This window comes from Stigmatopora argus, chromosome 11 (assembly GCF_051989625.1).
Source record: "Stigmatopora argus isolate UIUO_Sarg chromosome 11, RoL_Sarg_1.0, whole genome shotgun sequence".
Lineage (NCBI taxonomy): Eukaryota > Metazoa > Chordata > Actinopteri > Syngnathiformes > Syngnathidae > Stigmatopora > Stigmatopora argus.
The window spans coordinates 13,592,173-13,736,351 of NC_135397.1; the positions used below are offsets into that span (position 1 = coordinate 13,592,173).

General features: G+C 39.6%; 8 protein-coding genes across 11 annotated transcripts; 3 read left to right on the forward strand and 5 right to left on the reverse strand.

The window, feature by feature from the left end:
- Positions 1 to 975: 975 nt before the first annotated feature.
- On the reverse strand, positions 976 to 14,962 carry ccar1 (cell division cycle and apoptosis regulator 1). Of its 2 annotated transcripts, none has more exons than XM_077613081.1 (26): positions 14,899 to 14,962; positions 13,875 to 14,041; positions 12,452 to 12,627; positions 12,284 to 12,376; positions 12,011 to 12,043; positions 11,419 to 11,615; positions 11,213 to 11,339; positions 11,013 to 11,132; positions 10,109 to 10,304; positions 9,895 to 10,027; positions 9,565 to 9,720; positions 9,260 to 9,485; positions 9,064 to 9,177; positions 8,077 to 8,243; positions 7,309 to 7,519; positions 6,146 to 6,229; positions 5,363 to 5,551; positions 5,110 to 5,301; positions 4,145 to 4,381; positions 3,939 to 4,071; positions 3,677 to 3,759; positions 3,287 to 3,427; positions 3,098 to 3,218; positions 2,844 to 3,026; positions 1,742 to 1,947; positions 976 to 1,619 (listed from the first exon to the last, which is right to left on the reverse strand). In XM_077613081.1, the coding sequence occupies exons 2-26, from the start codon at positions 13,990 to 13,992 to the stop codon at positions 1,545 to 1,547; spliced, it is 3,711 nt and encodes a 1,236-aa protein (XP_077469207.1). In that variant the 5' UTR covers positions 13,993 to 14,041; positions 14,899 to 14,962; the 3' UTR covers positions 976 to 1,544. The 2 variants fall into 2 exon arrangements, with proteins under 2 accessions (XP_077469207.1, XP_077469205.1); XM_077613079.1 differs by having other exon boundaries at positions 9,895 to 10,039.
- A 219-nt stretch (positions 14,963 to 15,181) lies between these two features.
- LOC144085101 (NFU1 iron-sulfur cluster scaffold homolog, mitochondrial) lies at positions 15,182 to 18,122 on the reverse strand. Its single transcript, XM_077614103.1, has 8 exons — positions 18,016 to 18,122; positions 17,569 to 17,654; positions 17,360 to 17,495; positions 17,107 to 17,173; positions 16,257 to 16,368; positions 16,113 to 16,176; positions 15,856 to 16,030; positions 15,182 to 15,629 (listed from the first exon to the last, which is right to left on the reverse strand). The coding sequence occupies exons 1-8, from the start codon at positions 18,108 to 18,110 to the stop codon at positions 15,561 to 15,563; spliced, it is 804 nt and encodes a 267-aa protein (XP_077470229.1). The 5' UTR covers positions 18,111 to 18,122; the 3' UTR covers positions 15,182 to 15,560.
- A 1,752-nt stretch (positions 18,123 to 19,874) lies between these two features.
- On the forward strand, positions 19,875 to 30,098 carry LOC144085150 (transmembrane protein 150A). Its single transcript, XM_077614198.1, has 7 exons — positions 19,875 to 20,023; positions 21,835 to 21,882; positions 23,128 to 23,190; positions 23,272 to 23,339; positions 25,117 to 25,247; positions 28,244 to 28,421; positions 29,484 to 30,098. The coding sequence occupies exons 1-7, from the start codon at positions 19,959 to 19,961 to the stop codon at positions 29,669 to 29,671; spliced, it is 741 nt and encodes a 246-aa protein (XP_077470324.1). The 5' UTR covers positions 19,875 to 19,958; the 3' UTR covers positions 29,672 to 30,098.
- Positions 30,099 to 40,022: 9,924 nt separating this feature from the next.
- On the reverse strand, positions 40,023 to 48,167 carry rgra (retinal G protein coupled receptor a). The gene is made up of 7 exons (XM_077614204.1): positions 47,935 to 48,167; positions 47,685 to 47,841; positions 46,533 to 46,654; positions 44,138 to 44,291; positions 43,948 to 44,065; positions 41,330 to 41,443; positions 40,023 to 40,194 (listed from the first exon to the last, which is right to left on the reverse strand). The coding sequence occupies exons 1-7, from the start codon at positions 48,011 to 48,013 to the stop codon at positions 40,051 to 40,053; spliced, it is 888 nt and encodes a 295-aa protein (XP_077470330.1). The 5' UTR covers positions 48,014 to 48,167; the 3' UTR covers positions 40,023 to 40,050.
- Positions 48,168 to 55,305: 7,138 nt separating this feature from the next.
- On the forward strand, positions 55,306 to 61,995 carry lrit1a (leucine-rich repeat, immunoglobulin-like and transmembrane domains 1a). The gene is made up of 4 exons (XM_077614113.1): positions 55,306 to 55,578; positions 57,411 to 57,871; positions 59,071 to 59,376; positions 60,141 to 61,995. Exons 1-4 carry the CDS (start codon positions 55,457 to 55,459, stop codon positions 61,193 to 61,195), a joined length of 1,944 nt encoding a protein of 647 aa, XP_077470239.1. The 5' UTR covers positions 55,306 to 55,456; the 3' UTR covers positions 61,196 to 61,995.
- Positions 61,996 to 63,631: 1,636 nt separating this feature from the next.
- Positions 63,632 to 67,955, forward strand: lrit2 (leucine-rich repeat, immunoglobulin-like and transmembrane domains 2). 3 transcript variants are annotated; one of them, XM_077614213.1, is made up of 5 exons: positions 63,633 to 63,842; positions 64,078 to 64,868; positions 65,580 to 66,091; positions 66,173 to 66,313; positions 66,494 to 67,955. In XM_077614213.1, exons 1-5 carry the CDS (start codon positions 63,724 to 63,726, stop codon positions 66,518 to 66,520), a joined length of 1,590 nt encoding a protein of 529 aa, XP_077470339.1. In that variant the 5' UTR covers positions 63,633 to 63,723; the 3' UTR covers positions 66,521 to 67,955. The 3 variants fall into 3 exon arrangements, with proteins under 3 accessions (XP_077470336.1, XP_077470339.1, XP_077470338.1); XM_077614212.1 differs by having other exon boundaries at positions 65,580 to 66,313; XM_077614210.1 differs by lacking the exon at positions 66,494 to 67,955 and having other exon boundaries at positions 63,632 to 63,842; positions 65,580 to 66,403.
- A 2,975-nt stretch (positions 67,956 to 70,930) lies between these two features.
- Positions 70,931 to 86,613, reverse strand: cdhr1a (cadherin-related family member 1a). Its single transcript, XM_077613645.1, has 17 exons — positions 86,538 to 86,613; positions 85,314 to 85,409; positions 83,601 to 83,746; positions 83,467 to 83,517; positions 83,261 to 83,350; positions 81,904 to 81,990; positions 81,349 to 81,465; positions 79,620 to 79,763; positions 79,395 to 79,473; positions 79,183 to 79,283; positions 78,032 to 78,235; positions 77,176 to 77,328; positions 76,940 to 77,104; positions 76,012 to 76,079; positions 75,136 to 75,364; positions 74,019 to 74,276; positions 70,931 to 72,237 (listed from the first exon to the last, which is right to left on the reverse strand). Exons 1-17 carry the CDS (start codon positions 86,596 to 86,598, stop codon positions 71,683 to 71,685), a joined length of 2,604 nt encoding a protein of 867 aa, XP_077469771.1. The 5' UTR covers positions 86,599 to 86,613; the 3' UTR covers positions 70,931 to 71,682.
- A 12,558-nt stretch (positions 86,614 to 99,171) lies between these two features.
- On the reverse strand, positions 99,172 to 107,831 carry chst3a (carbohydrate (chondroitin 6) sulfotransferase 3a). Its single transcript, XM_077613498.1, has 4 exons — positions 107,546 to 107,831; positions 100,744 to 100,893; positions 100,156 to 100,662; positions 99,172 to 100,092 (listed from the first exon to the last, which is right to left on the reverse strand). The coding sequence occupies exons 2-4, from the start codon at positions 100,821 to 100,823 to the stop codon at positions 99,405 to 99,407; spliced, it is 1,275 nt and encodes a 424-aa protein (XP_077469624.1). The 5' UTR covers positions 100,824 to 100,893; positions 107,546 to 107,831; the 3' UTR covers positions 99,172 to 99,404.
- Positions 107,832 to 144,179: the final 36,348 nt, after the last annotated feature.

The window sequence follows — 144,179 nt, forward strand, 5'->3', positions numbered from 1 at the left end:
ACTAAATTTCAATTTAGACACGTTCATCTTTGGGGCACGTGTTTAACACATGTCCAATATACTTCTGAAGAACAACCTTATAAGTGCAAGTGTGATTTCGATTTTTGAAGTAAATCAGCCTTGTAGCTCTACATTTCTAATTCAAACCTCTTACATGGATTTTCTGTTTAAGTTACTACATATTCTCATACTTCTGCAGCGACTCTAGCCTTCTTCGAATATGTTTAAAACAACCAATATTTCCGGCGTTCTTAAGACCCTAAATGGCCCGTAGTAGATGAAATTTAAATGATAACCTGTCCAGTATGCACATGGAATCTCTGAAGACAATAGGGTTGCATGTATGTGTATATATATGTATAGATGTGTATGTATAGATGTGTATGTATAGATGTATATGTATAGATGTGTATGTATAGCTGTGTATGTATAGATGTGTATGTATAGATGTGTATGTATAGATGTATATGTATAGATGTGTATGTATAGCTGTGTATGTATAGATGTGTATGTATAGATGTATAGATGTGTGTGTATATATGTATAGATGTGTATGTATATATGTATAGATGTGTATGTATATATGTATATATATGTTACGGCTGTCAGACCCAGGCTGACAGCGGTAACAATATTATATATATATGTATTTATATATATATGCATGTATATGTATGCATATATATAAACATACATATATACACATATACATATATATATATATATACATACATACATACACACATACATACATACATATATATATATGCACACAGAAAATGGTGAGAATTCACGTGCATAACTTTCTGCTGCCCCCACCTGGTGTCGAGAACAGGTGTTACAACTGTAGTACAAGTATATTTGCAGTCATTGAGGTTGAGACATCAAATAAAAATATCTCAACCGATTAAATTTACATTGGTAAAAGGCTTTGTGTTTCAGGAAGAAAAACCACAAGCATAAGATGCACGTAAATACAAAAAGGATTTTAGTTTATTTTCCAACATTGGAAGCCATATTTACAAGGAAAGTCTGCTGCATGAGCCTCATAGCCATCCATCCATATCGTCAATTAAATATATATTTTTAAGAATTCTCATGCTCATAAATAGCATTATTGCCGATTAGGAAAAACGTAACCTCCGAATAACAGAAACTATCACACAAACTGGCACAATAGAATAACGGAAAACATGTTAGAAAGTGAGGTCATGACAAAATAACTAAAAGTGAAAAGCTATATACACGGATGTTTAAAAAAAAAATCACAGCAAAGAAATGGCCAAACAATCAAAATTAGTTTCAGTCAATATTTACACATAAAGACACTTAGTCTAATAAGTCAGCTTTATGACAGCAGTACAGAAGCTTTTTTTCTGCCCTTGGCCACATGAAAATCTAAAGTCAACAATCAAATTATAAATGGCATTTGTGTGCTCAACAAATCTTTGTGAACTTCAGCTTTTCGGGACTTATTCGATCAATTCCTCTGGGTTTGTATTTGTTTTTAGCAATGCATGGTGGGTACTCTCTTGGACACAAATTTAAGAGGTTATTTGTTCATCGGCGCCGTTCATTTGAAGCTGCGCAATTCCTCCTTCGTCATTTCCATCATGATCCTGAAAGGGAAACAATGAAGTCATGAGTTTTGACATCATACTATTTGTAGTATTCAATACAACTATTCTTGTTGCAATGTGAAGTATAAACGATTTATCATGCAGAATTTTCAAACAACTACCTTTCTCATCACTGCCATGAGGCTTTTGACCGTGTCGCTAAGGGTCTTGCGTGTCTTGGCAAACTCTTCGCGGTAAACGCCGTTCTGCTCCTCAGCGTCCTTTTGCCGCTTCTCAGTTTGCCTTAGGGTATTTTTGGTCTCATCCAACTCCTTGGACAAAGACTTGTTTTCTTGTTCTAGTTGCGCTTTCACCTTGGCGTCTTCCTCTAGAAAACCATTTACAATTTTAGAGCTGAGCATGAGCTAGTAAAAAAAAAAAAATCTAATCCACCAAAGGTCTTGGGGGTCCATCTTCCTTGAGTAAAATCTCATTGGATGGGACAAGACAAGATTTTGTCTGTAGTTGTTTTTGGTCTTAAAGCCCGGAAGTGGCCACTCTGAATGCAGGCGAGAATTTATTAACGGTGGCCCTAATTTAGCCAATCAAAGGTGAGTATCCCAGATCGCTTCTAATACGCCAATAATACCCATGAGTGTTCGAGTCGTTCAGTGCTTATGTGAGTGAGTATCACAAATATGGCTGATCTTGTTAACGGTCTTTTTTTTTGTTAAAAAAATTATTATTAGGTGATCTCTACACTGGACAGCTATTCAAAATTGGTGCGCAAGACCTTCAATAACTCATCTTTCAAAAACTCTTAGCAATTACCATTCACCGACACACACACCAGATTCAAGCACTTCCAGCACCTTAAAAACATTACCCCAATGTTCTTTTGTTTTTCTTCTTACAATTGAGCATGGTACCTTTTCCACAAGGATGTAAACATCTTGCAAAATGTTCTATGACCCCGGAGGTTCAAGAAATTTATTTTGAAACCTCTTGATTTGTAGGGTTGTGTACCAGTGAGCATTTTGTGCCAAACTGAGAATCTCCAATTACAGAGGTGATGGAGTAGTGATCATATGCTCTGTTCGGTGGACAAGTGTGTGCTACACGGGAAAAAAGTATCACTTTTGGTGCTTACTCCCTAGTCGAGGTGGAACATGTACTGCAAGAGGGCCTTTAGGTTAGCCAATTTTAAATGAAGACAAGCCACAGTTCAGCTGAAGGTGGCAAAGTGTAGACAAAAAACAACAACATCTAACATGGAGTACTCACCCATCTTGCTATCCAGCACCATGAGCTTCTGTTCAATTTCCTCTCGACCCTTCTCGCTCTTCTCCAGCTTCTGCATGAGGCTGCTCAGGTCCACCATGGCTCCATTGTAAACAATCATATTACTAGACTCGTAGGTTTCCGAGTGAGCACATGACTTTGAAATTGGAAGTAGTTCTCTGTTTCCTGTTGGAAAGAAAAGTGAAACGTTTCAGGGTTTATTGCTCTTGAGCTGAGAGTGCCACACCTTTGCTCACCTAAAGGGTTTTCTGTTTGTACTTCGGTCGGGAAGACATCAACATCATCTTTCGGCCTGTCTGTGAGCTTGCGGTAGTAGCACGACTCTCTGACGACTGGCTTGTTTAGCAGCTTTTTTATCTGAAACAGATCAAAGAGACGTGATAATGACCGATTTGAACGTTTTCCAGGAAGGCCTCGTCTCTCACCTGAGCGCGCGAAAGGTGGAGCCCGAGCGTGTGCAGGATTTCCTCCACGTCTTTTTCCAATAGGTAACCCCAGTGACTTTGGTCGAAGTAGACAAACGCCATCAGCAGCTCTCTGTTAACTGTCACCATCTGCCTTTTGTCCTGATAAAAATTAAATAAAACACATTACAAGCGTTGATGACGAAAGACGATGTACCTTGCGATATCACCAATCCCATCATCTCATTTAGATGATTTCCCCCCACTCATAAATACATTTCCGATCACGACTCAGTACCGGAAAATCGTCAAAATCTGGTGAGCACTCCATTTTGTCTAAATAAGCCTGGCAAAATGGATTGTACATCTATCGCCGTCAATGGCAAGTGAAGTAAAAATGAAGCAGACTACCTTATCTTTTAAGCTCTTGTCTTTTGGCGATTTGCGGTCATCTTTGCGATCTCTTTTGTCTTTGTCATCGTCATCATCTTTTTCTAAAAGATAGGAATGGAAATTTATTAATATGATCTTTTCAGATGAGACGATTAAATGATTTCAGTAGAAGCCTCAGAGAAAGTGGAATTGCTATCCATCACAGTGTCAGAGTGGTGCATGATTTTTCATCATTGGCCATAACTTTAAAAAGGATTGATTTTTTTTGTCAATGATATACCATCAACGTCGTCGTCATCGTCTGCGTCTTCAGCATCCATGGGGTCGTACTCGTCCGCATTGCCCGTGCTGCCGTCATCTTCGTTCTCGTCTTCGTCTCGTGACTCCACCTTCTTCATCATTTTGTCGTCGGTCTGGTCATACGCGCACATCAAAAGTGAGCAATGAAAACAAAGCAGATAAAATTGCCAGATTTGCACATCTCACCTTTCTCCTGTCGACCTCCTCCTCCCTTGCTTTCTTCGACGTCGGTTCGTCAATCTCCTCGTCTTTCTCCTTCTTTAATTCCCTCTTTTCTGTGTCCTTTTTCTCAGCCTCTTTTTTGCCCTTCTTCTCCTTTTCCTTTTTCTCATCCTTGGCGGGAATCGCAGCGAGGGCTTTGTATATCCGATAACCAAAATCTCTCTGCAGCATTTCATTGAACAGTTCGGCAAAGAGGGAGACCTGGAAGACGAGAAGGCTCTTTTTTCCTCGGATGACCACGGGCTTCTAGCACAGTGTTTCCCAACCTCCTTTGAGCTGCGGCACACTTTTTGTATTGAAAAAAATCTCAGGGGATACCACCATCTGAAAATCTTTTAATTTAAAACTATGGCGCTTATAGTATTAACAATAGTCATTCTCATCAAAGTTTTATCAGCAGGAATCCCATAAACCTGCAAAATTATTCCAAAATCTAATTTTTTTTTTTTTTAAACACTGACCTAATGTCACCAAAAGTCTGCGGACCCTGAACAACTTCCGGTTTGAGTGATGCAAAATTAAGTAATGAAATGTTTTAAATCGCATAATTTTATGACTTTTCTCCAAATATTACATAAATATCCTAAAACGACGCAAAAAAATGTTGTGCTCACACAAAATTAACATCGCCAAAAATTGATGCTGTAGAAAACAAACAACTTCCGGTTCATGTTATAGAAAATTAAGCAACAAAATGACTTTCAGTTTGAATCTTGTAATAGTATAATCTATAATTTAACATTCATATTTTGATTTTAACCTTGCAATAACTCAACTTTAATCTTGTTATGTTCATACTAATTTTTTTATCTGAATATTACATTGTATGACTGATTGTATGCCATTGCTCGCGGCAGTGGTTGGGAAACACTGTTCTAGCAGGCATAATTCATGACTTGCTCTCGTGAAATCGATTTTCCAAATCTCACCTCAAAAGAGGTCTCCTTGTTATCCTCCAGCCTGTAGTCGAGCAGAACACTGAGGGACATCACACTACAGTCAAACTTGCCGTTCTTGGCGGCCCAGTTGGGGTGAACGAGGATGGTGGGCTCATCAGGGAGGATGTAGCGCCTCTCCCGGCGTTGGCGCTCTAACTCCTCTTGTCTCTTCCTTTCCTCCTCCTGACAGAGAAGTCATTTGAGCAACTCCACACCGCAGTTGGCAAGAAAATATTTCACGTACCTCTTTGTCCTCCTCTATGCGGCATGGCTCTTCTTCTTCAGGAGGTTTGATTTCAGGCTTCTCCGGTTCTTTGGACTCTTCCACCTGTTCCTCCACCTTCAGCTGCTTGGTGAGTCGGGCAATCAGCTGCGACTTCAAGCCCTTCGAGCTCAGACCGCGACAGTCCAACTCCTTTCGTAGGTCGTTCACCTGTAAAACGGCGTTGCGACAGTTAGTTATGAAAGGCACCTCATTTTTCAGCCTATGAGCTGCTTTTTTTTCTAGCCATCCACTTAAGCCCAGCGGGCTTATGCTACATTATGACAAATTCAGTTTATTCAAACAGAGGAAAGTTACTACCTCCACATTTTGATTGCAGGTTGCAAGCTACAATTATTTGCGCACTGCCACATACTGTAGTATACTACCGCCCATGTGTCCACATTGGTTTCCTCATGTGCTTGAGTACACCCTACACTCGCAAATAGTAGGCTAGAATAATCGAGTCAAATTCATAGGCAACAAATTAATCATTCGTATGACCTATCGATTAGTTGTTGCAGCCTTAGAATATAAAGTAATTCATCCCAGGTCCCTGCACTCATTTTTGGAAAGGTAAGGAAATGTACCAGTCCATCCGTCACAGCAGTCCCAAAAAAAGAACACTGAATGAGATGGAACTGGAATTCAATGTAGCAAAACTCAAATTGAATCAGATCACTGTCGAATTGGACGATCTGACACAGAGTGTAGCTTGCAACTAAAAAGCATTTTGAATTGCAGCTAAAAAAAACAAAATGTTACCTTCATTGATTTCGGATCAAGTTTGGTCCAGTGAGTAGGGATGCAAATGTCCTTGGCTTCGTCACCATCCTTTTCCTCTTCCTCCTTGAAAGTCGTCAAGTCATATAAAGAGGAGAGACAGGATAAAGTCAGAGTGTCACTAGACATCCACCCAAGCCTTCAAAAGTTGATCCGTGCAAGATCACAAATGTCTTCGAAACAACAAAACCAAAACAAACAAACAACCCCCCCCCAAAAATCTCAATCTAGTGAGCTCAACTGTGTTTTAAATCCACTGATACTGAGGGGTACACAGGGAAGCTCTCTAGCTCATTAACAACCAGCTGCCAATCAATCAATCTGTGGAACACAAAAAAGGTAAAAAAAATGAATGGTGTATCTGTAGCATAAGGAGATCTGCTCTCCGAGGGGGGGTGAGGGGAGGCCCTAACAACTAGCCGGCTTTGCCAATTACAGGGGATTTAGAGAACTACATGAGACGTGTCATTCAGTGCCTCGGAAGCGCCCACCTCTACATGTAGTCCAAATGAAAAAATATAAAAGCCAACAAGAAGAACAGACAAGGAACACTTGACTCGGGGAGGGGAAGGTTCTCGTTTCACAATTAAATTGGTGCGAGAAAAATCATATGAAAATAAGACATTTCTACAGCAAACACATTGTTGGCATGCAACTGACTCCACAGATTCCAGCAGTAATCCCGTTGGGCATGCCAGCGTTCCAAAACAATCACTGGTTCAAATTTTGCAAATCACTTCAGATGAAGAGGAGATGGCTGGGAATTATCAGCAAAGAGCAGAAACAAATGAAAACCATTAGACCCAGGTTAGCAGCACATCAGACAAGCTGGAAGCTGTTTTACCAGTTGCAAATGAGGAAGGGGGGCGTACACAAACACAAACTAGTCTCACTGCTTCCACTGTGTGTGTCTGCTGGATGTGGGGGATGGTGCTGAGTGGTGGAAAGGAGAAGAGGAGGAAGGGGAGAGGTGGAGGAGTAAACAGAGGACGACTAGGTGAGCTTGGCCGGAGTAGTAAACTCCGTGTAATGTCTATTTTTTTGGTTTGTGGTGCGAGGTGTGTGTTTCTTATTTATTTTTTTGTAATTCCTGTGCCTTCCTGTGAGAAGCGGAAATGAGAAGAGAGGGATTAGCGGTTCAGTGCCTGTTCTCCATCTGCCTCCTTTCGTTCGGCCGACAGCTTCTCAGCCAGCTGCTCCCGGAGTCGCCGCGACAGCGCCTCCCACTCTGAGCGGGTAGGAAGACAATGCCAAACATCCGGAAGAAACAAAACCACTGTCTCCACATGAGCGGGGACTGTCCGCCCCTTGTGGGTCTCCTCTGGCCGGTGATAGCGAATCTCTGCAAAACGATACCTGTCGCAAAGGAAGAGGGGTGCATTGGAAAGAAACATCCGGGTCAGGGCAAAAGCACAACAAGAAAGATAAACCCCACCCCCCACCCCCCCACACACAAAACAGAGGGGCCCAGTCTGCTGCTTTCCAAAGGTTGTCACGGTGATGGGAGCCACTTTGAAAAGGTTGACAAACAAGTGACATGATATAAACCAGTCTAAATAGCTCCACCCCAAACCCACAATCAAGCTCGTCCTTTAACCTAGGATTCATTTGAGTGTGCAAACAAGAAAAGACCATGAATGACCACTTCTATTCATATGTAATATCTTTAAACAGACAACAGAGGATCACAAAAATAAAAGTGACAGCGGTGTCATCTGCTTGCAGCAACCATCCCGTGTTTGTTTTGTCATCACGACGGAATGAGTCAATTTTGAGTGTGTGACAAAGAGAGAGAGAGCCAAAACAACCAAAGGCAGTACAATAAATGATGTCAAATGAGTGGCAACAAAGCAATACCATGAAGATCATTTGTGAGTTTGGCACTTGAAATAACATTTTGAAAGATGTCTTACCACTGGGTGCACAGACTAAGATCTATGCCTGTCAGTGCCTTGCAACAGCGTATAGCTGTCTTTATGAGGACCGAGGGATCCTTTTCTGGCTCGTCGCCGTCCAGAGAGGGAGACCAGTGGCCACCGATGGCCATAGCCTCGTCTTTGCCCCTCATTCCGACTAAAAACTGAAGGTCAAAAATACAGACGGAGTACAGAAGAAATAGAAATCAGCAACAACATACAATAAGAATAAAATGTATCGATCAATTTGAGATCCAAAGCAGAGCTACTATTTAAATATTGTGGCTGTTGGGGCTCGTCTACTAACGTACAAGTTATAATTGTTCTTTTCTTACCATTTGTTCAATAAACTCTGTTCAATGACATTGATGAAATGACTGTTTTCATTCTTCTGCTGTGTATTTACATTAGTTCATCACTGATGGACAGCCAATTCATTTGAACAAGGAGGGCATTTAGTAAGTGTCAGCTCCCACAGTCATGGATAGGACGTCCATCGTTGTCAATGTTAATTCCAGTGCACGAGCATCTATGTTTATCTGACCATTTGCATTAAACACTGTCTACATTTACATGCAGACAATTTCAATATCCCTTGTTTTTAATATATATATATATATATATATATATATATATATATATATATATATATATATATATATATATATATATATATATATATATATATATATATATATATATTAGATGTTTCATATCTGTCCGTGTACACAAGTGTATTCCTTTGGTATAGCAATGTCATAAAACAAATCACGTTCTTGTCACATTCCATACAACCTCGCAAACTCCCAACTTTTCGCTAATCACTGGTACCTTCTATCGCCATTAAGCATTTAAGTCACAATGGAAAACTCGAGTCATTGAGTCAACAAAACCGGAGTTTTTCGTGTTATTGTTTCACTCTTCTGCAAAACAGCTGCAGTCAAAGGTAGGCTGATGCCAGTAGAGCTACACTGAAAGGCGTACCTTGATGAGTCTTGCGGGATGCTGGAAGGAGTCCCTGACCTCCTGCGAATCTTCTGCCAGGGCACATGATTTGTGATACAACTCCTCTAAACTGGGATTTGCTAGTAACATTACCTTGAAGGAAAAAAAAACAGACAACCATTTTGAGCCCTCACAGCATCTCGTTATCATGAGGGAGAGCACGCAGTCACCTTACCTTCGCACTATAGGTGTGGTTTGCGTCAGGTGGATCCAGCACTGCGGTATTTTTGACGAAAGGATCCACCTCCTTGTGCAAAATGTGGAAGTTGCAAACGTTACTAAATTGAAAGGGTCGAGTGAGAGGAAATCCGTCTACCCAGGTGAAGGAGGCCCCAAAAAAGTCACTGGGAATATACAGACTCTGATAGCGCCGTCTCAGCTCCATCATATCACAGCTTGGACTAGAAAAGGAAAAACGATCATAACTCACAATGAAGTTACATTTTCTGCAGTGATCCAGTGCAACAGAGTTTCACTCACGTGTCCAAGCTGAACTTTGAAAACTGGACCGTGTAGCGTGGGACCACTCGGCGTGGACGTCGCGGTGAGCGCTCTCGTCTCGGGGAACGCTCTCGGGAGCGTTTTCGGACAGGCGAGCGCTCTCTCGAACGCCTGCGCTCTCGCTCTCGGTCCCGGCTAAACAGACGAGAGTATCAGCTTCAGAGTGAAACACATTTGACACATTCACAATCATCTTTCACAACTATTGACGTTCACCAAAATCAACCAATTTTTTGGCCATCCACAATCATATCGACCAGCCCCCTAATATGCGAGGATATAGTAAAAAGATTGATTATTTTCAATCACCTCCGATCCTCTTTGCTGCGCAGAATGAGCTCAGGCGGGCGGTCGTTGCGAGGAGGGAAGCGCGGGGGCGGCTCAATCCGCCTCACTGGCTGCGGCTGTGGCATGAGTCTCACTGGGGGCTGAAGGAGACCGCCTGGAAATACATCTACAAAACAATGTTATATTGCTTTTAACGATAAGACAGGAGAATATCCTGTGGAGAGCCCGATTGTACCTTTGGGAGGTGGCTGTGGCAGCAGAGGCTGGGGCGGGTTCTGCAGGAGGGGACCTAGTGAGGCAGCGGACAGCTGGGCCTGCAGCAAGGAAGGTGGTGGATTTGAATTTGGGGGTGGAACACTGAACGTGGTTGGAGGAGGAAGTGACTGAAGTATGGGTGGAGCCTTCATCATGTTGGGGGGTGGAAGATGGTTCTACGAGAAAAAACAAAAAGGGAATATAAAGATGAATAATGTTGGAATATCAAAATTATCTAGATGTCAACAACGCTGAAAATAGGGCTACCACACTTAATAGAAAACTAGCGAAAACATCGTACTGTGTTTTACATGTAATTCACCTAGGGAACTTAATGGTGGTTATAGTGTTCCGGGGGGAAAGAAATGCTAGGGAAAAGCCGGACGTTTTTGTTGTTGGTCCCGGGAATCCGACGTGTACATTCTTTTTGTGGTGGAATCAAGTGCAGTGAAACACCATTGTTTGACAAACCACCACAGACTCCCGTTACCGTTCGCTACAACTTTGAATATTTGATTGTTTTTTCATGTAAATTGCTGAAAAAAAAAACTGCTAGATTTTTAGGGGGATTTTCATAGTTTTGATACAAAATGCGTATTTAGTAGTCTGGTAAGGATTGATATAGGAATCCGTAGTATTTGGCAGGTCTGCATTTCTGCCTTAACACATAATAGGCCAAATGACTCATTTTCAGAATCAAAAAAACTTCTGGAAGGTTGGCAGCGAATAATCCCTGCCAGCCTCTCCCAGTCAAAATTATTTAGACATTTGGTTCCATCTGTGGCAGACAATGAGTTAATATTCAAATGAGTTATTCAAATGGACACATAAGGGAGGCTATCTATCTTAATACAGTACGCGTATGACAGTGTGTATGTGGTTACATTTTGTCTGTTGTCCACTCCAGGGTGCATGTCAGAGTATCGCAGCTGAATTCCCGGCTCATTGTAAAGGCCCGCCAGCTGCTGGGAAGCTTGAGGTAAAGGTTGAGGCTGCTGCTGATGCTGGGAAGGGATTGAGAACACAGTCATTTGGTTGCCAAAATTGGCAACAGGAAAATCTAATCTGGGTTGAACGCGCTTACCGACTGGTTTGCAAGTTGAGGTAAAGTCTGGATGCGCTGCGCGTTCCATTTGAAGGGTAGGTTGGCATTGTACACGGCTTCCACCAGCACCCTGTCACCCACTTGCGGCGTCTTTCCTTTGACAGCGCTGGACAATGACACACGCAAACCATCGTCACAAATTTTTCTCAGGAATGAAAGCGGCAAAAGAAAAGCCTGTCCTTCACCTTAACTGAAAAAAAACGTCTTCGTCCACAAAGCCGAAAGTGTCATGCAGCTTGTTGACCACCCCAGTGAAGACGCGCTGCTTTTGAGGCTGCTGCTGCTGTTGATGGCTTGAACGTGGCGTCGGGTAGGACACCGTGATCTGGGCCGTCTGCTGGGGATTGGAAAGGCTCAAGCTCGTGGGCAGAGCAACTGGCGGCTGAGGGTTAACAATCAGAAGTGTTTAGGGTTTTGCCACAACAGGCAAATGAATTCATTGACGGCATTAGAAGACCAATCCATTTTCAACTGGGAGGCATTGGAATTCAGCCCATCCTATCAAAATGGATTGAACGAAGGGCTGTGTAATCTTTCAACTAAGATCATAGATTAAAAAAACAAAAATTTATGTCTTTTTCAATGATGCATTTGCTTGATCGACCAGTGTGGAAAGACAGTCTGACTAAATAAGTAGTTTAAGACATTTATTACACAGCAACTGCTGAACTGGTAAGCTAAACACACAAAGTAAATTAATTGGCAATTGGTCACCACCATCAATGGAAGCCAATGAGATAAATTATTCTAATCAGGTTGCAAATGATATCACGTTACCTGAGACAGAAGTGCCGGTTGAGGCTGTGGAAGCTGGGAACAAAAATTTAAAAAAAGTTAGTAAAAATATCAATAATGGTATAATGATCCAGGTTTAAAAAAAAAAGTTAACAAAATTGCAAAGTTCACACTACTTGTTAATTGGATTGGATAACTTTATTCATCCCGTATTCGGGAAATTTCATTGTGACAGTAGCAAAGGGTGATTAGACAGAACAACAAAGCAAAACTTGTCCAGTCAATGTGTTGTGTAATGCAAAGATACTGTTTCACCTGATGAGGCACGCTGTACAATTGCTGTTGTGGTGGTTGTTGTGGGGGAGGCTGCTGCTGCTGATATTGCTGGAGGGCGGAATTGATCTGCGACTACAAGAACATGAGCATCTAATAAAACACTTGTGTTACAAATGGCTACTCAACCATTCCCGCGACGTGACCGACCTGCTGCAGTGCGGCGGCAGCCGCCGCTGCAGCCTGCTGCTGCAAGGCAGCTGTCTGCTGAGACAATTGATAGTTGGCAGCGGATTGGTTGCCAAGAGATGCGGCGGCCAATGCCGACTGCTGGGAGTAGACGGCGGGGGAGGCTCCCAGGAGGGAAGGCTGCTGAACGCCAAGAGCTGTGGAACAACTTTAGCTTGAGTAACAATAACAATAAAAAAGTCATCAAGTGGAACTTTACAGACACAGTCAGACATTTCACACTCAACTAGACAATGTATATGAACAGTAATCACAGTGTACAAGCTGGGGTAGCAGAAGTGTCATATGCAAGGCCTTTGCTTTACAATTTATTGCTACCAATTTCGTCATACGCGGAGATGGGTATGATGACAAAGCCTATGTCCGATTAATATTATTATTATATTATTATTAGAGCGATCTGAGATATATAATGACAATAACAGTTGGCACGGGAACAAGTGACATGACTAATTTGAAATAGTTAGTCTCACATTTCTGAGATTGAGGGTTCAATCCCAGGTTCTGACCTTCCTGTGTGGCATTCGCATGTTCTCCCTGGGCTTGTGTGGGTTTTCTCTGGGTATTCTGGTTTCCTCCCAGATCTCAAAAACATGCACCGTAGGCTGGTTGAAAACTCTAAATATGCCCTAGGTACGAGTGTGAGCGAGAATGGTTGTCCGTCTCCTTGTGCCCTGCGTTTGGCTGGCTACCGATTCAGGGTGCCCCCCACCAGGTGCCTATTGTTGGCTGGGATAGGCTTCTGAGGATAAGCGGTGTGGAAAATGAATGAATGATAAAAAAAAAAATGTTATAGTTAGTTTAAAGAATGCAATTTTTTTAAAGCATCGAAGATGTCATGAGAGAAAATAAAATGCTACTTAAAACTGCTGACCTTGAAAGAACGCAGTTTTGGTTTGTATAATATAATAAACCAGGTAGCCCGGCGAATGAGTGGTTAGCGCGTCGGCCTCACAGCTCTGGGCTCCTGCGTTCAAAACCAGGTCGGTCCACCTGTGTGGAGTTTGCATATTCTCCCCGAGCTTGTGTGGGTTTCCTCCCACATTCCAAAAACATGCATGGTAGGCTGATTGGACACTCTAAATTGCCCCTAGGTACGGGTGTGGGTGTGCATGGTTGTCCGTCTCCTTGTGCTCTGCGATCGGCAGGCCACCGATACAGGGTGCCCCCTGCCTCTGTCCCGACGTCAGCTGGGATAGGCTCCAGCACCCCCCCCCCCCGTGACCCTAGTGAGGATAAAGCCGTTGAGAAAATGAATGGATGAATATAATAAACCACAATAGGTCTTTAAAAGTTAAGACACATCTTTTAAAACAGTTGACACTGTAGCAACCATCTTGTCTTTCAATTACTGGCACTCAATGATAATATGAACTAAACTCACAGTGCAAGTTGATGTCAAGAGACTGGGCCGTATGGCCTGTGTGACCGGGCTGTGACACGGCGGTAGTGGCAAACTGAGTCGCCCAGGGCGGATTTTTCTGTCCCCCGAACTGGGCCATGACTCCCTTGACGAAAGCTTAGTCTCCAGTCTCGACTTGCTGCCCACACCTTCAAAAAAGAGAAACAAAACACGCAACTAATGACAATTCATAAAGCGTCCATGCTAACGGCTTATTTATAGAAACAGTCAAGTGTACTTTGCATCAAACAAATGATCTGTATACTATGAAGCAGAAAGAAAACATCGAGAAGAGACAAGGTGAGCACGTGGGCCATTGAGAACTTTGCAATACAAAAATGACTAACTCTGACGTTTAAATGGGCGGAATACGTAACAGGAACGGGACGCAAATCAATACATCCACGCTTTGAAACACTTCATTATAGCATTCGTTGTCCCCGCAAAAAGACTACGGATTGGAATCAACGTGTTCGTAATTTATGTACCTGAATAAACACGCAAGTTATTATGCAGGCATTTAAACTTCAACGTGTTTTTAAATAGTACCTGCTGACACTGTAAATCCCGAAAGCTATCGGGCTACGCTTAACCACACTTAAACGGTCTTAGCCAAACGCAGTATTGCAATGTTTTCAATTATATTGCCATTGCAAAAATGCATGCGTGTGGTTATCTCATCATGACGTCGTGCGCAAAGCACGTCTTTCTCCAAATCCAGTTAAGGATCAAAAGGTAAAACGTGATCGACAAACGCCACGAACGGAAGGAAGAATTAGCATTAGCCATTCTGGCTTGTCGGCCATACTGCCTCGTGCGGGATTTATCATGGAGGCCTCTGCACTCCATTTGCTGACACGAGCATTACCAGCACAAGCCAAGTAGCTAACAGCAAGGAGGCCGAGTGAAAGCTAAGTCACTTCGTTAACAAGTAGAGTAAATAGCGTGCTTTTGTTCCATTTTTTTGGTTTATTTTTCTATTACGACGTATCAACGCTTTACTCACCGTTGTCCACTGCACCCGGTCGACCGTTACAGTGAACACCACTGCGCGTGCGCGAGCCAGTATGTTTTTTTTAAACAGAATGTTTCACATTGCGCTAGATATCTTATTTGCTTTTAGAGGCTAAAATGGCGAGCAAGTTCATACAGCGGCCATTTTAAGACACTAGAGATGCAGTAATTTTAACCCGTTATCTAAATCTAGGGGCACCCCTGTGAGGATAAGCATTAAAGAAAAGTAATGAGTGATGATATTGCCTTTTCGTTATATCCCAAAACACAAGTCATTGTCCATTGACTGTGAACTTTATTGTGATGCAGTGAATACAAGGGAATACATACAAAATAGTCAATTGTACATGTTTGTCTGAAGACTCCTTCTATAAAGTAGGAATTACATCTTCATTACACATGTAAATTCCAAAAAAATACAGTATTCATAAAGCATAAATAAATACAACATGGCATTTCTAACCATCACAGCCAGATTTCACTGAATTGACCATTTTTTGTAGTTATATTAACTAAATGTGCATTTGTTAAAACATTTCTGTGAGTTTATTTGGATATAATTAGCAGGCACAGATAAACACAGCTTTGCGTCTCCTCGTTTCATTGTGGCGTATGGGGATGATCAATTAGCACGCGTGTTAATCAACCTTTCAATCAGTCTTGTAATTTCCGTTCCAGCTCTGAGAAAACCTTCGCGTTGACTTCGTCGACCTCATCTTCCACCTACGTACAAAGAAACAAAAGGCTAATGAAGTTGAAAATAAAGCCTGTTGTACAAACAAATTGATGTAACGAATTAAAAACTATTCCAATTTCAACTCTGTTGCAGTTATATTGACATTTTGGATACAACTTTTTTTTTTTTACTCATAATACTAATCCTCTGCTATGGCCGGCAGCCAGGCCAGGCCCGATCACCTGTATGGAACCAAAAACTGTTAGCAATCACCTGCTCCACTGCCTTTACTTCTGGAATGTAGAACTGCATCATGTTCTGTATGCCGTTCTTCAATGTCACCGTGGAACTTGGGCATCCTGTGCAGGAGCCCACCAGTTTTAGCTGAACCGTCCCCTCCACGAAGCCTTTGAAGATCACATCCCCACCATCCTCTTGCACTGTCGGTCTACATGGATGAGAAGAAAAATAAAATATATTAATCTGGTAATATTTGTTCGCAATCTGCATCATTCTTCATTTGAGCACACCTGATTCGGTTGTCCAAGAGTTCCTTAATCATCAACACTACTTCATCATCATCTTCAGAAACACCTACGTGTAATACAACAAATTTAATATTTGAAATAAGATCCAATGTTCCTTAATCTCAACGAACACGTTACTATACTCACTACTTTCATAATGCACTACTCCTGTTGTGATTGGGTCGCCACTCTCAAAGAATTTTGCCATGGCCTCCATAGCATTGTGTTTGATCTCCGCCCACTCCAAATCCTCGTCTATCTGTTGAGGACACTACAGTGTTATTCAAGTTCTGTATACAGTGATGTTTTAAGATACAAGTAACTCATAATGTGTATCTCAGGGCTCGACATTAACGACTGCCTGAATGCAAAGTATTCTTTTCGGGCAGGTAATTACGTTTTGATTATGTGACGTGACATAAATTAAGAAATTCACAATTGCTTTGTCTTTTTTGTTTCCTGACACTGACGGGGCCATTTTGTGTCATACCTTTGTCTTCTGCGCAGATGGCTGCACATTAACTTTTTCTACTGCTCATGTTTCTACCTTTTTTTTTAAGGGCGCCACCATTTTGCAACGAATATTAGGTTTTGTTTACCCTGGCCGGTGCGCATCAATCGTGTTCTGTTTGGGATTTTGTCAACATTAATCATATACTGAAGGAAAGTTTTTCGTTTGTTGATGCTTAATAAAGAACTTAAAGCATGTGTTGCGTCGTTTTGTATGGTGATCCTGCAACCATAATATTAGGGCAGGTGGATTGCCCTCTCAGGCAGGTAAGATAGATGGGTTACCTGGTCTGGGCAGGCGCTTTAAAAAGTTAATGTAGAACCCTGTATCTCAGTGAAATGTAAATCCACTGCCCACATGGATTGCCTCCAAAAATCGTATTTGCATTTCCAAGTCAAAGCAAAACACCTCCTATTTCGATGGCGTCACAAGTCCAGTCACTTGTATCTCAAAGCACCGCTATAGAAAAGCTGAAGTAACGCTTACTTTTGTGACGGTAATAAAGTCCGGACCGAAGAAGACACTTTTGACTCCTTCAATTTCAAAGAGGTCTCTGTAGGACACAAAGTTGTCATTTCAGTTTTTGTTTGTTTTAAATCAGACATGAGCACTTCAACAAAAAGAACAACAAGGTGCAGATGCTGGTTGGGTGAGTATAAGATCACATAAAATCAAATCAAAAAGAGATCATCATGCCTGTGCAATGTGAAAATACTCAGAAGCCAATTTCTCTCCAAACCTGGCTAGAGATGAACACTCCGTTGAGCTCTGAGATGGAAAATCCATCGTCCCCTTACCCAAAACCGGCTTATCTGGGATAAACTTCAAACTTCTTGGGTTTGGGGTGTCTTCAGTGTAGATGGAAAGATGTCGTGCTGAAAACAACAAAAAGGTAGGGCAAATTAAGGTAAGGAAAATGATCAAGGAATTAAAACGATAACTCCTCACTTGGGATGTGAGAGCTTCTGTTTGTGGGTTCACAGAACAGTCTCGGAAACTGGCTGTAGTATGAAATTCCAGGCCTCTTTGTTAACCTTCAAGAAAGTGACGCATACTCAATAGAGTGGGAAATAATATACGTTTAGGTTTGAATCCTGTTACTTGTTTTTTCTATGCATTACACAGCAAGTATGCAGTGTATAATGAATCAGTCATTTAATTCAAAACGACACCAGAGAGACTATAAAACATAGGAATGAGTAAATTACAAGCTAAAATAATTTACTTTTAACGTTAACGACTAAAATAAAAATAAAATAAAATACAAATGTAGCGCCTTGTAGCAATAGCTTCAGTAAACTTGATACTGCACGGTGTAAACACGTTTACATATTCATCATAGCAGCCGGATAAAAGTCAGAGGGAATGATATGAATATTAGCAAGAAGTTCAAACCGAATAAATGTGGCATTTCTCGCCGTTCGCAGCAACTTGCAGAGAGGCCATCTCGCATGCGCCGCCATCTTAAATGTTTTGATAAATGAGGACATGACGTCACACAACCTTCCCGTTTCCTGCAAAATATCTTTATTACGAATGAGTAAAATATATCACATAAATTAAATAATAAAGTATGTTAAGTTAAATTGATTTTACAGTAACCCCTGTAAGTATAAGCGTTAAAGAAAATTAATGAATAGTCAACTAGCTAATAAATATTAATGTCACTAATTAACAAGTGACTCACTCTGGCCTCAACCAGATTATTCACTCACTCAATGTTTTTTTTTTTTTTTTTTATCTGTATCTTCACAACGTGCTGCCCTCAACTACTAGATCACTAGAAAGAAAATGTGTTTATTTAAGAAGCTAGTTTAAAATTATCCCAATTTTTAATGACTGTGTACCTACACATTTAATAGTTACCATTTTTTAACCTCACTCATCAGCTCGAAATTTTAGAGAGATCCCAACTAGTGTAACCACAGTACTGGTTTTAAGATTCATTCATATTCCACACTCCGCATCCTCATAAGGGTTGCTGGAGTCCATCCCAGCTGACTTTGGGGAGAGGCAGACTACACCCTTGAATGGCTGCCAGTCAGCCACAGGGCACAAAGAGAAATTCCCACTTACAATCATACCGCCACCAGCGGGATCCGATCCCTTGCCTACCAGCACTGAAGTCAGGCGAGTTCACCACTACAAAATCAAGCAGCCCACTAGATCGATCATCTGGTGCATTATATAGAAGTTGCATATGTTAAAGCTCTGTATATTTGATAAACAATGGGACAGCATTCCTTTTTCTAAACTTGAGAAACGTGTCTACTTGCCCGCTAGACATTTGGAGACTCATGAAAGAACGATAAGATATGCCTCATTTCATTATCTTCTGTACTGTGCGACATCGTAAGGGTTGCCAGAGCCTATCCCAGCTGACTCCGGGCGAAAGACTGACTACAGCCTACATTGGCCGCCAGTCAGCCGTAGGGCACACAGAGAGACAGACGACCATTCACATTCACAATCACAATCATACCGGCACCAGCGGGAATCAACCCCACGCCTGACCGCACTGAACTCAGTTGAGTGAACCACTACACCATCAACCGGCCGGCCTGGAATATTTGGTGTATTATATAGAAGTTGTGAAAGTTAAAGCTCTGTATATCTTGCAAACAATGGGACAGCATTCCTTTTTCTAAACTTGAGGAACTTGTCTCCTCACCCCCTAGACATTTGGAGGCTCATGAAAGAAGAATAAGGTATGCCTCAAGGAAGTGAAAATACCCTTGTCCCGACATTTTCTTAGAACTCTTGACGGCATGGAAATCAATATTTTTTTTCCATTAAATCACACATTTTCTTGGCTTTTTTGTAGTGGAATAGTGCTGTTAAAGTACAACTGTGTACACAATACAAATGTTCTTAAAATGAAAAAAAAAAGACTATTTGTAGTGAGTCGATTCGTGTTGCATTTTGGAAGCATTCTCTATTTATGTGGCACGACAGGCCGGCACATGATAGGAAAAAAAAACGTTGCTCGTTCAATGAAGGCATTCCAACCCAACCCAACCCAAAGTATCATGTCAATTTCCACAATGCTTATTTCATGTGTGTCCTTCTACATACCAATCAGTTTGAATCATTTAACAACCACATCATGAGTGTCACTAGACAGTGACAGTAAATCCTAAAAGGTAGTCCAAGTTCCAACCAATAACAACAAAGGAGAGGTGTGGTTTAAAGTGTTAGGACGAACTTGTGTAAAGAAACCCAAACCACAGAGCACGCAAAGTAACACTTCAGACATTACCCAAAGCATTTCATATCGAGTGGCCAGCAAGAAACGGCACATTCTTTCACTTCTTTTTTTTTAAAATTCCTACTAAGACATGGAATTGTGGCTCTTCTTCCCTGTCGCTCTCTCCTTGACATCCTTCATTGGAACGTGGGCTGTGTGAGTACACTTGACTGGTTTGCTTTCTTGGATTTCTTTTTTAGTGGTCCTTCCTGACAACACAAATATTCTGAAATATAACAGTTGTACTTTTTTTTATTACCAAACTACTGTATTTTTCGGACTATAAGGCGCACTTTAAGTCCTTTTTTCCCCCCACAATAGCGACCTTGCCATGTAGTACGCTCAAATGAATTTTGTTTCTGTTTACTGACTTTGAACCTATTTTGTTGGTGTATAACTGTATTATACTGCTCCAGTAGAGTGCTCAAACTCAGGAAAATAGCACATATTTACTAAATTTACAATTCATATTCGACATCACCATATATAGTACAATTGACCTGCCACCAAGTCACGGTGTCCCCTGGCTTGTGCCCATAGTAAGCTGGGATAGGCTCCTGTACCCCCCCAACTATTGTGAGGATAAGGAAAATGAAAATATGATGATACAGTACATTACATTTCTATATTTTTTGCGGTAGAGTCAATAGTTGAGGACATTGTTTAGACATTGCAACAACAAATGACACTTTCATGTAATAATAATAATAATAATTATAATAATAATCGGATATAGGCTTTGTCATCATCATTGACTCGACAAAAAGCCTAATTGTTATCATACCCATAAACTGCGTATGACGAAATTGGTAGTGCTTCTCCATAAGGTGTGTTTTCCTGGCAAAAGACCCAAATAAGTGAAAATAATTTCAGACTCGTAATTTAATTTAAAAAAAGAAATATCAAAAGATAGATAAAATCATTTATTCAATTGATGTTATATGAAGAAAAAAGCAGATAGATGATTAAAAATGCTGCTATCGATAAACAATTTGAACAATAAAATTCACCTATATATCTATAATGTCTAGATGTCACATGATACATTTTTGTGGTTGGAATAAACAGTGGGAGAGAAAAATGTGAATCCTTTCACTCATTCTCTGCCATCGACAGTCATAGATGTCTAATCCTCATCTGATGGAAACATCACTCCCATAAATAACACACTGAACAATGCCTTCTGCCTATGGAAGTTACTACCAAAATCTGTAACAGTACACAACTTCTTTCCTTAAATGTCAAAAATGACAATTCATGTCAAAATCCACCTTTTTAAACTAGCTTTTAATTTATACTGTTTAGTTTTTATCTGCTCATGTTTAAATCGTCAGTTTTATGTTGGTTCTTTGCTCTTAATTGCTTGGCATCTTTGAGCATCTGTAAAAGCGATTTATTGTTATTATTATTATTATTAAGGCTTTTGAACTGGGAGCAATCATTCGCTATAGCTGCATTGACGTCTGACTTTGTCGATAGCAGGCAATGAGTTAATAAAAGACAGGATGAGTTCTTTCAGAAACAATGATAAAGCTGACAAAAGTCCTTCATTTTATCATTTGGCTCACAAAATTCAAATTTGCTGACTTGACATTTCCCCCCCTCTTCAGAAGTGATAAGATTATGTCACTTAAAAATAAAACACATTTTGTAAAGGAGATTTTTTTTTCAATTTCAAATTGAGTAAAAGTTTGCATGCTATGGGGCATAATAATCTATTTGTTTACTATAGTGAGATCATACATTCAAAGAAGTACCTCATTTGACGTCGTACAAATCTATCGGACATTCTGATTTGTTCAATTCTGATATCACTAAGGGAACAAGACGATCTTTTTTTATTGTCATACTAGGGCATGGTTGACATGATATGAAGTGATACAACAATTTCATTTTCATGGGCAAAGGAAGATTTTCTTCTAATACGTATCTGAAATGCTGTTAACACTTGTGTGATCCATCTCCAGATATGGCTTGGCCTTCTCCAACCGACATGTTTGCTCGCTTGCTGACTGGTGAGTTTGTCCTCATTGCTGCCGAAAGAATGAACCAATTATGATATAATTCCAACTTTCATAATTTATCAATTAATGTGGGGCCAACAATTAGACAAAACTACAGCTATTTGAAAGCTGATAAACCCCTGACACCCATTTAATACTTATAAATTCAAATCCTCTTCTTTTTAGCTTCTTAAATATAAGTAAATATTCTCTATCTATTTATTTTTATTTCAATTAACACCAAATTACTCACATTCCAAATCACAGCAGCCTATTTTTTTCCATCATACACAAAATTAAATGTATTTTACTGTTTATTTTTATATATTTCAAATAATTGTATTTACTTATTATATTTTTGTGCATTTTAGTTAACTTTCTTAACTCGATTTAGCACTTATGTAAATGTTATTACTTCAAATGTCTTCTTCATTTAATTATTTCTTAACTAAAAGAAAAAGTAAGTTTTCTTTCTTGTACTTGATAAAAGCAGATTTTATTTTGTAATTAAATAATTTATTCTTTATTTGTTCTTTTTGAAAAATATTTAAAATTTTCATCTTTTCAAATTCAAAAAGGAAAACGGGGTACTTATTTCTTTTTAAAATTCATTTTTTATATTTAAAAAAACAATAAAACAGCAATCTTTCATTCATGTTTTTAGGAGAGGGGAGTCAAATTATTTCATTTTTTTTGGCATGGCTCTCGTGCTCTTAGGTTTTTATTCGGTGGTCTGCCAAAATAGGTTGCCATAATTAATCGAAAGATTTCTTGATTGTCGATGGATCATATCTAGATATGAAAAATTGTCCAAATCCTTTTTATAGGAAATTTTTCTTCTTATTTTTTTTTTCTTTCAATCGGTTTTCATTTAAAAAATTCTAAGAAAAGAAAAACATTAAATGTTTCTTTAAAAAAATCAAAATTTGTTTTTCATGTTAAAAAGAAGATAGTATCTATATTTTAAGAAATAGATGTCTTTTACATTAAAAATACAATGAAAAACTGTTTCATTTTTTTCAAATAAATAAGAAAAAATCTTTACTAAAAACAGTTTTGTTTTTTTACATGTAAAAATTGTATTCATTCATTCTTTTTTAAAAGGAAAAAAATCCCTGTGTATCTAAAAAATCTTCATTTGAACATTTTCATAAAAGATGAAGTGGACACACATGATTTACTTTCGAGGGTTGTACAAAGTAATGTTGCCCCCGGGCCGCCAGTTTGACACCGGTGAATTACAATGTTCCTTCTCAGGTGGGGGGAGAACTTCTGCACTGTCAATCTCACCACCAAATGCTGCAAAGTTCCAACCATAAGGTAATATGATGTACCATGAATCTCGTGACGGTGATGAGCGGAGGTATGGTTTGAATTTTAATGAGAAATTTAAACGTGCAGCACCAGTGGAACCTACGCCCCAGAGAATTCCCTTTTCACAGCCACCATCAATGCTGGTTCCTTTTTATGTAAGTAGAGCTTACTTTGTGTTGGATGAATGTTTAAGGATCCTCTACTGTCAGGTCAAAGTTTGTACTAGACAAGGTGAACACATTGGAGGCAATAGACGTTCAACTAGAAAATCTCATCTCATCTCATTTTCTGAACCGCTTTATCCGCACTAGGACCGCGGGGGGTGCTGGAGCTTATCCCAGCTGACTTCGGGCCAGAGGTGGGGGGCATCCTAAATTGGTGGCCAGCCAATCGCAGGGCACAAAGAGACAAACAACCATTCATGCTCACATTCATACCTAGGGGCAATTTAGAGTGTCCAATCAGCCTACCATGCATGTCTTAGGAATGTGTGAGGAAACCAGAGTACCCATAGAAAACCCACGCAAGCCCGGAGAGAACATGCAAACTCCACACAGGTGGACCAACCTGGATTTAAACCCAGGTCCCCCACTGTAAGGCCGACTCGCTAACCACTCAACCACCGGGCCGGCCCAACTAGAAAATCGCTTTCAAAATTGATAGGTTTTGTATTATTCTATATTGCATCTTGGCCTCAAATTAGTATTTTGAGGTTGCAGATTAGCATTTTGAGTGTTAGGGGTAGGAGAGTATTTTGCGGGCCATCTGATGCATCGTGTAGTGCAAGGGTGTCTGACTCGGGTTGGTTCGCGGACCGCTTTCACGTCAACTTGATTTCACGTGGGCCGGACCATTTTAGATATAATATTTAGATTTTTTTTAAATAAATGGATTAAAAGAACGAGATTAAAAGCCCTGAATATTCATTTAGTTTATTTTAGCTTTTTAAATATATTTTTAGATTTTACAAAATGATTTTTGAACTAAAACACAGAAAAAAAATGATTAAAATTGATTGAAAATTACAATTATTGATTTAAAAGGGGGTAAATCAGCAAATTGAATATACATCTATACTTTTCATTTTAATTTGATCCTAAAACAGAAAGTCGACACTCACGATTTACTTTCCCGGGCCACATAAATGATGCGGCGGGCCGGATTTGGCCCCCGGGCCACCACTTTGACACATGTGGTGTAGTGGTATAGAATTTTTGGGATTACAATTAAAGTAATTTATGAGCACAAATTAAACGTTCATGCACATTTGATCTGCGTGGGGCCATGAAAGTATATATTGTGAACATTAAAAGTATTTCACAAGTATATTGTAAGCAGAACTTGCCCTTTTCTGTTGCAATAGATAAGTAATTTGTGTACTTTGTCATATTTTGTAGGCCCACATAATTATTTCTTAAAAGTTGTCACATTTGACTTATTTTGGGGCAACAATTTATTATTTCTGACACATTTGCCTGCTTTGAGGTTATGATTTTTTGGGGGGGTAGATGACAAATGTTCATTTTGTGAATTATTTACCTACTTTGTGGCAATAAATTAGTACTTTGTGGCAACAAATTAGTATTTTGTGCACATGTAATTGTTTTGTGGTGACAAATTAACATTATAATGTAGGTATGCAATCTTTCTTTTGTCTGCAAACTGAATATTTCATAGCTACAAATTAATGACGTACATATTCAAACAACCAGGTGGTCACAAAGTAGTATACTACTTGGCCCAAATAAGAATAATCTGTGAAGGAAACTAAGGACACAAACTATTGCATAGTCACGCTTCAATATTCACATTATTTCAGTTTTATGGCCTCAATTACATTTTCTTGGCCAAATGTGCCATTTTTCATTCCCATATCATGTTTTGTGCTCTTCACTTTACAAATGCACTGTATAACATAAAGATCTCTTTTAGTTATTCTCTTCTGCGTGTTTCACCATGCTCACATCCTGGAGAAAAACAAGAATCAAGCCATTTTGAGCAAGTTGGCGCTAGCCTTTGGCGTGGCCGCCTCTTTGGGATCATTTGCTGCTGGAAACTGCAATGTAAGTTCCACAACAGATACCAAACTGAAATAGAAATAAGACAAGAAATCCACTTCAAACATCTATGTGGAGTCCTTGTTTTGTTTCGAAACCAGTTGTTCCTGTTTAACTTTACAATTTACATCTTCTATTGATATACAGTTGAATAATTGCACTTCGGCATTCCGGACTTTACTCGCACACAGATTTGCATACGGAACATAACTCAAATATATTTGCCTGAGCTGAACGCTCACTTGCATTTTCACACATGGAACTGTTGTTAGAGCTATAGTTTGGTATAAGGGACCGTCTTGCCTGAGGGAAAAACATGCATGTTTAGTTTTCTAAGGCATGACGGCCCATGTGTGTTTTTGCGTACCGAAAAAATGTCAATGAAGCATCGCTGCTTGGCTTCTTGGTTTGACACGTGTCAGACTCACGTCCTTGGTCGTTACAACGTACGGGTTTAACGACTGAAGGATCAGGTTCTTTAACGGCTCACTCCCCGGAAATGCTATAATGGTGTATTTGCCTGAGGCACGAGTCAGAAGACAAGTATAGCGGTGACGTGCTGAAGAAAAATAGTTTCTACATACGTCAGAATCTTTTCCCAAATGCCGCGCCTCCTTCGTCACACAGGACAGTATTGATAATGAACTCAAACTATCTACAGATGGGTAAAGAGTGTATCTCATACCTGTCAACTTCTGCCAATAACTGCCCTTATAAATGATTATGATTCCCCTTACAAACCCCCAAAAAACCTTACAAACACCGTACGACTCGTACGGTTTTTTCGGGGTTTGTAAGGGGAATCATAATCATTTATAAGGGCAGTTATCGGCAGAGGCTGACAGGTATGGTATCTAAAACATGAAGGTTTATAGCTTAACCCGAGGCTATGAAACACAGGAAGTTTTTTTTAGACATCATAATAAACTGTTTTGAGCAGTTTTCAGGATGTTGAACACATTCACAATTTTGGCATCGATATCAAAATTAGCCGTTGTGAGCAGTTTCTAGGAGGTTTATATGTATATTTGCAATTTGAGTATATTCGCGGCCATGTTCAGTCGTTAATCCAGGCAAATACAAATAGGGTTGACTATATCTTTGTTGATATTGATATAACTAACAGAGCAATCTACTTGTGACAAAGAATTAAAACATGATGTCATAGGAAAAGAATCATTCGCGTAATAAGGAAGGTATTTTTCTGCCTAATTGCCATGACAGAACTTGCATAACGTGATTTACTAGATTTGATCTAACTTTCAAAGTCATAAATGTCACAAGGTGGAGGTAAACACACACCAGTGTATCTATGTCAAACGTGCTTAGTCCACAACTACTCATATATATGTACAAATATCAACAATTAAGTACGACTGGGAAGGTATCTTATTCCCATCGACTTTCAATAAAAAAGTACTTTTATTGAGAAGTACAGTGGTACCTCGTCATACGACCGCTCATCATACAAAATGCTCGTCTTACGGGGGAAATTTCGATCGAATAATTCGCCCGTGATGCGGTCAAAATTTCGTGATGCGACCAAGCCAGGTGGCCATGGCATTTTTTTTTTGCATATCTTTCGTGTATAACAATATTTACGAGCACCGGATGAGTTATTCAGACCAGGAAACGCACAACGCGCATGGGCGGGCAAAAGAGGGCTTTCTGGGTAATGAAGTATACTCGTGCGCACAACGCCGACAGGCAATGGCACTCTATCATAGGCGCCGTTCGAGGGGATGTGAACACAGATGCTACAAGCTAAAAGGAGCCGCTAGCCAGCGCCCCCGAAGCTCCCATGAGCAGCGGCGCGATCGCTGATAAAAGACTGCTGCTCGTTGGCAAGTGGTCGTGCGTTATCCGATTGTGAGGACATTTCTGTGCATCATTTTCGGAATATTTTGAAGGGAATAGTACGACAGCAAACAGCCCATCGATAGCGAACGTGAGGGTGGAGTGTTTGTTCCGTTTACGAGTGCGTTGTGTGGAAAAAAAAACCGAAGTCCCCCCCCCCCTTTTGTGCCCCTCTCCCCTCGGCGAAATCCGCCCAATTTTAGTTAGATTAAACACTTTATTTCTATTAAACCACTCGTTATTTATTACTTTGTCAATATATGGCGAATTATAAGAAATAAAACATTTTTTTCAATCCAATATCCTGTTTTTGGTGTTTTTTTCAGAGAGTTGGAACGAATTAATTTGTTTCCCATTCATTTCAATGGGAAACTTCCGCTCGAGTTACGAGAATCTTGTCATACGAGCTCAGTCCCGGAACGGATTAAGCTCGTATCTCGAGGTACCACTGTACTTGCTTTATGAGTCACAGTAATTAAGCCTAGATTCCTAAGATGTGTAGCAATATTGCCGTGTTAGAAATAAGGTTCATCTACAACATAAATAAATGCACTGGAATTGGATTTGTGGCCCATTTGGAATGGCGGCCATGGTATAGAATTCAGTCAGGCATCATTTTTTACTCAATACTACCATGCACAATCAAAATTACCCAACTTAAAGAAACCCCCAATAAATGCCCAATAAAAATGTCATGAACAACATCACACACTTGTGCTACTTTGCTAGCTACAATCGATAGTAATGCAACAAATAATAAGAAAATGTCATCTATAAAATACATTATACTGTTAAAAATGTGCATATACATACGTGTAATGGGTTAATAGCAAGGTACGAAACATAACAAGTTTTTAAGAGTATTTTAGTAATGCATAAATAGTGACAATAAATAGTCCATGACATGAAAAATTACAAAGTACCAGTGTGCGCAACTGCAGTAACAACAATGTTATATAATTTTTTGTTAAAACAAGACAGCTACTTACTTTGCTTAAATGGCACTGAAGACAATTGTAATACTTTTCACATGGCATTTATTTGTTATAACTTAGTAAGAACCTTCTGTATAAACTTTTAATTGGCACTCATATTGCTCTCCAAATCAGTCACCGCTTTTAATTGTATTTTTTCCCACCCTGCAGCCCGGCTACCTGACCGTATGGCACCATGCGGCGGCTGGTGTGAGCTTCACATGCATCTGCTTTTACACTTTCCTGCTGACGGTATTAACCAGTCGATGTCAGCTGACGGGCTATGAGAATATTCTCTACCCGTTACGCGTGGTGTCCACTGTGCAACAGATCATCCTCACGCTTTGCTGTATCCTTTTGTAAGCACTTTTAAAAAAAAATCTCCATGATTTCCAATATGGGCAACAAGACCTGCAATATATTTGACTGCTACCAGCCCCTTCCATTTCAATGGGGTGGTCCATTGACGGATCAAATATGATCAGGGTGCAATGACTACGACCGAGGCCCTTCGAGCCATGTGTGTGTGTGTTTATGTCTGTTGTGATGTGTCTGCTTAAACATGCTGTTATCATAATACATCATTTTTATGCCCAAGCAGCCATGCCACCAGCACCCCGCCCAAACTCCATCCCCCAGGCTTGAACGTTTATCTCTGTCAGTGACTTCCTGAAATGGGTATGAAACACAGCACTAATGTGTACAATGACATAAAAGTGAGAGGTGTTGGAACAGGATGTGTGTGGACCTAACCTGTTCTAGCATGAGATAATGTCCTCCTATTGACAAAGAGGGCTCGGCTACAGCACTAGTGCGTCATGCTTGTGATGATCTATATATGCATTAAAAAGAGAGGAAAAAGGCTCGGCCTGTTAGTGCTGAGACTGAGACTAGTGCTGGGTTCAAATCCAGGTCGGTTCACCTGTGTGGAGTTTGCATGTTCTCCCCAGGCGTGCGTGGGTTTTCACCGAGTACTCCCACATTCCAAAGGCATGATTGGACACTCTAAATTGGCCCTAGGTATGAGTGTGAACGTGAATGGTTGTTTGTCTCCTTGCGATTGGCTGGTCACAAATCCAGGATGTCCCCCGCTTCTGGCCCGAAGTCAGCTGGGATAGCCTCCAGCACTATCCGCGACCCTAGTCAGGATAAAGCGGTTCAGAAAATGAGATGAGATAAGATGATATAGTATATATGATTTTTTCTCTCCTAAATATTATACTTACATTTTGTCCTGGAAGTACTCTAACCCTTTAAAAAAAAGTCTTTCTCGCTATAATTTCAGAGAACCAAACATATATTGACATTTGGCTGAATGACCGTATCATAAAGTCCTTCTGAGAAAAGAGGACAATCATTTTGAGTGTGATACTGAACTGGATTGAAGCCTTAACCTGAACGCGCCCCTCAGATGCATTCTGCTTCGCACATCATGACTACCACTACGTGCACCTGTCAGCTGTGTTTGAATGGACGCTCAGTGCCAATCTAGAGCTTTTTGAGCTCAGCTTCATTGCGGAATTCGGCTTCTTTTCGTCCTACATGCTGTCCAATCTTTTCAACCAACGTGACGAGGAGGGGCCCCTCATGTTGGCCTGATGTACAAGGATCAGCTGGAGAACATGAAAAAGCTGTGATGATTTCCGTGAATGTCCAATGTTTTTTTTTATAATGTCAAACTATTTATATCAAGATGACTCTATTTGCAGATCATAATTGAGATATTAAAATGCTTGAGGTACGATGAACGGGACTGAACAAAGACAATGAGCAAAAAGTATACGCCATTTATTCATGAATCCCAATGACTTGTATTGCAATGCTCTGCCTAATTTGTGGCCAAGGTTGTACTTTGACGACTACCAAATGGCCAACTAATTTTGTAACTTCCCATGTTGGATGTGTGTATTTGTGCACTATAGTGCCGATAAGTAGTTTTTTTTTTACATCTTGTAAGTTTCTCCTGGCACAGAAAAACTGTTCCCTATTTATTTCATTTTTATAAAATTGCCCACCAAACAAAGCACCATGTTGTTGTTGTGATTTTTTTATTAGACCTATAAAAATAATAGCTGAGCTATTTGAAATTCCGTATTTTCTCGCATATATGCTGTATTTGTCGCAAAAAAATGATGTGTGAATCAAGGGTACGGCTTCTATGCGCACAAATTAGACTGCAAGGTGACAGATGAAACGCCATAACGCAAGACAATGCAGCTGATATGGTTATTTATTTCAATATAGAGAAAAGATAAACAGATAAAATGCTAAACTAAATTCATGAAAAAAAACCCATATCTTGCATGAAACATGAAAAAACTCACTTACTTGTGCCTGCCATTGCTCGCTCAGGGCGCCGCCATCTTACCTAGGATGACAAATTAGACCACTATGTACACACTTCCTGGTTGTACTGCTCACGTGCCTTCCTTTTTTCATTTGTCTACGTGCGGACAACACCTTTTCGGAATGTGCAATCCAGCAGATCCCTTTGATTCATACAGAATCTCACAAATAATGTGTGGGTTTTCACTGGGTACTCTGGTTTCCTCTCATGTTCCAAAGACATGCATGGTACGTTGATTGGACACTCTAAATTGCCCCTAGGTATGAGTGTTGTTTATCAAAGTATGAAAGGAAAGTCTATTTATTCGCTCACAGCGCACGGGGAGACAGACAACCATTCACACTCGCGCTCATACCTAGGGGCAATTTAGAGTGTCCAACCTGCATACCATGCATGCTTTGTGGAATGTGGGGGGAAAACGGAGTACCCAGAGAAAACCCATTTGGCCCAGGGAGAACATGCAAACTCCACAAAGAGGACCGACCTGCATTCGAACCCAGGGCCCAGAAGTGTATTTGTATTTGTTTAATCTTTGATGGCCATCCAAAAGAAACGTTGGCCTTTTGAAAAGTTTGCTAAAAAAAAAAACCTGCACGGTGTGATCTTGCGTTTTCAAGCCAAACTTGTCTCTGTGAGTTTCCCTGGTGGCTGTAAGACCCTATTGCACAGCTGCGGTTTTGGCTGGAATAACCTCTTTCGCCTAGAGATGACGCCAAAACACTACATTTGCATTGGCCAAGACATTGGTGTCATCTTGTAGTGTTTTAGAACATCGACCAGGCAAGCTTTTCAACAGAAAACAGGACAAACGTGTTGGGAAGTGAACTTGGGCTTGATTACAATGAATGACTTTGTTTGTCTCCCAGACAGTCCTATTATTTATGATATGTCCAGACCAGGGCGGCCCTTTGACGCGAGTGGTTAGCGCATCCGCCTCGCAGCTAATGTGGAATTTGCATGTTTTCCCCGGGCCTTTGTGGGTTTTCTCCAGGTACTCCATTTTCCTCCCACATTCCAAAAACATACATGGAAGGCTGATTGGACACTCTAAATGGCCCCCAGGTGTGGGTGTGAGTGTGCATGGTTCTCCGTCTCCTTGTCCTCTGCGATTGGCTGGCCACCTATTCAGGGTGTCCCCCGCCTCTGGCCCGAAGTCCGCTGAGTTTAGGCTCCAGCACCCTCTGCGACCCTAGTGAGGATAAAGCTGTTCAGAAAATGAGATGAGAATGTATGTAGGTATATTCATTCATTTTCCAAACCACTTATCCTCACAGTTTTGGGGTCGAAGGTCCTCACTGTGGGGAGTTTGCATTCATTCATCTTCTGAACCGCTTATGCACCCCAAATTGGTTCCCAGCCAATCAAAGGGCACATAATGAAATGGAGAAACACTCCCTCTCACGATCACAATCACAATCACAATCACACCATCACCGAGTGGGAGTCGAACCCAACCTGCCCACACCGATGTCAGGCGGAAGAACCACTGCAACACCAGGTTGCCACAAACATTGTATAGTGACCCAAAGTAGCAAAGTTATCATGCACATTGGGTCACTAAGAAAAATATATGAACTAAAATGTTTGCTTTGTAACAATAAAGCATGAAACCCATAAAAGTCCATAAAACGGGCTTTAAAGGGAAAAGGTAGCAGTTTGTAGTCTGAACGAACATGGCATATTTGATTTACAAGTCTATACATTCCTGTAAACATGTCAGGTTTTTGTAACAGTGATATAAATATTAAACGTGGACTTGCAAAAAAAGGGTAATAAGGTCAAATTTACATAAGCATATTTGAAAAAGATTAACCTGTTTGCCCCTTGGAGGAGCCACCAAACGAGATGAATGCAGCATGTGTTGATCTTCCCTCTTGGGTATTTGTGTGACGTAGGACGCATTAAATCCAGCCAATGAATCTGATCCAACTGTGTAAAAAAATAAAATAAAATAAGGGGATCAGAACTTTCCCGTTTTATTTTTAGATGACCTGTTACGTCAGCCAGCATCGATAATCACATTTATTTCCCTTGCCGAGCGTTCTGAAAGTGGAAAGCTTAAATGACGCGCACACGCACAAAGATCAGCTTGAAACAAAATCAGTTATAACGACCGGTGCCCCAAAGTGCAGTCAGTGTGCCGACTGCAATCCACCACGAACATTTGATCGCCTCCTGTCCTCTCTGCCCCCCACCACTAGATCTGGTCCTGTGACCGTGAACCTTTCTCTACCTAGCTTTCTGTGCATTACCTCTGCGTTCCTTTTGTTTTTGCTCCCTCAATTTGCTATTTCTTTTACGACTCCTGTTTTCCTAAACAGGCTTATTTCATCGGTTATTGCCAACCCAGCATGACCAAGGCGAAGGACTGTTATGGCCAGCGATGCCACTAAGTGGTTACACAGTAACGTATTACAGTGGTACCTCGATCAGCTCTACCTATGACATGCTCGAGGTACGATGAAAATTTCGATCGAATAATTCACCCTAGATACGATCAAAATTTCGAGATGCGACCAAGCCAGGTGGCCATGACATGAGAGGCTGTTTATCATTATAGCGCAATGTCTTTTTTTGCCGCATCTCTTTCGTGTATAACAGATATCTACGAGCACTGAACGATTTATTCAGACTAGTTTCTCCTATGCATCGACCAGGAAATGCACAACGCGCATGCGCGGGCAAAAAGAGGGCTTTCTGGGTAATGAAGTATACTCGTGCACACAACACCGATAGGCAATGGCACCCTTTCTCAGAATAAAACTTCATTACCCACAATCAATACGTGGGTAGGCTGTTATTCCTTCCGTAGCCTGTTAGCTCCCGCGATCGCTCATTCAAGACTACTTCTCGTTCGCAAGTGGGCGTGCGTTATCTTATTGTGAGGACATTTGTGTGCATCATTTTCGGAATATTTTGAAGGGAATACAACAGCAAACAGCCCATCGATAGCGAACGTGAGGGTGGAGGCGTGGCAAACAGCTAACCCGCCCAGAACAAAGGTAAAACAAATTAAAACTAAATTAGAATTCAGTTTTGTGTAAAGTTACATTAAACGTATGTTTGAGTGTGTCTGTATATATTAATCCAAGTTAATTTAAATTTGTTTATTCGTTTACGAGTGCGTTGGTGCTGTGGATAAAGTCCCCCCGAATATCCCCCCCGCCTCCGTGTATGTCGCTGTATCTACCCTCCGCGAAATGCGTCTAATTTTACTTCTATTAAACACATTTTATTACTATTAAATCACTAGTTATGGGTTACTTTGTTAATAGATGGAAAATAAGAAGAAATAAAACATTTTTTCCAATCCAATATCCTGTTTTTGGTGTTTTTTTCAGAGGGTTGGAACGAATTAATTTGTTTTTAGTTCATTTCAATGGGAAATGTCCGCTCGAGTTACGAAAAGCTCGCCATACGATCTCAGTCCCGGAACGGATTAAGACCGTATGTCGAGGTACCACTGTACTCTTAGAAGTATTTCAGTAAACAATTTTATTTAGCCAATTAACATTGTTGAAGGGAGGAGAGAAGCTTCTATGGCAGGGGTGGTGAACAGGTTAGAGTCAAACAGCCACCCATCCCTTATATCAGAAACTGCATAAAAAAATCCAATCTGCCAAATTATTTTTAAAATATACTTTATTATTTGTTTTTAACAGACCCTGATGAATTTGAGTGTGTTTTAAGAGAGATTAAAAATGAAACGAGGCAAAGAGCCACAGTATATACAAAATATGAAAAGAAGCAAAGAGCCGCATTCATTTTGGCTGGGAGCAGCATGCGGCTCGAGAGCCACGTGTTCGCCATCCTTGTTCTATAGGATGGGATTTCGTAGACAAGTAGTGCTTCAGTGCCATGAATGGTAATTCAAATTGTTTTGGGCAAGGTGTTTTTTTTTTAACTTGAAAAATATTTTTTTTGTTTAGTTTGTGTGTTTGTTTTTGTTGTTTGAACATGTGCCCAGTTCTTTTTTTTTCTTTGTTTGCATTACTTTAAGTCAGTTTATTATCTGAATGAATATGTATGTGGCTTTTTGTCAGTGAATTAATTTTTGTGTGACATTTGTGGGAACTGTGTGACTCTGAATATTTATGTTTGTACAACAAATAGTGCAAACATTACGACACCGTCGCTTAGTTCAATGTGAGCGGTTTAATGAATTAAAAGAGTGATTTTTCTAAAGAGCAGTGACGCACAGGCAGACCCACTTTAATCCAGATTAAACTGTCAAACACTAATCCTGTCAAAACACTCTTTCTTCTAGACAAATGTCTTTTTTTCTACCCCTCTAACGTGTGGGGCTTTAAATGTTGGGCAATTTGGGAATGTGTACACCTCATATGTGTTTATTATGCTAATAGATTGAAATGAGATGTCTAATAACTGCCCATATCAACATAAAAACAGGAAGACATGTTTCTGTCAGAATTTTTAAATTCCCCTGATGGAGCCCCCAACTTGCTGTTGAAAATCCCGACAATAAAAAGGACACAAAAAGTGGATGAAAGGGAGAAGAATGCATCATTACATAGTTATTTCCTCATTATATATTGCCACTTTTTTCATAGATAGAACAAAATGAAAAAAAATACAAGCAGCAGTTTAATGGTACACATAACTTGTACCTTTAGACGATAGTAAGAGTAAGAATTTCCATCTGGACACCTTTTCTTTTCATCTTTTTCTTCTCTCATGGACGCCCCTCTCACCCCCCTTGTTGGTCATGTTGCTATGTAATCCTCTCAAAAAGCCCATATGACAATTTCATTGGTTGAGCAAACATAACACTCACCTGACTCTAAATACTTGAATATGTTTGATTGTAGAAAAGACAAAGCTGCTGGTGGAGTTTGGGACAACCGAGAGATGTCATTCGCTTTATTTGTTACCGTTGCTAACAGAGTCATTCCACCTATTAATTAGTTTACTATCATAATGCAGCCTTCTAGTTATTGCCACTGCACTCGAAACAAAACAACCTGCTTCAAAAAGAGTTGAATCCCAGTGCATGACGCATTTTGAATTCTGATCAATCCTTCATTCATTTTCTGAACTGCTTATCCTCATGAGGGTTGTGGGTTTTCTGAAGTGTATCCTATTGGAGGGTACAAAGGAGTCAAACAACCATGCAACCACACACTCATGCCCAGATAACAAATATTAAGACTCTGTGCATTTCTTCACTTGTATATATCTATATGTTTCATCTAATCTATGTTTGGTATCGGAAGCTGTGCCAGCCTGTTCTGAAAAGAAATTCCACCTGATCATTAAAAGAATCATTAATTCCTGCAGTCTTAAAGGATTTAATCTGGAATAGACCTTTGGATTTGGTTGTTTATTTTTAAATATATAAATTAATTCTATTTTATCATATCATTTCATCTTAATTTCAATTTTTAAATTTATTATCACTGTTTAGAATTCTATTTTTTCAGTCATGTATTAGTTGTAAAATACACCATATATGTATTCTATTTTTAATGTACTGTTTAATTGTAATTTAAAAAATAGGCAATTTATTTGGATTATTATGTGATGGTTTTGATGTAAAATGTCTATCCAATGTTATTCATTTTTATTTATATTTTTTAAATGTTTATTTCTCTAAATTTCATTCATTTACATGGTTATTTCTCATTTTCCATTCTAATCATTCATTCATTTTCCCTAACACACACTGAATTGGTTGTCATTCAGTCACAATCCATTCCGTTGTATAAATTTGATTGTTATTATTTTTTATTATCTCTGTGTAGTTTCATTAATTAATTTATAAAAACGTTGCATTTCCATTATTACATCATCAATTGGAGTTTAAGATGACTAAAATCAATTTTTGTTCTGCACATTATTTCATTCTAATTAGTAATTACATTTCTTTTATCTAATTTCTGTGGTTTGTCTATCACATTTTATAATAAATTATAGTATGATCTAGCAAAAATAGACATTATGTATTGAGTTTTATTGCAACTTTATATTCAAATATTCGTTTTCAACTGAAACCGGGGCTAAGGGCAGGCCACATTCTAGATTGGTCGCCAGTCAATCACAACCATTCGTAGTCATTCATTCATTCAATTTCTGAACTGCTTATCCTCATAGGAGTCACAGGGGGTGCTGGAGCCTATCCCAGCTGACTTTGGGCACGAGGCGGGAGGCACCCTGAATTGGTGGCCAGCCAATCGCAGGGCACGAGGAGACAGACACCCATTCACACTCGCACACATACCTAGGGGCAATTTTGATAGTTCAAACAGCCTACCATGCATGTTTTTGGAATGTGGGAGATAAACCGGAGTACCTGGAGAAAACCCATGCAAGCCTGGGGAGAACATGCAAAATCCACACAGGAGGACAGACCTGGCATCAAACCCAGGACCCGATAACTGTGAGGCTGATGTGCTAACCACTCATTCATAGTCAGAATATTTAAATATGCTAAATGTAATTAATTGTAATTGTATTTCAAATGTGCACTCAGGGTTTTCAGCGTTAGTTTCAGTTTTGTACGGTTTTGTATTCCTGACATTCTGATTGTTTAAGTCAAAGCATTTGAGCAGAAAATATTTGAGAAGCACTGACGGGCTTAATGATGTATTGCGCAACATGCAATTAGCTGGAGCTGATGAGAGCGATGCTCCACATAGTGTTACATAACGCCGACCACAGGCTGTCAACAGTTAATCTATTTACACCAGCTGGGGAGGCTTCTCACTCTATTGTCATTGGTATTGACCGCCATCAATGTCCAATCCACTTCCACTCACTCAGTGTCATTGGAAGTCACTGCATACCTGTCAACCTCTGCCGATAACTGCCCTTATAAATGATTATGATTCCCCTTACAAACCCCCAAAAAACCTTACAAACACCGTACGAGTCGTACGGTGTTTGTAAGGTTTTTTGGGGGTTTGTAAGGGGAATCATAATCATTTATAAGGGCAGTTATCGGCAGAGGTTGACAGGTATGTCACTGAGTTAATGGCAATAAAAGAAAAATTGTATTGTGATGGAAATGTTTTTTTAAAATTACATTCTGGAACAAATTTCCATGAAATCTCGTGTCAAATTTTATAAATGTTTAAACTTCTAAATATACACACTCCTAAATGAAAAATAAATCATTTGTACTCATGAATATATTTTAGGGGAACCACTAATAATGAAAATTATAGTATTCTGGTAAGTATTTTACAGAGAAAAATAATTTAACACATTAAAAAATAATCTTTATGGAGCAACCTTTTATGATATATTCTAATGCAGGCAGGGGTGTCAGACTCGGGTTGGTTCGCGGGACGCTTTAACGTCAACTTGATTTCACGTGGGCCGGACCCTTTTAGATATAATATTTAGATTTTTTTTTAAATAAATGGATTAAAAGAACTGGATTAAAAGATCTGAATATTCAGTTTTTTTATAGATCTAAAACAATGTTTATTTTAGCTTTTTTATATATATATTTTTAGATTTTACAAACTGATTTTCGAACTAAAAACACAGGAAAAAAATGATTAAAAAATTACAATTATTAATTTAAAAGGGAGAAAATCAGGAAATTTAATATACATCTATGCTCTTCATTTTAATTTGATCCTAAAACAGAAATTCGGCCACTTTGACACGTGTTCTAATGTGTATGGTGTTGGACAACAATACATATTTGTTATAAATCCAGGATTAATTCCAATTTTGACATGAAGGGAGACCATAGTTGCACACAGAATTAAAAAACAACAACAAATTCATTCCCTGTACATTTGCAAATTAGTTCTCAGTGAATCTTATTAATTATGTTTCATGAAATGTTAATATACTGTATTTGACATTAATTTGGGCTTGGAACAGTATTGTACAAAACCTGCAGAGTGACAAAACAACAAGAGTTTGCCTGCTGTAGTTGTCAGGGGCTTCATTGTCAAATTGGTCTGTTAAACTCACGAGCTGTCTTGACGACAATAGACTAAGTCTAATGTATTTTGATTGGGAGGGTTGGCAGCGATCCTTCACTGCCAGTCCTTTCCAGTCAAAAGGAAAGAGTTAAGTGGCAACCTCATAGTTTGTATACTTTAGAGCTCTGGTCAATGTATTGAAATGAACAGCAGTGAACTCATTATTGATTCTGGCAGGAGACAAACAAAAATGTGTCACCGTATGCACATTGATAGTGATTGACGAGGAATTTACAATTGTGAGGATATAATTTCAAAATATGAATTTCCCATTAATTTATCGAGCACTATAGTATTCAATCATTAAACAGACCATTTTAGCTTCTGTAGGAATGTGCATGTAATCTTACCCTGTTTACTAATCTCTAAAATGTGGCTGGGTCCTGTGAATAATAGAGGTCTTGTTTTATAGGATTAGTGCAAATTCTAAACATGGATCGAGAATGATCTTTGCCGCGTGGCCATTCCGCAACTGCATGGACTTCAAGGTCGGGGCTCATTAGGGTGCAACGTATGCTGGGTGGGTGTCATTGCGTCGTAGATGAATAATTGTGAGTACTAAATAATGGAAAGGGTTTTGGGCTTGTTTGGATTGCAAGTTCGTTGCCTGCATGTTGTTCAGTTGTCTTTAACTTCAATGTTCAATATGTGCATCTTTTCATCTTTCTTCTTTCTTTCTTTTAATGTACACTTGGTGTTGTTTCAAACTATTTTGTGTGATCTAGTTTAATGAAATCATTGTTTTTTATTTTCCAGTTCTTTTTAACCAAATAAAGTCACAAATCTGATGTTGGAAGTTACTGAACTTTCTTCATTCGCATAATTGTTGGGCCATTCTCATAATTCTGAAGAGAATAAAGAATAAAACAGAATATTATGACCACATTATGACTATTCTCACCATTAATCCTTGCAATTAAACAAGAGTAAGGTAACATTTATTTTCTGACTACTGTTACTCGGACTGTCTAGTGGGTGGTCTACAATATATTTAGTTTTTGTGTTATAAATATTCCATTAACCTTGTAAATGGCCACAACTTTAACAAATATATGTATATATTTTAATTTTCTTGTGATCTTTTCTTGGTCTGAATGACTTTTGGTCTTGGGCATGTGCGGCTATCAGAAATTGTGTCTCAGGCACAACACTAATGGAATATTACAACTATAGTATTTGTAATTTTATGAGTATAAGGTTAAATTGTACTATATAGTAAATTGTTGAGAGTAACTTTGTTTTTGGACAAATATTTAAAGATCTTAACTTATTAAAAGCGAAAGACTAATACATTTCACAACGAAAAATGTTGATTTCAAATGTTTGAAGGGATTTTTTTCTCCTTCACAGCACTAATTTCTTTTACAAATTAAAGTGTGCAATTTTACAAGATTAAAGACTTACTATGAAGGTCATACAATACTTTTGTTACGATGCACATTTCTTAATAAATACTTTGTATTTGACGTTCTAACACTTTATTCCAATGACTTTTTCTTACCAATAGGGGAAAAATTCACTATCAGAGCTCTAATATTTTGTAAGAATAAGGGCAACATGAATGCAACAACATACAACAGCACAACAACAGACGGATGACATCCACTAGTATACCTCTGTGAGAAAACCACCACAAGCGAAATGGCTGTGCAACATTTGCAACGCTAGCTTTATTTGGACTTGTTGTCAATTTGAGGCACTTCGATTTTCTCCCCGGTGAGGAACTGCCAGATGCCTCCTCGGTAGTTCTCGTTGCCCAAAGCGTACAAAAAGACGTTGAAGGTGGGGGAGGTCTTGGCCAAAATGGGGGCCATCTGAGTGGGAAGAAATAACATCAGATATAGACTTACAAAAATTGACTTCCTTCTTCTTATATTGTGACTTTTATCTCATAACGATGTGACTTTTTGTAGTCCCTTTTTTCTTTCTTTCTTTGCTTCGTTAATTGAATGTTGAAGAAGGGTTTCGGCAGCTGAAGTCGCATGAGTAAAAAAAAAAAATTTGATTGGCTGCTTTCTTGTTACTGCTGAAAGACCAATTAAGCCAAATGCTATTTTTTTACTTTTGAGAACCGATGAAAATGCTGTGGGTTGGCATCCCCTGGTCCAGGTGTTCATATCAATGATAGCCTTGTAAATCTCCCAAAAAGCATATCAAATATAAGATGAGTTGACACGATTCATTGACTAATTGACTAAAATCCATTCAAAAATGACATCTCGCAGACAAATGACTTTTGGAGCCTCCAAAATAAATACTACAACTTATCTCTTAATTTTCTCTTCATTTATATATATTTTATTAAGCAATTTTAGGAGATTATTAATATTTTTAACATGTAAAAAAGTGGACATGATTTATGAAACAGATTTTTATTAAATGTCTATTTTTTTCAAATTAGGCATGTTTCCTCCAACATCCCAAAAACAAGCATGGGAGGCTGTTGAACATTTCAAATTGTCTCTACGTATGAATTTGTCACATTTTTCCCTGCGATTGGCTGGGATAGTCGCCAACAATCCTACTACCTCGTTAGGATACGTGGCAGGGAAGATCAATGAATAAAAATGGGAAAACAGTAATTCCTTTACTTCTATTAATTTTACATTTCTGTTCAGTTTCATGTAAAAACAAAAATAAAAAACCCTGTAAAATTCTCAGATTTAAAAAAAAATCTCAAAAGCAGGTTTTAACCAATCAAAATGGGGAATTTGTTACTTCTGTTTTGCATTCAAAACAGTTGGATAATGTTAATTAGTTAATGGCTGCAGTACCACTAATTTCCAGCAAAAACGTGAAGCCTAGAATAAATACCCCTAAATAATGTTTTACAGCAGCTGATCTCTCAACTAAAACAAAGGTTTTTGGTGAGTAATCAACTATGAAAATTATTGTTTGCAACAGCCCTAATTACAAATCAAATCGTTGGTGTGTGTGTCATGTTTTTACCATCCGGAGCTTGGGTGAAACCAAGTTGGCGTTCTCCACAGCAGCGTAGAAGGCCAGGAGGCCGTATGGACCCCAGCACAGCAGCATGGTTTTAAGGGGCGTGTTGGGGTTGAACTGGACAAGGAGTACGATACAGACCAAAAAGAGTTATAACTGTCGTGTTAGAATTACCATAGTTCCTGCATACCATTATTAAGTACTTCATAAGGAAAATCTTATTGAAAGCAGTACCGACGTCGCAGTCAGATGGGGGAATAATCCAAGGTTTTAACAAGAAGCATAGAGTGCAGGATTAACCCTTGAGAATTCTTTACTTTATGCTTCTATCCAGATCCTGCCGCTAATTCATTAGCCTTACTCACTCTCACGGAATCCAACATGCCATTTATTCAACTCCCTTTTAGTGGTAATGTAAGTCTATGCATACCACGAGGGCTGGCTGAAAATGATCATATTTGAGTGCCATTGATGGAGAAAGATGCCCAAACAATTTTGACTGGGAGGACTGACGTTGATTTTTCCCCTAATGCACATGTGTCAAAGTGGCGGCCCGGGGGCCAAATCTGGCCCGACGCATCATTTTGTGTGGCCCGGGAAAGTAAATCATGAGTGCCGACTTTCTGTTTTAGGATCAAATTAAAATGAAGAGTATAGATGTATATTAAATTTCCGGATTTTCCCCCTTTTAAATCAATAATTGTAATTTTTTAATCATTTTTTTCTGTGTTTTTAGTTCAAAAATCATTTTGTAAAATCTAAAAATATATTTAAAAAAGCTAAATAAACATTGTTTTAGATCTATAAAAAAATTGAATATTCAGGGATTTCAATCCAGTTCTTTTAATCCATTTATTAAAAAAAAATCTAAATATTATATCTAAAATGGCCCAGCCCACATGAAATCAAGTTGACATTAATGTGGCCCGCAAACCAACCCGAGTTTGACACCCTTGCTCTACACCACGAGACGGCTTATCCTATAATTATTTAGATTATTTTTCTTTCCCCTCATATAGACCCATTCGAAAAAATGGGATGATAAAGAAAATGTATTTATCTGTTTGTTTCTTAACTCAATTCATGTACAATATCCTGGAAAGGTTTTATTTCTTGTTTGCTTGATTTGAATTATGAAAATCGAAACTTCCATTTTGAGTTAATATTAAATATAGGCATATACAGTACTTTCTGATATTGAGGCTGCTAAATAAAAACAAATGCATCATGCAAATATAAAACCTTTACCCTCGCATGTTTGTCTAATTAAAGTAAAAATACAATGCAGCTATTCCCATCAAGAGAATTCATTATCTGCAAATAGTGACCTCACGTAGTATAAAAAGTTAACGGTTAACTAACTTGTTTCAAGCAATCGCCATTGTCTAAATATGCATTGTCGGACCCCCCCCCCATCCCCGATGCAAGCCGAAGCACTGGGTCGTGTGTTGATCATGACCTACATAATCTGTTGCGTTACTCTCAATGAGGAGCGCATGAGGAATGTGCGTGTGCATCCCAGAGTGTGCGTTTCCCTGCAGTTTCTCCCAGTGACTAACTTCAAAGCGTGTCGGATAGGGAGGTCGCTTCTGTGGGCTGCTATGTTCCCACTTGCAATAGGATCACGTGCAAAGCCTACAGTTGCTAGGAACAATGAACCTATGCTGTATCAGGGCACTGAAAGGATATTTTTTGTTGTATTGAAATAAATTAAAATAATTTAAAAAAAACGGAAAGGATGTTTCTTTTCAATTATTTATCTGACTAAATTACCCATAAATAAATTGTATTTAAAACTAAAACTAAAATTAGACATTTATCATTTGATTGATTTAAAAAAATGATATGGATGAATAAATGAATAACTAAATACTGTACCATTTAAATTGAAAGAATTCACAGATTGAATATGATCATTTCCTGCTAGCGCATCCTGATTTGTTCATGCATTCATTCATTTTCTGAACTGCTTTATTTTCTCTATGGTCACGGGGGGTGCTGGAGCTTGTCCCAGCTGACTTTGGGCCAGAGGCGGGGGACAACCATTCATACTCAAACCCATAACTAGGGGCAATTTAGAGTGTCCAATCAGGCTAGAATGCATGTTTTTTGGAATGTGGGAGGAAACTGGAGTACTCAGAGAAAACCAACGCAAGCCCAGGGAAAACACGCAAATTCCACACAGGTGGACCGACCTGGGTTTGAATCCAGGACCCAAGAGCTGTAGGGCCGATGCGCTAACCATTCAAGCCGCCGGGCCGACCTCCTGTTTTTTTAAAAAAAGATTGCATGTATTTCATAATAAATAATCATAAATAAATACAATAAAATAGAATTAATGTGTTTCCTCCCACATCCCCAAAACAAGCATGCTAGCCTGGTTGAACACTTTAAATTGACCCATGGTCTGAGAGTGACCTGAGTGGTTGTCTGGCCGCCAATTCAGGGTGTCCCCCACCTCCTGCCCAAATTTATGATAGGCTTCAGCACCCCCCGTGACCCTAATGAGGACAAGCGATTCAGAAATTGAATGAATGAATGAATAATGAAATGTTTTAAAGGATTTTAAAATGAAATACATTCATTCATTGCCTTTCATAAAAAATCCAGATTGTCCTTACCTTGGTGCTTCCCGTCTTCTTGAATTTCTGTGCAATGGACTGGTAAGAGGACATGACAACAAACACCTGGATGGCCATGTTAAAGACGCTCATGGGAATCAAGTAGGAGACATAGTTCCTATCAAGATACACGAGGAGTTAGAAGACAACATCTATCAACCAGTCATTGTCATAAAATTGCCATCAGTACCTGTCACCCTTGCTGTAGTCCAAAGTGCAGCAGGTCCTGAGGGGCTCGTAGTCGTACTCGCCCCAGCCGATGAGAGGCATGGCGGACCAGAAGGCGGAGAAGAGCCAGATGAAGATCACCAAAGTGATGGCGCTGCTCCATTGCAGCTTAGTTCCTGGGGAACACACGCAATTGATTGTCATTTTATGAATATGCTTTAGAGTGTGCCAGCATGCTCTCACGGATATCCAGTTGGGCCAAAATTGTCTGCCAGGAATTGATGGTGATAGGTTGAGCATCTATTGCTGTCAGTCATACCTAATTAGTTAACTGGAACGCATAAGAGGGATCATGTGATTCCCATTTTGCCGATTTGAACATTTTGGGACTACCTGCACATGTTTTCTTTTTTTTAAATTCAAACAGTTTTACAATTGTTATTGGTTTATACTTTTTAAAAACTACAGTGTGTTTACCGAATTATTTATGAACAGCACTTTGTTCCAGTAATTTTTGCTCCCTCAAATGTTGTGCAATTTGCGTTGAAGTCTCTTTTCATCCATCTCAAATTTCCAGCATGCTTTGCAGTAATCTTTGGTAAAACGTGATTAATACTTTGATATTTTATTTTAGTTAGTTGCTACTTCTGTTCCAATGTACAATAAATATCAGTAGTGGCTGTGTGTTCACCACTTGTCTCAGACAGTTTGGTTGTAAAGTAATTTATCGTTTTGTAAAGTGATTAATCATTTTGTAAAATGATTTATCATTTTGTAAAGTGATTTGTCATTTTTTAAAGTGATTTATCATTTTGTACACTGTTTTATCAAAATTGGGACATATACTGACCATTTGGGATGTTTTACAGTTTACACTCATTGTACACATTTTAATAAGTGACGGTGAAAGCTATTTTTACCCAAAGTTCTCGCACCTTTGTCTGTTTTTGGAACTGGTTAATGGTGACAACAAATGTTAGTTACTAGAAATAGTTTCTGTACTTATATATAGGTGTAAACAACCTGTTTGGCAACTAGCTAAGTTACACACTTCATGTGACCATTCTGGTTGTGACATCACAACCAGTATTGATGATTATGTCTAGTATCTTTCTTGTGCTATATTAGCTGGTAGATGTAGACAGAATGGCAGAACAGTTACATGGCAACAAGGGAATAGAACGCATGCTAGCAAACTGCAAAAATATGCTGCTCAATCTAAGTGTTGATTTAGTTGGTCATCTGACTAAATTAACTACCAGGCTATCCAGTATGTTTGCGAACTCTGATTTAAAGTTAATCCTTAAATCATTCATTCATTCATTCATTTTCAACACCGCTTATCCTGGTCAGAGTCGCGGAGTGTTGGGGCCTATCACAGTTGACTTCGGGCAAAAGGTGGACTACACCCTAGACTGGTGACCAGTCAGTAATAGGGCACACAAGGAGACAGTCAACCATTCGCACTCACAATCACACCACCACCGAGCGGGAATCAATCCCATCCTAGCCCGCACCAGAGTCAGACGAGTGAACCACTACACCATCAGGTGGCTTCTCTCAAACCAATACCTTGAAATGAATTATGGCACCAATTAAATGGAGGTCTGAATTAATTGGAAATAAGGAATATAAAAGGTCCACTTTTCCGCCAAACCTCAACGTTCATGGGTATGACGCTTACCCAGCGCTATGCTACCGATGACCTTGTATTACAAATTGGGGTATAACAAAATACCAATCTGGATTAGTACATTGTATGGTTTAGCAATTATCAAATTGAAACCCATCGCAACATAAAATCAATCCACCTTTAAGAATGCTATTTGTATGAAAATCTTTTATCAATGAAAATGTAAGAAACAACCAAATTGATTCATAATTTTTATTGGTTTAAGTTAAATGGAAACAATTCTTTTAAAAGTGTACTAAATTAAATTCATATAAGGCCCACAAATGAAAATCTAATTATCATCTACAAATATTTTGTCATTGTCGAGACAATCAATACTGTATTGTATTATTAAATTTGAGTTATTTACACAACTATTTAATAGCTTTTAAAAGCTTTTTAGGAGGCATAAGCTCCATGCGTTTACCCTAATTAAATTCCATCCTCGGCGGTTGTCCAATTGCTATATGAGAAACCATTTGTGCATATACACATTTGCATCAGTACGTAATATTGACCAATTGATTGATTAATCCACTAGTAGAGAGATCCTTTGGTAGTGATTAAAACATTGACTGCCCTTGATGGCGATAGACGTCTAATCTAGTTGATGTTGGATTAGGTGTCTTCCGCTCTTAATGGCACTGAAAAAGCATTTATCAGTTGGTGTTTGTAATAATAGTATGTGTTTGTTTTACCTTGTCATAGTGACTTTATATTTGTGTTCTGGCAGAGCTGTACTCACTTGTGCAGTACTGGTGGTATCGATCCCATGCGATTGCGGCGATGAAGTGGATGCTGGCAAGAGCTGTCACGAAGCCCTGGAAGCCATGAGTCTGACATCCCTCTGAGCCATATGGCCAATACCTGTCAAGGCGGGATTGTGTGAATTAATCATTTTCAACACTTATTTTTTGTATCCTTGAGAAGGTTCAAAGCCACACACAGACGTATTCTACATTAAGAAGTGCTGCCAACTATTGAGCTCAAGTGGTGTTCAATGGGGATGTAATGATCAATTTCATGGCGATATCATATCAATGCTTTGGACAGCAAAACGATATTTGCTGATAATACAAGGTCTGCCATGATATAATGATGATGATTGTTAATATTTGTATGTAATAAAATTATTGTAATTATAATAATATGATGTACTAATGTAATAAAGGAATAATAAATAGAAAATTAAAACAATCATTCCCATCCGTGTTCAAATAACAGCTGAATGGCATTAAGCCATGATAATTTGGGCTTTCTCAATTACCTACTGTGTTAATGTACATTGATAAGTTAAAGGGCACTCCAGGTGAAGTAAACCTCAATAAATTCATTGCATCAAGTCTGGCAATTTGGAACTAATTAAAAAAAAATCTAACTATATTGACCAAGCTCCAGTTTCCTCCAACATCCCCAAAACATTCATGGTACTCTGGATAAACACTTTAAATTTGTCCCTTGAGGTGAGCGTGAATGGTTGTCCGTCTCATTGTGTCCTGCGATTGGCTGGCCACCCATTCAGGGTGTCCATGCCCGGTTGCCATAGTTGGCTGGGGTAGGCTCCAGCAGGCCCCGCAACCACTGTAAGGATAAGCAGTACGGAAATTGAATGTATGAACATTACATACCTTCATTTCTCTATCCGAAATTCACATTTATTTTAATTTAATAGATACATAAATACAGCGATTGGTGGGCCACCGATTCAGGGTGACTCCTGCCTGGTGCCCATTGTTACCTGGGATAGAGTCCGACACCCCCTTATGCGGATAAGCGATTGGGAAAATGAATGACTGAATTAAATACATAAATGGATACAGTGAAATGATCTATATGTACGCATGTATAAAAAGTTAAAGGGACCTCTGCAGATTGTGATGGGAATTGTGTGACTCACCTGAGGAAGCTGGAGAACGCCGCAATTGTGGCGTTCATGGAAATGCCCATGTCAGCCATGGCTAAACTGAAGACGAGGAAATTGCTGGGGGTCCTCAGCTCCCTCACTTTGAGGAAAGCGGCGATGGTGACCGCGTTCAGGAAGAAGCCCATCATACCTTTAAGACGGAGGATGAAGACAGTCAGTCATGGATGGGTCTAATAATAAACGTCTAAAGGAATGGATGCCCGGCACGCGCATGTAGACTCACCCTCGACCAGCAAACATGATCCCAGTGAGAAGACATCAAACTCGGAGAAGCCCTCCGGTAAAGGATAAGACGAGACCATCCTCGGAGCTGATCTGTTGTCCACCGAACGTACACACCCACCAAAAAAAAAGCAAACACGCACACGCTCGCCTTCTCTCTGTCCGCCTGTTTACGCAGGGTCTCCGCCTGATTGGAGGACGCGGGCTTTTAAAGGGCCATTTCACGTGAAAAGCATGGAAAGCCAGTAGCGCCCAATCCGCGCAGGAATGTCTTAACACCGCGCGACTAAAGCGTATTTGCCCTCAATTAGTTACACAACGAGCCTTTTGTGTGCGTGCGTGCGCGCGCACGTGCGTGGGAGGCAGATGATGGTGATGAGGACGACATCTACATGCGCACAACAGGTGTCCGCTAAACGCATTAGTGATGAAGACAGTAAAATGTTGAGAATTTCCTTCTCATCCTCCAGCAATGTACTTAAACATATACATAAATCTACGCTCCAGCCCCCCCTTCACTTTGATCAGTGATGAATTCCACATGTGAATGTACACAAACCAGATGAAAAGATGGGTAAATTTATCTACTTGAACTTGTACATTGTATATGAAATGGTAGCTCTGATATTGGAGATATTTACTCTCACTATTCCTCAGAGATTTTTTTTCAATTCATCAGGGAAGGCTTTCATGCTCATAATCTCATTCCACAGTATTTCAAATGAGCCACAAGGCCACGAGGAAACTTGTATGTTTTTTTAATTTGTTCCCTTTTATTAATTTGTTCATTCATTTTCTATACCGCTTATCCCCACGACAGTTACGGAGGGTGCTAGAGCCTAGCCTAGCCAATTTTGGGCAGCAGGCAGGGGGAACCCCGAATTGGAGGCTAGCCGATCGCAGACCACAAAGAGATGGACAACCATTCATGCACACACACATAACTACAGCCAATTTAGAGTGTTCGACCAACCTACCCTGCATGTTTTTGGGATGTGGGAGTAAACTGGCCAAAGATGAATCAGGGAGTGCATGCTCTAATTTTATTTAATGGAGGATTATCTTTCAATGGCACTTTCAAGCTTGACATCATCTTAGTTCGGGATGCTTATTTTGTGCTCCTGTATGTTCTCCTTTGAGCGCAACCAGGGCGGAAATCAGCACTAATTGAGACCATTTAATTGGACCATATAAGAGCCAGTAAAATAAAAACAATCGCTTAAAAGACTAAATCTAATTCAAAATGTATCATGAGATCTTGTTTAACACTCACTCTTCACAAGAAATGTCACCTGTTTTCACAAAGATTTACACCTTTAATGTGACAAACTTAAAGACCAACACACACACACGCTCACACACTTTTTTTGGTTACTGGTAGCAATGCATTTACCAATCATGATTATAATCATAATGGCAACCTTTTCTAATATTTTGCAACCCCAATGGCAATCAAAGTATATGATGCCATGGCTATTACTGAGTCAATAACCTGCAAATGTGCACACACGTAAGGTTTGTTAAACCTCATGGTGTCACTCACATTAGTTGCAACCGACATTGGTGCTTTCGTTTCATATCATAGAATTGAACAAAACAAAGATGTTTTTTTTACAACACCTAAATACAAAATTTTAAATTGATAGACAGATAGACCAAACTCAATGAATAGCTTGAAATTGTAAAAACTAGATTGCCCGGAGACAACAACACACAAGCCCGATGAGAACATGCCAACTCGACACAGTAGGGACCCCCAAATCCAAAACTGTTAGGTCAAAATGATAACTACTCATTCCCCGCCTTAATGTTTTTTATTTTTATTTTTTTATTTAAACTATTGAGATGACTTGCCACTATTCTGTTTTGCTGGAAACTCTAGTGCGCTTACTGAAGTGACTTCTTTAGGATTTTCTGGTAAAGGCTAAAATTAATGCTTTTATCAATCGCGGTACGTCCTTAAGCAAGTAATTTAGCCCCACAGCAACATACACCATCATGTCACAACACTGGTGTCGTGTTCTCTTTTAAACACTGCTTTCAACACACATCAAGAACATACAATCATTTTTTTTTCATTTTCTGAAACACTTTATCCTCACAAGGATCACGCGGGGTGCTGGAGCCTATCGCAGCTGACCTAGGGCACGAAGCGGGGGGACACCCTGAACTGGTGGCCAGCCAATCGCAGATCAAGAATATATATATATATATATATATATATGTATATGTATATATATATATGTGTATGTACATATATATATATATATATATATATATATATATATATATATGTATATATATATATGTGTATGTATATATATATATATATATATATATATATATATATATATATATATATATATATATATATATATATATATATATATATATGCCGTATTTTCATGACTATATGGCACACTTAAAAGTCTTAAATTTTCTCCAAAATAGACAGGGCGCCTTATAATCCACTGCGCTTTGTATATGGACCAATACTAAAATTGTAATCACGATAAAATAAAATAAATCAGTCGATAGGGTACTACTACGGCAAGCAGCCCCCGACTCTACTATAGATATATTGAACCGCATAAGCTCTGGCAACTACGGCAAGCAGCCCCAGAATGCTGAGATAAATAAAACGGCGTTGCATTTCGGTTGATCGAGCACATTAATTCTATGTTCGTCGTCATTCCCAGTGGAAGTTTCAACTGTGGTCCGAGCTTTCAGGAAGGCAGAAATTACTGACTCGATTAATGACGACTTTGATGAGATGCCCACCTGTTCAACATGAGTTATTATGCTAGTGTTGTGTCACGAAAATACTAATACTTTAACCTCGGAGAAAATAAAAAAAAACCTGTTGTTTATTCATGTTGGGAGTGAATGGAGTTGTCAGGAAGCTGATTTGTAATCTATTAATAAAGTTTGCCTGAACTATCTGACTGTTTTGTTGACATTCTCTTTCGCGCAGCACCATCTAGTGGGTGCGCCTTTAAATGTGATGCGTCTTGTGTGTCTGTCAAATACAGAAATAGCACTCATTACTGACACTGCGCCTTTAAATGTGATGCGCCATATAGTTGTGAAAATACGGTAATCAATTTAAACTGGATTTTAGGCTTACTCTGGTTACCATTGTATGACATTTATAATTGTAATATGATGTTAAACATTACAGTGGGCAGCGGTTAGTGCGTCAGCCTCATAGTTCTGGGATTGAGGGTTCAATACCAGGTGGATCCTCACTGTGTGGAGTTCTCCTTGGGTTTGTGTGCGTTTTCTATGGGTACTTCAGTTTCCTCACACATCCCCAAAAACAATGCAGGGTAGCCTGGTTCAACACTCTAAATTGTCTCTAGGTATGAGTCTGAGTGTGAATGGTTGTCCGTTTCCTTGTACCCTGCGATTGGCTGGCCAACCATTCAGGGTGTCCCCTGCCTGGTGCCCACAGTTAGCTGGGATTGGCTCCAGCAACCCCCACGACCCTAGTAAAGATACGCGGTTTGGAAAATGAATGTATGAACATTACAGTGGGCTTTTTGCAATTTAACAATTTAAGAAAGCCGTTAATAATGTTTTACGAATGTATCAATCTTTTGCTCTTGAGCCACCAAAAAATTTAACTCCATGCGAGAATTCTGAAAATTGAAATGAGCATTCTTTTCAGGAATGTTTTTTTTTCACTTTGTGTTACAAAGTTTGTAGTCATGATCAAAAATAACACCAAGCTGTCGACTCCAGTGACCACTTTCTCCAAAATTTTTGGTGCAGTTTACCGGAAAACTAAACTCCAAACATTGACTGACGATGTAAAACAGGCACAATTCTTTAAAAAACACGTAATATGCGCAGACCGAACACGTGGTAATGATTAGCAATCTGACAAGTTGCTTCAAAGTTTCACCTTCCAAGTTAAGAACATTATGAGGCTTAAGACGATCGTGGCAAGTGTGAAAAAAGACCATTCAATACAGCCGCCATGCCCGATTTGACCTTCTGTGTGGATTTATCATGTTGGGTTGTAGCGACAACGTCATTATTGGAACAACCCTGACATTGTGTGCACTCGGTCTCGGGATTATAAGATCAGGAATGTTGTGAAATGTGCTTGTATTGTAGGTGAGGGCACTTTTGTTTCTATTTGTCGACGTCACTAATTTCAATCTAAAAGGTCTTATTATTTACCCAAAAATTGATCAGCGGATTTCTCGCGTAATATTCTAAATAGGGCTGCCACTGATTTTATAATCGATAGACTCATATATGAATCACATGTATATTTATGGTCCTGTCGACTAGACATTTTAGCTGGAACTGTGCTTTGGAACCAAAAAGTTATGCGCTACAAAATGTTGGATAACTGTATGAATATTATGTAAATTTGCAACTGTCATTCTTTCCCAAAGCAAAGACAGATGTTTGCAAATATTTTATTTCTGTCAAACACAAAAGTACCCATTTGCTTTTGAAGATCACAGAAATAAGAGAATAATTACATTCCCCCATTTTGCAAACCAAAAATAAAGATCACATTTTGAGGAACTTGGTATTGGTCTTGACCACCAAAATTCTTGGTCTTGTCTCAGGCTTGGACTGACTGGTATACTTTAAACTTGGGTTTTTATGTGAAAGCCAGGACTTCAACTTCAATAATGTGGTTTAACAAAAACACTTGGTAAAAAACAAACTGATCCGTTATTATTATTTTTTTTTTACCAACTTACAAACAAAAAATAATTTTTAAAATTATTTTTATGGTTGTCTCTACTGATTTGCTTGTGTTAGTGTTGTCTTCTTGTCGGTTCTGATCTCAGGAAAATCTTGGCCTCGAATGTGTGCTCATGACTTTGAGTAATCTGATACATCATACGTACAGTAAGTATTTTTTTACTTATTCGTTGGAAAGACACGTTTTTCACCTCGGTAGAATGACATTGCATCGAACTCAACTGTACTACAATGATTTGTATCCAGCAAATAAGATTAAAGACTTTCAATATATGGAATGTTGGAGTTTTTCTCAAGAGGTAATTGCTCAAGAGGCTTAGAGGCTCATTTGCAGTAGTAACACGACACATAGTACTTACTCACAGGGATTTATGTACGAATAAGGTGGAGTAAAACTTTAATACGAGTGTAGATTATGGATTAATATGAGTTATTAATGTCGGGGTTTTGTTCAATATCCTACCCTAGCTTAACTCATTGGCTGATATTGACAGCGATAGGCGCCCAATCCATTGAAAACGGCAGAGGCTTGTAGCAAACATTCAGTCCGAGTTCCTATGGATTAAACGTATTTCACCGTCATTTACAGCCAACGAGGTAAATAAGGTAATTGATGACTTGGCAAATTCACAAGCTTGAAGGTTTTAGGAGTACAAAGTTCAGGTGCTGCAAATAGAGACAAACGTTTCATATTAGGAAGGTCTTTGCAGCAGCTACAACAAGCCGGGATTGTTGCCAAATGGGTGACTGAGTTCATACTATATCTAGTTTTCTTTTACTCACTGGCTACTCATTTAAAAAGTGTTGCCAAATTTTGTTGTCTTGCACTGAGAGCAGGAGCACTAATGCTCTTGCAGATGATACGTAATTCATCGCTCCCTAAAAATAGAATCATTGAGATTTTTAAACGGGACAGTGATACTTCTACGTACAAATTCGTCTACGAATATTCAGGTTTCTAAAAGCCTCGACAGGAACCATTTCGTCCAAGTTACAAAACGTCAAATGAAACCAAACATTCCCGATATGTAAATACACTTTCTGCATCATACATTTTATAAAATAGAAATATGACTGTATATCAGACAATAAGTCGACATAATAAATGAGCAATGATAGTTTTTACTATGGGACAATAAGTTGATATAGTCACTATCATAACATACCTAGGAGATAAAGTATAAAAAAATATAACTAGACATCAGTACTGCCTCATAGCCTCATAATTATGATTTGATATCTCATAATTCTTGGATGAAGGCACGGTGAAAGAATGGCTTTTCGGGTGTGTCTCACAGTTCTGAGATTGAGGGTTTGATCACAAGTCTGGAACTTTCTGTGTGGAGTTTGCATGTTCCTTGTATGAGTTTTCTGCGGGCAGTCTGGTTTCCTCGCACATCCCCAAAACATGTGAAGTAGACTGGATGAAGACTCTAAAATGAATGTTAGCCTGAACAGTTGTTTTTCTTCTTGTGTCCTGTATTTACCTGGCCACCAATTCAGGGTGTCCCTGCCTGGTGCCCAAAGTTGGCTAGGATACCCTCGTGAGGATTGTCATGAGAGCTCGGGTGTGTCAAACGTGTGGAGCGTAGTTGGACCCAAATGCGGGGAAGCAATCAAGGGAAATTGAGTGTGCTGACAAAACTTTTAATAAAACGTGGTAAGGGTATCAAGAAAATAACAAGGACTTAGAATCAAATCACAAAAACATGCCTGATCTGAAGGGGAAAGACATGGATAAGTGAGGAACTGGAACATGATATAGAGACACAGAGAAACGCAGAATAAAGCAGACGATCTGACAAAGACTGACAAACACAAAGGGTTTAAAAACAATAGGTAAACTTAGTGGGCAATCACATGGACAGGAAACATCACGCAAAAAAGCATCACAAATCCAACTCCTAACAAGGAAAAATGGTATGGAAAATGAATGATTGAATAATTATTCCATTTTGTATTGTGCTATCCATGTCTCTCAAGACTGATCTTGACTTTTTTACTCCTTTTTTCATCTTCGACTTTGCATTTTCCTCAATGACAGCTAAAAGTTGCATTGATAAAAAAATGAAAGCCGCCTTGTGGTGTAGAGGTTCACTTGCCCAACTTCGGTGCGGGCAGGCGCGGGATCAATTCCCGCTGGTGGCGGTATGATTGCGAGTGCGGATGGTCATTTGTCTCTCTCTGTGCCCTACGACTGACTGGCGACCAGTCTAGGGTGTAGTCTGCCTTCGCCCGGAGAAAGCTGGGTTAGGCTCCAGCAACCCCTGCAACCCTTTCGAGGATGGGCGGTATGGAAGATGAATGGATGAATAAAAATGAACACTCAAGGATGTTTTCGATAGCTAAGGGATTCTTCATGTGAGGGGCCACCTTGTGGTAAAACAGAACGACGTCCACTTGCAGATTAACAGTCACGGCACGGCTCAAATGAACAAACCACATTTGAGAGGAAAGAAGAGGGGAAAATCATCCAAGCATCACAGAGGATTATGACCATTTCGGAAGTGTGCGTGCATGTGTGTGTGTCCCCCCCCCTTCTATGATAATAAACAGAGGACGTCTCTGCGCAGCCTATCGGATTGTGGGATGCAATACGCATCCAAATGAAAAGAACGCCAGTCCTCGCGTTAATCCTTGTCTATCCTTTTTATCTGGGGACTCAAAGGCAGTCTGATCACTATGGGACAGCGGAGCGGTGGAGAGATGCGATTCCTGTAGATGAGAGGCGCCAGAGTTGGATGCAAAGTGTGTGCATGCATGTTAGGCGCGCTGCGTAAAAGTGGGCCAAAATGTTCCTCGTTCTTCTCGCGGGGCTCTACGTAGCCACGGCTGGATTTTTGTCCCCGGTGAGCAGCTGCCCGTCCCAATGCAGCTGTTTTTACCACAACCTGAGTGACGGCTCCAAGGCCAGGTAAGGCATCATTGCGGGGCACGCGTCTCCTGGAGGTTTTTTGATGGTAACTTGACTTGTGCACCAAAGATGAATCAGGGAGTGCATGCTCTAATTTTATTTAATGGAGGATTATCTTTCAATGGCACTTTCAAGCTTGACATCATCTTAGTTCGGGATGCTTATTTTGCGCTACTGTATGTTCTCCTTTGAGCGCAACCATGGCGGAAATCAGCACTAATTGAGACCATTTAATTGGAACATATAAGAGCCAGTAAAATAAAAACAATCGCTTTAAAGACTAAATCTAATTCGAAATGTATCATCATATCTTGTTTAACACTCACTATTGACAAGAAATGTCACCCGTTTTCACAAAGATTTACACTTTTATTGTGACAAACTTAAAAACACACGCTCACACAGTTTTTTTGGTTACTGGTAGCAATGCATTTACCAATCATTATCATCATAATGGCAACCTTTTCTAATATTTTGCAACCCCAATGGCAGTCAAAATATATGATGCCATGGCTATTACTGAGTCAATAACCCGCAAATGTGCACAAACGTAAGGTTTGTTAAGCCTCATGGTGTCACTCATATTAGTCGCAACCGACATTGGTGCTTTCATTTCATATCATAGAACTGAACAAAACAAAGATGTTTTTTTACAACAACTAAATACAAAATTTTAAATTGATAGACAGATAGACCGAACTCAATGAATAGCTTGAATTTTTAAAAACTAAGCGTTTAGAGCCTGCGGTCAAAAACTAAAAATATTCAAGCACAACTAAAGCTCAGTTTGTGATGATTTGAAGAAGGAATTTCATTGCAAATAAAAAAAAGTCACTTTGGTGCCTAAAAAGACTGATACTTTGAGCAAGAAACATGAAGGCTTTACTTGAAGGATAGCAATACGATGGTCTTGATCAGACCACAGGACTTGAGTTTGACACACATTTCTCAAGTCATTCATTTCAACTGATGGCGGTGGGTGTCCCATCCAGTTGAACAAGGGAGGGTTGGCAGAGTGATCAGTTGTGGTCATTGGTACTGAACACAATCATTTACTGCCAGGCTGTCCAGTTCAAATGTATTTGTAGGCCCAAGTTAAAAAAAAGTTCTGAGTGCAAAATGGTCTGCACTCTTTCTCTCAAAATTGGAATTAATTTGGATTTTTTTAAATTTTTTCTCATTAATCATCTGAAATCTATTTCTTTATATATTCTTATCAGTGCTTAAATAAAATTGACAAAAAAGGAAAGTACTCATGCTTTCTGCAACTCCATTTACATTGTTTGTGGCTAATAATGGAACATTATTCATTCATTCATCTTCCATATGACCTATGCTCACAAGGGGTGCTGGAGCCTATCTCACCCAACCACAGGTAACAGGCGGGGGCACGCTGTATTGGTTGCCAGCCAATCGCAGGGCACAATGAAACAGACAACTACTCGCACTCACAATCACAACGACGCCGAGTGGGGATCGAATCCAAACTGCCAGCACCAAAGTCAGGCGAAAGAACCACTGCACCATCACCATTATCGTTTTTTTTTTAAATTACAGTATCTCCTATCCTGTGTCGTTGTACCGTATGAAATCATGTTTCACTGTCTTTTATCATACACTATCATAATGCAATGAATCGTATGACACCATCGATTTTCATGGATCGCAAATTACCGTATTACGTATCAGAACGTTTTTCAGTGCATTGCATCTCATCGTTCTCATTGTTTTTATGTCAATGTATTGTGACCCATCTTATCATTTTGTGCAGAGGTTGTGTCAAGTTAGTATTATGACATTTATGTTGAGTCAGTTTCTTTTGTGTTTCTAAGGAGTGTTATTTGCAATGATCCCGAGATTTCACTCGTGCCAGTTGGGTTCCCAGCGGACACGTCTAAGCTTCGCATCGAGAAGACGGCCATCCAGAGGATACCGAGTGAAGCTTTTGACTACCTCTCCGGTCTGGAGTTCCTGTGGATGTCCTTCAATGCACTGTCCACACTGGGTGCCGACAGCTTCCGTGGACTCTTCAACCTGGAGGAGCTGCGCCTGGACGGCAATGAACTCACCGCCTTCCCCTGGGAGTCGCTCAGCGACATGCCCAGTCTAAGACTTCTGGACTTGCACAACAACCAGCTCACCTCGCTTCCCGCGGAGGCCAACATTTACATCAGGAACCTAACCTACCTGGACCTGTCTAGCAACAGTTTGCTGACGCTGCCCAGTGCCGTGCTGTCAAACTGGCTGGCTCCCAAACCCGCTCAAGGGCCGGAGAGCTCCAAAATGATTTTGGGTAAGAGCATGTCCTGCTATAAGGTCTCGGTACTCTTTAATTGTAAATACAGATCATTCCTTTTGGTGCACAGCCCAAAATGTAGAAAAAAAGTACACTTTACTCATTAAAATGTCTGTGTTAACTTCCTCGAAGTGTTGAAAATCAATACGAGGTTGTTGTTTTTCCCGCCTAAACTCATTCATTCAATCAAAGCCTACTAATAGCCATAGAAATCATTCGAACTCGGAGACAGCCTTTCTCTGGCAATGGCGATGAAGCGATAACTTGTCATCTTACAGTGTATGTCTAAAATTCAAACTAAAAGATACGCATACTGAGAAGACGCTCAATAATCTTCAAAAGAAGCAGCGTGGTATGTCTAGTTTTTATTCTTCGTCTTTAGACAAATTTACAAAGTCAGGCTAAATAGTGTGCTGCCATCAAGTGTTCAATGTTTCCATTACAAAAAAGAAAACAAAATAGGGTGACAGAAATTTGCAGTATAGTGGGACTGTTGTTTTTCTTGCGCACCCATTTTTTTTACTGTGATCTGATATCTTATTTCAACTGGGAACCAATCCAGGTTGTGCCCTGCTTATATAGCTGGGAAAAGCTCCAGCACCCTCAGCAACCCTTGTGCAGATAAATGGAACAGAAAATAAATGATGCGTATTCTTTTGATTAGTTCGTGTAACCCACACATATTTAGAAATGTATCTGCACAAAAAAAGTACCAAATACACCAAAAACGAACTCCATTAATTTACTTGGAGAGCATCAATCAGATATGTCAGAAACAATTATTCTCCAATTTGCTACCATTATATTGTGCATTTGCTAATTGTTTTGCATTTAAGCATTTAATTGTTCAGGCTGTCATTGGGTCTCTTGGGGATTTTATTTATATTCATTTAAATTTCAAATATTGCATCTCATGAGTATCAGAATATGTATAGAGTTGAACTCAATACTGAGAGCAGCTGTTTGAGTTTCCCATGCCAAAGCTGGTGGTCAAGGGCACACAACTTAAATGACGTCATAACCTGACCTTGATCTCAAACCTCCTCCTCCTCATCACCATTGCCATGCTTATGATTTAGTATATGAATTAAATGTTAATCCTCTTACAAGATTAACGTCCTCCACATTGGCCATCTGCAAGCCGCTCAACATGTCGCGCCACCATTCCTCACCTGTAACTCCTCACTTTCCTCCAGGTCTTCATGACAACCCGTGGGCCTGCGACTGCCGCCTGTACGACCTGATCCAGTTCCAAAAGTCTCCCACTCTGGCTGTGGCGTTCATTGACACCAGGCTGCGGTGCTCGGACCCCGAGAGTGTGTCGGGTGTTCTGTTCAGTGACGCCGAGCTGCGGCGCTGTCAACCACCGCAAATCCACACAGCCGTAGCTCGGGTCCGGAGCGCTGTTGGGAATAATGTTCTGCTCCGGTGTGGGACAATCGGTGTGCCCATTCCTGACCTGACATGGCAAAGGGCAGATAAGCGAGTCATAAATGGATCTGGTGAGTCTGCAGCTCGTTTGCACTCAAACTGATGTAATAGAAATGAAATGCTTGAATGTGACATAGTATATATTATTCTGTCTCTCTTTATATCATGCTTTGGTCGTCTGGTTGGCGTCTATGAGCTAAGGAACTGATGAAGTGACTTGAGGAGGTCCATTCTTGAAAAAATAGTCACCATTTGCCACGATCTTAGGGGAACTATAGGCATTTCTTAGAGCGTATAATTCATTTTTTGGGGGGTTCAGTTCGTTGCAGATTTTCATTAATAATAGTAGGGGTTGGTCATAAATCAAATTAAATTTTGGGTTAAGGTAGCACCATAAACTCTGTAATATATTCTTGATCAGACTTTAAATAATGAATTTGCTGCATTTGCACTATTGCAACGAATGAAACATTCATCCCGAACCGCGCATCCTCATAAGTCATGGTTGTCGCAGTGTTGTTTTCTTAAATTTCATTCACTTTTTTCCCCAAATATTTACTCATAACGACAAAACAAGAGGCACAGGAAACCCATGACTGGTTGCCAGTCAAACACTAGACATGTAGACCAATAACCTTTCACACAAACACACAAGCAATTATCTTTCTTTTAAAATATGCTACAAATCCATTTGGATCTTTCTCAGAACATATGGTATGGAGCTCAAGCGTCTAATTTACAGGCAAACAGTCAAACTCTAAGCCCAATGTACTTTCTTGATTCTTCCATAAGGGAACCCAAACTAACATCACAACTTTCCATTTGTTTTTCACAGTCCAGCAGGAAACGTCGAAAGATGGAATCACCTGGTCCATTCTCAGTGTCCCGGCCGTGTCCTACCGTGATTCAGGGAAATACAGGTGCACGGCCACAAACTATGCAGGGAGTGCCGAAGCAGTCATCTCCTTAGTTGTATCAAATTCTCCAAAAATGGAAGGCAATCAAACCAACAATGAGAAGAAGGCCAAAGTAAAAAAATCCAACCCAGTGGGAAAAGCAGCATACCAGGAAAAACTCGTGGCGCGATACGTGGTGCCAACTGCAAACCCCACAACTGCACCTCCAATCCCAGATCCTGGCCTTCTTCGTCAAATTTCGGACACCAGTTTGGACAGTTCCACTCCTTCCACCGACACGGCCGTGTCATCCAATGCGGACACGCTGCTGGATCTGGAGAAAACCAACCTCATTAACCTGGCTGCAAACACCTCGTCTCTGCAGCAGGATCCAGAACGGATAGTCCGCTCGGTAAAGGTAGTGGGTGACACGGATAATACAATCTCGCTCAATTGGCGTTCTCCCAAGGCCAAGAACACGACTGCCTTTAGTGTACTGTACGCTGTGTTCGGGGAGAGAGACATGAGGAAAATCAACGTGGGGGCGGGCCAGAACAGAGTGACCATCGATGGCCTGGTGCCCCGGACCAAGTACATTGCCTGTGTATGCGTGAGGGGGCTGATCCCCAGGAAGGAACAGTGCGTCATATTCTCCACAGACGAGGCGGCCAGCGCGACCGGAACCCAGAAACTGATCAACGTGATCGTGATCACGTTTGCCTGCATCATCGCCGTGCCCCTCACCGTCATCGTGTGTTGCGGGGCGCTGAAGAGACGCATCCAAAAGTACTGGGGGAAAAAATCCAAGGACATCCAAGATTCCTATGTGACCTTTGAGACCTTGTCACCTGGAACCAAAGCCAAAGGGCTGGAGGGGGAATACTTGAACAGACTTAACCCCGAAGAGTCCAACAGGCTGCTGTCAGCCCGCTCCAGTCTGGACTCGGAGGCCACAGCTAAAATCGAAGGGCAGCCTAACGAGTACTTCTGCTGACGTCATGCTCCAGCTCCGGCTCCTCCGCCACGTCACCTTCCTCGCTCTCATCCTCCACCTCCCCCTCCGTGCCCCAGTCCCAACCACCATCCGCATCCTCATCCGAAGCCTCACTTTCACCCACATTCATATCCTCAGCACCATGCAAATCCCCAGTCTCGGCCGCACCCCGAGGTTAGCCCTCCCGTTGGCCGCTCTAGGAACACATGTTGGGATCCCCCACCTCCTGTTCCTCCTCGCTGGGTCACGCCCCCGACGCCACCTCCGCCCCGAGCCAATTTCTATCAAAGGACCTTTGCGCGCTGCACTATCATGGAAATATCTGTTTAGAGGTTGTTTACTACACGCTTTTGTTCAGAATATTTCCACACCATATCATCTGACTGTTATATTACCTTGCATGGCGCAGCAAAGAAACCCAAAGGGAACCAAAATCGATAGACACTCCATTGTCATTATGTAGGTGTATAATTTGTAAATATTTTAATTGAACAGTGTACACTTACATACATGGTCAAGTCTGTGCCTCTGTTTATATCTGTCATATGTTCTCAGAGGAGATTTATAAATATATACAAACACACAGGCATGGCGAATGCAGACAAGCTGGAGCTGGAGACAAGAGCAGAAAGGACTGAACTATGACACCATGTAAATAAGACATGGAATTATTTCTATTTCCTAAAGCTATCTCCATGTATTTGTTTTTGCACCACTTAGAGGCAACACCACCCCAATAAATGTAATTACGTATTTACTCCACTGAGGATTTGAATTCAATAAACTTTTCTATATCTATATTTGGATATGTGCAATGTGTTCTTCTTAGTGCTATCAACGGTAAAGCTTTTAAGTTAAATCTTTTATGCTCTGAAGATGAAGTCGAGAGTTCGGTTGTACAGTATGTTCTTGTGTGAAATTGTATCCACATTTTTTACAGTAGCTGTTAGAGACCTAAAGTTTTAATCATCGATAACATTTAGTAGAAAAATTTGCGTGTTCTGGATTTTAATGTTAGAACAAGCTGAGATTTACAGATGCAAATCATGTTTAGGATAAATTTATAAAGAAATTCCATAATCTCTATTTGAAAAAAGAAATATGGAAGAGACTACCGACTTAATAAACCAAGGGTGTCAGAGTTCGCGGGCCGCTTTAACGTCAACTTGATTTCACGTGAGCCGGACCATTTTTGATATAATATTTAGATTTTTTTTTAATAAATGGATTAAAAGAACTGGATTAAAAGCCCTGAATATTCCGTTTTTATAGATCTAAAACAATGTTTATTTTAGCTTTTTATTTTTAGATTTTACAAAATGATTTTTGAACTCAAAACACAGAAAAACTTGATTAAAAAATTACAATTTTTGATTTAAAAGGGGGAAAATCAGGAAATTTAATATACATCTATACTCTTCATTTTAATTTGATCCTAAAACAGAAAGTCGGCACTCATGATTTACTTTCCCGGGCCACACAAAATGATGCGGCGGGCCAGATTTGGCCCCCGGGCCGCCACTTTGACACGTATAATAGGCCATAAAAGCAAATATTGAAAATGATATTTTTTTATTTAAAAAATTCCAAAATATTGTAGTGAAAAACTTAGGCCACACAAGCTAAAGGGAAAAAAATGTATTACTTTCATTCATTCTTTTTCCGAACCACTTATCCTCGCAAGGGTCGCCGGGCGTACTAGAGCCAATCCCAGCTAAAGATGGGCACCAGGCAGGTGACACCCTGAATTGGTGGCCAGCCAATCACAGGGCACAAGGAAACAGACAACCATTCATGCTCACACTCACACCTAGTGGCAATTTAGAGAGTCAACCAGCCTACCATGCATGTAGTATGTCTTGTGTGAGGGGACCGACCTGAGATTGAACCCTCGAGTCCAGAACCGTGAGGCTGCCAGGTTGCCCGTGTATTATTTTAGAAACCTATAATATTACTTCTATGAAGTGAAGGATTATTTTTTATAGTTTAGACTCATGTTTGATAAAAAAGGAAATCTAACCCTTTATGTTAACCACCCGCACAACAATCCATCCCTCAGACAAATGTTTTTCTCCAACTGTTTAAAAAAGGCATAGTTGGACCTTTGTGTAAGGCAGAGACCAAGCTGAGTTTTTAGGCCAGATGCACTTCCTGACACAAGCCACCAGTGGAAATCAAGCCCAGGCCACCATTGTGGCACTTAGTCAATTGAGCTATAGTCTTTATACCAGGGACTACACATGAATATAAATTTGTAGTTATTTCGGCTCTGTACAACAATTTTGGTGTCCAATGTCACTAATAAATAAATGAAATGAGAATAGACATCAGCTTGCAGCACCTTCCAATCCCCTACTAAAATGCTACTTATAGTGGGCGTTACCTACTTAGACAAATAGCGGGTCAGACCTGCTGACTCTGTCAAGAATTAGGTGTTGTGCACTCAGGGATTAGCCCTAATAAGATCCCTCGTCTGCCTTATTCGACATGTCTTGAACACGAATGCCGTCCCCCATTTGGGCAGTTTTATGCGGACTATGGACAGGATTCCTTACCTGTTAGTTATAGTTTTCCTTCACATCCAAGGGTATGAAAGTTTTTCTCAATGTTTGCGGGGGTGTAGCTGTATAGAAGACCGTCATAGCAGGTGAGACTTCTTGTAGACCTTGTTTCTGTGTCAGGTGAAACACCGTGTTTAACTCAATTGCATATTTAATTGCTGCAAATAGATGTCTCAGAAATAAATTAGGAGACCAATGAAAAAGATCCTTTAAATGAGTATGCTTAGTTTGTAGTCAAAGTGATATGTATATATCTAAATAAAGTCATTTTCCCAGTGATGGATTGAATAAAGTTCTGAATTAATGCTTGAATTCTCATAGGTCTATCATATGCATGGAGGAGAATGCGTTCAGGGCCATACCAGAGAACATTCCTCATGATATGACCAAAATCCGCATTGAAAAATCCCATTTCACCGAAATCAAGCGCGGGGCTTTCTCCAGAACGACCGCTTTGGAGAGCTTGTGGCTGAACTTCAATGACATTACCCTGATCAATTCGAAAGCTCTGGAAGGTTTGCACAATCTGACTGAGCTCCGCCTGCAAGGGAACAAGTTGCGCTCCGTGCCATGGACGGCGTTCGAGGACGCTCCGGGCCTGAAGATCCTGGACCTGAAGCACAACCAACTAGACGTCTTGCCGGAGCACGCGTTAAAGAATTTGCCCAATCTGAATTACTTGGACTTATCCTTCAATCGGCTTACGGTCATATCCAAGGAGGTCTTCCAAAACTGGCCCCTATACCAAAAACTGCAGAACAAGGAGGAGGGAGAGGCGAGTTCTTCTGGGCCGAATGTCGTCCTTGCACTCCACGACAACGCATGGGTGTGCGACTGCCGTCTCAAGGGCTTCGTGGAGTTCATCCGCTCCCTCAGCCCCCCGATTATTCTGATGAACTCCTACTTGACCTGCTCCGGGCCAGATTTTAGGATGGGCAAGTTCTTTCACGAGGTTGAGCTCCAGGCTTGCGTCAAGCCAGTGGTCACCACCCCATCGGCCAATATCACCCTGCCGCTGGGTGCCAATGTCACATTGCGCTGTCTTGCCAAGGCCCGGCCGGACCCTGCGGTGTGGTGGACATATGGTCTGAAGATAATCAGAGGATTTCATGGTAAGAGTGTGATCTCTGCAGTGTGACATCCAGGCAGGCGGATCGCCTGATATCTTGTGCTAAATTAGATACTTATGTGCACATTTTAATCACAGACTTCTATAAAGCTTCCTTTAAGAGGAGTCAATCTGGATGTTGGCCACTGACTCCGTCAAGCCTCACACCCTTGCTGTTTCAGATTATTATGCGCTGTGACATCCCTGGCAGGCTGTGTCAACAGCCCTGCTGTTTTTCGAGTAAACTTATTTGTTTTTTACTGACCAATATCAATACCAGTACTTGAGATACCCAATTTGGATGTAAAGTACTTTTAGACAGGTGTCACTTGTCAAAATCATTTTAATGAAAAACAATAAGGGTGCCACACAGTGGGAGACCTGGGTTCAAATCCAGGTCGGTCCACCTGTGAGGAGTTTGCATGTTCTCCCGGGCCTGCGTGGGTTTTCTCTGGATACTCTGGTTTCTTCCCACATTCCAAAGACATGCATGGTAGGCTGGGTTGGACACTCTAAATTGCCCCTAGATATGAGTGTGAGCGTGAATGGATGTTTCTGCTTTATGTAACAATCAAAAACCACCTTGTGTGTTGCATGTTGTGACACCGGTGCTTTTTTTTTAAACCAAATGTTTTAAAGTAAACTATCCTAGACCAAAGACTTCCTTGCGTTACAATATGTTGCTTAAAACATTCTGAAAATAATTTCATCTCAGAGTCTCAAGAGAGAGTGGATGAAGATACCATTAGATCAATATTGGTCATTCCTTCGCTCCACACGGCCGACCGTGGTGTCTACACCTGCAGTGCTGTCAACTTCATCGGGAACTCTTCAGCAAACATACACCTTGACATCCTTTCACCTGATGGCAACCAGTCACCATCCCTTCCTGGTTTCCCTGCAGACGACGAGAACGTTTACATCGACATCCGCATCGCCAAACAGACGGTGCGTGGCATCTCCATTGAGTGGTTCGCTGTCTTGGACCACCCCGACCAAACTTGGTTCACCATTCATTTGGGTCGCGCCAATGGTGACAAGAAAGAGACCATCTACATTGGACCGGGCATCCGGTCGTACTCCGTATCTGACCTGATGCCTGCCACCAAATACGAGATCTGCGTGACGCTCAAGAACCGGTCGCCCCGGCCGGGCCAGTGCGTGGTCTTTGTCACGGGAAGCGACATCACCGAGATGGAGCAGCGGGAAAAGTTGATCCACATTGTGGTAATCGTCCTCGCCATGGTGCTGGCAGTACCAATCGGCATGTACGCCTGCACCACCGACACTAAGTTCTCCTGTCTGGAGGGCTTGATGGCATTTTGGAAGAAACGGCGTGGAGAGGGGGGCCTCGGCGGCTCGGAGCACGCGAGGCAAGGCACCTTCGACAGCCTCCAGGCGGCCAGCGACGAGGACCTGGTCCGGAAAGAATCCAGTGAGGACAGGAAGGTGAGGCGGAGGTCAGATGACAGGTCGATTAAGGGCAAGGCCGACAACAGCAGAATCACTGCAGAACTTTACTAAATGGCATGAAACACTTTGCATATAACCATTTTCATCAATTTGTAAGTTTATTGAAGTGGTGTGATACTACCCTGCTGATACTCTTTACTCTCTCCTCTGTTCTAGGGCGGGAGATTTGTTGAAAAGGTGTGATTGCACCCCTTTTTGGCAAGATTGTTATTCAAAGGATTGCAGCAGTGTAGTGATATACTTCATTATGTTCTTTCTCTCTGATTAATTACTCACTGTTTACCATGCCTTTGTGAAGGAATTGGGCAAGATAGTACAGTGGTACCTCTACTTACAAAATGATTTGGTTCCAGAACATGTTCATTAAGTTGGATTTTGCATGAATAGACCAATCTTTTATATGTGAATTGTCTAATACGTTTCAATGTCCTAAAAAAACAACTAAACCCTTTACAACCCTTTAAAAAATGATCAGTGTCCCAATTTTTTATGAAAGATGTGAGAAACACAAAAATGAAGGAAAATTATAAGAAAATGCTTTAATAATGTAATAAAATGGATAACAAGCATTTAAAAACATTTACTATTCACGCAGGTGCATAAGTGTAAGGAGGCAACGTTAGGCAACAGACATAGCACACAGACACACACATGAACACACATCTAAACAACTTCAAATTATGAATTCACAGCAACTTAGCATCAAATAGCTGCTTTTTCAGAAATAATCGACTCTGTCACTGTATGTCCTGCAATTTCTTCCTTTCTTTATCCAGAGGAGTAATAGTCTCTCCATCTCGTTATTCGTTCTCGTTATAAAGTCACAGAGAAGACCTGTCAAGGAGCGTTGTTTTTAATGCTTCCTTCTGTTTCAATAGCAATGATAGATGGATAATGGCCATATTGCCTTGCAATATCAGTCATGGATGGATAACAGAGCCCACTTTTTCATTTCATTCGCACCAGTAATTGTAAATAAAACTTTAACCACAATCGCAAAAAAAAATACAATGGGAGGCCAGAGGAGTGTAGGAAGAGTCAAGCAGGGGCAACGCTACCGTGACAATTTCAAAATAAAATAATGGAAACAGGAAATGTATTGACGTTTTGAGGGATTTCATAACTTGAATCTTGCTTTTGTATATTGGAACAGCAATTTGCATATCAAAAGATTACGTAACGTAGGATGGTTTAACACTCCAAATTGCCCCTAGGTATGAATGTGAGCGTGAATGGATGTCTGTCTCCTTGTGCCCTGGCTGGCCACCAATTCAGGGTTTCCCCGCCTGGTGCGCATAGTTGGCGGGGATAGGCTCTAGCACCCCACGCAAACATTGTGAGGAAAAGCATGACAGAAAATGAATGAATGAATAAATTAGGCAGAATCCCGAGCCTGAGCCAACCTTCAAAGATTTGTTTTAAATACAGCTGTATATAGTTTTGGTGCTTGCTTACAAAAAGCATGTAGTATTTTAATTCATGGGTCTATTTATTTGTACCCTGAAGTTTTCAAAACCCACAATCTGGAGAAATGTGCTTTTGGTTTGATGGCGAAAATGTATTTTATTTTGCCCTATTTTACTAAACTTGAACTTATTTCATTCAATAGTGCAAAACACAATGAGTACAAAAGATGTTTTACAGGCAACTCCAATTCATAAATGGTGTATATTAGTCTTGAATGACAGCAAAACGCAAAACGTGGCTGCATTGTATTATTTTAGACAACATTTGCAAACAAAAACACATTATTTTTGTTCAACCCCCCCAAAAAACTCTTGTGTAAACTTTTGATAGTGATTGACAATATTATCAAAAATGTGTTTCTTTTCTCTCATACGACATGTAAAAAATTGTATGTTTTCCATTGTGCACTTTGCAAGATAATCACAGTTACGTCTTAAGTGTCCCAAGTGGCGTTTGTACAGCTCCTGTGTGTGTTTGCTGCAAAGTTTCATCAGTTGATCTGTAATCCCCGTCTGCGTCACTGCAGTTTTTTAATACGTCACACGCTGGACCCCTGCAAACAAACACAAGCACAGCACAACGACCATACGCCGGACATGATCTGGGCCGAGGAAAGCCGGACAGATGGTATGTCGGATATGCACGCGCCAACATTGTTCATTTGACATAAGAGGCAAACACAAGCATCCTCAGAATATCCACATCATGTTGTGTAGTTTGATTCTATAAACATATCTTTCCTGTTTGTTTCACACTGGAGGAAACATATTATACACCAGAAAAGGAAATCCACTTTTAAAAATATATATAAATGGCAGTGTATTCAGTTATGCTATGCATTATGATGATACATTTATTCGGTTTTGCACTTTCCCCATAGTAAATGAAATTTTGAAAATATATCCCTTTTGTATTTTCACTTAGAAAGACTTGATGGTGTATTTCCTTTTTTTCTGAAAAAGTCTTTTGTTTTTCTATTATGTAATCTAAAAATAAAACAAACAACAACAACAACAACTTTAAAGATAAAATAAACAATGGCGGGCACGTATTCTCCTGTGAAGCTTCTCTCCTGCCTGAATTAAATGGTACTCAGTTGGAAAATTGTAAACTCACAGATTAAACAAATAGGGTGCTTGCTTTTTGATAGTTTTTTTTTAAAAAACACATTTTATCACTACTTACTGAGTACTTTTGCCACCGATTACAAGTGACCCTATTTGCTCGAACTGAAAATATGGTAAACTCTAAAACCCGTCTTTAGTTTGCTCGTTTTTAGCATCAGTGCTTTTTGCAACTTCCTACTGTGTAATCCTGTACACAGCAGTAATCCTGGCTGCCTCCTACATGGCATAATGCATGCTCATTTGGAATGTTTCGCGTATTATTTTCTGTCCATTTCTTTTTTTAATAGCCTTTGAAAGTGTGTCATGATTTACTTAGGATGGGCAGGGTTGAGCTCAAATTGTATTTTTGGTCCATGCTGCCTGATTTTAAATGCACTATTAAATTGATTACTCACATCTTAAGGACCAAACCAGATAAGAGCAAAAATGATCTTTGATTTGTGGCCAATGCTGCAATATTGCAAAAAGATGAACAAGTTGTCCCTTGGATTAGCGAGGGTAATCTGCGCATTGCGTGTTTTATGTAATTTGGAAAATACGCCGCTCCAGCATGTTTGGCTCTGAAATGCTCAGAGGGCGCTTTGAATGTAACTTGGTAATTGGTATTGCTCACGTCGGTGCTGCAGCAAAGGGGATTGTGCAGAGTCAAATGTGACTTATTTGTCGAACATCTGCTCAAAAAAAGGAAGAAAAAAAACCCATCACCAAATACTGTTGTGTAACCCTACCTCTACAGAAAAAAAACATTTGTATGCGCCTACCTAAGATCATTGGGGTGCTGGAGCCTATTCCAGGCAACTATGAACAGTAGGGAGGGGACATCCGGAATTGGTTTCCAGACAATTGCAGGGTACAAGGAGATGGACAACCATTCAAGCTCACACTCATACCTATGGCCAATATAGAGTGCTCAATCAGCCTACCATGCATGCTTTCGGGACGGGGGAGGGAATCGGAGTACCTGGAGAAGACCCATGCAGGCACAAGGAGAACGTGCAAACTTCACACCCCAGAAGGTCCGAATTTGGGATTGAACCCTTGATTTCAGAACTGTGAGGCCGAAGCGCTAATAAAGCCGCCCAATATAGTTCATTCATTCATCCATCTTCCATACCACATATCCCCGCAAGGGTTGCTGGACCTTACTATATCCTAGGCTGGTCACCCGTCCGCTGTAGGGCATACAGAGAGACAGACAACCATTCGCACGCCCAATTGTACCACCACCAAGCGGAATCGATCCCACACTTGCTGAAGTCAGGCAAGTGAACCCTTACACCACAGGTGTCAAAGTGGCGGCCTGGGGGCCAAATCTGGCCCGCCGCATCATATTGTGTGGCCCGGGAAAGTAAATCATGAGTGCCGACTTTCTGTTTTAGGATCAAATTAAAATGAAGATTATAGATGTATATTATATTTCCTGATTTTCCCCCTTTTAAATCAATAATTGCAATTTTTTATAATTTTTTTCTGTGATCTTAGTTCAAAAAATCATTTTGTAAAATCAAAAAATATATAAAAATGTTTTCTATTTTCTACTTTAATATGGAACATAATGATTAAAAGAGATTTTCCCTTACTACGAAAAAAAGCTCAAATAAACATTTTTTTAGATCTATAAAAAACGGAATATTCAGGACTTTTCTTTTAATCAATTTATTAAAAAATATATCTAAATATTATATCTAAAATGGTCCGGCCCACATGAAATCGAGTAGACATTAATGCTGCCCGGGAACCAACCCGAGTCTGACACTCTTGCCTTACACCATCAGGCGGCATATAGCTCAGAAATAAATACAATTAATAAAATAATAAATAAAATAGTTCGGTTGGTTGTCCTGTAGAAAACAACTGGTTTCTGATGGTGCAAAGAGACGTTTTATTCTCTACTTGCAGAAGAAGGCACTGGAGCCTTTGAACAAGTTAATTATTGCAAGTGTTAAACTCTTTCTTGTAATTGTCTTGTGCGATTAACACATAATTAGACACAATAATACAACATTTAATGATAACTTTATTGACAAAAACACAACCAAAATCGGACACAGCAGAACCAATGTTGTTATTTTTTTCCATGACTGTGTTGTGCACCTGTGAGCAGTTGGGATTAAAAATGATCTTAACCGGATCACTGTGGTTTCCTTCCTTTCGACCAGCTCAGGCTAATCCCTTTAGCCAGCACCAGTGTCAGTGAAATCTGCCCGTAAGAAGATTGGTTGGAACCCAAATAATACAGTCTCAATGTGCCTTCCGTCCTTGACGAGAGACTTTTAGACACAAAAAGAACAAGCGACAAACGTTTCGAGGCTGTAAGCAGAGTAACATGCTTGCTATGTAGAAAAATGGCCACTCATGTTAAACTGTGCAAAGGTCTCAGACCACCATAAAATATACCAAAAGCTTGATTCAGTGGAAGATTATCATACTCAACATCTCATTAAGGGTAAGGCTATATCACTTTCCAAAACATCTTCTGATGTCGCACTTTTTTGATTGTACATTTGAGTTCCGATGAACCCCCTTGAAATTTCCCTGTCCTGCCTTCTCTAGTTTGTTGTTTTCATCAGTGCTGCTAACATCAAATGTTCCGCTTATGCAGTTTCAAGAAACTTGCTATGGATGGTGTGAATTGTACTATGCATACAGCAGTGTGAGAAAACTTCTCACCAGGGAAGGACAGGAAAATATCTCATGGTGACCAACGACTTTAGCACGGTACTATGTAGACTCATATGTGCACTTGCAGCACTACAAGTGATAGAGCATCCTCTTCTGCTCCAGTCTCATTTTGAGTTCTGACACCAGTGCCTTGTTGGCCGTGTCGTGGGCCGTCGACTTCTTCTTTGGGCGCGCCACCACTGTGGCAGAGACGGTGGGCACCACCCATTTCCTCTCACCGGGCACATGGGGCGGTGGTGGGGGAGGCGGAAGGGGTGGGGCGCATGGAGGTGGTGGGGGCCAGTTTTTGATGACGTTGCCCACGTTGTTGTTATAGTTGACGTTTTCCCCCACGTCTCGGGTGTCAGACTCCTGCTGCTCCACCTGGGACGTCTCTTCGGGGTTCTCCCCTTTCTTGAAGGGGCTTTTGAAGGTCCAAACGTTTTCGTTACGGGGCCGTCTCCTGATGCGGCGATTGGGCACGACCCGGTTGGACTTTTTGTTGCGTACGAAAGTAATTGTGGAGATGATGACTGTGACTGTGACCATTAAGCCGATGATGCCTACAAGCACGCCTATGATTTGCATGGACTTATTTTTATTGTTTAGAAATAATGATCCCAAAGGGCCCCCTTTGAGTTGGGTCTGTAAAAGAGCAAAAGGAGAATGGACATCCATTGTCAAACGTTTCCTAATGTTCCCTCTATTTACACATATTCACAATTTGGCGTTTAAAACACTTCGAAATTAAATAAGCTGCCATAAGTAGCAAAGGTTGCAAAAATATACTGCATGCGCTTTTAATGAAAACACTCTAAGTCTAGATTTCATTATGACGTCGCTTTGTTTTTTTCAAGACAAGATCAGAGAGGTTATCCAGGAAACTACTGCTGAGAATGGGAACATCTTCAGTCACATTGTGCTCTTTACTCCTTTACAGACACAGCTCACTATAGAACCAAATAAATACTATCCAATAGTTCCAAAAAAGTCAAGAAAAACAATAAAAGTTAATGTTTGCGCTGATGATTTCAAGGCAAGCTTCACTCATGGCCTCCTGATAATCTTTCTGATCTTGCCGTGAGGTTTGACACGGGACTTTTTCACAGAGTTCCAGTAAATGAGAGTAGAAATGAAGATTGTGAGGGAAATGGCGAAGGTGACGGCGGTCATAAAAATCCCAAACACAGCCCCAGGGCGTTTCCTTAGTCCAAGGAAGTACGACACAAATCTGGATTTGACCTAAAAACATGACAACGTGATAAGAGGTCTTGTAAGACAGCACCACAGTTACATGGGTTTGATAGAAGTGCTATTAAAATCTAAACATGTCATTTGAGAACAAGTCTTTCAGATCTGCATTTATGGAGCAGTGAGTCTAAATTAAATGTTGTGTTTTGAAAAAAAACCCTCCTCATTTCAGACTATTCTGATCTCTGCCCAAATTCAAAAGATGATCTTCCCACACAAAAGAATGGCATTCTAGATCAATACAAATGCAAATATTTTGATAATGATACTAGTTAAAAGGGAGAGATCCTGGTTTTGATTAAGAAAAAATTATGATGAGGCTATAAAATGATGATAAACAAATGTATGGTCAGCTGACGTAAAGTTCAAGTTGCCATTGCAAATAGTTGCAATCAAATACTGCCTTGGTGAATATGACTTATAAACTGACTTTTTGTTTCAAAGTAAAATATCGGAATAATAATAATTGTGGGCGGCCCGGTGGAACGAGTGGTTAGCGTGTTGGCCTCACAGCTCTGGGGTCCTGGGTTCGAATCTAGGTCATGTCCATCTGTGTGGAGTTTGCATGTTCTCCGCGGGCCTACGTGGGTTTCCTCTGGGTATTCCAGTTTCCTCCCACATTCCAAAAACAAGCATGGTAGGCTGATTGGACACTCTAAATTTCCCCTAGGTATGGGTGTGAGTATGCATGGTTATCCGTCTCCTTGTGCCCTGCACTCGGCTGGCCACCGATTCAGGGTGTCCCCCGCTTCTGGCCCGGAGACAGCTGGGATTGTCTCCAGCACCCCCCGTGACCCTAATGAGGATAAAGCGGTTCAGAAAATGAGATGAGATGAGATAATAATGTAAAAATATCCAACTGTCCAAGATTCAACTGCAAAAACTCCCAATAATTTAAAACGGTTGTGCCTTGACTTGTGTTTTTTTTCTGGCAAAACCCATGACAAATTCCTCTCATATATATCAAGTGTATAAGACATTAAAATGTTTACGCATATTTGTGCAGTATTTTCTAAAACAGCAATCCTCAAAGGGTGATATTACAGTAGCACAACAATGATGATGACCTGTGTCAGTGAACCCTTCAATGCCGTTGATGGCGATCGGCAATTGACCAATATTTTAGGAATCAAACCTTTTTCTTTTTTTTTTGATGAAGCTACATGGCTACTTACTGCTTCGGTAATGTCGATCTTCACCACGGCGGTGGTGCTGAACGATGGCTGTCCGAGGTCACGTGCCTGCACCACCAGCGACCAGGTGAAGTCCCTCTGATTGGTTATGTTCCTAATGATGGCCATTGACTTTATGTATGACTTGAGGTTTATCTCGCCAGTGTCGGCGTCGATGTCGAAGATGTTGTTGTCAGGGTCAGCTTTCATGATGGCGTACTCGATAACGTTGTTGGGTATCTCTGCATCGTCGTCGACAGCCTGGGATCAGAAAGGCTTTTATAAGTTAATGGTATATGCTGGTGTAGCTTTTAGGTCAGCGGTGTCCACTATTTCTGTGCTCCTGTTCTAACATAACACCTGAGATTTTTAGCATATAGTAAGAATTTTTTCACCCATAAGGAAAGGTATGAATATGTCTAGTGTCTAAAGGTGTTTTTACATCTGCCCTGTTTGACCAAACCTAAAAAGTCCTTGATGTGCATATTTTGGGATGGTGTGTACATAAACAAGCGAACTCAGGTGCGGACCAAATATCTGGTTGAGATCTTATAGAAGAGACCGTGTCAGTTCGATTCCAAGTGGATGGTGGTAACGTTTGCTTTATATGTGAAAAGCAACCACACCATGTATCGGACTAAAACCGAACTCACACACACCTATTTGCACGTAACAGGATCCTGTAGTCACAAATATTAGGGGAAAAGTTGTTAGCTGTATGTCGGCTAACATTAATCGGGAATCGACATGGAGAAACGAGGAGACAGATATTTCTCGATAAAATCCGCGTTCCATCAATACATTCGTATTCACCAAAGGTACTGCAAATGTTTGTAGTTTGACGAACTATATCAATATGAGCAGAAGTGCTACAAACTGTAGCTCAAAGATTCTTTACTTGTACTTATTTTACCATGTTGCCCCGTCCAGACCGTTTTGTCCAATGATTGAACAACGTTTGCACAAGCATAGATTTGTTGTCAAAAATTGCAAAGTAAAATGGAACCAAAAAGTCCAGACCAAATGTATTTTGGTCCGGACCCAAGAAAGTGAGCAATGTACTTTCCTGGTGTGAATACGCCTTAAGTTTGCTTACACCTGCTATAGCAAAGACCATTACCTCAATTTTGACTGGTGCGCCAATCACCATGGTCTTCTCCAGGAAGTTTTCATTGAAGGCAGGTGGATGGTCATTCAGGTCCAGAACGGTGACAAACACCTCAGCCAGACTGTACTTGCCCTCAGCATCTTCCGCCTTGACGTAAAAGTTGTACTTGGACCTCACCTCCGCATCCAGATTGGCCCATGGCTGTGTGTAGATGCTTCCAGTGGAAGGTTGGATAAAGAATCTGAAAACGGATGAAAACGGTTTCAAAATCTAACTGATCTCCAAGAAACTGGCTAGAGGGGCGAAACAAGTGTCCATTGTTCTCCTTGTGTCTTAAGAGGCTGATAAAGGGATAATGATTTAAATCAAGCAATGTTGTGAATAACACTTAATTTAAATTCATCAACGCAAATGAATTGAAAGAACATGCTGTTTTGTCACCAAAGTTACATTTTCAAACCTTCAGGAATGGGTGTGAAGCAGTAACCCTGCTGATTTATAATGAGATTGATGCTTCAAGTTACTCTCGGTTGACTTTGGCATAACCCGAGTGTTACAAGTAAACAACAATCTATTTTCACCCCCAATCCTATTATGGGATTACCAAATGCAAGCAACATGGGTGAAAACACAATCTTCTCTCCATCTTCCATTCCCCAAAACATTTACTGTAAAGAAGTTGTTTATGATTATACAAGTCACAGATACACTCTTTGAGAAGATTTTAGCATGGTCAATGATCCCACCTGAATCTGGATTCTGTAGAATTACAGTAGATATACTGTACAAGAATTTGATTGAAGTTGAGCCGAGGTAAACAAACAAACCCTCAGAAAAACATCTGCAGCTATCATTTGCTAAAACAGAGCAAGTTAGCAATTTACTCACAAGTCAGCCCCAGATCCATAGATAGAATACGTCACATCACCCCACGGTCCAGAGTCTGGGTCTATTGCCTATATGAAAACAGAAAAAAAAATGAAAACGTAAACTTATTGGTTGTCATAGAAGGTGACAATCATAAATCATTTTTGACTATGTTGGGTTGACACCCATCTAAATAGACTGGCCATTCATTGCTGTCAACCACAGCAAATGAGTTAAGTGTATTGGGGGGAAATTTTGATAGAAAAGACTCGAAGTGAAACTATCACATCTCCACACAATGATTGGCATGGAAATGAGGTGGCGTCAGGCATACGTAAAAAAGATCTGTTCATCGTCATCATCACGTCATCATGTCATCAGATAATCTGTTGCATCAGTGGGGTCTGTTCACTGTCTCCGTGTGTGCAAGGTCACTTGTTGGCTGTTCTTTTATCTGATTGAAATTGCCTGGGATCAAGGGATGCGAGCCTCTCCTGGTGTTCACGCAACAGGGGGATTTATGAGCATCACTCAGAGCCCACACAGTGCTCATGTGAAAGACAACTAAATGAAATTAGTAGGAAAGTTAGTGCCTTTCAATGGCTCGAATCAATAAGACGGCTGTATTTCACAAAAATTCACAGAGACTTAACGTGAAATTGAATTTGTTTGGAGGACACCATGTCTGCACACATTTTGTCAGGCTTAGAATAAAGAGAAAGAAAAATGAGGGAATTTGGTGTTACACAACTAAATGAAAGCGATAGCCATCTGGCAGCTTCCCCCTGCCTAGCTTTTATCTACATGTTTTCACATATTATCCCTAACTCAGCACCAAAAGTCTACATTTAGGGAATTAAAGCCTCTTTCTGAATTTTGTTCAAATCAAGCATGGCAGTGACGTGTGCTGATATGGGTGTATTTTTAGACGGGATGACAGGCAACTCACCAAAACAGACACGACATTGGAGCCGCCAGGTGAGTTTTCGGGAATTCGGGCTATGTAGTAGTCTGAGGAGAATTTAGGCGCGTTGTCATTGGTATCTAATAGATGGATGATAATGTCAGCTGTGGAGCTGAACCTCTCTGGTGTATCAATCTCTACGGCGAGTAGCTGAAAGAGACAATCTTGCAATGAAAATGATGACAACTGTTGGGAAAATTGGTGGTTTACAATGCACTCACCTTGTACGTGAGGAAATGATTTTTCTCGTAATCCATGGCTGCTGAATTCTCCACCAGGATTGTGACTTGGGCCTCGTTCAGCACCGTCTGCGGGACCACCCGCAGCATTCTTCCAGGCCCAATAAGTCTCAGGTTGAATTTTGCATTGGCTCCCTACATGTACATAACACTTTGCTCACCGGGGAAGCAGCCACTGGTGTCAAATTTGTCTCAACTCCAGTTTCAACTGCTGTACTGGAATTTGTGCTGGTACTTCTCAGACAATAGTCAAAATTTAACATCAGCACACTCAGAGCAGAGTTGACTCTAATATGTGTACAAATAGTGGAATTACATTAACCCATTCACTCATTCCCACTATTCACTAAGTATCTGATATGGCCGAGAATAACATAACAGCCTCGACCTGAGAAAATAAACATCCCTGTCCACTATTTGTGGGAATGGCATATATAGACAACATAATCCATGCAGCAAACAGCTATTTCAATCACACTAAAAGCATAGCATAGTACTATTAACATCATTCCAGGAAACAATCAATACAATTCTAGTCAGCGCAATCCAATTTTTGCTAATACATGATACAAAAGTAAGTACGTCCCTATTCTGGAATGGTATTACATTTTAATGAAGCTAACGTAAGTACACGGAATTCCAGTGGGACTTGCGTAAGCTGACAAAATGCCGCATTCAGCTTTGAATTTGCGCGCTTCAACAGGATTGTGAGCTCAAAGGCGTCTCATAGACACAAAGGTCACCGCGTTGATTCAATCTCTTTCTCATTAGTTAAATGGTTAAATGCAGATAAAGAATATTGTGCAACACCACTCTTTCTTTGCGGCGGCGTGCTAACCTGATCCGAGTCGTTGACTATGATTTTAAGGCCCCGCAGGATTTCCCCTTCTGGAGGATGCTCATAGATGGTCAGCTCAAATGTGCTTTGGGTGCCATTTTCGCCGTAGAAAGTCGGTGGGTTGTTGTTCAGGTCGACCACCCGGATGACCACTGTGGTCTCACCATAATCCAGCAGACGGCCCGTGGAACTAATTTCAGATGCCTGCAAAAAGGAGTTCAAACTAGGCCATGTTGAACATTTTTAAATTATATTTTCACCATAGTATGGACAATTGATATTTTTAAATACATTTTTTACATATTGTTAGTTTTGCTTTACCCTAATGTTTTTTTTTTTTACAGTGTAATCAATGAGAGTTAAAAAAATATCTGACATTGTCCGGATGCAATTAAGAACGTGATTTTCGTATGTATAATACCAACTTGAACAGCACATGATTTTATGAATGAAGACATTTCACACCTACACTGCTTGGTCTGGACTAAACCCCAAATGTTTTTGGTGTGTACCTTTTGGGATGGTGTAGATACAAACCAGACTTAAAGTCTTTTGCAGCCACAAGTTGTAATTGGAAATGTTGTTTGGTTACCATCACAGCTCCTTGATTTCTTAGTCATAATTTTACTGAGTTAAGAGTCCCAGTGATTGAACAATATTTGCACATACTTGGGTCTGTTGTCAAGTCCAGGGACTCCTGCACTAAATTGTAATGTGAATAGGAACTGCACCAAACCCCAAGGGTCCATTGTATTTGAGTCCAAACCAAAAATGGGGTACTGTCAATCCAAGAATAAAAACAAGATTGAGTCTTTTAAACTTTCCAATTGGCAAGGAATCAAATATCACCTGACAGCGATCATTGTTTAATATAGCACAGTAATGTTGTTGAGTTTTCTATAGTCACTGAAAATACTGCTGCTTATGCTTCTATATGTATGATTTACTTCAAAATAATTTTGCTGATTCATGTTGCCAATGAAGCAGAATTCCAATCTATTGTATTGTAAATCTAAAAATGATCTATATTGGCTAGCAACAATGTGTGGTAAACCATCTTACCCCATAATTAAGGACATAATTAAAGGGATTGGACATGTATCACAGTAATTAAAACTGAAACCTGATAATTCACTGGCAAGTATACTTACTTTGACTTTAATGTTAAAAATTTCTCTCTTTAAAAACATGGGACTTGTCATCAGGGTGATGCGTCCAGTAGTCTCATTGATGCTAAAAACTCCATCGTCACCTTTAAACAAATAAAAATATGTTGACAAAAATAGCAAGAAACATGACACAAATTTCTTGGAAATATTCTTTTATAAATAGCTAAGAGAAAAAATCTCCAGGTGAGCCTTACCTTCAACAAAACAATAACGAATCGGATTTGGATTTCCCACATCACCATCTTTAGCAAAAACAGTGAATATTTCAGACCCCTGAAAAAAAGATACATAGAATCATTTACCTATTATTTTGTACATACTATTTAAAATACATTATATTTGCAAGGTGGAAATGACAGGTAGATTTGAGTATTGCAAGGAAAAGCAATGGATTGGAATGGACAAAGGAGATAACTCACAGCCAGTGAGACTTCATAAACGTAGCCAAAGTAAGGCGTCCCAATGAAAACTGGCGGCGTATCCTGTGCGTCTATCACATTAATTGTCAGAGTAGCGGAAGACGACAAAAACTGCTCTTTGCCGTTGAAAGTGCCTCCGCCATCCTGGAAAAAAATGATATAAATATGTTGAATTTGTTGCAGATTATAGCCACCTTGCAGTGGTTTATTCGCCTGTCTTGGCATGGAACCGATTCCCGTTCAGTGGCGGTGTGAGTGCCAATGGCTGTCGGTCTCTGTGTTTGCCCTACGAGTGACTGGTGACCAGTTCATGGTGTAGTCTGGCATTCGCCTGTAGTCAGGTGGTATGGGCTCCAGCACCCTGTGACCTTGACCTGGTTTAGCAGTGTTAAAAATGGATGAATGAATATTTTGTACAAATTAACAAAGAGTCACATACTCAGTCAAACATACTGAATTGTGGCCATTCATTTTGCTCTTGGTTTCATGGGTTCCCAAAACATTTCATGTCCCATATAATTTTGTTGTTGTTGATCAGATGTAGAAAGAAGCAAAATAGACTTAATTGTAATTACACACTGACAACCCAATTACACCCCATCGATAAGAGAGAAATGGGAGTTGTGTTTTCCTTCTCCCACTTTTGTTTTCCCTTTTCTGTGGAATCAGGCTGGCTCAAGGAGATTCGTCATTTCAGTCCATCATGTTCTCCCCTCGTATGTGCATTTCAGAAGTGGGGACATTTGTAGTGTAAATATTATATACTTGACATATTCACAGAAACAGGGATCCTCAATTTGAATTTAAATGTAACTTTTTTATTTGGAAATCAATGTGATGATTAAGGTGGTGGGACAAGATAAAAATGGCATTTTTGGATGTGCTTCAGACCTATTTGGAATGTAAAAAGATAATACTTTTCGAGCAATCTTGAATTATAATTATTTTCTTAAATTTAGATTCGGTCTCAGTGCAAATAAATTACGTCAGAAATTGCTTGTTATTCATTCATTCATTTTCTGAACCGCTTATGCTCACGAGGGCCGCGGGGGGTTCTGGAGGCTATCCCAGCTGACTTCGGGCCGGAGGCGGGAGACACCCTGAATTAATGGCCACCCAATTTCAGGGCTCAAGGAGACAGATTCAGACAATTTAAACAGTTCAATCAGCCTATTCTGCATGTTTTTGGGATGTAGGAGGAAACCGGAGTTCCCAGAGAAAACCTACGAAAGCCCAGGGAGAACATACAAACTCCCCATGTGAAGGTCCGGACCTGGTATCAAACCCTTGACCACAGAAATGTGAGACCAACGCACTAACCACTTGCTCCCCAAGCCGCCGGACATTAATTATAACTAATAAAAAAAACCACAATTCTCACTTAATGAACCCTTCATTTTTCAGGGCTATTTGTATTCATTCATTCATCTGGGTTGTCAGGGTTGCTGGCGCCAAACCCAGCTGTCTTTGGGTGAAAGGCAGACTACACCCTAGACTGGTCGCCAATCAGTCGTAGGGCACACAGAGAGACAGGCGACCACTCACCCTCAAAGTCACACTGCCACAGAGTGGGAATCGAACCCAGACTGCCCACACCAAAGTCAGGCAGAAGAACCACTGCACCATCAGGTGGGTTAGTGTTACTATTTATCACAATATTTAAATTACGTGTTAGATCATTGAAAGTTTTATCTCTGAATACAAAATAATATTGTAATCAACCGTCTACCTTTGCAACGACAATGACAAAATGTGTCTTGGTTTTCTCATAGTCCAGTCTTTCCGCCGGCTTGATTCGAATGACTCCACTGTGTCGGTCAATGGCAAACAAACTGGACTGTGCATTCTGCAACCCAGATCACATTAAAAGCAGGATTTATAAACAAAAACAAACAAAAACAAGGTCACATAAGTCAAATCCTCTGAGTTCATACCCCAGGTCTCACGTGAGCAAGTACCCTAAGGTGGCGCTTGAACTAGGCCACATAGTGCCCTTCCCTTTGTCCATCTGGATGTAAAGCGTCCATATGCTCTATGTATGAAGGTGAAAGCTGTCCCAGATGCTCTTAAAAGCCCCAAAGTGCACACTAATGTCAAAGGTGGCCAAATCGGCCGCACTGGCGTAAAAATAATTGTGATGCGAATCCAAACAACTAATGCATAAGTGCTCACTATGACACTAGGCAAATCATTGTCACAGCCTCATATGAATCATGGTGAAGTAGAAATTAATTCAATAAGGGTGCAAATGTGTCAAAATATAAGATGGGCCATTGCCGATTACCAGGAGGTAGTAGGTGACGGATCCTCCTGAGCCTGTGTCTTTATCCACTGCTTCGGCTTTGAAGATGCTGACTCCAGATTCTGTGGTCTAGATACAAGTGACAGAATGTAAAGAAAATATTTCTGGGATAGATGTCCAATCCATTTGGAGAGGGAACTAGAATGACCCAATGGATTGGCATTCTATCGCAGTGAATGGCACAGAAACATGATCATCACATAAGACTAGGCAATATGGTTTAAAAATTGTTTCTTTGTCCATTTGTCCAATCCAAATACAGGAAAAAACAAATGAATAAACTTTGATTATGTTAAACCAGAGGTGTCCAAACTTTTTAGTTTGAGGGCTGCTTTAAAATCAAAGGATGCATGGGCCAACACAAAATTCTTTCACTTTCATTTTTTAAACAAAAATGTACGTAATGATAAATAGAGGTGAATGAATTAAGGGATACAACCAACAAAATATATTTTTTATTTACAATTGAAATTATTTTTTTAGAACAAAGAGAGAAATGTCCAGAAAATTTTAAAAAGTCAAGAAAATCTCACCAAAATAGCTCAATTCATCATTATTATTTCTATTATTATTTTATATGTATATAAATGTATTCATGTAAAATAAAATACTTAACTTCTAGTTTTCTATAGAGATTTCAACATGTTGCAGGTTTTGACCCCTAAGCTGTTAAAGTTACAAAAAAATAAAAACAAACAAACTGATGTGCCACAGAATGTAGGCAGAATTTTAGCTTCTTGTGTGTGCCATATTGAATGATATTTTCCCAATTCACTTCAGGCCAACAGAAAATGGGCAGAGGGCCACAGTTGGCCCCCTGCCGTTCTTTGGACATAGGTGTTAAACACTCTACAAAAGTAATATTTCCATAACTATAACTGGAATTAAAACTGCCAAACTTCTGTCCTATATAAAACCTTTCTCTCTCCCCCTGTTTGTGCTGTCAGCCCCCAAACACAAATAATAACTGCACAAAAAACCAAAACAAAACAAATGCAACTTCATTATATTGCATAAAACTATTTAATAACTAATTTCAATTTTCTAACCATCTTGAATTACTTCAAACCCTTGTAAACATAAACTTTGAATAAAAGTGTTTATTTTTACCATTTTACCAATGGCTGCCTTTGCAGGTTGATTTTAGTTGTAAATGCGGTCACTGATTTTCTTTATTGACTCTAATTAAAAAACACAAATTGTCTCTCTTTGTTTCACACTGCATACTACGTGGAGGTCAACACACTCTGACAATATTTAATGAAGATTTTTTTGTTTTAAATTGCAATTTCAAACTCAAAATATGCATTAAGGGCTAAAATATCACAATCCAATATACCTCAAGGACATCAGTAATGGCAGGCATGTTTTGAAATTCAGGTTTCTCATCGTTTGCGTCCATAACAAAAATGGTCACTCTTTCCACAACCTGAGACAGAGGATATTAAATCAAGAACTTTAGGCAAACAAGCATTTTACCATGCAGCGGACAATATAAAATAAAAAAGTGGCAACCAGAGAAAAGACATCATAGTAGCCTCTTACTTTGCTCTTCCCATCGGTGATGCTGACCATTACATCGAAGGAATCCTCTATCTGAACAGATCCGGAAAAAAGATATCCAACGTTTTTCCCATAACTCGTTTATGAATTCCTAAATTTTCCATCTTCAAGTTTACCTCTCGATCCAGTTTTTGCGCTAAGGTGACATTTCCCGTTTTGGGATCGACCCTGAAGTATTCCTTGGAACCTGGATCGAAGGAAAGGCCATAGCTCACCTCCTGCCCTTCTGGGTCAGTGCCATTAAGGCAGTAAATCTGTGTACCTAAGGTCAAATTCACACTTTAGACAGTAAGTCAAGTACAATATAAAACATCAAGTTCAGCCTGCCACGATGCACTAATGATTATCAAACGTATCGACAACTGGAATGATAGTCCATTAATTGTTTAGGAACATTATATCAGTGGTAGACCGTCAGGGCCTGCAAGGCCTTCTCTGCTGGCCTAAAAAAATATCTTAATCACAGACTGATGTTAATTATGTTTTGTCCATGACTACTTATTATATAATTCCAAATTGTCTGTCAGCTTCCTTTCATTGCTTTTCCCCTGGTTGTGCTGATTCCAGATGTGTATTTTCAGGTTTAAGCATCTAACCAATCACATTTCAGCTATTTGTTGCCAGGGTCAGAAATCTGCCTTGAGGCCTTCACAATCAGTTCTGCAGGCTCTGCTGCATAAAACAACCGTCGATAAAACTGTTGCTTTAACCAATCAGATTTCGAGTTGGCGACACCGATGCCTTCTCGCGGGCGTAGGGATACGTCATCGCTTTCACCAACTATGATTGGCTAGTGATAGAGTGGACTAGCCAGAGCTACCAAACTGTATCTGGAGCGAGCTGCACAAGCAAATATATCGCTGTGTTGAATAGCAGTTTCGTCAACCCGCAATGGCTGAAGGAGGAGAAGAAATGGATTTGTTTGCAGATTTACTGTCAAAGCCATTTTCAAGACAGACTTTTCAAGAAAAAAAGCTGGACTTCATTAAGAAAGGTCGGACAACTCCGAAGCAAGCAAGCCTGTTACAACCGGGAACGAACATTTTCATTACTAAATCAAATAAAAACGTATTCCAGAAATACGACAGGACAGGCTCGACTTTCAGCATTAGCTTCGATGGTGATAGAAAAGAAGGAGGAAAGAAAGGAGGATGGATACTGTGTACAGGTAAAAAGGATTTTTTGGTTTTTGTATGAGGTTATTATTGATTATTGAAGCTGTAGCTGTATTAGACGTTTTATAGACATAAAATAATTTTTGAAGGTTGGATTGATCCAGACAGCTGAAGGCGTCGGTAGAAAATTCACGGACCGCCACTGCATTATATACCTAAAAATGACTTCTTCTTTAAGCTTCATAAAATTAATATTGTCTCGTTTCTGCAGTCCTCAATGAAAACAGACTGATCATCTTTGTAATGACTCAAAATAGGATATCCCAAAACATCTGCTTTTGCTTTGGAAAGGAATGATAAGAATCATAGCTCATTGTAATATAACAAAAGACAACAAATGTATGCTTGAGCCAAATTGTTGACGTGTAAAAATGATGTATGATTATTCAGCAATTGATTAAATTAAGTTAAGTTTATGACAGCCTCTTGAAGAAAATATGCCCCACCAGCAAACTTTGTGGTGTTTACAAAATCTAATAAAAAAAAGGAAAGTTTGATCGGGAACGCTTCTATTAAAAGCTTTCCTTGGCAGATGTCAAAGGAAGTGTGTGAGCGTATACTGTACATGGCACACAACATCTGCTGCGTGTTTGACAGTGATATATGAACAGGAATATCATAGTACGCTTATTTGCATGTAGCAGGTCACCTCACCGACTGGCGTGTCTTCGGAGAGGCTGAACAGCGCCATGTTGCCGTGGCTGCTGTATGGTCCATTGTCAAAGAAATATGGGGCAAAGTCTGCTTGTGCTGCGGGACATAACAAAGGAATAGAAAGATTTATGGTACAATAACTTATTCAAGCTTCTTTCGGATGTGTCATGAACTATTTAGTGAAAGAGAAGCACATGTAGTGCATTCACGTATGTTTGCGATTAATTTTCTGTTGCCTTTCCTCGATGTGTGGCCCCTCGTCACTATGCTTCCCCATTCAGTTTGTTTCTTTCTTATTTTTTCTTAGTTTTGAGTTTGTAAAGTTTTTTCTGTTAGCGTTTTGTATTAAACCTTACATTTTAGCTCCAGCACTTTCTTTTGTCTGCCTGATTTCCTGCACCTGGGTCCCACTTTGCTTTGCAGCCGAAGCGTACATAACAAATACAAAATGTATCTCAAATACACCGACTACACATGCAGCCTTTTTTTGCATTTGATAGGCAAAAATATTGCAAGCATTGATGAAATATTTACTCCGATGTTGGCCAGTCATTTTCTGGAATTACTTTTTTTATGTTGTTTATTAAAAAGTTTATCACCATAAAATACCAAATGAACTTTTAGCATTTGAATAAATACAACTATGCTTTATGCGTGTATTAAAGTAATATTCTACAAGGTGAGTATTTTCTACTATAGGTGTCTTAACCTCCCGCGATATTCTACCCAGGTGATTATTACTCTAGACTAGATGGCGGAACTGCTAACACTTCAGGATTAAAGGCGAATTACATCAGACCTTTCTTTATTTAGATCTGTAATAATCATACAAATCTTTTTTGGGGGGAGTAATGATTTTTTTTTTAGATAATAACTTCCCAAAATTAGTGAGCCTATGAAATCCATAAATACTGTACGTATATAGGTGCAGGAGTCAACCAAAGACAGGGCTTGATCAAATTAAATCAAATCAACACATTTTACCGACATTACAGGCATTCGAATGACAAGTAACATTGTAACAGCAATATTTTGATTTTTCTTACTACTACTCCGGATTCCAAATGACTTTTTTTTTCGGAAAATACAACTAATAACAAATCAAATGGAGAAATTCAGTGTACATAATATAATCAACTAATTATCAATGTCATTATCCATACAGCCCCGATGAAAAAAAACTCATATTTTACACTGACTTGTTCATAATGATCATGGACTTACCCAAGCAGACGTGCAAGAAAGCAAAAAGCAGTGGCAAATATGCGATCTTCACATGCTTCATCCTTCAAAACGTCAAAAGACGAGGTCGCACCATGAAGGCGAGCGCATGAGGTGCGCCTCTCAAGGTGTTTGCTGGCCAACTAAAGGCATATGCTCCCGGCTAATCCAATGACACTTCTTAAGAGTGCCTACTGGTACTGCTCAAGTCCAGATAGGTTTCTCTAAGCATAACAAAACAGGCCTAGTGGTTGAGGGAACAACCACAAAAAAAGCAAACATCTCATTTGTAATGATAGACTGTTACTTTATACTCAACGGCATCCAGTTGTAATGTTGTAATGAAATGTACTAGAATGAAGCAAAGTACAGTATAGTTTAGCCCAACGTTTGCTGCATGCTTTACATTAATTTATCTCATCTAATCTCATCTCACTTTCTGAACTGCTTTATCCTAATTAGGGTCGCGGGGGGGTGCTGGAGCCTGGTGGCCAGCCGATCACAGGGACAAGGAGACGGACAACCGTGCACACTCACATCCATACCTAGGGGCAATTTAGAGTGTCCAATCAGCCTACCATCCATGTTTTTGGAATGTGGGACGAAACCGAAGTACCCGGAGAAAAGCCACGCAGGCCCGGAGAGAACGGGCAACCTCCACACAGATGGACGTAACCTGCATTTGACCCCCTAGCTGTGAGGCCGACGTGCTAACCACTCGCACCACTGGGCCGCCCGTTACATTAATTTATAGGGTGACATTATTCGGACTATACGTCCAATTCATTATGATTGAGGGTTCTGTCAACAAATGAGGACTGTCAAAGTGGATTGGACAACCACCACCATCAAAAGAACTGAAATATGATCATTCACTGCCACTCCACCCAGTTCATAGAGATTGGACATTCATTTTAATATAACTGACAAATCAAAAGCTTGATGAAGCGCAATGGACAAAGAAGAGGGATTTATCAAACGCCCAGCTTCACTTCGGTGCCAGAGGTTATTGGATGTTGTGGACCATCTGCTGCGCACTCTACAACCATCTGTTGCACTTGGGAAAAAAGTCACTATTTGCTCCAATTAGTCGAATCATAAAACAGAGGATGATGCAGATGAAAGCAGAGAATGATCTGATAGGATTAAATTAATGTTTTCAAGCAGAATCATGTTTATTTATTTATTTTTCGGGGGGGTTGCAGTTGCAACAGTGGTGTAGATCACATAATGACGTGATGTGGAACATTGTCCTGTCATGGTGGCAATATGTTTCCATGATACAAAGTGAAGTGGAAAATCTTTTCCTTAGCCAAAATGAGAAAAAAATAAAGTTATGTCGTTGCTGCGACTGGCTAGCAAACAATTCTGTTTACATGCTGCCTCCTGCCCATAGTTAGCTGGGAAGGCTTCAGCACCCCTGTGACTATTATGAGGATGAGCAGTATGGAAGAAGAATTAATTAATGAGGTTTTTTTTAGCTCTCCTGTATGGAGTTTGCATGTTCTCCCTGGGCTAGCGTGGATTTTCTCCGGGTACTCCAGTTATCTCCCACATCCTAAAAAGGATGTTACTTCAAAGAACACAGAGCACCTCATTTTAGTTTTTGTCCACCCTACAAACAAAGTTTTTGCTATTTTGTTATAAACCTGGTGAAAGAAAAACACGTTGTATTAGTATAAATAGATACACGAGTGGAAGTCAACATTAGTAAATGAAAATTGCTTCAAAATTGGGTAAAAATAAGATCGGCACAATGGCTCACAGATGTTGTAAGGGTGTCTGGTGACCACGCTTCAAACTACGCATCGCTGAAGTGCCAAATACCTCCTACTCACCATAGCTTTTTTTCAGCACAGACAATGCTTTATTTAGATGTTTTGCCTCTCGACTGAACTCATCAAACATGTCAGCAAAGCTTTTTCAACATAATGAGAAGCATCTCTCTCTTTAGCAGAGATTTGTGGAAGGGAAACAGCTGGCTGGCGGGGAGCACTGACCTCAGCAAGCACGCAAGTGGTCACGGTTCGTGCCGAAGTTGTCATCAGTAATTCCATACCGTTGGCTACAATTTGTTTAAAATGTTTAAATTTTGTGGGCCCTTGGCAGTAGTGTAACTGATTGTACTCATCCACTGCCACCCACTGCCAAAAGGATGACTTCCTGGCCATGAGGACCCTGTGGTAAGGATGGGCCCAACAATTGCAAAGTTTGGTGTGAGGTTCTTTTCCATCTATCGATAAAGTTAGTGTAAAATGCCAAATGTGTGAAAAACGTGTTGCATGCTGCAGCAACACAAGTAATTTCTGCAAACATCTTAAGATAACCTATCCCAAGAGCCAAAGTAAGCTTGAAATATACAATTTACAGCACACAAAATCCTGTCTTTGGCTCTATCCGCTGTCCGGTAAACAACTCTGTTGGAGAGTTTGCAAAAAGTCTAACCAGGTACAAATGATTAACTTTGTCAGCACAATGATATGGATGGTGCCTGTTAATGAATTCTTAATTTATAATGAACATAATCTAAATTTAAAATGTCACACTTCCGGTGACGAGGATAACAGTAATGCAAAACATACAGTAAAATGTGTATTAGGAAATAATTTAAAACAATTCCGCTTCATAATTGTGATTGTACAGGTTGATACAAAAACAGGAACTTTTTTAACATCTAAAAAATCCAAGAGTGATGGATAAAAACACATTTTGTTCATAGTAAATAAAAATGATTGTGGTGTCCCTTCATTGATCAAGTCAACTACCACAATAATGAGGACATGTGTCTCCACACTAATGAAGGCATGTCTAAGGAAGCAAGAATCCCTTTCTCTACTCCAAAGACCAAGATTCACTTAATAAAAGGGTTGACCCAGGAAGAAGTCATCATGTTTAAAAAAAAAAAAGATTGAAAACTTGCATGACCGGTAAGTGCCAAAACCATAATTTTGAAAGGGTTACTACCTGTATGTAAACATCACCATTGTTTGATATCTTGGTCTACATAAAAACTCGCTGTACGTAAAAAAATAAAATGTGTCAGAATTTTTAACTCTCCATTCTCGTGCTGGTGTAAAATCAACTTTATAATCAATATAAACAACTTGAGTATGTTTAGTATTTAACTCAATCGCTGCCATTGACAGCAATACACATCCAGTTAATTTGTATTGTGCGAAAAATTGCGGCCTGAAGTCAACCACGATAGGCTCCAGCAACCCCGCGACCCTAGTGAGGATAAAGCGGTTCAGAAAATGAACGAATGAAAAATTGCTACCAGCTCTTCAGGTTTCAACATATTGGATTTCTATTGCTATCATCTGTAGTGAAACAGCAAATGAAGTGGTCAGACACAAATTGTCATTCCAACATTGAAGCCTAACGTCAAAGTTGAGCTACCTTGTTCCCGTCTGTACGTTGGAAGCCGTGGCTTCAGGTTTAATTCTCATGGTGCTGGCAGATGGCAGGCCCAAAGATTAACCCACTGTGATCTAATCCAGCCTCATCTTGTAATGCACAGTCTCTGTCTATGCGGACATCGTACATCCGTGTAAATAACAACGGCTGTATATGACATGGATGCAACAAGTCAATGTAAATGTTCAGAAGCATAGGTTTTGCTTCTGTTGGTTTTCATGTGAGTAAACTGAAAGCTCTGCTTTAAACCAGCACCTATTGGGAAAAAGCTGGGAAAGGAATTACATTTTTTTTAAATCAGAGACAAAGCCGGCTGTTCATATCATGCTGACCTTTGTCGGAAGCAGCGGGGTGCCTGCTGGGAAAAGTCAGACACGTGCTTATGGCTTGACCACGTCATTGATGTGGATTATTTGTCGTCAATGGACGTGGCCAAGTGTGCATTAATTGTGCCTCTTGTGTGCACATTCCACATATAGCAACAGAAATAGCATCTAGTAATGATTCTAATGCTAATAAACGTCAAATGGTGTCTATAAAAAGTGTTAGAAAACAACCCTGTTCATATGCCAGGTTGATGCACAGTTGATGTTGGAAGAAAATTGACCAATATGAATTTTAATTTAATGTTAAAAATGTTATCCTCCATCACTATGACCTACAACTTTCATTCATTCATATTCTGTACCGCTTATTCTCACAAGAGACACGGGGGGTGCTGGAGCCTATCCCAGCTGACTTTAGTACCAAGTGAGGGACACCCTGATTTGGTGACTAGACAATTGCACGGCACAAAGAGACGGACAACCATTCATGCTAATAGTCATACCTGGGGCCAAGTTAGAGTGTTCAACCAGCCTACCCTGCATGTTTGTGCGATGTGGGAGGAAACCAGGAGCCCCTGGAGAAAAACCACTGAAGCGCGGGGAGAACATGCAAACTCCATTAAGTGAGGACCCAACAGGGATCGAACTCTCGAGGTCAGAACTGTAAAGCCGACGCGCTAACCCCTCGTCCAACCAAAAATATGTAATTGAAAAATAATTTATAGCAATCACATTTCAGTATCATGTTGAATATGGCAAAGGTGTTTCATTAAACCGCATTAAACACAATAATTTCAACTACTATAATGGTACCGAATCTGACAAATCTGTTCTTCTAAACAAAACATGACATGGTGGGATTACACTCCAGAACAAGTTGCGGCATCACGCGTGCTGTTTGGCTTCCGCTCAAGGAGCCATGTCAACGTGGGGAATGAATTTGGCTCTTGGTCTGCTACATGTCTCTGGAAGGCTGCATTTTTAAGAGTCAGGAGAACATGCGGAATCTGGGGAACACATGCCAGGAACATTTCAGATTACTCAAATCCAAAGTACACTAAATGCACACATTGGTGGGCTCTGTATTTGGTACCTGGGTAAATCCCACCCGACTTAATCCACCCACCACCTTGCTGCATTGACAGGAACCTTCAATACAAAAGAAAAATGTAATATGACAGCATGCATTACAATTTAAAAAAATACTAATTGAATGCATTATTAATTCATTTTCTTTACCACTTATCCTCAGAAGGATCGTGAGGGGTGCTGGAGCCTATCCCATTATGTGCACCATAAATGCTGATTATTTAAAAAAAGTAAAGAAAGAGAAAAGTGTGTTGTTAGTAAGCCTGTCACATTTGAATCCATAAAAGAATAAATGCCATGCCGTATGCTGCAGTTGCCTTTAGTTATTGCATATGTTGGGCTGCATTCATTCATTCACACAAGGGTCACGTGGGGTGCTGGAACCTATCCCAGCCAATCCCGAACAATGGGGGGATACCCCAAATTGCTTGCCAGCCAATCGCAGGCACAATGAAACAAACGGACAACCACTCACGCACACAATCGCATAGTCACCAAGTGGGAATCGAAGAGGAGAACTGCTGCACCATTTTCATGTAACTCATCAACTAACATTTTCTTTGATATTTTTATTAAAAAAGTATTACATTTTTATGTTAAAAACACTGATTTACATTAATTGAATTGAATGCTCTTATTGTCATTATGCAATTATAATGTATAATATATGTATATGAATATGGATATGTGTATGTATATCTTCATGTACATTTATATGTATATCTTCATGTACATTTATATTTATATGTACATGTATGTGTATGTGTATGTATATGTGTGTGTATGTGTGTGTATGTGTGTGTATGTGTATGTATGTGTGTGTATGTGTATGCGTATGCGTATGCGTATGCGTATGCGTATGCGTATGCGTATGCGTATGCGTATGCGTATGCGTATGCGCATGCGTATGCGTATGCGTATGTACATGTACATGTATATGTATGTGTACATGTAAATGTGCATGTACATTCTCAATGTTTTTTAAGTTTGCCTTAATGCTATCATTGCCCTTGACGCCGAAAGATGGCCAATCATTTGACTAGTTAAAATGGAATTGCGCGTCTTTCCTCGTCAATGGCAACCAATTAGAGAGAAGAAAAGGTGACAGAGCACATTTTTTTGCATGGTTTATAGTCGCTTTGTCCTGGCCCAGGATGTCTCTGCCTGTCCGGGCACCCAATGTCAAGATACCCAATTCGGTTTTGCCCATTTTGGATTATTATTTATAATCTCCAGTGTGGTTGGCCAAGGGCAGAGGTTTGCTTTTAGTCCCAGTCCACTCCAATAAAACTAGGTCACTACTTTAATCTGTCCATGGAGAGTGTACTGGGGGGTCACAAACCCTTTTTTATTTTTATGGACTAAACCACAGAGAGTGCCCTCAGTGACTACAGTCATAACTATCTGTAAATCCCACAAGACAGGACACGCTACTTGTGCAGCAAAATGTAGGCACTCAAGTGATTATGGCAAGATGTACTTTGACCAAAAATACCATATGAAGAAGAATCCATCCCCATCTTTAGGCTTCATTGCATTTTCAGAAAATGATAACACAAACTAAGACAATATGAAAATATGTTGCTGCAGATATGTATTGGAACTGTAGAATTTGGAGCCAAAAGCAGTCTCCACTTGTACGATTTAAAACATTTTTTCTTTTCAATCTAAGCGTACATTCAGTGGTTAACTGAAAAAAAATATACAGTATATGCTTCCCAGAGCAATTTTGTATCGATTGTATCTGGTGTTACATATTTGTGTCTACTCTTGTGTTTACCAAATTTTTATACCTGTTTCATTTTCACACCTGCAGAATGGGGAGGAGTGGCTAGCACATTGGTTTAGATTGTTATTGGGCAATGGAACAGGAGTGTATATCTGTTTTTAGTCATTTCAATTGTATTAATTTGTTTTTTTTCAGGTGGTCCGGTGGAGGAGTGTATGAATGTGAGAATGAATGGTTGTCTGTCTCCTTACGCCCTGCGATTGGCTGGCGACCATTTCAGGACGTCCCCTGCCTGGTGCCCAAAGTTGCTTGGGACCCTTATGAGGACAAACTGTACAGAAAATGAATGAATAAATGTTTCGGCTAATTTCAAAGACTTATCGCTAGAACCATCTGAGTCTGGAACTTTATCCACCAGTTTGAATATTCTGCATATAGGCTGACAGCCTACTGACACATCATGGCTGGCAGTTGGAAAATATCTTACAGCAGATTGGAATGGGCGGCCCAGTGGGGCGAATGGTTATCACTTCGGCCTCACAGCTCTGGGGTCCTGGGTTTAAGTCCTGGTCGGTCTACCTGTGTGGAGTTTGCATGTTCTCCCGTGGGTTTCCTCCGGGTACTCCGGTTTACTCCCACATTCTAAAATCATGCATGGTAGGCTGATTGAACACTCTAAATTGCCCCTAGGTGTGGGTGTAAGTGTGGATGGTTGTCCGTCTCCTTGTGCCCTGCGATCGGCTGCCCACCGATTTAGGGGGTCCCCCGCATCCGGAGACAACTGGGATTGGCTCCATCATGCCCCGTGACCCTAATGAGGATAAAGAGGTTCAGAAAATGAGATGAGATGAAATTGGAGTGTAGGCATAATTGACATTCACAGTATTCTCAAAATGGCAGAACTATAAGCTGTATCATTTTTGTTGTCACTGCTTTCTCCATTAGTAGTAGTCCTAAAGTGTCCTGATTTGCATAATTAGTTTCTTTTTGCAACCATCTTTCACATAGTCATTTACACTGGTGAACACTATCTACTCTATGGTCAACTCTCATTCTTTTACATTGCTGCCCTCTAGCGGCTTTTTAGAACTATCGCAGGATCATTTTAAGAACCGCTTTATCCTCATTAGGGTCGCGGGGGGTGGATCTATCCTTAGGGGTAATTTAGAGTGTCCAATCAGCCTAGCATGCATGTTTTTGGAATGTGGGAGGAAACCGGAGTACTCCACACAGGTGGACATGACCTGGATTCGAACTGAGGACCCCAGAGCTGTGAGGCCGTCGCGCTAACCGCTCGCACCACCGGGCCGCCGAGTAGGCAAACTTATGCCATAAATATTTTTATTTTGAATCTGACATATATAATCGCGATCATATCTTAAAAAAATACACAGTGCGCCCCTCAGCTCATGGCCATGGTTGTTGGAACACCATCCGCGCCTCAGGACCCCTAAGGAAGACGAGACCTCCCGCTCATCCAAGACGCCCCTAGGTGGAAGAGGACGACCCCCCGCCCAAAGCTGAAACCCACATCCCCCCACCAGTTTGCGCCCTGCACCCAACCAGGAAAGTAGTCGGCCTAGAGTGAGAGGGGACCTCCATCTAGCGAGAACAACATCCCCCTGTTGAAACCCACCACGCTGGACGGAGGCACCCAATCAGCGCAACCACCCGCCCCTATTTAATTTAAAATTACACTCACATGCCCTATAAATAATTTATGATGAAATACGCTTATTTTCATTAAAAACGTGTTATATACTATTGTATATTATATACTATATACCGTAAACTATATACTATAAACTATATACTATATATTATATACTATATACGATATATGATATACTATATACCACATACTATATACTATATACAATGTACTATATACTATGTACTATGTACTATATACTATACACCACATACTATATACTACATCAGACCTAGGATATCTTGTCCTTGAGGGCCGCAGTTGGTGGAGGTTTTTGTTCCAACCGATTAGGCACAGACAATTTAACAAATTAGATTTCTGCTGAAACAAGAAGCACCTGACTGCAATCCACTGATTGCACTTCTAAGATACCAGATTGGCGGAAAATATTCCTCTTATGGGTTGGCACAAAAACTTGCACCCATTGCGGCCCTTTCTGGAATTAATTGCTCAGGTCTGTACATACTATATACTTTATACCAGGGGTGGCCAAGTCCGGTCCCCGAGAGCTCCTATCCAGTCTGTTTTCCATGTCTCCCTCCACCAACAAACCTGAATCAAATCATCGGGATCGGTATGAAGCTTCTGGACAGCTTGCTGATGAGTTGATCATTATATTCAGGTGTGGTAGAGGAGGGAGATATGGAAAACAGACTGGATATGTCCTCTCGAGGACTAGACTTGACCACCCCTGTGCCTAACCCTAACTCTAACCCTAAACATAACACGCTGGGTTGGGGTTATGTTTAGAGTTAGAGTTAGGGTTACAGTCCGGGCCTTCGAGAGCCCCTAACCAGGCTTTCCTTTTTCTATGTGTACATTGGGAACTCTACTTACGCGAATGGAAGGTTCCAGAAATTGTTTCGGAACATTGATCTTTCGTAGAGCAGTACTTTCTTTATATGTAAATTCTCTAACTCATTCAACGCTCCTCAAAAAACTACCATCTAACCCCATTAAAGATGATCAAAGTGTCCAACTTTTGTCTGAATGATGTGAGAAACACACCAACATGAAAGAAAACGATGAAACACACAAATATGAAAGAAAATGATGAGAAAGTTATTTATTAGGTAATACAATTGATAACAAGCAACACAAAAACATGTTCACAACTTCAAATTATGAATTCAAAACAATTTAGGATTAAATAGAACTCCAAAGGAGTAACAGTCTCTCCATCTCATCATTCAGTACAGAGAAGAAATGCCAAGGAGTTGTCACTTTTAATGCTTCCTTCTGCTTCAATATCATAAAGATGGTAGGTGAATTACAACCATATTGCTTTGCAATAACAGAGCTAAATGGATAACAGGACCAGTAATTTTAAATAACGATCAAAGTTACTTGAACCACACTCAGTCAGCCGTAGAGCACACAGAAACAGACGACCATTCACACTCACAATCGTACCGCCACTAGAGGGAATTGAGCCTGCGCCTGCCCGCACTGAAGTCAGGTCAGTGAACCCCTACACCATAAGGTGGCCCCCAATAAAAATTGAAGGTACAATTTTGAGCAGAGTTGCCCTTTAAAGGTAGATGAACCTGGATTCGAACCCCACGTGCTAAGCACTCAGCCGCCGGGCCACCCTCAATTAATTATAAATTAAGTATTTTAAGGACTTACTTTTTTAAGGGTAAAAGAAATGACAACCATATAAAAATTATTTCCCCCTTCCTACAATTGAAATAGATTTAAATCTTTGAAAACATTAGGCATCATGCCTTTCTTATGATTGGAAAAAATGTTTTAAACACAGTTTTACTATGGTTGGCAGGTAAATAAGTTTACCATAAGTTATGAACGATTACAAACTATAAAAAAACAACATATATGAGTGAGTTTTCCAAGTCTTTGAGTCACACTGGACCTTAAACTTAACATTCTAATGGAAAAAGTAATAGCTACACAGTGTAACTCCCTTGTGACCTGTTGACTGTACCCATTTTGTCTTATTCTAAATGCTTCCATATTAATGTTGGGCAGCATACTTTCGTGTTATTTTTTTAATTTTTTTTAACATCCGAGAGTACATGCATCCGCATATGGGCACGTCGGACGCCAAAAAGGGGGGCAATTTGACTCCCGTCTCCAGCCAAAGTGAATACAATGCAGCCATTGATGCTGAGTCACAGTGGATGCCTTCATATGCCATCAATGGGAATGGTTAAAGCTACAGCACCTGGGCTATACTTCAAGACATAAAAAATCTCAAATCTCAATAGAAGATTTAAGGAGAATTACAACTGACTAGCAGCCTGGTGTAGAGTGGTCAGCGAATCAGCCCCACAGTTCTGAGATCGAGGGTTTGATCTCCTGTCCGGACCTTCCTGTGGGGAGTTTGCTTGTTCTCCCGGGCTTGCATGGGTCTTCTCTGGCTACTCCTGTTTGCGTCCAGAGCCTAAACACATGCATTGTAGGCTGGTTGAGCACTCTAAATTGCCCATGAGTCTGTGTGTGCGCAAATGGTTGTCTGTCTCCTAGTCCCCTGCGATCGGCTGACCACCAATTCAGGGCGGCCCCCGCCTGACGCCCCACGAATCTTGTGAGGATAGGTGGTATGGAAAATGAATGAATAGGACTATTTGAGTAGAGGTCAACTGCACTGATTTCACAGTTGTATAAAGCAAATGTAAACTACATTTTTGATTTATGAAAAAACTTGATTCCCCATACCATTTTATAGCAAAGGGAGTGAGCAGAAGAAACACCAGGGGCAAGGAAACGACAGGTGAGCTCACGGGCAATCACAAGGACAGGTCACACAGGGGAAAAACCCTAACCGAACATGGCAGAACCCATACCAAACACTGACAGGCAATATATATATGCGGAACATTGAGTTTTTCAATGCAAAACTCGGTCGTTTGGTCGCCGGTCTTTTGGTCGCCCAGAAGGTTATTGATAATTACCATTTAAATTGTTGCTCAACTTCCCTAAATACAAACTGTGAATTATTATTTAGTCATACTTAATGCCCTATTAATTATTAGGCTAAAGAAAAGCTCCAAATTTCCCGTACTTTTATTGTGTTTTGTTGGAGAACTTGTTAAGACCCTGACTGACGTCCCTTCCTAAGGGGACAACTCATGTACACACAAACTCTTGTACACTCACACGTCCGCTCAGTGAAACTGCTCAGGGCCATTGTTGGCTTTTATTGATGCGTAGATTGTGTTGTTTTACCTTGTTTTGTCGCCGGTCTTTTGGTCGCCCGTTGTTTGGGTCCGGGCGACCAAACGACCGCACACGCAAAATACCATATAGTCGCAACCTGTTAATTTTGTCATATGGAAAATCAGAGTATGACGTTGAAAGTACTATAGGTTGAAAGAAGAAATAAATCCTGTCATTTTATTATATGCACTAGGAGCATTTGTACTATTTCAGCCAACCAGATGGAAATGACAAAAATTAAAGTAAAGCCAAATGCATTCTGGCATAAGTGTAATTTCATTTTTTATTTTTTTTCCATTTGAAAATATTACAATCAGATGCATTTACTTAAAAAGGCGTGTGAGTATGTTCGAGAAATATCCTTCATATTATAAGTCTTTTATTATACTATTAAACATTGCTCCGGTGCAAAATGAGAAATGTTTAGAAAAGATGATAGCCTTAGGTTTAGATAAGGCCAAAAAATGCATTGCGATCTCAGGTCACTTTCAGTGAATGGCTGGTGTTTATAGCCATCAGTTTTATGTCCAATTTTGGGTTAAAACAGCTACTTTATTTTAGGAACAAAAGCATTGCTGATTTTGGCTCAGTGAAGTCCATTCTAATTCAGTAAAACGTTCTCACATAACAGTGAGACTTTAAAGCACCTTGTTTATGACATCATTACCATAAATCTTGAGAATACATTAATGAACAATATATTCCTCCGAGTTTAAAATATAATTCACTTCTATCATCTTTTGTTTGTTTGTGAGCCTATGGACAACATCGGATCAGACTTCTTAGTGAGAATATCACACCAAGTACAGAAATACCGTGACCGGACGTTTCGTCGAAAGACGTTTGGTCCGCAGACGTTTGGTTCCCGGACGTTTGGTCGACCGGACGTTTGGTCGACCGGACGTTTGGTAGACCGGACGTTTGGTAGACCGGACGTTTGGTAGACCGGACGTTTGGTAGAACAGACGTTTGGTAGAACGGACGTTTGGTCGCCGGGTTCGCTCGCTGTCAAATTCTGACAGAGAGTTTACTTTTGTTATTAGATATTAAACTCACTCTCTCTCTCATGATTATAATTTTGAGAGCTGGTTTCAACAGTAACAGCCCGGCGACCAAACGTCCGTTCTACCAAACGTCCGGGGGACCAAACGTCCGGGGACCAAACGTCTTTCGACGAAACGTCCGAGTGCGAAGAAATACACATCTTTGCCAGGCAAGTACAACAAGTTACTTGAAATCAAAATGATAGAACTACATTTAGATCTGTGAAATACTGTAATCTTTAACATATTGTGAGATGCCACAAGATACCACCAACAACTCAGATAAATATGTAAGAAACTAAACTGTTTTTCTCCATGCAAACCTCTAAAAAGTCTGCATACCACTGCTGTAAAGTCTTCTCAAGATTTTTTTTTTTACTGAAACGTCCTGTCCTCGCACAAGCTGATAGATTTATTGACGAGCGTCTTTGCATCGTCCACAAACCTGTACCCAAACAGCTTCATCGTGGGTCCACAGAGTCGCTGCACCAACTGAGCAATTGTGAAAGGAAGGCTATATCTCCATTTTTCCGCCTGTTCTGATGAGTTCCTCTGGGTGGAGAAGCGGTCACCATTGTCCTGAGCTGTGTGGGTATTCCTCAGGATCCACTCGCGGACTTGTGGGCTGAATGGGATCCCTGTGAACCTGTACATCTCTTCGGCCTTCTGCATAGGGTAGCGAGCGATGTCCTCGTAGCGCACCAACATGTAACGTCTCCTCAACCAGCCAGGCTGGCTCAGGCCCACCTCAGCTGCCCATCTGATGTTGTCACAGTTTCCCTGAAGTATTTCCTTGTAATTCTCGGGTGGCTGTCCATCTTGTGCAAAACCGTTCCACGTTTGGTACTTTGGGAAGGCCAATATGCGTGATGCCAATATGGCACGTGGATCTCGTACTAGCTGGATTATTTTGATGTCCAGGCGAGGGTCCTCCACTAGAGGCTGGAGAGTTTGCCACTTTTGGACTCTCACAGTCTTGATGGCTTGATGTTGTTTGGAAAGGCACAACTGCGACGCGAGCGTCAGGTTGAGTGGACCGCATGGCCGGTTTTTGCAACGGTACCTACGACGACAGCATTTTTTTTAGATGACATTTAATCAAATTCAACCAGAAAGTGGACCTTACCGCTCATAAACGTCTTTAATGACAGGAGTACAGACATGCTCTTCACACAGCGATAAACTGGAATGTCTGCGGAAGAGCTCAGGGGTGACATGGTCCTGGGGAGGAGGAGAAATGAACTTCTCCAGAGGTGAGAAATCGCACAGGAAGAGGCCTTTGAGTACATCGCGATAAATTGTCGGCAACAGGCTGCTAGTGTTTGTTTCTGCAGATTTATTCATCACCATGCGTTCTACGTGCCATAGTGGCTCAAAGAGGTAAAACATGTTCTCTCCATGCTGGTTAAAAAATTGGCCCACAAATGAGGAGCCTGATCTTGTCGTGGCCATTAGTAATATGTGCTTTCGACGACCATTCTTAAGTTCGTCCTTGCTTTGCTCCTCGGTTCGTTTGGAGCTACTCCCTTTTGTAGCATTGATGGTCAGACTAGCTTGTGTTGTGTTGCTGTAATCCAGGGACGCTTGTGTGGTTTGCTGAGGCATTTGTCTCTGCATCATTTTTTCAGACACCCTGATGAGAAAAAAAAGTATTAGAAGAATAGTTTTTTTGTCATTTGTTACATTATTACATTTAGTAGCCTATAACTCATACCTTGATATAATGTTACTTTCCTTTTCAATGATGACCAGGGCCATGATGAAGATGAAGACAATGGCATATTTGAACTTCATGTTTTTAAGTCCTGTTGTGATAACTTCAGTTCAAGAAGGCCATCACAGAACCAGCAATTTCATTCTTCACCTAAAAAAACAAAACAAGTAATGCATTATTCAGATTTAGGTCATCGGGAAAGGCTTTGTCAACTGATTATGGATTGGGGAGTGCACCCTGAAATGGTTACCAACAGTGGCGGGCCATCAGGGCGTTCAAGGCCTTCTCTGCTGGCCTAAGAAATATCTGAATCATGTATTATATTTTGTCCATCAATAATTAAATAATTCCAAATTGTCTGTTAGCTTCCCTTCATTGCTTTTCCCCCTGGTTGCACTGCTTCCAGATGTGCGTTTTCATATACAAGCATTTAACCAATCACATTTCAGCCATTATTTGTTGCTAGGGTCAGAAATCTGCCTCAAGGCATTCACAATCAGTTCTGCAGGCTCTGCTGCATTAAACAAGCGTCGATAAGACTGTTGCTTTAACCAATCAGATTTTGAGTTGGCAACACCACAATGTATTGTCGCAGACGTAGGGATACGTCATTGCCTTCTCACAGGCGTAGGGATACGTCATCGCTTGCACCAACTATGATTGGCTAGTGATAGAGTGGCTTAGCCAGAGCTACCAAACTGTATCTGGGGCAAGCTGCACAAGCAAATATATTGTTGTGTTGATTTAAAGCCATTTTCAAGACAGACTTTTCAAGAAAAAAAGCTGGACATCATTAAGAAAGGTCGGACAACTCCAAAGCAAGCAAATCTGTCACAACCGGGAACGAACATTTTCAGCACTAAATTGAATAAAAACGTATGCCAGAAATACGACAGGACAGGCTCGACTTTCAGCATTAGTTTCGATGGCGATAGAAAAGAAGGAAGAAAGAAAGGAGGATGGATATTGTGTACAGTTAAAAATGTTTTTGGGTGAGTAAAATATGGTTATATTCCTAAATAGTATTTCAATTGTATGAGGTTATTATTGATTATTTTTTATGTGTCGCAGCTGTAGCTGCAGTAGAGGTTTTATAGCCATAAAATAGTTTTTGAGGGTCGGATTGATTTGCTGAAGGCGTCACTAGAAAATGCACGGACCGCCGCTGGTTACCAATCACAACACTTGGATAACGAAGAATGTATAAAACCTAATTTTCAAAAAAATATGTTCAAAATGGAACCATAAACATGCATGGTAGGTTGCTTCACCGCTCTAATTTGTCCGTAGGTATGCGTGTAAGTGTGAATGGTTGTTCGTCGTATTGTGCCCTGTGATTGGCCTGGAACCAATTTTGGGTGTCCCCCACCTACTGCTCACAGTTGACTGGCATAGGCTTCAGCAACCATACAAGCCTTGTAAGAATAAGCGGCACGGAAAACCTTTAAATTATCATCTAGTTATAAGACATGTCACAACAAACTGTTACTTTTATTTACAATTAACTGTTGTGAGTTCTGGGTTGATAGATTAACAAAAACATATTCAGATGTAATTTCTTTTAAGGGTTATTGGTGTTTACATGGCCATTACTGGTTACTGCTAATATTTGGCCTGACAGGAACTTCAGTATTTTTTTTTACCTGGCTGCCTGATGTGAAACCTCAGGAATGTTCCACAGTTTTAAACCGAGCTCCTGTACACTTGGAGAAAGACCGCTTGGCAGAATGAATGAGGGGGGGAAGGAGGGATGGGTGGCTTGGGTTGATGCAAAGAAGGATGTTTTTCATTCCGTACTGGAACACGTCCACACGGCACCATCATGAATAGTCACTGTGATTTTCACATCCTCAACCATATTAGTCTTTTTTATACACTGTCGTATTGCTCAATTGCTCTTTTCCTTTTGACAATCGGATAGGTTGTTTTCACAGACACTCCTGCATGTGACCTGGACATATCAAGAGAATGATTCATTTCAGCAATTCAAGTACAGTGGTACCTCGACCTACGATCAGCTCTACCCACGAATGCTCGAGGTACGATGAAAATTTCGATCGAATAATTCGCCCTAGATACGATCAAAATTTCAAGATGCGACCAAGCCAGGTGGCCATGACATGAGAGGCTGTTTATCATTGTAGTGCACTGTCTTTTTTTGCCGCATCTCTTTCGTGTATAACAGATATCTACGAGCACTGAACGATTTATTCAGACTAGTTTCTCCTACGCATCGACCAGGAAACGCACAACGCGCATGCGCGGGCAAAAAGAGGGCTTTCTGGGTAATGAAGTATACTCGTGCACACAACACCGATAGGCAATGACACCCTTTCTCAGAATAAAACTTCATTACCCATAATCAATATGTGGGTAGGCTGTTATTCCTACCTCAGCCTGTTAGCTCCCGCAATCGCTCATTCAAGACTACTTCTCGTTGGCAAGTGGTCGTGCGTTATCCTATTGTGAGGACATTTGTGTGCATCATTTTCGGAATATTTTGAAGGGAATACAACAGCAAACAGCCCATCGATAGCGAACGTGAGGGTGGAGGCGTGGCAAACAGCTAACCCGCCCAGAACAAAGGTAAAAAAAAAAAAATAGAATTCAGTTTTGTTTAAAGTTACATTAAACGTGTTTGAGTGTGTCTGTATATATTAATCCAAGTTAATTTAAATTTGTTTGTTCGTTTACAAGTGCGTTGTTGCCGTGGATAAAGTCCCCCCGAACGTTTTTGGTGTTTTTTCAGAGGGCTGGAACAAATTAATTTGTTTTTAGTTCATTTCAATGGGAAACGTCCACTCGAGTTACGAAAAGCTCGACATACGATCTCAGTCCCGGAACGGATTAAGATCGTATGTCGAGGTACCACTATATATCATTAAGACAGGGACAATTTTCAAGCCGAAATGTTGTATGTTCTCTAAGTAAATATCACTCATTTATTTAATTTAATACGTGATGGCCATCAGGCAACAAAGACCGATCTGATGGAAATTGAAAACTTTTACATACATCATATTCAAGAATGATTGGAGCATCTGGTAAATCAGACTAATTTGCTTAAGCAGCAATGTGTATCCTTGTTTGGCTTCTCTAAATCAACGGATATTAAATTTGGGGGATTTTAAACAATAACTAATGCTGTTTTTAGGGGTTTTGTGACACCTCTAAAATCTGAAAAGTAGTTTGGTTCTGTAAAGCAACTCTAAAAGCATCTATAGCATTTGGTAGCTATAGCATTTGGTAGCTAAACAGTGATGTATTTGCATTAATTCACACACTTTGGCACATTCCCCCTTCAATTGACATCTCACTCATTCAGGTGCTCATATTATTTTCTGATTCTATAATATTCATCACAAGACACAGTCCGTCAATGTAGAAAAATGGATAATCTGTGAATATCTATATATGTAGTACATGAATTTCTCACTCAGCCCTTTAATATCCCGTCATTTAGTAAGAAAAAAAAGAGGTCTGTCTGAGACAAAGTTGAACTCAAACCTAAACTGCTAAATTGCTGCTATTCCTCGGTGGGTCGTTACTACTTAATGACACCTTTTGTATTGCTCATAACTTTGCATATTTCTTTGCAGGTGTGTCACAACATCTTCAAACACTGTCCCAAAATAAAAAATGACCACTTAACTTGTCATTAGCAGTGAACAAGCGAACAGGGCCTTCCACATCCTAAAAATGACCCGAATAATAATGAAACAATGACAAGAGGCATTCACAACACATAGTTGGTGTTAGTCCATATTAGTTTGCTTAACTTCATCTTGAGTTTCTGAAAATCTACTACTGGATATCAAATATTATTCTGTTACGTTTTACATTCATCACACCTGACTGCAAGAAAGATCATGTCGTGTTGTCAGTTGTTACGACAACTGGCAGAGGAATGCATCAGCTTACTTCGCAGCTATCTCAGACTTAGACAATGAGCTATTGTGAAGGCGTAAAAGGAACCCAAGAAGGCCGAATGAATTCACCTCCCCCCGCTTGTGCTGCCAAAACAGCACAAGGAGGTCCAAACTAAGATGTCGCCAGCATGTTGAAGGCAAAATTAAATCAAACATTTGGAAAAAACACAAATCTTTTCATTTAAATAACATTGGCATAACAACAAAAATATATATAAATATTCCTTGTGAAAGATTACGCCGATCAGATTACACATTGGTGCATTTCGGCCACAGTGCTTAATCTGTTGGGCAAATAGCCCGGTGGACTTTCTCTGTTGCTGCACAGAGAACTTCTGTAGCGGTCTTAAAGGGACACTCCAGTGAGACTCAAAATGAGAAAATTTATTGCTTGGGTCAAAGAAAAGTGTTGTTAACAAGCCCACCAAACTTGAAATAATACAAAAATGACTCATTAATTTTATTAAGGTTTAAAAATGGCCCAACCATTAATTTTCAGAGGATACGTTTCTGCTCACTGTACTCAAAACAAGGCCGGAACTTTGGGGGGGATGAGGGCTGTAGAGGGTCCATTCTGCGGGTGTAAATGGGGGATCCCTTTTCCAGTGGTTGAGATTAGGGGCTAAAAATCATATGATGTTGATCGGAGCTATATAGTATAGTGTCAAAGTGAGTGTACTTAGCAGTGGTAACATCAAACTCCAAGCCAGCAAACACTCCCAAAGCCCACAACCTTTCCACGAACACACCCATTTCACCGATGACCAATCAGAACAATGAGTGTGCAGATCAGATTCTATATATTTGAGGAAAAATAAGAGCTAATAATAGGGTCAATTTAGAATGGGGAAAAAATGACATTCTGGGTGCAAATTGTCATGAAAACTTGGTAAAAATGGATACAAGGTTGTTAAAAATAATATAAAAAGGAGATTAGGTTTCACTTTAGAGCACATTTCACGTATTTAGATGCAAATTAAGTATGTGGCATAAAAAAATGAACATAAAACTGTCAGCCATATATTTTTTGAAACACCCAAAGAATTAATTTCTCAGTATAAACCCAGCTGAGAAACATAAAAATACTGTGACACATACTGGGGGGAACACAGGGTCGGGAAGAACTGACAAGGGTGACACACTTAAACGAGAAAAGAGAAAACAAAAGAATGGAAGAAGAAAAAAAAAAAGAAAACTCCCAAGTATGCTCTTTTGGGTGGGTGGGGATTAGGAATGAATTAAATTAGGAAAAAACACCTCAGAGCATAAACAACAGTATACAAGAGATAGACGCCCTGTAAATGTGTGTGTGTTTTTCAACAAGTCTATGAAGCCTCTGGCTCCTCTCACCTCCTAAATAAATGTGTTCAATTTCATTGTCTGACCCAAATAAGCATTTAGAATTGAACCTGTATTTCAAGATTGTTGAATCAAAGGAGAGCTCATTTAAATACGTATTCTATTGTCACGCCACGTCGCAGAAAACCTGCAATCACAGCTTTTTATTTCTGTATATGTACATGATATTAGGGAGTTTATCAACAGGGTATTAATAGGGATATTGTAGGAAAGCTCACAGTAGTACACCTCTTTTTCGTTGGTGGCAAAGTCCTTAAAGTCAGCTTTAGAAATTTTTGTTTACTTACAAGTTAGTGGTGTAATAATAAAAAATAAAAATATTTCAAATACATGCAGTAGGCTGGTTGGACACTCTGAATTGCCCCTAAAATATGAGTGTGAGCGTGAATGGTTGTCTCTCTCCTTGTGCCCTGCGATCATCTGGCCACCAATTTAGAGTGTCCCCCGCCGTGTGCCCGAAAGTCAGCTGGGAGAGGCTCCAGCACCCCTAGCAACCCTAATAAGGATAAAGCAGTTCAGAAAATTTATAATAACAATAATAATAATAGCCCTGCGATCGGCTGGCCCCCGATCCGGGGTGTCCCCCGCCTCTGGCCTGGAATAAGCTGATATGGGCTCCAGCACCCCCCGCGACCCTAATGAGGATAAAGCGGTTCAGAAAATAAGATGAGATGAGATAATAGTATTAGTAGTAGTAGCAGTAGTAACAGTAGTAGTAGTAGTAGTAGTAGTATTAGTAGTAGTAGTAGTAATAGTAATATTATTAATGGTAGTAGTAGTAATAGTAATAGTAGTAGTAGTAATATTATTAATAGTAGTAGTAGTAATATTATTAATAGTAGTAGTAGTAATTGTAGTAGTATTAATAGTAGTAGTAGTAGTAGCAATATTATAAATAGTAGTAATATTAGTAGTAGTAGTAGTAATATAGTAATATTATTAATAGTAGTAGTAGTAATAGTAATATTATCAATAGTAGTAAAAATAATAATAATAAATAACGTCAATGGATTCTTATGGAGCTTATCATCAATTGACATTTTTTTTTATGCATAAACATCTAATACATTAAGGACAAAATTTGCTGAAAGCCATATTATTGCCTTAGCAAGAGCTGTTGCACCTCTTTTATATACATACATACTACATCCATTAGAGAAGAAGCATATTACACTTCTCCATACATTATTACATGAATACACAGTATGCATACTATTGCTTAGTTCCATTAAAAAGCTGCAACATTAAATTTACTTGTGCCTTTTTGAGCAAATATATTAGTTTAATAGCCGCAAAGGAAAAACGTCGTCAAGACGCAAACCTTCATATTCCCCGTAATAATCCTCGTAATATGTATATATAATAAAGACGAAGTATTTTATATGCATTATGGTTACGGTTCGGCACGTTTATTAATGCGGTATTTCATTTGCCCACTGCTTTTGTTTTGAAATGCCCCGTTACATTGGCATTGAGGTTGTACACTTTACAGATAATGATTGATTTTTACCCACCTTTACGATGCTCTCTGTCCGCCCGGGGTCGCGAGTAAGAGACGATTTGGTGGAGGAAACACAGTCCACGCAGCATCTCGCAGCATTGTCCCCGGCAAGGACACACTGCCTCATTGTGTTCACGATACATTTACCGGCAGCCCAGATGCATCAGTCGGAATCATCATTAGTTCTCCAGAACTCCAGAAAGGACGAAAACTTATCCGAAAACTACAAATATATGTCAATGATCGCCTCTCAACATCTTTCCTCTCTTAAAACAAACAACATGAACAACGCGGGTGCGACGATAATGACGTCACGCGACTAAGGATGCCCCAGCTAGTCAGTCACGTGACACGCTCCAACACTCTCAAATCGCAGTGTGAGTTCGTGGTTGTCATGAAAAAAAAGCAAAGATAGACGTCCAATCGATTTTGTCTGGGAGAAATAGCAGAAAACAGTCTCTACACGCTCCTTCTTAGAAAAAGCAGTAATCATTCGTTTTAAACACACACATCCTTCTTTACTAAGCATGAAACGTGTCTTTTAAAATGAAAGTTTCTCATTCCATGTTTTTATTTTATTTTTTTTACCCCCAATATCCTAAATTATATCAACTGTTCGTCAGCATTTCCGTTAAATGTTGTCGGGTTAACCCTAAACCTAACCCTGACCCTAAGGCTAAGCCTAAAGCTAACCCAAAAGCTAACCCAAAAGCTAACCCAAAAGCTTACCCAAAAGCTTACCCAAAAGCTAACCCAAAAGCTAACCCAAAAGCTACCCCTAACACTAACCCTAAAGCACAGGTGTCAAATTGGCGGCCCGGGGGCCAAATCTGGCCCGCCGCATCATTCTGTGCGGCCTGAGAAAGTAAATCATGAGTGCCGACTTTCTGTTTTAGGATCAAATTAAAATGAAGAGTATAGATGTGTATTAAATTTCCTGAGTTTCCCCCTTTTAAATCAAAAATTGTAATTTTTTAATCATTTTTTTCAGTTTTTAGTTCAAAAATCATTTTGTAAAATCTAAAAATATATATAAAAAGCTAAAATAAACATTGTTTTAAATCTATAAAAAATGGAATATTCAGGATTTTTAATCCAGTTCTTTTAATCTATTTATAAAAAAAATCTAAATATCATATCTAAAATGGTTCGGCCCACGTGAACTCAAGTTGACGTCAAAACGGCCCACGAACCAACCCGCCTGACACCCCTGCCCTAACGGTTAGGGAGACAGAAAACAGACTGGATAGGGGCTCTCGAGGGCCGGACTTGGCTAACCCTAAAGCTAATCCTTCTTAGAAAATTCAGTAATCATTCATTTTAAACACACACATCATTCTTCACTAAGCACTAAACGTGTCTTTTAAAATGAAAGTTTCTCATTCCATGTTTTTTTTATTTTTTTATTTTTTACCCCCAATATCCTAAATTATATCAATTGTTCGTCAGCATTTCCGTTAAATATTGTCGGGTTAACCCTAAACCTAACCCTAACCCTAAAGAAAACTCCCCATCAAAAAAACGTGATAATATTGGGCATTTACCCCTGAAGAATTGCGGTAAATTACCATGAAAACAAACCAATCTTTTCTAAAGAAAAAAGCAAATATTAATAGAAATATTAAACGGAACCTGATGACTTGTCGCCCGTGCATCTGAATGTTCTTTGAACATCCTTACCTAACCCTACACTACCTAAAGCTAACCCTAAACCTAACTCTAAACCTACCCTTAAAATAACCCTAAACCTAATCCTAAAAATTCCCTAAATCTAACCCTAACCCTAACCCCTAACCCCTAACCCTAACCCTAACCCTAACCCTAACCCTAACCCTAACCCTAACCCTAACCCTAACCCTAACCCTAACCCTAACCCTAACCCTAACCCTAACCCTAACCCTAACCCTAACCCTAACCCTAACCCTAACCCTAACCCTAACCCTAACCCTAACCCTAACCCTAACCCTAACCCAAACCCTAAGCCTAACCCTAACCCTAACCCTACCCAGCGCAGTATTGACACCCTAACGGTTAGAGAGACATGGAAAACAGATTGAAACGGATGATTCTTGGTTTTAATTCCCATGGGATCTACTGAATATTAAATATCTTACATTTACGGCCCTCGGCTCTGCAAGCAAGCATCACGATTGAAAAATTAATACTTTGTAGTCAGAATTCAAACCCAGGATTTTTTACTGGTGCACTTTTGGCGATGCTGGCCGCGGCCAACAATGTGTGCTAAGGCCTCATTGTTTTGGTCCCCATGCCACTGTTAACTAAGGCAGCAAGCCCGCATGCTAACCATCTAACACCGGTATATTTGACCTGTTTTATTAACTTTAGAAGTTAATTTCTAAACACAAGATGGAAGCAGACTTGTGCATTACAAAATTTGCGCACAAGTAATTCAATTATCTTGAGTTTTTTTTTTTTTAAAGATCAATGTCAACATTTTCTTTAATTCGACAGATTCAGTTTGTCATTAAATATCTGCACATAACCACCTACAAATAAAACCAGATTTAAGGGGCTTTTATCCAAACATGACATGGAAAATTTATTATTTTTAGTATACTATTGGACTATGACAATGGCGTATTCACAGGTATCAACAAAAAAAAAAACAATCAGGAAGCTGCAGCTTATTCCTTGTGTGGATGCCAAAGTCTTTACAAATCCAAGGAAACTTTACCATATTGAACCAGTTATGAAATATTTTTCTTGATTATTTATTTATTATTTATTTATTATTTATTTGTCTGTTTGTTTGTTGTTGATATTTGTGTACTTTGTGGTGAAGCTTTCAATCTCATTATACTTTTTTAATGTATAATGTATAACAACATATAATGACAACAAAAGCATTCAATTAAATTCTCATAGAATAGACTATAAAATCCCACAGCTGGGTGACATAACACTTGAACCACAATATATGCTTGATATGTTTGACCACAGCATTCAGTTTTTTTTTTTCAAACTTTAAAAAGATTGCATCCCATTCAAGAAACACGTGACTTGCTTCGGACAAAGGCTGTTGCTGAGAAAGAGGACAACACTGAAGGTGGAATTTACTTCATTTTTGGAATCTCATCTAATGATGGAAAGAGTTGGTATGGGCATCATTTAATCGTGAGGTAACCCCTTGCCAATTAGGTCCCATATCCTTCCTCCTCAAGTTACAATGAACAGCAATTTCTCCTTTTATAAATCTTGTCTTGCATAATTTAAACAAGTCATTCTTTTCAAGGCTTTCTCCAACAGAGAGAACCCGAGAGGGCACTCCTGACCCCGCCACAAACAAAACTGAGAAAAATATAATATCCTTGCAATTTTAATTAGACTTTTATAATGCATGAGGAGTCAATAGATCAGAGATTCAATGGGCCTGCCAAAGCTTTTGTTCCAACTTCTCTGACATGAAAAGATTTGTTATTGGAGATTTCACTTTTTCAGGGCAAGAAAGTGGGCCTTTGGGAGGAATGGTTTGAAAACATGATCACTGGTTTGGTTAGATTAATTATCTGTTTAATTTGGAGCTAGGCAGGTGGAAAAATTCTATCCAGGCAGCATCCCAAAGAGCTGATGGCTGTCTGGATGTTAGTCACACACGTAAAGTCCTGTGTTGTGTTATTTTGACAGATGGTTCCGAGGTTTATGTGTGAGACAAGTCCTCGCTTCCTTTTGGGGATCAATGTCTGTCCTGGTTTATCTGATGTTTTCTCCAGGTGATCAATCATGCCGACAACAACTTGGGGTTAGAGTTACTTCCACAAACGGAGTGATGGAGATTAAAAGACTGGTAATGATAGGCCTTACTGCAAGGATTTAAATAGATGCCAATTGATACTAACATTTCTTAGTAATTTGCATGACAGAATGTTTGACGTTTCTACCAGTAACCGCCCAGTTTATACTCAAACTGGATGGATCTCAAATCTAAAATAGTGCATCCATTAAAATGCAATCTTCCCTCCCCAATCCCTCTTAATGAAAAGACATAATTGACATGTGAAGTTGCCCTTGTCAAACGATTTGATTCTTATTGACAATCTCATCTTTGAAGGATAAAAAAACACAAGCCTTGAACTATCTTTAATATCAAGGTGCCTGCACGTTTATAATAGTTCCCATTGATGTCCAATCCAACGTAATCCCTGTCAATGGCACTGAAACATGGTCACTTCTAGTCTTATTTCCTGTTTTTCTATTTATTACCAGTGCCCCAGAGCCACAACTAAACTATATTAAGGCCACCACAGTATTAGCACCTTTTGCTCACTTACAAAATGGCTGATGATGACTTTACGCCAAATATTCGGGCATTCTGTCAGGTAATTTGACTTTTAATGCAAGTGTGATCAATGCTCCACATCCCCTTCGAGTGCTGTATTTGGCCTGAGGGAACGCTCGGCCAAAAAGAATCCAACGGTGTCATCTCTCAATCCTTGACACAGCAAATAAACACAGAGCCCCAGCAACTTTATCCCTGACTTCCTTCTGCATTGTCTCCTTGATGTGTTTCAGAATGGAAAAAGCAGACAGAGACTGAAGGTTAAGTGCGTGTACCAATACTCACAAAAGCAACTTAACCCCTTAGGACATGATGAGATTACAAATGCATTCTTTAAGGAACCCCATATAGATCTTTGTTTTTTTGTAAAGGCCAAAGTTCCATGTATTCATATACATATGTGTATATGAATTGTATTCTAACTAACAACTAAAGCAGGGGTCGGGAACCTTTTTGAAAGAGAGAGCCATAAACAATTCTTATTTTTTAATGTTATTGCTAAAGAGCCATTCTCAGAATTTAAAAGTAAAAATGTATGAAAATGTGCGATAATTTTTTTTCTGTCATTTCATCACTTTTTAATCACAAAAAGTCTTTGAATTCTTTTGACAACATTTTTATGCTGTTGCTAATCATCAGTATTAATGAGATGAGTAATGAAAAACTAAATTATGATTAAAGTGGTAGTCTCAACGCCACTGTGTCAACGTGAAGCTCCTATTGGTGCATTCGGGACTTGGCTCTCTCACTAGGGATTTCCATATTTTACCTCACAGGTTAGTGGAGAGCCATATGCACCCATGGACAGAGCCACATATGGCTCCCGAGCCATAGGTTCCCTACCCCTGAACTAAAGCATACATTTTTGCTGTCAAGTTTAAGCAAAAAGAAAAAATCGACCGACTGACACTTCATATGTTAACTACACATTAAAGGCCCAGTCCTAATTCTAATTTATCTGATTGGAAACACACAATCATTATCCTGTGTCATGATAAAACATATTTGAATTTAAAATTAAATAACAAACACCCACAAACATGCACTCCTGACTTTGTAGCATGAAGTTAAAGTACGAAAGACCTGAAAATGACCTTAGGAGAAAAGAGCCTAGGTTCATGTCACACACTGGAGTATTCACCAATATCTAATTGCTGTGCATTGTATTCATTTGACTGTTCACCTCTCATAAATTATGCCCCAGGATACTTAAACCGACACCACCTGCCCACCCTTGTTGTCTCAAAGGATTTTTCACTTCAGAGAAAACTAACCACCTCACTGACTCGAGAAACTGTGTAATAGTACATAGAAACTAATTTTAAGAGTATATTCAACAAATCAAATACATGTTATTTAACTCATTGAAAGCAGTAAGATATCCAATCCATTTGACTAAAAAATTTCCTTTGCTGTGTTCGGAGGTCGCAGGTCTCCCATATTGCCTATAAGGGGCAGCAGAGGACCACATAAAGAGCGCAAAGTGACGCACTTCCCAAGCGTTTCCATTCAACAAGACAACTCAGAATAAGGCGCATTTTCTATAATTATGACAAAAATGCTAGATGGAGTTCATTTGAGCTTTTACAAGAAATGCTATTTTATAAATGGAGGCGGTGTTACTGCGTGGGCTTCTTTCATGGAGATAGGGAATCAAATTAAGAAATGGAAAATAATAAAACTAAATATCCGGAGATACGGGGGTCAGCCTGTGGGATTCAAACATGAATCGTGAGAGCTGCTTTATTTAGCCCACATGAAAGTGGGAACGCTTCATCTGTCATCAGTTTTTAATGTTGGCTTATATGAGCTATGATTTCATTATTCTTGAATTCGTATTAAAATATAATCTCCACCCTGATGTTAAAGGATCCTAGGAAAAAGTGATAGTTTTAGCAATGTTAGTAATTTTTGTAAACGGGGAATTTGATTAAATATATATTTTCAAAATGAACAACAATAGGCAAAGGAATAACAAATAAAACCAAGAAAAAAATTGTATTTATATAACTGTCAATGGGTAGAAATTTGAATGTGCATTGTGTTGGTTATTTATTTCCCCCCGGAAATTCTCACTCTTTTTTTTGTAAAAATAAAAACGTGTTTATTATTAAAATTATTGGAATGAAAAAAAATGTTAAATGAAATTAAAAATAGTTGAATAGAAAGTTAAATCCCTGAGAGAACCCAATGGGCTCCACATACACATAGTTTATATAAAAATATTAATCATAAATAAGAGTGAATGAGTAAAAAACATTTAAAAAAATCTTAAATACATCCATATAAAAATATTGTGAATCAAAAATAATGTTGAATCATGTTGTATCTCTCAAGACTGCTCATCTGTTGAGACTATATTTTGTGTCTTGGCCTTTTCTCTAACTTTATTCATCCCGTATTCGGGAAATGTCATATATTTTTAAGTTTACTAATGCTGACATTCCACCATGCGTTCCAAGGTAAAATCCAGCACATTTATTTATTTCGTTTTTGTGTAAATGTGATTTTTGTGGTCTTCGACTCCTAAAAGCCATGGTAGCATTTAGTTCTGGTCTTTAGCAGGTCTTGGTTTCAGATAACGTGATCTTGAGCACAACACCAAACATGATATTCCGTGATCAACCCCCCCAGCAGGGGCACCCCAAAAAAAATCTAGAGAAAAGCAACAACAACAACAACAATGTCAACTTAATGATTTTGAGCCATTTATTTTTCTTAATTCACTGACTGGCACCGATGGCTACAGACAGGCTTACAGTTTTTACCTGCCCTGCCAGTATACAACGTCGTTGTAGTTTACTTGTCCAAAACAGTCATTCTTAGCCTTTACAAAGCAGCATAAATGAACAGACCCCTGATCTTTCCTCGCCTGTAGTTATTTGAGGACGTCGACAATGACACAACAAAAATTGAAATGCACCCCTCCTTTCATCCCTCACCACTGGCCCGCCCCTTCATGTTCTCATTCTGGCAAAAGGTCAGAAATTCAATCACAGTCGCCACGGCTATAACAATATATGTATGGGAACGGGCTACTAGTGTTAACTCTTGTGTAATTTCTGAGCCGCCTTTGGTCATTTTGCCAAGAATGGAGAGATGTCTCTCACTGAAGTTATCCATGAATTCAAACAACACTCTTTTATTCCTGACTCACTCTTCATGTCACTGTAAAAAAAAAGTTTGTAAACATATGCACCAAAAAAAAACCAACCCAAAAAACTAATAATTGTCCACTACTGGAACTACAATCCATTTGAAATGGGAGGGAGTGATCATTCGCTGCCAATATTCCCAGTCCAAATGGATTGGACTTAAAGCGACATCAATGGGAAATAATAAAAATCGGACATAGGCCAAAAATGAATCGCATTCCTTTTTTTACTTTACCACCTGTTTTCATTTTTTTTGTTTACAGTATCTTTCTGATTACAAGTCACACCAGCCCAAGAATACGCAATGAAAATGGAAAAAAAATCATAGGAGTACAAGTCACATTTTTGGGACGGCAACTTTCTATTTTATCAGAAATTAGAACAAACATACGTTAAAGTGACAATAGTAAAATGGAAAAAAATATGCATCTGTTAACGTAACAGTTTTCCAGATAACTACAGCCTAAAAAAGCAACATAATAGACCACATGTGTCAAAGTGGCGGCCCGGGGCCCCGCCGCATCATTTTGTGTGGCCCGGGAAAGTAAATCATGAGTGCCGACTTTCTGTTTTAGGATCAAATTAAAATGAAGAGTATAGATGTATATTCAATTTCCTGATTTTCCCCCTTTTAAATCAATAATGGTAATTTTTTAATCCTTTTTTTTCAGTTTTTAGTTCAAAAATCATTTTGTAAAATCTAAAAATATATATAAAAAAAAGCTAAAATAAACATTGTTTTAGATCTATAAAAACTGAATATTCAGGGCTTTTAATCCAGTTCTTTTAAGCCATTTATATAAAAAAAATCTAAATATTATATCTAAAATGGTCCAGCCCACATGAAATCGAGTAGACGTTAACGCGGCCCGTGAACCAACCCGAGTCTGACACCCCTGTAATAGACCGTCGGTGGTTAGAGAGAAAGAGAAAAAAAACATGTATAAGTCGCACTTGAGTACTAGTTCGGCTCAGCGAAACTATGATAAAAGTGTGATTTATAGCCCCTGAAAAATAGGGTAATTTACTATGTTAAAAAACAATGCTGCCCTGACATTAACTGGTCCACAATTGACTTATACCCAAAGTAAATGCAAAACAGGACAAAATAGAGTACAATTTTGTCTCCTGAGTCTTTTGGCATCTTTTAAATAATTTAGATGAGACAGTAAATGGGAGAGTGAAGTTTAGGTGTTTTGGAAAAAAGGTCACAGACACCAGACTTTGATGGTTTGGGCATGTGAAGAGAAGAGATGGGGACTATATCGGTGAAAGGATGTTTAGGATGGAACTGGCAGGGAACAGGGCTACAGGTCGACCTAGGAGAAGATACATGGATATATTGAGGGGGGACATGAAAGTGGCTGGTGTGCGGGACAGTCCGAAAAGTGTAGTAGTATTTATTTCAAGTTTGAATCGAGTTTGGCACTCCTAAAAATTGTAACACAATTGTTTCAATTTGGGGAACTCTTGCTTGGGTTACTTTTTTATTATCTTCCCTCGGGTGTCTTTGTGATTCATATTGACACTACTTGTTGCTGGAGAGTCAAGGTTAAAGCAGCGCATTAGTCATTGTTTATTTGAACTGAACTTCATTTCCTTGTCTTCCAAAATAGTAACACACTTACACTACAATGATTTGAATTATTTTGTGTTTGCAAGTCATTCTTTAATGTGAAACATTGTGGCTTCCATGCGAACATGGCAACATACAATAAGAGAAAAGTTAAACATGACAATTGCAATTGCTTGAAATGATTGTTCTGTCTTTTCAAACTTAATTTCAATGATGTGACACTTATTGGTATTTTTTTCGTTTTAATATCACAGTTGCCTTCCTTGTCATGTGTTTGTAGGAAAAAATGATTGTGTATCCTTATGAATAGATGCCAAAGAAATTATGAAAATCAAACTGGGTAAGTCAAATGAAAAATACTTTTGGAAGCACAAATTTCATTGGTAATGTGTTAAAAAAAATCATATTTTGCTGTACTTCTTTTGCAAACTGTTAGAAGGTCCCATATTGGACAAGTGGTACTGGTACTCATCTCATCTCAGTTTCTGAACCGGTTTATCCTCACTAGGGTCGCGGGGGTGCTGGAGCCCATCCCAGCTGACTTCGGGCAGAGGCAGGGGACACCCTGAATTGGTGGCCAGCCAACTACAGGGCACAAGGAGACAAACAACCATTCATGCTCATACCTAGGGGCAATTTAGAGTGTCCAATTAGCCTACCATGCATGTCTTTTGGAATGTGGGAGGAAACCGGAGTACCTGGAGAAAACCCACGCAGGCCCGGGGAGAACATGCAAACTACGCACCGGTGGACCGACCTGGATTCGAACCCAGGTCCCCCACTATGAGGCCGATGCGCTAACCACTTAATTTGATATTGTTTTGTAAAAAATATTTTTTTACTACTCAATTTTATTGGTACGCGCTATAGAATTCCATCAATCTCAGTCAACTGCTGTACATCAATATAACTTGAACATAAAGGTGTATGGCAATCAAATATAAATTATAGACAAAGTTCTTAAGTGCAAAATCAATATTAGAAATGGGTCAATCAAAAATTGGAAGAAATTTGGGGATGACATTTTTAGAAAAATAACTTATTTTCTGCAGATTTTTCTTAAATAATAGGTAAATTATCAGTCTTGATTAGCTTGGCTGTTTTATCACATGAATTATTTGAAATTTACAAAACTTGTCATGATCACAGCAACTAGTAAGCAAAATAAAAATAAAAAGTCATTTTTCTAGTCAATACAATTAGCCCAGCCAGCATACCTAAAAAAAACGAGTCAAAATAAAGAATTTACAAGGGAATTACAAAAGGAGAATGAGCAATAACTAAGAGAACATTTAATGCAAGGTCGGGCGGCTTTTTTGTGTCCCTGTGATGAGTTGTTACACAAGGGGAATTGATGTGGTTTTGTGCAATGTGGTATTTACATCAAGCCTCATTAGAGATTTACTGCTCGCTTGCTGCAACATGTTCATGAGGTCAACACAGTGGAAAAGAGGCGCTAACGCGCTGTTGTCAACGACCCGATGACAGACAATACAAACTACTACCAGCTACCCAAAGGGCTTGTATAACAATAGTCTTACAGTTTTTAACAGATTCACCCCAATTGATGACAACATATGTCCCGTCTATTTTGATTAGGGGGCTTCCTGTCAAAATGTATTGGATGTCCATCGCCAATAATGTGAAATAAGGAGTTGCATTCTAAATAGAGGAGTTATAGACATTCATAGATTTTGCCTCCTTGTAGAAAATATATAATGTCTTTACCGCAAAATGAGTTAATTGTCAACACACTTTAGGTCTTCAACATATCAAGTTAAAGAAAATACACAAAAGTAAAATGAAAGCTGGATGCTCATGACTATTCCTATTTATTTATTTAGTGAATTTGAAAGCCATTTATAAAAAAGGGTTTAAAACAAGGGTCTCCAAACTTTCTTTTTTCTTTTTCTGAGGGTGACTTTGATAAAAACAAATTTTGCAAGGCCCAACACTTTGATTTGTTCAAGAGAGTTTGTTAATCGAGTTATGTTACATAAATGTTATTATTATTCATGTATATTTTTAGGTATTCACTCTTTGGTTGCCATTGACGACGCTCAATCCGTTTTGACTGGGAGGGGAGTCAAATTGGATTGGACTTGTATTGTTATCAATGTCAGTAAAACATGACCTCACAATACCAGCCTTCCCCCGTTGATATGTCGGTCAATGATTGCGAATGAGTTAAGTATAACAAGCAACAAACTTTATATACTATTTATATTTACACTCAAAAATATTTTTTTAGAACATAGAGAAAATGTCAAACGACAGCAAAAAATGTCACAAAAATCACCACCAGAATAGTTCAATTCAACACATTCATTGGATTATTGTTATTTTTAATATACAGTGTGAATGAAAATTGTATTGAATTGAAAATTAACTGTCTTTTAAAAAAAGAAACATATATGTTTTAATATTTTTTTATTTTTTGTGTATGCATCTTTGTTGACGTATGGGAATTATACATTCGTATTCATACTGATTGGATATTTTGTAAGATAAAATAAAAGCCTCACGAAAATGGCTGGACATCCTAGCCTGCAAGTATGTGCCCAGTTAGCAGTATGTTACGAAGTTTGGAGATTATGTTTGTATTATTGTTTGAGTGGAAAGATTGGACCATTGAAGGAGAACATGCTCATGGAAATAGGTTCAGCCATTATTGCAGGCCTATCAAATTAAAAAAAAAACCTAATGGATCTGTAAAAAACACAAGAACAGAGATGTAAATCTCATACATCATGGAACATATACACACAAAACGGAAAAAAATGAACACATATACCGCATGTTAGGCTCTAAATGACACACCATAAAGACTAGCTTATCATAGTATGGCATTCTCTTTTGTACAGCTCCATTCTAGGACCTAAGATCCTAAGTGATGCATAGCGAAACTGGACTACCCAGAAAAATACCCACACAGGCCCGGGGAGAACATGCAAACTCCACACAGGTGGACCGACCTGGATTTGAACCCAGGACCCCAGAGCTTTGAGGCCGATGTGCTAACCACTCAAGCTGCCGGGCCGCCCTGTAGACAAATATTCAAAACAAAATATTCGTTCCTACCGTATGCATGCATGTACATCTATGTGTATGTATATATGTGCTTATATATGTATGTGTATGTATGTGTATATATGTGTATGTACACACATATATATATATATATATATATATATATATATATATATATATATATATATATTTTAGCAACACGCTTATTTATTTATATATTTATTCATGTATTTATTTATTAACTTACTTATTACCTATCTATTTATATCTAAAATGCCTTTCCTATTTCTGCATCCTCACCCTCTTGCTACTGTGACAACAAAATTTCCCGAATACGGGATGAATAAAGTTATCCAATCCAATTCTTCATAACATTCTTTAATTTTTGTCATGAGTACATTTCCAGTTTTTTCCAAATATGATTCAAGATAGGAGATAGAAAAAAAAACATAATTAAAAATTAGAATTTAGTCTAGGAACCTACAAGAGACAACATTACATTCTGAATTGTACAATTCCCCCAAAATGTGCCAAAGTGTGCTAATTCTTGCAGTGGCGCATACCCCAACCAGTCCATTTTGAAAGAAAGCAACTTTACAGTCGCGAGGCGCCTTAAAACATCAATCGCAGCAAGCCGCACTTTCAGCTCTTGTGGCCAGCGTTTGTGCAAACAGCAGAAAGTTGCAGCGTGTGAAGGGTAATGGGACATCCAGCGCCAGGGGACAGCAGGCGGTCGAGTCACACGCCAGTGCCGAAAGAAAGATGAAGTAATCTCGGGAAACAAGTAGACACACTCCACTTGGAATTTTGCCCCAAACAAGATTAAAGTGACATTATTCTATGAGAGTGTGGCAAGAGTATTAATCTTACACATCACAGAGGCGGAGGCCAGACAAACAACGGGCCGGCTGCCTGGGAATGAATGGCCACACATTTTTTATTGTGTCACTGCTTCAGTTAAGTGGCCAGAAGAGCGTCATCATCTCTTCCAGGAAAAGGCCAGAAAACCAGGTCATTTTACTGCATTGTCATGAGTCTGTACACCACGTGTCAAAGTGGCGGCCCAGGGGCCAAATCTGGCCCACCGCATCATTTTGTGTGGCCCGGGAAAGGAAATCATGAGTGCCGACTTTCTTTTTTAGGATCAAATTAAAATGAAGAGTATAGATGTTTATTAAATTTCCTGATTTCCCCCTTTTTAAATCAATAATTGTAATTTTTTAATCATTTTTTTCTGTGTTTTTAGTTCAAAAATCATTTTCTAAAATCTAAAAACATATTTATAAAAAGATAAAATAAACATTGTTTTAGATCTATAAAAAACTGAATAGTCAGGGCTTGTAATCCAGTTCTTTTAATCAATTTATTTAAAAGAATCTAAATATTATATCTAAAATGTTCCGGCCCACATGAAATCGAGTTGACGTTAACGTGGCCCGCGAACCAACCCGAGTCTGACACCCCTGCTGTACACAATCAAATGATTCCCATCCAGTTTACTAGGAGATATTACAGTGTGGGAAATAATGTGACAATGGTGCCTCATTACAATTCAGTCTTATTGTTTTCTGTTCCTTTTAAACAAGTGGATTTAGGGATTTGTGTGGCAATACATAGCACCAATTTCCATAAAGTGTTTGAAAAACTCTATTTTCTTTACAGCCAGATCATAGGTGGAGGCATTATGAACATTATATTGTCTTATAAGATCTTTAATTTTAGTTCCTGCATGTTTCATTCATTCGCGCATTCATCATCCGTACCACGTATTTTTGGGAAGGAGGTAGGGCGCAGCCTGAAATGATTGGCAGTAAAATGCAGGGACACATAGAAAAAAACCCACACACACTTTTTAATACCACTTAGAAAAGAAATTAATTCCAATTCTGGGGCAAATTTCTGGGCCAGACGCAATTTTATGCAATGTAGCACATTTAAAAGAAAAATCAATTTAAGACTTACTAGACAAAATTCAATGCCTTTTCAATATATTTTAGTAAGACCATTCAAGACTTTTAATACCCCGTGGGGACCATGAAATGACCAAGAATTCGGAAAAAAACTTTAAAAAAAAATCAAAGATCAGTACTATTTAAGCCATTTTAAAAGAGGATTACGAACAAAAATACTTGCTATAGCTCAATGTTTTTAAATGTGGCGATCTGCGATTTTAGTATTTAAGAAAGAACAATGACCTCAATTCAAATGTTTTGTTTTGGCAGGGCATTATGTGGCTGGCCAGATTTGACCATTGAGCTATGAGTTTGTCACTTCATTTCAAAATAAACAGAACAAAATGAAAAATAAACCACCCAAAAAATGTCATCAAATTCGCAATTCAAATAATTGCTGAAAAGATGTGCAATAACTGAAAACATTTTCCTTTCTTATTGTCCGCTACTGTATACGATTTGGAACGCTTTGGTGTGCACACACCCATGAGAGAAAGACGAGACTGAACAAGTAATAAAAGTTGAATTCAAAGGCATTGAGTGAACCAAATTTAGGGCTGGCCTGGCCGCTTTAGAACGCCTTCTTTTTTTTTGCTGAATTTCCTTCCTACTGCTGCCTCCTGATCAAGTTTATCTGTTTATTGCGTGTGGCTATATACAACAAGAGCTACATTTGATAGCTGTTTGGGTGCTTGTTGGAAAAAGACGGGGCGGGAGTTCTATCTTCGAGGCTACAAGCGGTCTGATTTGCCGACCTCCCCCTGCAGCTTGCCCACCGGGTGCTGGGAGTGGCGAGCTTAACAAAATCTAATGGCTTCAACTGAGCAGCACAGAAAGTGTTTTCCCTCCACAAAGGGATTGGCTCCCACAAATGTCATAAGCCTTTAATGAGATAGCTGATCTGCACTAAAGAAGAAAAGAGTAGGAATAAAAAGCTTCCCCTGTCCAGACATTGGCTATTTGAGTCAATGAGTACAAAAAAGAGGAAAGGGGGTGTTGCCAACATGACAATGCTGCTCAATTAATTGGTGAAAAAGTGAAAATCCAATTAATGTGTATCAAGCTGGCAGTTTTGCATGATGATGGCTCATTAGGAGCCCAAGCTGGGGCTGCAGGAATCAAAGGACGGAGGGGCTTAAACCCTACTCATTAAACCTTGGCTCATTTTATGCAACAGGTTGGAGACAAAACCCCAAGGAGACAAAACCTTATAACAACACTTGCTCTGTAGATTTTCAAGTCATGAATAAGCCTTAAATGCTGTGGGTGGAGTTGTATTGTCTTTCTCACAGATGCATAGTCCTTCTTTGTTTTCCAAAGAAAATTATATACAAATCTTAATTTTGAAGTGTGTGTATTCTGGCTCAAAACCACACTATCCGAGACCAAGTCTTGCTAAAAAACCGAAGACGCCGCGACCAAGACAGCACTGAGGTATTTATGGTAGTAATAAAAAAATCGAATGCATTTTTATTAAATTTTTCCCTTAATAGCATTTGAATGAAGTTGAAGCACTGGTTTTGACTGAAAATCCATAATTTTAACGACAAATACTAAATGCATTAGGCAAATAATAGTGTTTCAACATAAAAAATAACTCCTTATACTTATTAGTACGTTAAGTCAAGGTTCAGACAGTCACAAAGTACTTACTTCTGCTTGCATTCTATGAAGCTGATGAAAGATTACATTTTATTATCGAGTGAGAAACTAACATTAACGCGGCTTTCAGGTAATCGTTAACCCAAATTGTCCATTCAAAGGTCGGATTCAAACTTCTTTGCTTTACCAGTTTAAATATTAGCAAACTCTTAATGAAGTGTAAAGTCGAATGGCTTGGTGATGACAAGGACAGATGAGACTGCATTTGAGGAGTATGCTCATCCAAATAAACCTTAATCCAACCACTAGAGCCCTATACAGGATGTACAGAGGTACGAAAATACAAAAGTACCAGAAAGTCTTCTTTGTTTTTTTAATTGAGAGAAATTAGCCCTCCATATATAGTATTTTAATGAATTAAAACAGAATAACAACAAAATAAATGGGACTCAAACACAAATAAAAATGCCAACAATTTAAGTTTAGACGTAGCGATTTCATGCTTTAATTCAAGATGCCCGGCGTGCACTGCATGGGGCGAAGGGCAACTTCGCTGAACGTGAAGTCCGGATGGAGGTGTTTTAAAACCCTGCAGTACCGGAGATTGGCACCGGAGGTTGGTTTCAAAACAAAGCAACCATTGTTCACTTAAATTGGATTGGATTGGATAACTTTATTCATCCCGTATTCGGGAAATTTCATTGTGACAGTAGCAAGAAAAGGCATAGTTATAAGTTAGACAGTACAGTCAAAGGCCGCAGAACAACAAAGCAAAAGCAAAAAGCAAAAAGCACAAAGTACTAAGCAAATGAAACACCTGACTTCACCATCAAAACAAACCGGTTGAAAACCTATTTGCAATAAATTTAGACTGCACGGCAACACCATCCCTTCAGGATGACTACCTGGAGGTGATTTCTTTTTTGTCAATTTGTTTTTATTGATTACATTCATAAAACCGATGATCTTTTTCCACACACTGTGAATGTCTATCCAATAGTATGGATTTTCTTAACTCATTAGCTGTCATTGATGACACATTTGTGCAGCCAATCTCTCCCTGTTGAAATAGATTGAACATATGTTGGCATCAATGGCAGGCAATGAGTACATTTTTCTTGAACTGATGAGTTATACCCTCCCTCTCTCTCCACATTTTACCCAAATTGATGAAACAATTAGTTCTGCAACATTTTCATATTATTCATTATTATTATTGTTATTATTGTTATTATAATTATAATAACAATAACAATAATATTAATAATAACAACAATAATATTTATTATTATTTTTATTATTATTATTATAATCATAATTATTATTATTATTATTACTATTATTATTATTATTACTATTCTTATTATTATTACTATTATTATTTTATTGTTATTATTATTATTATTATTAATGTTATCAATAATAATAATAATTTATTTTTGGATCGGAGTAAACAACTTGAGGTCAAATGGGGTGTAGCTTTACCTGTGGTAGATTCGTTGATGCATCATTTATTTACCCAAACAGCTGTTAAGTTGTAATTGCAAGTGCAAACATTGCATGTGTAATTTGTCACAAAAGACTGCAAGACATTCCATCATTACAGAAAAGACGAAATGCAGTTTTGATTAATGAGCGAGATGGAAACTAACAATTCTGTCAATGACACCGAATCACGAGCGACAAATAATTCATTTGTTGTAATGGATGTGATTAAAAAGAAGCGGGGGAAAAACCCTCATTATTGTGTGTGAAAGTCACTTTTTGCATGAATGGCTTTCACTGGGCATGTAGTATCGATCCAGTGTGTCATCGTGACAATTATTTTATATAATAGCTGTCTAAATGGTCACATTTACACCATATGAGACACTTGCCCATGTTAAGTTTACCAAAACAAGAGCTTTTTTGAAGCTGGGATGAAAACCAAGCATTGCAATTAATCAATATTCCTTGGCAAAGGGAAGAGTGAAGGCTGGTGGTCACATTATGGGAGAGCTGATTGGTAATAGAGGCCAAAAGCTCTAATTAATAGATCAAGAGTTCAAGGGGATACTAGATTCCCAAGAGATAATGTGCTGCTTTCTGTAAAAATAGCGGTTAGGGCAATTTATGAAATAGTAACCATGACAATGCCATTCAATCAAGCATAACTTAAGTTATTCAATACTAAAATTAATTAAACACGCCTTTGTTGCATTTTGCTACCTTTACGTCTCTGCTCGGACGGACATGTTTCAGCGTTATTGTTGTCCCATCCCTTCAAGGCTTGTGAGTTAATCTGCGGGACCCCAGTGCCTGTCACATACTAATAATCACACAGCTAATTGACTTTGTTCCCCCACTTATCAGCTGCCACAGCAGGCAGCGCAAACTCCAAGATGTTTGTTTACGGCAAGGTGAACCTCATCTCCTATAAATGGAGCGTCTTGTTGGTCTGCCTGTAGTTGGGAAAGAAGCACTAATGACTTAAAGATGTTAAAAAAGGGACATTTTGCGTTATTGTATTTTCCAATTTTTCTAGTCATTCGATAATATAAATGTGACCTGACATAGCAAAATAATTTCGATGTCATCCAGACGGATTCGAAGATAAGAAGCAGTAATGGTTCACAAAATATTCACTGCCTATGGTGGCTAGAAGTATTCAATCCATGATTACTGAGAAGTTTGGCAGTAATTATTAGTTAGTGAATTTAATTTTTGGGTAATATCAAAACCCCAGTTTAGAAAAATGCTGCAGTGTGTCTTGTGCAGTTTTCACGTATTCCTCAATCCCAATTAGTTTAGAAAATATAGATCTTGGCCTTGTTATTTGGACTTGCGGGAACTAACAAAGAGCGGAACGATTTAAATCAAAATTAAGAATCATTAGCTTTAACCATACCCTATACCACATGTGTCAAAGTGGCGGCCCGGGGGCCAAATCTGGCCCGCCGCATCATTATGTGTGGCCCGGGAAAGTAAATCATGAGTGCCAACTGTCTGTTTTAGGATCAAATTAAAATGAAGCGTACAGATGTATATTAAATTTCCTGATTTTCCCACTTTTAAATCAATAATTGTATTTTTTAATCATTTTTTTTTCAGTTTTTAGTTCAAAAATCATTTTGTAAAATCTAAAAATATATTAAAAAAAAGCTAAAATAAACATTGTTTTTAGATCTATAAAAAAATTAATATTCAGGGCTTTTAATCCAGTTCTTTTAATCCATTTATAAAAAAAATCTAAATACATCTAAAATGATGCGGCCCACGTGAAATCAAGTTGACGTTAAAGCGGCCCGCGAACCAACCCGAGTCCGACACCCCTGCCCTATACTATAGGGTACGGTTAAAGCTGATCAGGGGTGCTCAACTCCGGTCCACAAGGGTGCCTACCCAATCTGTTTTCCATGTCTTCCTCTGCCCACACCCCTGAATCAAGAGAAGTGAGACTCCTCCATGACAATTTCAAACACTACCAGCAGTTCAAAATATCTAGATTCACCAATCTGAGTGTTCAAGCAGCTGAACAGGGAAGGTTAAAAAAAATAACAGGCACAAAAATACATTTTATTAAATCACCTTAAACAAATTGGCATACTGTCGATGCAGCGATGCAGCGAGATCGTAACACATATTGTGTCAAGGCTACTAACTAATTGGAATTAAATAGTATTTGAATTTCTTAATGTGCCACTAAACATTTATGTTGGTAGATTTTTTTATAACCTTGGATATAATTTTTGAAAGTGTCCATAATGTTAATTTTCAAGCTATTTGTCCATTTTGGGCTCTTCTGCAGATGTGTGGTTTCTCATCAATATGGAGAAGACTGGATCTAATTTTAATACTCTGTTATCTGATTGGCCAGCAGTAGAGTGGGTGTGTCAGTAGGTAGCTCATGAGTGTTTGCAAAACGTGTGGTGACTTTGACACGATGCAGAGATGCAAACTACAATCTATCTTCAATAACACCAAGCTTTGCTATTCCACAATTATACAAAAGCAAAATATTCACTCACTTCACAATCTCATCTTAGTGGAGTTCCATGCAGGCTTGTCCACAGAGAGGTGTATTTTAGGCAAGGTTTTGCAAGAGCCACCTGGCTCCAAAATGCCTGGATATGCTTTTAATATTTATACTAAAAGATGCAGGAAGGCTGGAGCCCGATATTGAACCCTTGATCTCAGAAATGTGAGGCAGACGTGCTAATCGATCTATCACTGTGCCACCCAAACATCAGTACAATCAAATAAACAACTACACACTCCCCATTTAGATTTTATATTGAAACAGCTCAAAATATTGGAAAAATGATTTTAGAGCCTCTTTAAAGAAAGTAACTGTTAAAAACTTCTATTTCAGCAAAACGATGCACTGTTATGTCAGTTTTATTGCATGGATGGAAGCAAATAAACTGACTCTGTACAAGTGTGTTAATAAGTTTGAAGACATCAACAGATAAACTTCAACTATATTCTCTTTCTACGTTAACTCTTGTTGTCACTTCCCTTTACACGGTCACAAGCACACACACACACTCACTCTTATGGATCTGTCCAGGTTTTTGCAGAGTATTTCTCAGTTAATTAACAGATTAGTAGTGTGGGGCAGGTCTGAAGTTGGAAGGTCAAGACTAAAGCGTCAGACTGGGGGGGATAATCAGTGGCAGGTGGGCCCACACTTCTTGGTCGGCACCCCCAACTCTTGACTTGTGGCAAAATAAGCTCTTGAATGAATGCTTTTGACTCCGCTTGCTGTTAGAGAGGGAATGGGTAGAGCCAAAGACATAACAATTGACAGAATAAAGCAATAATACAATTATATACTTCTGAAGGAAATCATAATTGGAGTTTCTTGGACTCCCCCTACTTTTGCCCCCTCCACTCCCGCCCTTCCAGGGTCCATTCCATGTTCTGCTCACTGGAGACGGCCATTGTGAGCTTGTGAATGGGAGAATTTGGGAGTGTCTGTCCTTCTATTAATTAGGACTGAGCGGCTGGCCAGCCGGCCTTTCCGCTCCCCCGCGAGTCGTCCTTCCTTATTATTTCCTCGCATTCTTTTGCAAAAGTTAACCCCCTTTTCTCTGCGCTCACTTCAAAGACTGTCTGACAAAAATGTGGTGGCAAGAAAGGGAACCGTGAATGTGTTTGTCTGGGCGACTGACAAGTCTTTGAAGTTTTTGGTGCTTCACTGTCACCGCCACCATTTTCATGTTTTGTTTTTAAAGGTTTAATGTATTGAAACTGGCCGTTTTAGTTCCACCTCTTGCAACTTTCGGACTAAAAATATTGCAATCTCGGCTTTGTAATCGCCAAAGTTTCTATATTGAAAGGTTTCACTCCTGTTAGTATTTTGAGTTTTTTCCCTTTTGCATGATAAAGCTTAAAAACAGAAAGGATGCAGCAGTGAGTGATGGGCATTGGCCCCTTGTATATATATATATATATATATATATATATATATATATATATATATATATATATATATATATATATATATATATATATATATATATATATGTATATATGTATATATGTATATATGTATGTATATATATATATATATATATATATATATATATATATATATATGTATATATTTGATACTAGTACAACACTATTTTTTACAAAACCAAATGCATGAATAGGAAAAATAACCCAATGTCTTCCTTTTTTATATTTGATTTGCAGAAAAAGTATCTATTCACATTAAGTTTGAAATGACAGAATATATTTTTTAATTTCTTTCCCTGTTATTTTGTTGTTTAAAAAAAATAAAAACACTTTTTTTAAACCTTGCACCCAAACTATAAAAAGGTAAAACAAACAAACAAAAATACATAAAAGACACTCTAAAAAAATTGAAACAAGAAAAAATAGAGGGTAAAAGAGATAAACTAGGTGGCTTGGCGGGCGAGGAGTTAGCATGCTGCCTTACAGTTCTGAGATCAAGGATTCAATCATTGGTGGAGTTTGCATGCTTTCTCAGGGCCTGCGTGGGTTTCCTCCAGTGTTTACTCCCACATCCCATAAACATGCAGGATAGGCTGGTTGGACACACTAAATTGCCCCTAGATATTAGGGCAGTGTGAGTGTGAATATTCGCTTGCCCGTCTCCTTGTGCCCAGCGATTGGCTGGCAACCAATTCAGGTGTTCCCCTGCTGCCCATAGTCGGCTGGAATAGGCTCCAGCACCTCCCGCGACCCTTCTGAGGATAAATCGGTTCAGAAAATAAGATGAGATGAGACATTTCAGTTTTTAAAGAACCTAAGATTCAAAATCTGAAAAGTCAGTAAAACATGGGAAGGAACAGTGAGGCAATCAGAAGATATTCAATTAAAGTAAAGTTATGTTATAATCAACTTGAGTGGTATTTCACTATTTCAACATTTAAAACAAACTAAAAATATTTATTTATTTTCTGGAATGCATTCCGATAACCAGGAATGCAAAACTATAAAAATACAAATTTGACACCCATTGAAAAGGCATTAGGTGTGGATACATATACTATAACCTGGTACAGTACACCAGGAAATGTTTGTTGTCAATGAAAGCAGTAAAGTGATTTCATAACACAGATACAAGCCTAAATTCTGTGGGCGTTGAGAGGAAAATCACTTTATCTCTTTAGCTCTGCACACTCAAAGTTTTTTTTTTAAGAAGCCTGAGCTCGAGTCCTGCTAACAACCCCACTACCACCCCCCACCCACACACACTTATGTTGTCTACTTCGGGGGGCCAGATGCACCGTTTGGGTTCGAGTGAGGTCTTTTCTTCTCACCCCTTTCCAAGCTGGTTTAAGGCTTGTAATTATCTTTTGCTGGTGGAGGCTGTAAATTGGATTAAAGTTGAGGGTCTCGCCTGAGTGGGTCACCCCACCCCGCCCCGCCTCGACCCCCTGCGCCCCCCTCCACACAATCTTACCACTTGGTGGGCCGCGTGCTGATAAAGTGCGGAAAACCGGATTTGGATTCAGTCTCGGCATTCATGCCTCCCTGCCGGAAAAAATGGAATTTTCCGACAGAAGAGACCAGTGTGGCGGCGGTATCTGCTCGTGTGCCGCTTTCATCTGGCCTCACTCTTCCAGAAACACCATTACCTACGTTATCAGACAAATGCTACTCGGCCTCACTGAATTCGAAACTCGGACACCTCCTCTCCACACTCGCATAGGCACACACAATTATATTTTATTTTATTTATTTATTCATTCATTTTTTTTCTACAAATTTTCAGAAATTGAGTAGTACGTCTTCAGAAAAGATAAAATTAGTAACTATGAATATGGTCATTGTAACATTTCAAAATTACTGTAAGTTGTTTTGCATTATACCACCATTAAATGACCGTAGTTTCTGAGAAGAAAATATCTGGATTGTACATTTTGACAGGCAATGTGATTCGCAAGTCATTTTATTCGAGTCTCAAGTAGGTCGGAAGTCTTTCCTGTTTGCACACGTCGAGTCGAGGTATGAGCTTATGCCGAGTCATGTTAGAAGGTCATGGTAAGTCACACCAAGCCACAAGTTTCTTAAGCCAAGTCGGGTCAAGTCACAAAGTCATCGAGTCAGGTCAAGCTAAGTTAAAAGGTTGTCAAGTCCTTCACCAGTGAACCACAAAGCACTTGAATTTATTTTTAGGAAAGAAACTTATTTCTCTAAAATCGTCACGTCGGCCTCACAGCTCAGGTGTCCTGGGTTCAAATCCAGGCCAGTCCACCTGTGTGGAGTTTTCATGTTCCCCCGAGCCTTGTGGGTTATCTCTGGGTATTCCTGCTTTCTCCCACATTCCAAAGGCATGCATGGTAGGCTGATTGGACACTCTAAATTGCCCCTAGATATGAGTGTGAGTGTGAATGGTTGTTTGTCTCCTTATGCACTACGATCGGCTGGCCACCAGTTCAGGGTGTCCTGCCTCTGGCCCAAAGTCAGCTGGGATAGGCTCCAGCACCCCCCGTGACCATAATGAGGATAAAGCGGTTCAGAAAATGCATGAAGGAATGAATGTTTCCCTGTCCTAAAAATATTTCTAGTAGTATAGTATTACATACTATATATAATTTTCAAATTGTGTTTTTTGTCTTCAACACAAAAAATGATGGTGTTAAACACACATAGACATTACCAAAAATAAAATGTAATAAGGTCAATGGTTGATTTCTCTCACTTTCATGGCATAACCCCTCAAGTAGTATCAGGCTTTCCTGTAAGGTAATACCAACATGGGTTGAGTGGTGCTCTATTGCTGGTATAATGACCTGAAATGTGGAGAGCGTCTCATTCACGTAAAATGTCAATGCATTTTCCCGCAGACACTTACAAGGGGCTCAGCGGACCCTCAAGTGTTCATGAAGAAAATAACCTTTCGCCCAGACGCTGTCCGTCTCTAATCATTTCACCAAATAGCTTTGACATTTTAAAGGATGAGATTTAGGAGACACTCACAGTTTACATATGCCTTCAAGCAAAAATCGGCACAAAATGATGGTGTGAAAGGCCACACGGTGAAAAAAATGAAATAACATATCTGGCTTTTTGGGGTTTTAGTTACCAAAGTGGAAGTGTTTTTTTCCCTCGAGAAACGTATCTGTTTTTCTGATGTTTGGTCGCTCTCTGCCTGTGGAGATAAATGGGAGGGAGTGATTCTGCCACACAGTGGGAGCTCAGGGCTGGCGCTATGATTGTTTAGCCGAGATATGGACTGGTTTCACTACTCCCACTACTAATTCATTTCTTATTGCATACAAGAAATATTCTTGGGGGGAATGATGCTGTTTTTTTCTTTTCTTTCAACTTATTCACTGCTGTTGATGTAGTGGATGTCCTATTCATTTGAACATTTTGGCTTTTCTGTAGTCAGTACTGAATACTATCGTGCTCAAGACCACACCAATCTTTACCAGAATTTACTGAGATGACAGAAAATGATAAAAATCAATTTTACACACAGAAGAAATATATACCATATATGTTTCACAATGTTGAGGTACCTGTAATTTAGAGTAATTTAAAGTAAACCTGCACGATGAATCAGTGGTTAGCACGTCCGCCTCAAAGTTTTCAGTTTTTGACTTTCCTACAAGGAAGAAAGTACAGTGGTACCTCGACCTACGATCAGCTCTACCTACGACATGCTCAAGATACGATGAAAATTTCAATCGAATAATTCGCCCTAGATACGATCAAAATTTCGAGATGCGACCAAGCCAGTTGGCCATGGCACTGTTTTGCCGCATTCGTGTATAACAGATATCTACGAGCACTGAACGGTTTCTTTCGCCTACACATGGACCAGAAAACGCACAACGCGCATGCGCGGGCAAAAAGAGGGCTTTCTGGGTAATGAAGTATACTCGTGCACACAACACCGATAGCCAATGGCACCCTTTCTCAGAATAAAACTTCATTACCCACAATCAATGCGTTGGTAGGCAGCTGTTGCATTTCCTGCTTTTCCTTCCTTAGCCAGTTAGCTCCCGCGATCGCAAGTGGTTGTGCGTTATTCTATTGTGAGGACATTTGTGTGCATCATTTTCTGAATATTTTGAAGGGAATACAACAGCAAACAGCCCATCGATAGCGAACGTGAGGGTGGAGGCGTGGCAAACAGCTAACCCGCCCAGAACAAAGGTTAAATAAAATAAAAAAGAAAACTAAATTAGAATTCAGTTTTGTGTAAAGTTACATTAAACGTATGTTTGAGTGTGTCTGCATATATTAATCCAAGTTAATTTAAATATGTTTGTTTCGTTACGAGTGCGTTGTCGTGGAAAGTCCTTGAAGTCTTGAAGTTGTGCCTTATAGTTTGGAAATACAGTAATTAATTATTAAATAGAAAGAATATATAGAATCTTGAAATTTTCCCCCAAAAATAATCTGGAGATGTTTGAATTAATCTAAATGAATGTAAAAATGTCTGCCTTTCAAAAAGTTAATTACACTCAAATTTATTTGACATGCAGACTTTGAAAAATATGGTCATCAAACTTGCTGGGAAAGTTTGTGTTGGCCAGTGAAAGTCCAATGGGATAAGCTCCAGGAAGATGAACAAATGAATGAATTATAGTAAGATTATTATTATTACTTTTTCTAGAATGTATGTTGGCCAGAAGAGCAGTAGCTTTGATTATTTGATAAATGCAAAGTACAAATGCCATGTGTTTGCCTAAAACGTGTAGTCACATATTCAAATGAAAAATATTTTCCAAACATGAGTAAACAGCCAGAACATCTGATCCAAGTCTGTCTTTGTATCAACACATCTCATTCAGTTTTTTTTCTTATGCAAAAGTTATTTGTGACAGGTAAAGAATGTGTGTCTTACTTTAAATAAGAACAAGTTCTCACCATAAATTTGTTTGATCAAGCTTCAAGTTGTTCAGTTATCTCACCAGAGCGTATGATAAGGGGTATTGCCAAAACAACAAATCTAATGGTGACTTTTGCTGTCCTGTGCATGTCAGAAAAGGAGGCCTCAGTGTTTATGAGGCGGTAGTCAGCACCTCCTCATCTTTAATTTCCTGCCGCCGTGTGAAGGCAAAGATCAAACGGAGGACAAAGTGGCACTCCTCCACTTGCTCTCCTCCCTTTAAAAGGCGAAAGTTATCCGAGCCATTTGCCTGTGATGACAGCCGTTGATCCCATGTTACTGATTAGCAATGGACCTGGGAAGCATTTGTATACCAGCAACTTGATTCTGTCATTGACAAATATGCCGTCACTCTCTACTGTTCAATGTCCCGTGACTGCAACCCCAGATCCTTTATAAGACTCTTTTAATTTGAATTTTGTCTTCCTCTGGTGGGGTTTCGCCTTCCCCATCAGGAACAAACTTTGATGGCCGATCCCACGTCAATGAAACATCTGTTCGGCGGAGGGTCGTCCGCGGCTGAACTTGCTGTAACCCGCAGGGTAAGCGGTGAGGCGGGGAAACGGGGTAGAGCCGTTTACGCTCCCCGAAGCCACCTTGGAGAAGGGCGAGCACATCATGCATTAGCGCTGATTGTCCATTTTGGATTAAATGTACTCAATGTTTGATTTTCTCTTCTTTTTCACTGCACACGAGGGGGCGGCGACGGGTGTGAAGGAGGGAAAGGGGAGGTGAAATTTCTCCCCCACCAAATGGATTGCAATTTCCCCCCATTTAGCACCTGAGGGTAATTAGCTTGAGGAGAGTGCAGAGTGAGAAACACGTTCATGGAACATTAACTCTCGCACATTCTCCAGTTGCAGGGAATTAATAGGAAAGATTAAAGTTTAAAGAGAGCAAATGCCATTAGCTCACGAGCTCTTTCTTGAAGGGCTGCATCCTTGCAGGTAATTCACCGCCATTTTTAACTCATTCACCACAACCGATGGCCATTGGCAACTGGCCCAATAAAATTGGATTGGGCATATAGTGTGGTCAACAGCACAGTTTAAATGGATTGGGTATCGAGCTTAGTTCTAATGCCAACACATAATGTGAAACTCATATTTGCCCCGTAGAACAACTGATTAAATTAAAATAGTGGAACAACACATTTAAGCATTTATACATTTGATTTGGATACTCTGTCAGGTATTCTTTATCCCCTACCAGGAGCTGGGACTATGAAGTATAGCGTACGTATAGAGTAAATCCGCTGTATATGTTCCCGAAGCTGTTACCCAGATGCAAGGAAAACAGGCAGACAAAAGGAAGTCCGGGTGCACTAATGTAAACAATAAGATAACAAAAAACAGTTTGCAAAATAAAGCCTTCAGTCAAAAAAGTGGAAAAAGTAACCAACCAAGCAACAACAAATCAGCACGACCGAGTCGGCAAAAAAACAAGAATGTAAAGTATCAAGGTAATCACAAAGAAAATGCCACCATAAGACGGCGAGACCCCGGAAAGGGGTCGGGCACACACAGGGTGGGAATCAAAATGCAAAAGCAATTCTCCGACAGCTCGCTGATTGTGCAGTTGTCCTTAAGTACTAGATGTGCCAATTTGCTGCAAGTGTGTTGCCCCCTGCCGCCCATTCAGCTTAATCAGATCTTGGGCACCGAGTCTTCGCAGACAACAGACTGTGACATAAGCAGCCAAGGCTAATAGAAACATAGTTGTACGTATATATGTAGTTTCTAAAGGTTTCATGCTACTTATCTCCTCATTTAAAATAAATAGAAAAAAATGTGTTTGTAAGAGTCTGGTGCTGATTGTTGACATTTGTATTTAATTCAATAGTTAAAGATTATCTGACATCCAAACCTAAACACTTTGTTAAAAATGGACTCAAAATTTGCCAGATTAATGTCATGTATTGAAAAACTGGGTCTGGGAAACAGAAAAAATGACAGAAGTACTTCTATAAAAACACAAGTCAACATATTATTGGGGAAAAACTTACTTGTATAGGAAACACGGCAAGACGTGACGAGGACAAGATTATAGCTGTGTCTCAACTCAGGTGCAACAACTTGGAAAGTGTCTGTTTGAAAGAAGTTACGTCACAGCATCACAGCACATCACAGCATTGTGAAAATTAATTAAAACCAGAAGGAAACTTCACTCTTACACTCCTCTCACAGGCACCTTGTCAGCTATTTTGCGATGATTTAAAAGTGCACTCCCAACTATACAATTTTCTCACTTCTCTTTCAACTTACCCTAAATGATGTGTGCTACTGCTCCAGCTGAAAGTTATTAATTTCAAATGGCGGCATCTACAGATGATATAACATATCCTCCTGATATAAATATATTATTTTAAAATGTTGAGGTTGAAATTTGATTTAACCACACAACGTAAATTTTGAAGTACAGACGCTCCCCTACTTACGAACGAGTTAGGTTCCGAGCGATTGTTCATAAGTTGAATTTGTTTGTAAGTTGATTCAGTGCTATATTTTGTATTATAATTTATGTTTAAGGCCTATATAAGTATATTGAAGGTTTATATAAGTGCATTTGTATGTTTAAGGCTTGTATAAGTAACACGCATTGGTTTGTACTGAAAAAAACATTTAATAAAATGGAGAGAATATGTACAGTACTGTAAAGAGAGAGAGAGAGAGAAAGAGAGAGAGAGATTTATATATTAGAAACTGGCCGAAAGAAGTGATCTAACGACGATTGCACAGTTTTCTTCTTTTTTTCATCATAAATGATGCGGTAGCACTGTATGGCATCATTCAATTGATTTGCAAACTTTGTGCAACGTTCAATATTTGGGTCCTGCTGCTTGATCTTTCTGTTTATAAATGGTACTGACGGTCGAACGATTCAAGTTGTATGCCCGTGAAACGCTCACCACTCTCACGCGCATCAAGCTTCGTTATTATTGCCACTCGTTTCAAATGAAATGGCTTGCCTCTTCCTTGCAACTCCCTCAATAGAAGCCTTTCGCTTTTTACCAACCATATTCAATAATTGATGCACGAGATATTTAATGATACAAATGAAAAAGCTTCTTTGCGCACTGGAGATACGTTCACACACTTCCGCATTGCAACGAAGAAGGTAGATGCTGGGTGAGCTGAGCTCTCACAGCACCAGGCGTCGGTATTAGCGGCGGAAAGAAGCACTACTCAGAAAAAAATACAAAATCGAACTCACGAACATTTTTCGACATAAACGCCATTTGTAGACATGTTCGTATGTACCGTTGTTCGTAAGTCGTATGTTCGTAAGTAGGGGAGCGTCTGTAGTCAAAAGGCATAAGGAAATTGCAGTGACACCTCTAGGCAATACATTGAAGGGTATGCAGTCTCATGTCGATGGAACAACCTCCCTCGTCCTCAGTATAGTGTAGTGCAGTGCACTTCTTCCACACTGTAAGGCACATGTGTCAAAGTGGCGGCTGGGGGGCCAAATCTGGCCCGCCGCATCATTTTGTGTGGCCCGGGAAAGTAAATCATGAGTGCCGACTTTCTGTTTTAGGATCAAATTAAAATGAAGAGTAGAGATGTATATTAATTTTCCTGATTTTCCCCCTTTTAAATCAATAATTGTAATTTTTTAATCAATGTTTTCTGTGTTTTTAGTTCAAAAATCTTTTTGTAAAATCTAAAAATATATTTAAAAAAAAGCTAAAATAAACATTGTTTTAGATCTATAAAAAACTAAATAGTCAGGGCTTTTAATCCAGTTCTTTTAATCCATTTCTTTAAAAAAATCTAAATATTATTTCTAAAATAGTCCGGCCCACGTGAAATCAAGTGGACGTTAAAGCGGCCCGCGGACCAACCCGAGTCTGACACCCTTGCTGTAAGGGGTTCCCTATGCCCGAATTGAGACACAGCTAATGAACCGAATTAGACAGCTTTTATTGTTTTTTTAATTTTTTTCATTTGGTTGGTTGGGAAACAAACTCAATGATGCAGTACCCCCACCAACTTGGTATGAAGTGTGGACATTGATTTTTACTTACAGTGCAATAAAAAATAATGACAAACAATAACTTAAACAATGTAAAAAGTATAAAAAAAGTTGAACGATATCCTATAAAGTCTCTCCAAAATTGAAACAAAAGTTTTTTCATTTTTGACTTTGAGTCAAAACTTCATAACTCATGAGGTTTTTTTTAATGTCTCAGTCAAATTTCTACTGTTTAATTGTCTCTATGTCGCAGAATTAAGTACAAGACTAAAGACAGTAAACGACTCCTGGACAGGTAACGGTTAGTTGAGAAAAACTGATAGGGTCCAAAGTAACGAAGGCCTGACAATCACAGCAGGACCTGAAAACTGAATTTGCACAAGACAAGAACAAGGCCCAATCAATATTAAACTTAAAAATGTTAAGCCTTCCTCGTTATGGTCCCTTCTGGGACGTTTTCGTTTTTTAAGTGCTATATGTGTATCTAATCATTCATTTCCATCATACATGCCGTTTTCCTTGGCCTCTACTTTTTGTCGACTTATTCGCCCATTTAGCCATTCATCCATCAATCTATCTACCTTAAAGGGATGGAGGAGGAGACGGCAATTGCCAATGAATTTTTAGAGGCCATCCCACTCACAGATTCCATCACAGGCTGAAAATTTCTGTGAGGGCAAGAAAAAAAATGAAATTGAGACATGGTGGAATTTATTGCCCATAAAATTCCATTCTACTATCTGATTTGAAAAGTCCAGTCCTCCTAGCTTGAGAAAATCTATTTCCCGCACATTTTAATACCCGGCGTAGCAGTCCTCATAATTCATCGGAGTGTGTTAGGCTCACTTTTATTAGATCTGAAACAAATTTTGGTGGGGATCCTATAGGTCATTAACCATGGAGTAATTTTATCCTTGTTTCCCTAATGATGCCATAATGGTGAGTGAATTTCTTAACTAAAGACCAAAGAACATTGTGAAGGTCAGCTTCATCTGCAGACTCCGTCAAGCGCTTCCCACAGAGATTGGAAAGCTCGCACAGTTTTGGAGGAGTCATTAATAACCTTAAAGCCGAGAGACTATTTGCGTTCTCGCTCTTCACCTTTTAATTCCTCTTTTTCACGTCTCACTCTTTCCCTCAAAAAGCGTGTGCGCGTTTGGCAGAAACGGCGGTGCAGTGACATACAGATCCCAGATGTGATGCCGCTATAATTTGAATTTTATGCCTTTGTTATCGCTTTAATCATTTTCTTTATTCGTTTTGTTCCAACGATCTGGGAGAGACACCTGATAGGCTCAAGCACCCAGGAAGCCATTTTTATTTGGAATGTGGTGCAGGGTCTAATTAGAATTTGAATTTTGCTGAGCCTTGAAATGGTTGGTACTTTATCCTGATCACTTTAGATATTGTTCCAAGTCAATCATTTGTCATTGCAAAGCATGCTGGGTAGGACTCGCCTAATGAATCCGTGCAGTTGTTCTCCGCTTTTTGCTGCCCTGGCGTTTTTGTCCACTTAGGCGGCAGGACGCGCCGACGATGCTGCTCACGTGGCCATGTAACGACGGCGCGGCCCCTCGGAGCTCTGCCAACATCCTCGTAGACCCTCCCTGCACGTATGGACTCCTCCCGCCCTTTTTTTGCACTGTTTGCTCTCCTATTTCAGTGAGCAAAGTCATAAGGAGCTTTGAATGCTTGCGCTGTACAACGTGACTGAAGTTAATGGAGTCAAGTAGTTTCAAATATGAAATGGGTTTTATTTCATAGGTTGCCATTGACAGTTTTTCAAATGGATTGGAAATCCATTGCCGTGAATGGTGCTGAAACAAAATCGCTTACTGTCAGCCTTTAACTACATGTTTTTGACAGTTTTTTTGGGGGAGAAATTAGAAGATTAATTGAACTAGAAAATTGTTTAAGTTTTGGTTCTTTTAAGGTTTATTAAGGGTTTTTGATGTAATCTTGGTTTTTGCACTCTGTGTGACTTGTATTTGGGATTATCCGTTGATTTCCTGTGTTGTGATATTCCCTCTTGTGTTTCAGCCAATCGCTGTCTCTTGTCTCACCCACCTGTTTTTCATTATATTGGCAACCTTTTTTATTTGAACCCCCGTCATTGTTTTCTCTTGTCAGATGGTCTGTTTGTTTCCTGCCATGTCCTGCTCACACTATTCCTGGTTTGTTTCCTCGTGTTCTTATTTGGCTCTTCTGTTTTTACTTTGTGTTTCCTCGAGGTTTGTATGAAATGTTTTAGTTTGTTCATTAGACTTGCAAGTGCACCCTATTCTTTTTTCTGCTGACTTCCCTGCATGTGACTTCCCCCTTTTCCTCTGCATACTCAAAACCCTTAATGAAAATGCAGTTTCTTTAAAAATTGCATAGCAATGCTTTAAATCTGATGGTGACTTTTTGGCAAAAATTATGACTTTTTGGTACAAAATTGTCACATGTAAAAAGTTGCCATTGTGTTATGTCCCATTGAAATATGGTCTAATACAAGACTGTGTATTTCCTGATCTTTGGCAATAAGCAGGGCTTCCAGCTCTTCCAGTGAGCGGACAGGGTGTTCTGAGGTTACAATGTTCTCAACCAATGATGTTTAGATTTTTTGATGACATTTCAACTCCGCAATTATGTCCCCTGCACAAGTGTTTGTTCAGCAAGAGCATCTTTGACTTTTTCTGCTTCCTTTTTTTATATTATGTCCCTATAAGCAACCATTTCTCAGTTCAAAGGCATTCGACGTCTATGGTGCCAACAGCACTGAATATGATTATTTATTGCTATGCCGCCTTGAGTGTTTTTGCCATTTTTGTGTGATGTTGGGAGATTAATGAGTTTAATTAGTAAACAATGTCTGTCAATTTTAGTTGTTAAAAACACCCTTCTAATGTGTGACAGCTTCAAATACTTTCAAATATTAATTATTTAGTTCACTGATTTTTCAGTGTTGTGAAGCACAAGTGGTGCACAAAGCTAATCAAAACAAACATTGAAAACATTAATTTTCTATAACGCTCGTCCTCACAAGGATCGCAGGGGGTGCTGCAGCCTATCTCAGCTGACTTCGGGTACCAGGTGGGGGACAGCCTGAATTGGTGGTTAAAAACATATTAATCTAAATAGAGAAAAAACAATAACACAAATTCATGAGAATTCTATAACATTTCAAATTATGTACTTTTTTAAAAAATAACTGAGTAAATTTTCATTAACTTCTTTCATCATTTAAAAATGCTCAACTTTGAGGCTATGACATTTTTTAAGAACTTCAGATGCTGGCAATTTTCCAAAAAAGGACAAAAAAACTTTTCTAATATTTAAATGGGATCAAAGAACTGTGGATTTTTTTTCTTTTTCGTGCAACTAAACCAACATGAAAGATTTAATAAGGACCAACGAAATATGTTGGCCAGTTTAGGTTTTGTTGTATGACAACATTTAATAGTGGCATGGTAAAAGAGTGGTAAGCACATGCATCTCACAGTTTTGAGATCCAGTTTTCAATCCGAGGTTCCAGCTTGTTACCTTAAACATCTCGAAAAATGTATGGTATGGCGTTCCGTTGGAAGAGTGGTTAGTGCGTCGGCCTCACAGTGGGGGTCCTGGGTTCAAATCCAGGTCGGTCCACCTGTGTGAGTTTGCATGTTCTCCCCCTAGGTATGAGTGTGAGCGTGAATAGTTGAAAAAACGAATGAAAAAAAGAAGTATGGTCGGGTCATCAAATAGTCCGAATTGTCCCTAGTTACGAGTGTGTATGAATGGTTGTTTGTCTTGTTATGCCTGCAATTAAGGGTACTTTACCCTGGCACCTGTGTGAGTTTGCATGTTCTCCCCAGGCCTGCATGGGTTTTCTCTGGGTCCTCCGGGTTCCTCACAAATTCCAAAGACATGCATGGTGGTCTGATTGGATACTCTAAATTGCCCCTAGGTATGAGTGTGAGCGTGAATGGTTGTTTGTCTCCTTGTGTCCTGCAATTGGCTGGCCACCAATTCAGGGTGTCCCCCGCCTCGTGTCCGAAGGCATCAGGGGTATGCTCCAGCACGCCCTCCCATGACCCTAGTGAGGATAAAGCGGTTCAGAAAACGAAAAAAAACTGTATGGTAGGGTTATCGAATTGTCCCTAGTCACGAGTGTGTGTATGAATGGTTGTTTGTCTCGTTATGCCTGCAATTCAGGGTACTTTACCCTGCCAGCACCCCGCTGACCCTTGTGAAGATAACAGGCATGGAAGATTGAATTGAAGACGTATAAATTGTGTAGTTTACCGAGTAATTTAAAAATTATCTCTTTGTAGTTATAGACACAATTTCTCAGTGATGTTGACATACGGTTAAAAGTTGTTCAAAAGTCACCTCCTTTGAAAATGTTCACTACGCATGTATGTCAGTGGTTCAAGTAGACAGCCATCTACACCGTACATGTCGCTGTGTGAAGCGGACGTGGTAATGTTGTTTTGTCACAGTCTATCTGCGAGAACGTGTGTCCTCCTTGCACGAACCCCCCTTCCCCCTTGCTGCCTCGCTCAGATGTGTTTTATTACCACGACGCCTTCCCATGGAGAGATTGGAGCTGACAGGCGTTTAGGTTCCGAAATGTAGCTATAAATGGTATTCTCGGGATGCTGATGTGCACTTTCATGAGGCGATTTGATGACTAACTGCCTGCAAGACTTTCCAGGGGTGCTGTGACTGTAATATGCTTCCATTGATACCACAAGGCTTCCATGTTTTTTAATTTAAGAGGGCTGAAAATTGAATATTGCTCCCAGATCAAATGGATTTGGCGTCTACCACTGTCAATGGCAGAGAACTGTTTATACTTGCAAGACAGTGTAATGTTGAAAAGGGGTTGTATTGTTTGGTTGGACTAAAAACCCACACCCACTGCAGTCCTTTGTGGATAACTTGTCATCCCCTGGTCTAAACAATTATCTTTAGCCTTAAATTGTTCTTTTCTTGCAGCACGAAGCTTCCGTTCTTGTCAATGAGTCGTTCATCGATTCCTCCATTCTCTAGTCCAATCTATTCTCCTTCGTTTAGGTCATGGGGGAAACAGCTTCAAACCAAGACTTTCTTCTTCGTAGTGTCTTAGTCCAACTCTAACTTGGAGTCCTGAGATGTCCTGAGACGTGAGATTCCTCATCCCAAAGAGCCAGATTCCGGCTCAGAGTACCTAGGTCTCCATCTTTGGCTGCTGCCCAGTTCTTCTGGTAACCGAGCCATTTTGTCCCTTCCACTGATGGTGCGCCTATGGAAAGGTGATGCAAGTTTCCTTCATGGTTGCCTTCCAATGACCCCTTCCTTTAGGTCTGGCTCTAGAAGCTGGGCCAGGTGACCCGAGTCTAGTAAATGGAAACATAGATCCATTTATTTGATCACAAAGCCTCATCTGTGTTTTGTATGGAGCTTTACCCGGTCCTGATTTTCCTGGGATAGGGGTCGACAACCTTAGGTTCTGAAGCCGTATACGGCTTTTTGGCGCTGCCCTAGTAGCCTCCAAGGATTACTGGAAACCCCTCTGCGAAATAGGGGGTTACGAATCAACGAGGGGCAAGGAATTTACTCTAGATCTATCTGAAAATAACTTGTCCTCTCACATATGTGGCAACACTAACTAAACAACAATGATAAAGGTGCGTTCCACAATGCAAGAGCTCACTGCTACACTCGAAAACTCGGAGTGCTGTTGGATAATGGAACACATGTACTCGTAGATAGAGACACTGAAGACATCCAAAGTGACAACATCAAGGTTTGTCTTTTGACATAGAAGCCTGTGCTAGTTAGCCTAAAAAAACAATAAATTAGTCGTCTCGTTACTGGAGCCACAGGGTTAAAAGGGAGGGTTAAAAAGTAGACGTTTATCGTGTGAGTATTGCACACATGATTTAGAAGCTACAGAATATTTGGTTTTCCAAAAATCCTCTCCTTGCCCCCCGGTGGATGTGCATGAGAGGGCAGGCAAAGACTTTCCCCCTTAATTGCCTTTAAATCTAATCGAAAGTGAAGCGAAAAAGTCAGGAAGGCAGGCTTTGAACTCCTTTGAAAATAAAATAAAATTCTTGTGACAAGATGATGGATCACCTGTAAGCCTACCTGACACTGAAATTAGACTTTTTTAATGACACGCTGCCTCCTCCTAGATGTGAAATTCAAATTGGCTCCCCTTGCTCTCTCTCCCTGTCGTCACCTGTCCCTTTGACTCGCGCATACGCCAAACGCAGGCACTTTGTCTTTGTCACTGGCAGCAGGACAATGTTTTCACCGGCAAGCTTTTGTATTAACCAATCTCATATGGAACTGACGATATAGCTCATTGAGCAGCGTGCAGTTGTTATGGGAGCGCTTTCCCCTACTTTATCTCACTCTCATCGGAGCCAGGTAGATTTCTTAACCTTCTTGTTATAGGAACCTGATTTTTTTCATTCAGTACAATTGGCGGCAGTAGACATCCAATCGAAATGAACTGGCAGGGGTGGCAGAGAATGATTGCCGTGATGAAATTTTTTTAGATTTCAGGCATAGTTTATGGCAATAAACTTTTCATGTCATTTTAGTTGTGTTTAAAGACAGTAGGTAGATTTGACCACTGTGTATTAATTTATTGTAAAATATAGGACATTTTATGATTAATGTAATGTCGCTTTGTATGACACGTGGTGTATCACTCTTGTTTAGCAGTGGCTGTTGTGAAAGCACA

What these genes read in the sequence shown, in the direction of transcription:
- ccar1 (XM_077613079.1), bottom strand. Translation starts at nt 13,992, where the DNA reads ATGGCCCAGTTCGGGGGACAGAAAAATCCGCCCTGGGCGACTCAGTTT. An exon ending in CTGCCGCCGCACTGCAGCAG is followed by an intron (nt 12,377 to 12,451) that starts GTCGGTCACGTC and finishes ATGTTCTTGTAG; the next exon opens with TCGCAGATCAATTCCGCCCT. An exon ending in CGATGACGACGACGTTGATG is followed by an intron (nt 3,760 to 3,938) that starts GTATATCATTGA and finishes CCTATCTTTTAG; the next exon opens with AAAAAGATGATGACGATGAC.
- LOC144085101 (XM_077614103.1), bottom strand. Translation starts at nt 18,110, where the DNA reads ATGTCCTCATTTATCAAAACATTTAAGATGGCGGCGCATGCGAGATGG. An exon ending in CAGAAGCTCTCACATCCCAA is followed by an intron (nt 17,496 to 17,568) that starts GTGAGGAGTTAT and finishes TGTTGTTTTCAG; the next exon opens with CACGACATCTTTCCATCTAC. An exon ending in AGTAGTGCATTATGAAAGTA is followed by an intron (nt 16,177 to 16,256) that starts GTGAGTATAGTA and finishes TATTACACGTAG; the next exon opens with GTGTTTCTGAAGATGATGAT.
- LOC144085150 (XM_077614198.1), top strand. Translation starts at nt 19,959, where the DNA reads ATGGAATTGTGGCTCTTCTTCCCTGTCGCTCTCTCCTTGACATCCTTC. An exon ending in TGCAAAGTTCCAACCATAAG is followed by an intron (nt 23,191 to 23,271) that starts GTAATATGATGT and finishes TTAAACGTGCAG; the next exon opens with CACCAGTGGAACCTACGCCC. An exon ending in TTGCTGCTGGAAACTGCAAT is followed by an intron (nt 25,248 to 28,243) that starts GTAAGTTCCACA and finishes CCCACCCTGCAG; the next exon opens with CCCGGCTACCTGACCGTATG.
- rgra (XM_077614204.1), bottom strand. Translation starts at nt 48,013, where the DNA reads ATGGTCTCGTCTTATCCTTTACCGGAGGGCTTCTCCGAGTTTGATGTC. An exon ending in GCGTTCTCCAGCTTCCTCAG is followed by an intron (nt 46,655 to 47,684) that starts GTGAGTCACACA and finishes CCGCCTTGACAG; the next exon opens with GTATTGGCCATATGGCTCAG. An exon ending in AGAAGACGGGAAGCACCAAG is followed by an intron (nt 41,444 to 43,947) that starts GTAAGGACAATC and finishes CTCCTTGTCCAG; the next exon opens with TTCAACCCCAACACGCCCCT.
- lrit1a (XM_077614113.1), top strand. Translation starts at nt 55,457, where the DNA reads ATGTTCCTCGTTCTTCTCGCGGGGCTCTACGTAGCCACGGCTGGATTT. An exon ending in AGTGACGGCTCCAAGGCCAG is followed by an intron (nt 55,579 to 57,410) that starts GTAAGGCATCAT and finishes TGTGTTTCTAAG; the next exon opens with GAGTGTTATTTGCAATGATC. An exon ending in GCGAGTCATAAATGGATCTG is followed by an intron (nt 59,377 to 60,140) that starts GTGAGTCTGCAG and finishes TGTTTTTCACAG; the next exon opens with TCCAGCAGGAAACGTCGAAA.
- lrit2 (XM_077614210.1), top strand. Translation starts at nt 63,724, where the DNA reads ATGCGGACTATGGACAGGATTCCTTACCTGTTAGTTATAGTTTTCCTT. An exon ending in ATAGAAGACCGTCATAGCAG is followed by an intron (nt 63,843 to 64,077) that starts GTGAGACTTCTT and finishes GAATTCTCATAG; the next exon opens with GTCTATCATATGCATGGAGG. An exon ending in GATAATCAGAGGATTTCATG is followed by an intron (nt 64,869 to 65,579) that starts GTAAGAGTGTGA and finishes ATTTCATCTCAG; the next exon opens with AGTCTCAAGAGAGAGTGGAT.
- cdhr1a (XM_077613645.1), bottom strand. Translation starts at nt 86,598, where the DNA reads ATGAAGCATGTGAAGATCGCATATTTGCCACTGCTTTTTGCTTTCTTG. An exon ending in TTGTCATTGTCGTTGCAAAG is followed by an intron (nt 79,764 to 81,348) that starts GTAGACGGTTGA and finishes ATTTTTTTCCAG; the next exon opens with GATGGCGGAGGCACTTTCAA. An exon ending in TAGTCAACGACTCGGATCAG is followed by an intron (nt 77,329 to 78,031) that starts GTTAGCACGCCG and finishes ATGTACATGTAG; the next exon opens with GGAGCCAATGCAAAATTCAA.
- chst3a (XM_077613498.1), bottom strand. Translation starts at nt 100,823, where the DNA reads ATGAAGTTCAAATATGCCATTGTCTTCATCTTCATCATGGCCCTGGTC. An exon ending in GAAAGTAACATTATATCAAG is followed by an intron (nt 100,663 to 100,743) that starts GTATGAGTTATA and finishes TTTTCTCATCAG; the next exon opens with GGTGTCTGAAAAAATGATGC. An exon ending in ATTAAAGACGTTTATGAGCG is followed by an intron (nt 100,093 to 100,155) that starts GTAAGGTCCACT and finishes CTGTCGTCGTAG; the next exon opens with GTACCGTTGCAAAAACCGGC.